Source organism: Beta vulgaris, chromosome 6 (assembly GCF_026745355.1).
Source record: "Beta vulgaris subsp. vulgaris cultivar EL10 chromosome 6, EL10.2, whole genome shotgun sequence".
NCBI classification, from domain to species: domain Eukaryota; kingdom Viridiplantae; phylum Streptophyta; class Magnoliopsida; order Caryophyllales; family Amaranthaceae; genus Beta; species Beta vulgaris.
The window spans coordinates 58,789,353-58,914,751 of NC_079207.1; the positions used below are offsets into that span (position 1 = coordinate 58,789,353).

The 125,399-nt window shown below is 39.7% G+C and overlaps 5 protein-coding genes and 1 long non-coding RNA gene across 8 annotated transcripts; 4 read left to right on the forward strand and 2 right to left on the reverse strand.

Annotated features, from left to right (window-relative positions):
• Positions 1 to 14: 14 nt before the first annotated feature.
• Positions 15 to 572, reverse strand: LOC130591866 (uncharacterized). Its single transcript, XM_057395812.1, has one exon. It carries the CDS (start codon positions 570 to 572, stop codon positions 15 to 17), a length of 558 nt encoding a protein of 185 aa, XP_057251795.1.
• Positions 573 to 10,045: 9,473 nt separating this feature from the next.
• LOC125498983 (uncharacterized) lies at positions 10,046 to 15,112 on the forward strand. The gene is made up of 3 exons (XM_057395813.1): positions 10,046 to 10,451; positions 14,617 to 14,876; positions 14,959 to 15,112. The coding sequence occupies exons 2-3, from the start codon at positions 14,623 to 14,625 to the stop codon at positions 15,110 to 15,112; spliced, it is 408 nt and encodes a 135-aa protein (XP_057251796.1). The 5' UTR covers positions 10,046 to 10,451; positions 14,617 to 14,622.
• LOC130589413 (uncharacterized) lies at positions 12,326 to 13,996 on the forward strand. The gene is made up of 4 exons (XM_057396063.1): positions 12,326 to 13,030; positions 13,110 to 13,430; positions 13,514 to 13,613; positions 13,683 to 13,996. The coding sequence occupies exons 1-4, from the start codon at positions 12,429 to 12,431 to the stop codon at positions 13,821 to 13,823; spliced, it is 1,164 nt and encodes a 387-aa protein (XP_057252046.1). The 5' UTR covers positions 12,326 to 12,428; the 3' UTR covers positions 13,824 to 13,996.
• Positions 15,113 to 15,168: 56 nt separating the features above from the next.
• On the forward strand, positions 15,169 to 18,223 carry LOC125498532 (uncharacterized). The gene is made up of 3 exons (XR_008969889.1): positions 15,169 to 15,452; positions 15,544 to 15,659; positions 17,936 to 18,223. It is a non-coding gene; the product is annotated as an uncharacterized LOC125498532 (long non-coding RNA).
• Positions 18,224 to 69,999: 51,776 nt separating this feature from the next.
• Positions 70,000 to 102,011, forward strand: LOC104897146 (GDSL esterase/lipase At3g26430). Of its 2 annotated transcripts, XM_010683973.4 has the most exons (5): positions 70,001 to 70,409; positions 80,801 to 81,010; positions 98,093 to 98,262; positions 100,849 to 101,119; positions 101,602 to 102,011. In XM_010683973.4, the coding sequence occupies exons 1-5, from the start codon at positions 70,124 to 70,126 to the stop codon at positions 101,865 to 101,867; spliced, it is 1,203 nt and encodes a 400-aa protein (XP_010682275.2). In that variant the 5' UTR covers positions 70,001 to 70,123; the 3' UTR covers positions 101,868 to 102,011. The 2 variants fall into 2 exon arrangements, with proteins under 2 accessions (XP_048502545.1, XP_010682275.2); XM_048646588.2 differs by lacking the exon at positions 80,801 to 81,010 and having other exon boundaries at positions 70,000 to 70,409.
• Positions 102,012 to 118,880: 16,869 nt separating this feature from the next.
• Positions 118,881 to 121,198, reverse strand: LOC130591912 (uncharacterized). 2 transcript variants are annotated; one of them, XM_057395884.1, is made up of 3 exons: positions 121,097 to 121,198; positions 120,605 to 121,030; positions 118,881 to 120,536 (listed from the first exon to the last, which is right to left on the reverse strand). In XM_057395884.1, the coding sequence occupies exons 1-3, from the start codon at positions 121,187 to 121,189 to the stop codon at positions 119,832 to 119,834; spliced, it is 1,224 nt and encodes a 407-aa protein (XP_057251867.1). In that variant the 5' UTR covers positions 121,190 to 121,198; the 3' UTR covers positions 118,881 to 119,831. The 2 variants fall into 2 exon arrangements, with proteins under 2 accessions (XP_057251867.1, XP_057251866.1); XM_057395883.1 differs by having other exon boundaries at positions 120,605 to 121,188.
• Positions 121,199 to 125,399: the final 4,201 nt, after the last annotated feature.

Below are 125,399 nucleotides of genomic sequence, written 5' to 3' on the forward strand. Positions count from 1 at the left end.
CCTTTTTGAAAACCTTACAAGAAAAACAAAAATACTTTATCAAGCTCGTTTGAATAGACAAGCCAATCTCTATCACACTTCTCCCCATTAGATAAAACTCTAGTGTATAAATTAGCAGTAAATCGTCTAGAAAATTTTTCTTTAGGACCCTTCACAATAAAAAGATCTCTTTTAGGACCTTTCATTACTAATACATCAATCATCTTAGAATCAAGGACATCCCAATTTCTTGGATCAAATATATCAAACAAAGGTTCAATTGGAGTTTCTTGCTTTTCATCATCATTACTATTATCCTCCATATCATCATCATAGTCATTGTTTGAAATAACATTTTGATTATCCAAATTATCATTTTCAATACGCACATCACCTCTATTTTTCGAGTCCACATTTTCATCCTCCATATCAACATTCTCGTTAGGAACCTCATTTTCAAGAACTTTATCATTTACCTTCTCAATATTTTGATTATCAACATGAATGTGAGGCTCTTTTATAATAAATTTATCAAGAGCTCCTCTTTGGGATTGAGTTAACTCCTCAAGCCTTTTTTTTCTTACGTTTTTCATACCCAGATTTATACTTTCTAGTTTTAGGAGGCATAGGAAAGAAACAACTAAGGTGTAAATCATACAATCAATTATTTTAAAACGTAAGTAAAAGTAAAAAAAAAAAGAGCGAAGCAACATGGCAATTAAGAATTAATACTCCGATTTGTGATGAATATTCCCCAATTAATCAATTATTAACCAATGATTTCAACCTAAAAAATCAAAGAAAAAAATCCCATTAAAATATACACAATACCACTAATCCTTAAAATTATATAAACAATTGTGATCTCATTGTGAAGTAGGTTTGCAGTTAAAAAAACAATGCTTTCGGATCCTAAGATTAGCAGAAATACAGAGGACTCTCACTTTGGGAACGAGAGGTCTCGAGTTCAATTCTCAGAATGCCCCAGATTGCTAAAACTATTAGTAACCTTTTTTCTAGAACCAGCACAAAATTGAGTCCTTCTCATCAAAATTTCACAATCATGATTCACGCCACAAACAGGATACATCATACAAAATTAAATTTCAAACACAAACAAGACCATATCTTATTTGAGCTTTTATGTTTTCTATGGAATATTTGCTAGTCAAGAGATGAGAAAGTGAAATTACAGCACACAAAAGTTATTAGACACTGTCATTCATATCGCCACATTCACAAGCCGGTGACCCATACATGGTAGTAGTCAGGCCTATTCAATAGAGCAAGTCAGGGGTAAGTCAAGTCAAATTGTAAATCGCTGGGTCGGGTCAAGGATGCTGCTTCACGCTCGGGCCGGGCCAGACCCATTAGAGCCCGACCCGACCCGACCCGAATTGCCTCACTTTCCTATGTCATCAACAACCAAAATATTGCAAATTAGAATTATCCCATACTCGAAAGTCTTAATAATTTTTATAGCTTAATCAACCATTATCACTATTTTAATTGCAAACAATTTCAAGCACATTCAACAATCACAAAAAGCAGAAAAACAGAAAGCCTACCAAGTGCCAACGAAAGCAAACGAAAAAAATATACTCCCTCTGTTTTTTTTTTAGATGTAACATTAGACTTTTCACATTTGTTGAGGCACAACTTTGACCGATAATATTTCTAGTTGTATAAAAGTAAAAATTACAAAAAATATATATTTGGAAAGTGTATATCGTGATAAATCAAACAAGATCCCACATGACTATATTTTTTCTTATGTATAAATAACAATTAATGGTCAAAGTGTATTGGATGAATAGTGTCCAAAGTCAATACGTTGCATCTAAAAAAACCGAAGGGAGTATAAATTAGCAAAAATATTTGGCTGCAATGCGATATAACTCATAACTGTATAATGAACTAACAAAAAATGCATCATTGTCCCCAATGTTCCTACTGTGTAACATCACGCCATTAAAATACATCGTAAGTTTGCATCATCAATTCATCATATGAAGCAATTCAAGCAAAATGTCAATTAGTTTATTGTAGAAAATTCCAACTATTACAAACCAAAAATTAAACACAATTGATAAACACAATTAATGAATTGAATAACTAGTGAATAATAATATATTAGTGAATGATAACTAGCAATTCACCTGTGCTTCCCCTTCGATCACAACCTGCTGCAGCCTGCCAGATTCAACACCCATAAGCCCGTTGACCGAACGCAGGGAATCTTCACCCATAACATTCACAACTTCTTTTGTCTCAGAATCTTCACAAATTTCCAAATTTCTAGAAATCAAAAAATAACAAAAAGTTGAAGATAAGAATTCCAATTTCTTTTGTCTCAGAATTAATTGATAATTGATAAAAAAATAGAAATGAGTTCGAAATATATAATGAGTGAAAAAATTCGCCGTTAATTGAAGATTGAATGGAGAAATCATAATTGATATTTTAATATTTTCTACAACGGTTGATAAGGAATGAGTGAGAGAATTTTGGGAAGTTGTTAGGAGAAATTGAGAAATTAAGAATTTAGAAGTTTTTCAAAAGCTAACAAATTTCTGAAAATTGGAAAGAGAATTTAGGGGAAGTTAGAGAAGAACGTGGTTTGCAGTTTGTACGCCGAGATTGAAGAAGGAAGACAGAGAATTAAACCCAAAAAGTTTTTTTCAAAGCTGGGCTGCAATATTTGGGAACTGGGCCCTCAAAATTTTGGGGCCCTGCGTGATGGTTTGTTTGCACAGGTGATTGGCCGGCCCTGGTGCAGATAATCTTAGGTCAAGTGCTCCCAATAATTTGGGTTAAAGTCAATTTGATACAATAACCTGTCTAATTTTAATTATTTATGCTAGTGATATGTGGTTGACTGGAAGCTATAAATTCTCCGGAAATATAGGTGTCAAATATCGTTCTGGATAGCTAGATGAAGCCCTTTTTGGAGTGCGGTTGCCTCGGCAATAAAAACAGAAGAAGAACCAAGAATTAAAGTTGCAGCTTTGTGGAGATGCTCATCAACATCTCTAATGATAATTACTGCTGCTGAAGTACCATGTACCGAACCGTCAAAGTTGAGCTTGAAGAAGGAGGTGGGAGGTGGCTCCCAAGCAACGAGGATGGAGGAAGGATACACCGTATTGGAAGGAGGGAGATAAGAAGAAGAAAACAGGGAACCGGAGGAGATGCAGATATCAATTGCATTCCTTACACTCCATTCTGAAATTAAAAATTTTGCTTTATGCATAATCCTGGAAACATTCAGATAAGTATTATGAAAGATAATAGAATTTCTTTCTTTTGAAATAAGGAAAACAAATTTGAGAAGAATGGAGGACCTATGATGTCTGATCCTAGAAAAAGTATTTAGAAGAGTGGTCCGGTGTAAGGTGTGAGCTACCCACACTTAGGGGCGCGCACAAACCGGACCGAACCAGAGATTCCGATCCTCGGTCCACAAAAATTTCTGATTTCGGGTCAGGTCCGAACCCAGAAAATTTCGGTCCGAGCTAGTTGGACCGGAATTTCTATTATTTTAGTAAAAAAAAAGTTTATATGTTAAGAAAAGTAAAAAAAGGTAGAAAGTTAGAAATTTAAAAACCTACTATTTATTACTTTAGGATTATTGTTACTAAAAATATTAATTTTTGATATAGTTAATTTATAAATATATTTAAATAAAATAAAAAAGATTTTTTTTAATAAAAAAATATAGATTCCGTTTAAATTCAATCGAAGAAAAAGGTAGATTCCGGTCCACCAGTCTTGCCGGTTCCGGTCCGGTCCTGGACCGGTACATACCCCTAATCAAAGTCCTGGAGTTGAAGCTGCCAAAGCGGAATGAGATGATGTCACCCCTCAAAACGATGGTCTAAAGGATTACTTGTGTGTGTTATAAATAGCACAGTGGTTGAAAGGGATTATTTTGCGCTATAGCAAGGATGATTCTAACTCTAAGACTGTTGTGAAAAATTTGCCACATGAAATTTTTTAGTTGGGGTGGAATGTCAAGCTTCCAAATCCAACGATGGGGCCATTTTCTAGATTTGGAGTGATATGATGAACTAGCTAGTTAGAGGATTTGATCGAAATAAGCCTGAAGAGCTAGGACCCCGAAGAAGCTCATCCGGGAGAAGGTTGAACGGGGTAGGAATGCCTTTGATGCAGTTAATAATGTGATCATGCAGCAAGAGTTTTAGCTTGTCAATGTCCCAAGTTCAATTGGGAAGAATGAACTCCTTTAGATCAAGATGATTATCAATCTGATTTCTGATATTTTAAGTTTTTCCATGAGATTATCATTAGCACACCTGTTGTGAAGCTAAAAAAGAATTTGTGAGCCATCACCTATTTTCCACCTAATACTTTTTTTTTTTGTAGAAGAGATCTTTAGAGTATAAATTTTCCCAAATGGGAGAATATTACAGTTTGGTTTTATCGTTACAAAAGGATTAACCTTTTAGAAATTTTTTCTGCAATTAGTTTTACCTAGAAGTTAGTAGGTTCCGTATTTCCAACCCAATTTTGCTATAACAGGTTTATTCATAGGAACCTTTTTTCTAGGCCAAGGTCACCCTCCAATTTGGGAGTGTAAATTTTATCCTATGTAATAAGAGGAGCTACATTTTGATCTGTATTTTGTAGCCAGAAAAATTTATTGTGTAGAGTATCAATGGAATTAGCTAAATTAGGAGGAAGCATGGTGGAGGTACAAGTATAAGATGTTAGAGCTTCAAGATTAATCTGAATAAGGGTGAGCCTTCCATCTTTGGACAAAAATCCAAATTCCCAAAAATTAATTTTTTGATCTGCCTTTTGAACAATATGAGGAAGGCCAGCTTTAAAAGGATGATAAGAACTAAAGAAGATTCCCTGGTACCTCCTAAAATATGAATTGGGCAACATATTAAACTAACTAGCGAGAGCTATTTTCCGATTTGGGAAGACCTTATTTAGATAAACTAATAGAAGATTTATGAAAATTCACTAATTGAACGGAAAGGCAAGAGAAGTCATTAAGGACGATTTTTATATTTCTACAAGCTGAGCTACTTGCTTTGCAAAATAAAAGGCTATAATCAGCATACATAAGGCAGGGTAAGTTGGCACTTCTAAGGTGCAACTTAAATCCAATACCTAAATCTCGAGATTGACTTTGAAGAGTTAGTTTCCAAATAAAAACTTCCATACACATGCTAAAAAGGTAAGGTGAGAGGGGGTCACCTTGTTGCAGACCCCTAGAGGATTGAAACCAAAGAGAAGGTTTGCCATTTACTTCAATTGAATAGGGAACATTAATAACACATTCCTTGATCGATAAGATCCAAGTGGGAGGGAAACCACATGCCTGGAGAGTTTGCGAAAGAAAATCCCACTCAATCCGATCATAAGCTTTTTCCATGTCTAATTTTAGAGTACAACAACCTATCTATACTAATATATTAAAAGGCGTGCGTAAACCAGAAACAGTGCCACGTGGCGCTCTCCCTAAGGAGTTTTAGTTCATGCATGTAATCCATGTACATTAAAAAATATTAGAAATTGCATATTACAGGTTTTGATCCCGTGACCTCAAGTTCATGAACTAAAGTTTTAACCACTAGACCAAGTTGTATTTAGTGCTATCATATCAAAGTACAATATTAATAAATGAAAATTTTCTTACCCGGGGCATTGATAAGTCATTTATATATATAGTTTTTAGGTGCATTTAGGTTGCATTTTAGAGCATTTAGTTTCATATTTAGGTTCATTGTTGCATTATATTCTTCTGTTATACTTTTCTACTCCTATTCGGTATGTTTTGTTGTTTTTGATGAATTTCAGGCATTGAAGACGTATTTGGTGTATGATTAGCTAAACTTGAGGATTTGGAGCACTTGGAAAGAAGTTACAATGCATAAGGATCGTATGGATATGTCATAGTACGAGTTTGAGCAAAAACGAAGCGGAAAATCATTAGAAGAAATAATTGAAAAAGAGTCACGTCTACTCTTCTGATCATAACTTTTGATATACTTCTTATAATCAAGTAATTCCAGCAGATTTAGAAACTAGACTTGAAGAGATTTCCAACGATAGGTGGCGCTCCCCGAGGAGACTTCTAGTCAAGGAGTTATGCCTTTCGGCAGATTGCACTGTTTCGGCTGGAATCTGCCACGCGTACGCGCGGATCACTAATCCGCCTATTAATGATTTATTTAAGACTTTCCTTATCTTGTAAATTACTTTCCTAGTCATATTAGGTTAAAGAATATTATTTAGATTAGTTTTCATTCTTTTTTCTCTTTCCTCTCCCCTTCACGTTATTTTAATTCTTTTAGGTTTTAGTTTTCTCTCCTCTTTTCTCTCTACTTTTAGTTGTAAACCCTAATTTTATTCTTCATTAATTCATGATTTCTTTTAGTTTCTTTCCTTGATTTCTTTATTATGTTTCTTTTATAGTTTAGATTTATCTTTTATTTCATGATAGAGTAGTTTATTTCTAGGGTTTGGGAATCCATGTTTATATGATATGATTATGATTGATATTTATTCATGGTTTGATTATTATTGATTTCTCTAATTGATTAAGTGTTTATTGTTAATCTTGCAATCTGATCAATTGTCTGATTAAATATTGCTAATATCTGAGTCATAGATCGAGAGATAGTACTCTTTAGAGGCTTACCTACAATTAGCAAATCTGATTATGTTGAGCGACCGTACTAGCATATGTTGATTTGAGAGCGTTAAGTGCCTGACCAAGGATTAACCTTGCTCTAGATATCTGATTGATTGAACTATTGATGATATTTTGATAGATTATAGTTATAAACATGGTGAACCATTACCCTAGATCCTTTTTAGTTTGATTTTCTTATTTATTAGTTTAGAACTTAATTCAATATTTCTGATCTTGTTTAGTTTCTCCATATATTAGAATTGATTAAAACGACCTCTCTCTGTGGATTCGACCCTACTTACCCTACTACATTGTTAGAAGGTTTTGCAGGAATTATTTTGACGGTGTACGACAACCTATCAAATTTTGGCGCCGTTGCCGGGGAGACGGTATTGTTTTATTTAGTTTTTATTGTTGGTGAGACTAAATTGTATATTTTTTTTCCCTTTTTGTGAATATTTTTATTTAATTTTTTTAATTTTTTTTTGTATCATGGAGTCATGCTATTTTGATGATAGGAATAATTATCTTACTAGGCAACATAGTAATAATTTTTGGAATTCTCATGTTTACAGTTTTGATACATCATATCAAAATCCTCCCAATTTTTGCATGAGTTCTCCTGAATTATCTCATATGTTAGTAATTCTAGAGCAATTTTTTCTTTTCCTCAGTATGAGAATGAAGTGTTTTGGAAGTATTATCATAGACTTGGTGATTTTATTGGTCCTAGTCATGGAATTGAACTGTGGGATATGTGCCTAGTGATTTATGAGGGGTTAAATGAAGAAACTAGGATGGTGGTAGAATCTATGTGTAATGGAAGATTTCTATTCCAATCACCTGATTATTGTTGGGATTTAATTATGTGGTTGGCTAGGGATACTTATGAGTGGGAGATGTCTTCATCTGCTCTTCTACCCCAAACTTACATGACACCATCTTTAGTAGATGGTTTGGACCCCTCTTCCCAATTCGAATGTCAATCTGCTCAGAATTCTAGCCCCAATCTGTTTATTTATGATGATAATGAGGGGTGGATAATAAATGAGAGCTATTGGGTGATGAAAGATGAAAGAACGACTAATAATGTGATGGATGTTTTGCAGGAGGAAGAGAAGTCATGTTGAAATTTCCTCTTTGGAGGAAAGTCAAGTTGAGCATGAGGTGATTTATGAGTCTTTATTGGTACCACCTACTATTTTTGAGTCTCATGTTCCATTCTCTCAAAAACTCGACCTTATTGCTTCCCTCCTTATATATATCCTCCATCATTCATTCTTTCTCCCATTATGAATAACTGTCATGATAATGTAAATAATGTACATTTAGTTTCTTTTCCTTCTTTTGAGTCATGTTAAAAGACTAACAATTTTTCTTTTACTTCCTTTTGTAAATATAATTTTTCCTTTGATTTTTCTTTTTGTAGTTTTAGTAATTTTTTACTACTAATTTTTTTCATTTTTCGTTTTCACTTTTATATAATATGCTCTGAGATGCTGCAGGAACATATGATAAGCTTCTTAGAGCATTGAACTATTATGAGTGATCTACTAGTCTTCAACGTCATGCAAGACCTTAAATTTGCGCTTCTCGGGAGGCAACCCAAACATTAACTTATTTTCTCTTTTCTTTTCGTTACTTTTTATTACGATTTTTGTCTTTGTTTCTTCCTTTTTGAGTGTTTTTGTTGACTTTGGTGTGTTTTGATGTCTTTTTTTTGTAGGTGGAAAGAGTAAAAAAAAAAAAAAAAGAGTGGTGTGTCGAAGTATCGTGCCCGGTCGACCGGGCAGATCAGCCCTACCGGGCGCGCAAGCATATATTGACGATTTTCAAAAATTTGCCTAATTGTTTCTTGCCCGGTTGACCAGGCCAAATTGCCTGACCGGGCGGATTTTCAATTTGACCGGGCGGATTTTTCGACTGACCGGGCGAGAGAGATTTTCAAAAAAAAAAAAAAAAGTTGCTTCCTTCTCTTTCCTTCGTTCCCTCCCCACGCACTTTCTTCCTCAGCCACCTCTTCATTGCCCAGCCCCTGTCATTTCCCCAACATCTCAGGCGATCACCGTCACAAATCCGGTCACCGGCGTATCCCACAACCGACCACCACTACAAGAAAATGCTCAGTCAACGACAGCTATTCAGCGACGGCCACAAAAACAGACGTTAAACATGTAATCAGCGACGGTTTATAGCCGACGTCTCTACCGACGGTTTTTTTAAAATCCAGCGTTGGCTTAAATGGTCGCTAGAATCAACGACCGTGTTAAACCATCGGTGATAAGATTTTTTTTATTTCAGAAATTGAAGGGCTTGGGCGACGGCTTTAAACCGTCGGTGAATTTAGTGTAGCCGTCGCTAATGTGGACGACTTAAACCCACTCCCATCCAAACTCCCACTCATATTATAGTCGTTACAACCTCCCACCATTATTCTCTCAAACAACCTCCCACGCATCTAAACTCCCACGCATTATTCTCTCAAGCCGTCGCCGGCGAAACTGCGACTAAACACCGGCGAACGGCGACTCGACACCGGCGACTAAATACCGGCGACTTCTCACGCACTCAGAAACTTCTTTCGCTCTCTTTCCCACGCACGCATTCCAAAAAAATCGCCGGCGGATCTGCCTTGAAGTCCATTCCGGCGAATGGCGACTTGAGACCGGCGACAGAAAAATCTTGCCGGCGGTAATTCCTACAGCTCTATGTTTATTTTTTTTTTAATTTCTATTACCCTAAAAATTGAGTTTTTGGGATTGAAGGGACCCTGCCGCTCGTGATTCACCCGCCCTTCCGCCGCTACTGCGTAATTCACCCCTTCCGCCGCTGACTTTGCCGCCTGCCCCGTAACTTCCCTCTTCAATCTCAAGTTTGTTGTTGTTTGTTAGTTTGAGTTTAATTTGATGTTGGCTGCTCTGTTTTATTATTGTAATTTTTGATAACAAGCTAAAACCCACAAAATTGAACCCGTGATTAGAACGATCAAATTGTGATGTTGGTTGTTCAATTCATGTTATTGTTGTAATTTATGTTGTTGGTTGTTCTGTCCATAAATGATAACTTTTGCTTTTAGGATGGTTAATAATTGAAATTTGAATGAATAGAAGAGTATTACTCCTCATATGGAAGAAGTTTAGGGAGGAAATGGGTGAAATGTTGGAGGAAATAAGAAATTGTAGTTGATCACAGCGAAATTTCTCACTTCTAAAGGAGGGAAAGAGATAATGAAGTGAGAAGAGAAGAGAAGAGTTCTGAAGTTGATGTTGGTCTAAATTGTTTCAATGCTTTAAATCTGTAGTGTAGATTTATTTTGTACTTTGTAGCACTAACTCACATAATCAATAGTTCTTATTTATGTAGTAGTAATATGGCTAGCAGGTAGTGATCGTAGTTTTGGGATATGGTTGAAACCCAAAGGCGAACTGACGTTGTTCTAAACTTTTTGGAGACCAACTTGTTGATCATATGTAGGAAGTATTGATTTCACTAGAAGCTGAGATTAGGTTGTCAAAGAAATAAAAAAAAAAGAAGCTGAGATGACTTTCCAACTATCAATTCCAAGAGTTCTTATTTATGTAGTAGTAATTGGTTTTGTGAGTTTACGACTCGTTTGGTTGGTGGATTTCATGAGAGGAAAAGAGAATCATTGATTTTTTTTAGATGGAATCATTTATCTAATTCCGTTTAAGTGAGTGTTTGCTTTGTGAATGTAGGTGACCACACTCAACTGTCTCCTTGCCGTCAGACAGTATCGTCTCTCTACTGTGTCCTTGCCGTTGGACTGCCCGGCTGCCTCTAGGTATGCTTTAATTTATTAGTTTATAATACTTTGAAGTTTAAGTTAGTGTATTAATTATCACAATAATTTATATGATGGTTTCTTTATTAAATGTTACAAAAGTTAAAAACTATATTATTATCACAATAATTAATTTATTGCACATTCCTTTATTTGTTACACTATTTGAAATATTTATATTTTTTTTGACATATTTGTTTTCGTGGAAAAACTTTGGATAATGTTATAAATTTTGATTTAAGTATTTAAATAAATATGTTTGCATCATCATGTATTTAGAATTGTAGAATTGTACGTATGTGGGTTGTTAATGACTATTATGATTGAAATGATTTAGAATTGTAGAATTAGGCACCATGAAACGGAAGGAGCGTTGGTGGATGTATGATAGATATGACAATGGGCGTAACTTGAGGCCCGAGTTCTTGAGGGGGGTTGATGAATTCATTGAATTTTGCAAAGCAAATCCTGAAAGCCCAGGTTTGGATGAAGTTAGATGCCCGTGTCCGAAATGCAAGAACAGACGTATGCATGACGCAGACACGGTTAAAGTGCACGTGTATAGAAAGGGATTTATACCTGATTACTACGATTGGTATTCTCATGGTGAAGAGTTACCTCGATCCGCACATGAGCCATCTAATCCATACCGTGAAATGATTTTCGATGCTCTTGGGAATAACTCAGAACCGTCCAATGTTGAAGAGCCTGGTGGAATGGACGAGGAGCCTAATCCTCAAGCAAAGGTGTTTCTTGACTATTAAAGGCTTCTGAGGAACCATTGTACGAAGGGAGCTCCATGTCCGTGTTGGAAATGGCATCTAGAATAGTATCTCTGAAATGTGAGTATAATTTGCCACATAGGTGTGTTGATGCGTTTGCTTCATTAGTGAAAGAAGCAATACCTAACAACAACAACATGAGTAACACATTTTACGATACGAAGAAGATTTTGGAGGATAGAAGCTTCCCCACGAGAGGATTCATGCGTGCCCCAAAGGTTGTATGTTATTTTGGAGAACTGATGCACACTTGGACAGATGTACAGTGTGCGATAGCGACAGATACAAAAGGACTTCTAAGGGGTCTTTAGTTCCAATGAAAGTTCTGATTTATTTCCCAATTACACCGAGATTGCAAAGGTTGTATGCAACAAAAAATGTTGCTGAAGAAATGACATGGCATGCCAAAAATCCGAGAGCCGAAGAAAAAATGGCTCACCCTAGCGATAGTGAAGCTTGGAAGCATTTGGATAGATCCTTTGACGAATTTGCATCTGAGCCTAGGAATGTTCGGCTCGGTTTGTGTACCGATGGGTTTGGTCCACATGGAAAGTTTGGGGGTCAGTATTCATGTTGGCCGGTCATCTTAACCCCGTACAACTTGCCGCCATCGATGTGCATGAAGAAACCCTTCATGTTCCTTTCGTTGCTCGTTCCTGGTCCTAAAAATCCGAAGGGGAACTTGGATGTGTACATGCAACCCTTAATCGAGGAATTGAAGCAATTATGGGATGTTGGAGCAACTACTTATGATATTTCTAGGAAACAAAATTTCAATATGCGTGCTGCCATTCTTTGGACAATAAGTGATTTTCCTGCGTACGGTATGCTATCTGGTTGGGCTACAGCTGGGAAAAAGGCATGTCCTTACTGTTTGGACAAATCTAAAGCTTTTTGGCTCGACCATGGGGGTAAAGTTTCTTGGTTTGATTGTCACCGTCAATTCCTACCCCTAGATCATCCTTTTCGTAACAACAAAGTAGCTTTTTGCAGAAATAAGGTTGAAAAAGGGTCTCCGCCACACATCATGTCTGGGGAAGAGTTGTGGTCATGTGTTAAAGACTTGCCAAAGGCTACAGATGGGCTCGAAGCACTTAATACTTTGAAAAAGTTGAAAAAAGGGTGGTTCAAACAAAGCTGTCTTTGGGAGCTCCCATACTGGAAATCTCTCCATCTTCGTAACAACCTTGACGTCATGCACATTGAGAAAAACTTTTTCGACCAACTAATTCACACAATTATGGATGTGAAAAAACAGACATCAGACACTGTTGCATCCAGAAAAGACATTGCTAAATTGTGTAAAAGGCCTCAACTTCATGTTACCAAGGATGCGAACGGAAAAGAAACTCCACCAAAAGCGCCTTTCGCACTGGACATAGCCCAAAGGAAAGTATTATGCAACTGGGTGAGAGATTTAAAATTTCCAGATGGTTATGCGTCCGACTTAACAAGATGTGTGGACATGCAGTCCGGTAAGCTGCACAGTATGAAAAGTCATGACTGTCATGTCTTCATGGAAAGATTGTTACCGATAGCATTAAAGGAGTTGCTCCCGGTTCATGTGTGGAAAGCTGTTACTGAGATCAGCCTCTTTTTTCGTGATTTGTGTTGCTCCACCATCACAGTAAGAGACATGGAAAGATTGGAAAAGAACATAGCCGAGATCATTTGTAAACTTGAAAAGATTTTCCCACCATCATTCTTCAATTCCATGGAACACTTACCGGTTCACCTTCCACGCGAAGCTAGGCTATGTGGTCCCGTACAATACCGTTGGATGTATCCCTTTGAAAGGTACCTTATCTTTCATTTTCATATATCCTTTTTATTGTTCTTCGCAATTATGTAACTCTTTTCATAACCACTTTATTAGGTTCCTTAATCATTTAAAACGCAAAATTGGTAACAAGGCTCGTGTGGAGGGTTCTATTTGTAATGCGTACTTGTGCGAAGAGATTGCAAACTTCTGTTCCAACTATTTTCAGCAAGGAGTGGATACTAAGACACGAGATTTAGGCCGTAATGTCACTAATGAAGTTGATAGGATGCTCGATGAAAATGTCCCAGAACTATTTAGAGTTGATTGTGGTCGGCCGTCAAACGCAGGTGGAAAACGATTTTTAACTGAAGCAGAACTTCAACGTGCACACCTATATGTGTTAGCAAATACAGGCATCTTACAAGAATTTGAAAAGTAAAACACTTGTTATTAATCATACTATTTACAAATTTGAATTTTATTTCAATTTAGACATTGACAATTGTTATGATTGTAAGGGGTTTCGAGGACCACATTCTTCAAATTCGACCTACTTTACGTGCAGAAGATGTGTGGGTGCAACATGAAGCAGAATACCTTGATTGGTTTAGATCGAAAGTGAGTTTGTGTAACTATTAAAACTCGATTGATACAAAGTTGTATCTAACATATGAATTATTTTAATAGGTTATTCAAGACAAACCAAATGATGATGTACTGTTTGCTTTAGCAATGGGTCCTTCGACATTAGTTCGCACTTGGAATGGATACTATGTTAATGGATACAATTTCCAAACACAAGGATCAAGAAACACAAGTCCACCATGAATTATGGAGTGTGTGTGTCTAATGACGGAGGGAGTGATTTCTTTGGGATTCTAGATGATGTTATAGAATTGAAGTTTACTGGTGCACTTAGGCAATATAACACAATTTTATTCAAGTGCAATTGGATGGACAATGTCAGGGGAATGAACATCGATCAATACAAGCTAGTTGAAGTCAACCATCAAGAAATACCCCAAGTTTGATCCCTTTGTGCTATCATACCAGGTTAGCCAAGTATACTTCGCACCGTACCCAAGCTTGAAAAGAGATCGTGCTCAATGGTGGGCTGTGTTTAGGACAAAGGCAAGGTCTGTGATTGATGCTCCTGTTGACTTCGACTTCCTTCAGGAGCAAGTGTTGGGACTCCAACTCTTTCTGATCCAAGTGATATTCCCGATTATGAAGAGGGTAATGATGTTGAGTGTGTTCAAGCAGATGATGAAGATATTTTATTCGAAGTCCCCTCAGGTGATGATGAAGAAGAGTCTAGTTTCGAGTCTGGAGATAGCGAGGATGATGACGATGAAGATGATGGTTTTTGGGATGACGATAGTGATGATGAACTAAGCGAGGATGGGAATCCACTTTGTTTTCTTTTAGTATATCATAACTTGTATTAAGAACACCATTTATATTAAAATTCGTGACTTTTGTAATGATTTGTTGAAGATTACTTGTTATTTTGTAATGATGCTAGATTTTTCTTCACTTTGATGGTAGACGATATTTTGTTATGATGATAGACTAACGATTAATTATCCACCATGATTTATAAATTTGTTGTTTTATATAGGTAAGCATGTCTAATCCTAAGGAGCGCGGAGGTCGAGATGGCTTAGGTGGAAGCCAAGGTCGTGGGAAATTGATTCGCAGGGAGCTTTTTGAGTCACCAGGAGCTCCAGAAAGCCCGAACCTTGGCTCTGAGACACAACGAGATGATTCACAGGCACGTGACATTGGTGACCATGTACCGGAGACGCCGAGCAGCCAGAGGGAGGAAGCTGAAGGGTCAAACCGTGCATCAAAAAGGGTTTTGAGCCCTACTGGATTGTGGTAAATTTCTAAATTAATATATGATTCATAATATTTATATTTTCCATGATATTGACAATTTAAGTGTTTTTTTTGAATTCAGGTTTGATGATAACAAAGTTAGCGGGTCCATCACTGACATTTTCCAGGGTCATTTCCGAGAACCTTGGTTTAACTACCGTGAGGTGGACGATGCAACAAAGACGCATTGGTGGAACTCATTCACGGTATGTATGAATCAAATTATGAAGAATTAAATTTATTATATTAGTTTATTAACAACTTGTTTTAATGTTTGTTAAAGGGTTTTACGAATGGGCTCCTGAGTTAGATGGCCAAGTGAGAAAAGCATACCATATGAAAGCTGGAACTCGTTTGAGAGATTTGCGGTATTGGGTGCTCAACAAAGCTAAAGAAAGGCCAAAATGGTTGGGGAAAACCATTTATGAAACTATGAAAAAGAAAAGTCAGGAGCCCGCATTCCTCGAGAAATCTGAGAAGGCAAAGAAGAACCGAAGAGGTGGCTCCCTCTCTAATCCAGTTGAGCCGTCGCACTTTCAGGGTTCCATCTCGGCGGCACAACATGCTAAAAAGATGGTAAAATGTTTCATATGTATTACTTAGTTTGAATTTCATGATTTTTTCTGTATATGTAAAAAATAAAGTCTATGTTCAACAATGTGTACAGGCAAAGAGTAGAGGAGGAGTACTCCCTACCGCCCCCAGTTGTTCTTGAAGACTCATTTCAAAACTGTTGCTGGAAAAGGAGAAATTGCAGCAAACAAGAGAGCAAAACAAATTTCGGTACTACCTTTAAACATATATTTAAGTCATTATAGGCTATTTTATTTGCAAAATGAATGAACTTGAGTAGTTTTAAGTTAGTTTGAATCATAAACACCTCAAACATCCTATATATACTTAGTTAAATGTGTTAGATTGTAGTTTTGATTGAAATTACAAAATATAGGCAAGTTAGAACCAAATGTAGGTCATTTAGCTCATTTTAGGCCATATTGCTTGAAAATGAATGAACTTGAGTAGTTTTAACTTAGTTTGAATCATGAACACCTCAAACATCATATATATACTTAGTTAAATGTGTTAGATTGTAGTTTTGTTGAAATTAAAAATTAGGCAAGTTAGAACCAAATATAGGTCATTTAGCTCATTTTAGGCCATATTGCTTGAAAATGAATGAATAATTGAGTAGTTTTAACTTAGTTGAATCATAAACACCTCAAACATCCTATATATACTTAGTTAAATGTGTTAGATTGTAGTTTTGATTGAAATTACAAAATATAGGCAAGTTAGAACCAAAATAGGTCATTTAGCTCATTTTAGGCCATATTGCTTGAAAATGAATGAACTTGAGTAGTTTTAACTTAGTTTGAATCATAAACACCTCAAACATCCTATATATATACTTAGTTAAATGTGTTAGTTTTATTTTATTGAATACAAAATATAGGCAAGTTAGAACCAAATATAGGTCATTTAGCTCATTTTAGGCCATATTGCTTGAAAATGAATGAATTTGAGTAGTTTTAACTTAGTTTGAATCATAAACACCTCAAACATCCTATATATACTTAGTTAAATGTGTAGGTTGTAGTTTTTATTGAAAAACAAAATATAGGCAAGTTAGAACCAAATATAGGTCATTTAGCTCATTTTAGGCCCTATTGCTTGAAAATGAATGAACTTGAGTAGTTTTAACTTAGTTTGAATCTAAACACCTCAAACATCCTATATATACTTAGTTAAATGTGTTAGGTTGTAGTTTTTATTGAAATAACAAAATATAGGCAAGTTAGAACCAAATATAGGTCATTTAGCTCATTTTAGGCCTATTGCTTGAAAATGAATGAATTGAGTAGTTTTAACTTAGTTTGAATCATAAACACCTCAAACATCTATATATACTTAGTTAAATGTGTTAGATTGTAGTTTTATTGAAATTACAAAATATAGGCAAGTTAGAACCAAATATAGGTCATTTAGCTCATTTTAGGCCATATTGCTTGAAAATGAATGAATTGAGTAGTTTTAACTTAGTTTGAATCATAAACACCTCAAACATCCTATATATACTTAGTTAAATGTGTAGGTTGTAGTTTTTATTGAAAAACAAAATATAGGCAAGTTAGAACCAAATATAGGTCATTTAGCTCATTTTAGGCCCTATTGCTTGAAAATGAATGAACTTGAGTAGTTTTAACTTAGTTTGAATCATAAACACCTCAAACATCCTATATATACTTAGTTAAATGTGTTAGGTTGTAGTTTTTATTGAAATAACAAAATATAGGCAAGTTAGAACCAAATATAGCATTTAGCTCATTTTAGGCCCTATTGCTTGAAAATGAATGAACTTGAGTAGTTTTAACTTAGTTTGAATCATAAACACCTCAAACATCTATATATACTTAGTTAAATGTGTTAGTTGTAGTTTTTATTGAAATAACAAAATATAGGCAAGTTAGAACCAAATATAGGTCATTTAGCTCATTTTAGGCCCTATTGCTTGAAAATGAATGAACTTGAGTAGTTTTAACTTAGTTTGAATCATAAACACCTCAAACATCCAATATATACTTACTTAAATGTGTTTTGTTGTAGTTTTTATTGAAATAACAAAATATAGGCAAGTTAGAACCGAATATAGGTCATTTAGCTCATTTTAGGCCCTATTTGCTTGAAAATGAATGAACTTGAGTAGTTTTAACTTAGTTTGAATCATAAAACCTCAAACATCCTATATATACTTAGTTAAATGTGTTAGTTGTAGTTTTTATTGAAATAACAAAATATAGGCAAGTTAGAACCAAATATAGGTCATTTAGCTCATTTTAGGCCCTATTGCTTGAAAATGAATGAACTTGAGTAGTTTTAACTTATTTGAATCAAAACACCTCAAACATCCTATATATAGTTAGTTAAATGTGTTAATTGTAGTTTTTATTGAAATAACAAAATATAGGCAAGTTAGAACCAAATATAAGTTGTTTTTGCTCATTTTAAACCATATTGTTTGAATATGCGTGCATAAGAGTATATTATTTAACCAAATGCAGGAGACGTACAACAAGAAGCTGGATGATTGTAGCACTCAAGGGTCACAGCCAAACCCTGATTTGTTGTATTGGGAGACAGTTGGTGGGAGGAACATAGGAAAAGTGCAGGGGTTAGGTCAGGGAGATTATTTGTACTACAACTCTTCATCTGGGCGAGGAGGAGATGGCTCTTCACAACCATATGAGCCATCGATTTTTTCTCAGCTAGAGGCGCAGGTGGAGGCCAAGGTCGCTGCACGGATGGTAGAAGTGGAGGCAAAGGTTGCAGCACGTCTGGAAGAGTCAAACCGGGCCTCGTGCAGGAAATGATGCGGAACATGACTAATTTTGGCCACTTGTTCTCAGGTTGCAACACAGGACCCTCTCCACAACGCAGACCAGAAGATGACCCGGGGTTTGGTGGTGGCGGCACTACACAGACACCAACCACAGTGTAGTTTGTTTGTTTTGACAACTAGCTAGATTACTAACTTATAGTTTGTTCATACTTAGTCTAATTTTATATATGCACTTAGTGTCTATATTTATCGGCATATATCTAGTTTTGTTTTTAGGTGTCTCGGTATATTTTTTTGGAACTCCACTTTTACTCGATTTCCTGACACCGGGATTTATTTTCTATTAAGGTAGTTTGTTTAACTATAGACATTTAGTGTCTAAATTTCCCGACATTGGGATGTATTTTGTGTACATAAATCTAATCTATTTCATTTTTAAGTTGCATATTTCTTAGTTTAAAATATAGAATGCGATGGAGGCGACGCAGGAACATGTTTAATGTAGTATATGTCGATGTTGGCGTGCAGTACAGGTTTAAGTATAATTTTGGAAAACATTATTAAATTATTTAATATAATTAATAAAACGAACGACGGCTAAACTTGAACCAACGACGGCTTAGCAGTCGTTGAACAGGAGAGCAATGACTGCAAGGAAGTACAGAGCAACGACGGCTTAAGGATATTAGCGACGGTTACAGCCGTCGGTGAGACAACGACAGCTTCAAAGAGTCGTCTACTCACCGACGGTCCCACACCGTCGTTGATACACCGACGGCTCCAAACCGTAGGTGCTAAATTCTCAACGACGGCTAGCCAATCAGACGTAGAACACCGTCGCTGATCCATCACCGACGGCCAAACGGTCGCTATTTGCTAATTCAACGACCAAAACTGCAACGTCAGTTGGTTAGCGACCGTTGGCCGTCGGTATTTATATTAGCGACGGCTTTTAGTGAATCAGCGACGGCTTTAAGCGGTCGTTGACTGGGCCTTTTCTTGTAGTGCACCCACGAAATTCCTCCGTTCGCCTAACAACCTCCCCTCCTCCTACTCTTCGCATCTGCTACTTCCTTCACAACTCACCCCACGTACCACCGCACTGCCACCACCGGCACCAACAAATAACCAGCAGAACCTTCCCTTCCTCTTGGTTCTTTCCTTCGATCTCTTCCGTCTTTCACCCGCCTCCTGTCGTCTTCGTCACCTCTTCAGCGCGACACCGCCATAACCAACCGCCATTATTGCCACAATACCACACCGGAACACCAAAACTGACCTCCGTGTTTTGCCGACCCTCCGCCCACACCACCACCTCCTCCGACCACCCTCACGTCGCACAACAGCAGCCAATCCCCCCCTGATTCTCTCTTCTCGTTTCTCTTTCGTTTCTTTTTATTTTGTTTTTTCTGTTTTTTATTCCTTTTTTCTTTTGATTTCCCTTTTTTGTTTTTTCTTTTTAATTAGTCTTCCCATTCTCTTAACACTTCTTTGCATTTTGATTAATGGTGTTATAGGATTTATGCAAGTTAGCAACCAAATAGTTCAAGTTGGTCTTCCAAGAGTAATGCTATGTGATTGTAAAGCTTATTCGACTCTTCATTGGGTTGTAAGTCTTTCTATTTTCTATTGTTAATACTCTTGATATGACTTTCAAATTTTTGCTTGGATTTTTGTTTGAGATGACATACTTGTTGAATTCTTGTGACAACTTTGATGATGCATCGATTGTTGGGTTTCATATTCATGTCGGCAATAGTGGTGGATAGTGGTCTTTGTGTGAGTGCTCGGTGTTGGATGATTGTTGGGTTGGTTTTCGTTTCTTTTCTGAACTGATTTTTGCAGTGAGGACACTGCAAATTTTAGCTTGGGGGAGGAATATTCTATCCTTTATTGCTTTCTAGTGTAGATTTCATTGCTTTCGTAGGATGTTGCACGGTTTGTACTGCTTATTAGGAGTGGATTTACGTGTAACAAAAAAATTGTACTGCTTTCTTAGTTGCATCTGATATATATTATCTCATTTAGATTTCATCTCATTTTAGTTGCATCTATGGGACTACTGCTAAAACTTGTTGAGAACCTTGTTGATATTTTACTACATTTGTTACGTGTCACTTATCTTGTTCATGATACTTCATAGCATGATTGTTTCGCAACTGATTGTTTGTGGTAAGATTGATTGATCTCTCTCTGACTCGATTTAACATTACTATGCAGACACCTAACCTAAGTGAGCTTCTGTGCCTATAAATTGACATATTTGTGTCAGTTCTATTCTTTTATGTATGATTAGTTCCTCGTTGTTGCATTGATCTTGACTTTGACTTGGTACTCCTTGATATTTGATAGTGCATACATTTTGATATGATTGAGGCGTTTCATTTGATAATCTTAGCTCCATAGTTATTCTTGTTTTCGTATTATCCTTCCTCTAGCCCCGCTGAGCCTTTTCTGACTTTGTTTGATTAATACCTACAATACAAGCCATTGCCTCATTTGATTCTTGTCCCAAGCCTTGGGGGAGTGAGTATTAGTTTTGTTTTGGTTTGTATTGAATTGAAGTGCTCTATTTGTGGTTTAGAAGGATGGAAAAGTATGTTTAGTGAGCTTTGAAATTGAATTGAAAGTGTGAAAAAGAAAGAAAAAAGTGAAAAATGAAATAAAAGAAGTGAAAAAGAGTTTTGAATAAAGTGAAAAAAAAGGTTATGATTGAATTTCTTAAGTAAAAAAGGTTGTTGATTATTTGGAGATTGTTGGTTGTTGCAGGATTGTTATGACCTTTCATGGCCATGTTTTCAGTTATATGATGCTCCCCCTTCTTGGTTTTTCCATCACAAGTCCCAAATTATTTCCATACCTTTAACCTCAGCCCCATTACAACCCTTAAAAGTCCTTTTGATCATTATGTATTGTATTGTTGAGTATTAAGTGAGTCAAAAAGTCAAAGTTAAAGAGTATTTGCTTCATCTGAGTCGACTGATTTAGGTTGAGATCATTATTTAACCCTTAAACACATGAGAATTTGAGTGCAATAACTATAGTGAGGTCTGTCAGTTTGGTTAAATCCAGTTTGGGAGAGATGGTTTGCAGTATGATTGGGAGTCGATTGCGATACATGATATGCTATGCAGCTTGTTCGAGATTGTTTCGATGCTTGGTTATGTAGTGATTATATCTCTTGTGTTCTCAATTGAGTTTTTAGCCCTGTTGTAATCTTATATTGTAGGTTGTCTAACTTTTTCAATGTCTATGTCTACTTGCTTGAGGACAAACAATGGTTTAGCTTGGGGGAGTTTGATAAGTCATTTATATATATAGTTTTAGGTGCATTTAGGTTGCATTTTAGAGCATTTAGTTTCATATTTAGGTTCATTGTTGCATTATATTATTCTTAAGTTATACTTTTCTACTCCTATTCGGTATGTTTTGTTGTTTTTGATGAGTTTCAGGCATTTAAGACGTATTTGGTGTATGATTAGCTAAACATGGATTAGGAGCACTTGGAAAGAATTACAATGCATAGGATCGTATGGATATGTCATAGTACGAGTTTGAGCAAAAACGAAGCGGAACATCATTAGAAGAAGAGTCACGTCTACTCTTCTGATCATAACTTTTGATTTACTTCTTATAATCAAGTAATTCCAGCAGATTTAGAAACTAGACTTGAAGAGCTTTCCAACGATAGGTGGCACTAGGGGTGCTTATCGAGCGAGCCGAGCCCGAATAGCACTGGGCTCGGCTCGAGCTCGTTTAAAATTTTCCAGGCTCGGCTCGGCTCGTGAGCTCGCCGAGCTTGGGAGGAATTTTGGGGCTCGAGCTCGGCTCGCGAGCTCGTTTAGGCTCGCCTCGCGAGCTCGCTTAGGCTCGGCTCGGCTCGCGAGCTCGCTTAAGCTCGGCTCGCGAGCTCACTTAGGCTCGACTAATGAGCTCGGCTTGGCTCGAAGTAGGTGAGCTTGTTCACTCACCCATCATATGCTTTTATAATTGATTTCCCTCTTAGCATTGCTAAGATTTCAATGTGGGACTTCATGGTTTGTTAAAGAAAAACAAACTCACTATCCCCATTTCAAGTGGACTTTTGTTTTGTTTATAGATACAAACTCATTCTACTATGCTAGCTTATATAATTGGAATCCCTCTTAGCTTGCTAAAATTCAATGTGGGACTCCATGTTTGTTAAAAAAAAAAACTATTATACCTTGTTTTGTTACATATGCTTTTATAACTTGGAATCCCTCCTACTTGTTAAATTTCAATGTGGGACTCCATTTTTGCAAAAAAAAATTATCAAATATTTTAAGTATTAAATAATCAACTATTTAAAATTATACTTCATTCCCTTATGAAGAAAATAAATTATAGTTTTTGTTTTCCAACCAGGAGATACAAAATTAAACTTTAAGTTGAAGTAAGGAATAGTAGCTATTTATAAAGAAAATAAGGTTGATCCTTGTTTTCTTAACCAATGTGGGACTTTAGTGCCTAGTGGAGTAGAGGTGAAGTTGGATCACAAATTGTAATATATAATTTGTAATCTAAATTAAAATGTAAATTAGTATTAAATTTTTTTAATATAAAATATTTTTTTAATATAAATATTTTTTTAATATAAAATATTAAACGAGCTGCTCATGAGCTTTACGGCGAGCCGAGCTTTGCCTAGCTCGGCTCGTTTAAGTCTCGAGCCGAGCCCGAGCTCGAGCCGAGCTTCAACGAGCCGAGCTTTGACCGAGCCGAGCCCGAGCTGCTCGCGAGCTTGTCAGGCTCATTATCACCCCTAGGTGGCACGCCCCGAGGAGACTTCTAGTCAAGGAGTTATGCCTTTTGGAAGATTGCACTGTTTCTGCTGGAATCTGCCACGCGTACGCGCGGATCACTAATCCACCTATTAATGATTTGTTTAAGACTTTCCTTATCTTGTAAATTACTTTCCTAGTCATATTAGGTTAAAGAATATTATTTAGATTAGTTTTTCATTCTTATTCTCTCTTCTCCCTTTCACGTTATTTTCATTCTTTTTAGGTTTTAGTTTTCTCTCCTCTTTTCCTCTCTACTTTTTGTTGTAAACCCTAATTTTTATTCTTCATTAATTCATGATTTCTTTTAGTTTCTTTCCTTGATTTCTTTAATTATGTTTTCTTTTATAGTTTTAGATTTGATCTTTTATTTCATGATAGAGTAGTTTTTATTTCTAGGGTTTGGGAATCCATGTTTATATGATATGATTATTGATTGATATTTATTCATGGTTTGATTATTTATTGATTTCTCTAACTGATTAGTGTTCTATTGTTAATCTTGCAATCTGATCAATTGTCTGATTAAATATTGCTAATATCGAGTCATAGATCGAGAGATAGTACTCTTTAGAGGCTTACCTACAATTAGCAAATCTGATTATGTTGAGCGACCGTACTAGCATATGTTGATTTGAGAGCGTTAATGTCTGACCAAGGATTAACCTCTGCTCTAGATATCTGATTGATTGAATTATTAATGATATTTTGATAGATTATAGTTATAAACATGGTGAACCATTACCCTAGATCATTTTTAGTTTGATTTTCTTTATTTATTAGTTTAGAACCTTAATTCACATATTTCTGATCTTGTTTAGTTTCTCCATATATTAGAAGCTAGATTAAAACGACCATCTCTTCGTGGATTCGACCCTACTTACCCTACTACATTGTTAGAAGGTTTTGCAGGAATTATTTTTGACGGGTGTACGACAACCTATCAGGCATAGCCCGGGCCTAATAACTAGTTTAGTCTAAAAATAGTCATGTTAGCCATAAACCTTTTCATTCTTTTATAAAAGAATCTAAAGTTATGATCCCCTTGAGTTAGCCATGTTTCTATTGCAGAACGTCCCTAAGTTTTCTGATTAAAATGTCATTGAAAGGCGGGTGCCATAATTTTAATTGTAAATTCTTTATTTTTTTCATCATTCGTAACAAGTTAATTAATGGATGTTTATAATTGGTCTTAGCCTAAGCTTTAAGATCGGTTTTAATATAGATGGGTTTTTGTTTAATGCGAAAAAACTAAGAGCCTGTAAGGGAAATATTTCAGTTTTTTTTAACAATAAAGTTTTATCTGAAGCCCAAAAATTTTGAAACCGGAATAGAGATGCCCAATTATAATCTCCATTGGAGGAGAAGATTATTGGAGCACGATCCGAGACTACGAAGGTACCATAAAAAATGGAACTTTTGTTGAAATCGTCAAAAGAGGAGTTGTGACTAACAAACATAACAATTTCTTCGACGATGGGATTGTTATTGTGTATAAATCTCCAAGAGTAGGCTTGTTGGAGGAACAAACTATCATTGGGGTTGGAATCAAAGAAAAGAGAAGGTAATCATTGAAGCTGACTTGATTTTAGCGGGAACCCCCCCCCCCCATTTGTCTTGAGGACATAACATTTTATTAAAATCCCCAAGCAAAAGCCAAGGGAAGCGAAGAGTAGTAATGCAGCTATTCAAATAAGTCCAGAACGCATTCTTTTTGGACATTTTTAGCCACGCGGTATGTGTCCAAAATTGTATATATTTTATTGTTTGGTTTGTAAAGAATGTCGAGATGAACCAATCGGTCATGAGACGAGTGATTCTGAATTGCAATATTTGAGTTAATTCCAACACACCCACATTCCTCCCATATGGTTAATTGGGTCAATAACTAATTTATTGTGAAAGTGAAGTGGTGTAAGGATTCGTTGGCTATTATTATTATTATTTAAGGTTTCAATGATGAAGACAATTTTCGGTTCATATTTGTTCTTAAGGTAGATTAGCTCGCTCAAAGCTTGGGATTTCCCCTCCTTGGATATTCCAACATAAAATTTTCATATAATAACCAGGTTGTAAAAATAGAGTCTTTTGATATGTTCGTTATAAACCATGGCACTAACGCCATGGTCGAAAGTAGACCAAGAACATGGCCTCGTTACCTTTGTCTTCTCCTTGGATCATTTGTAAGATGAACAAAGTAACCTGCCATGGGAAGAAAACGGGTTAGGGGCTGTATAGGCACCCCTGTGTAAAAAAGAGTCTCAAGCACTCGGTTCATTAGGGCTATAAGAGCGTGGTCAAGTAACGAAAAAAACAGATGAACCACAAGTCCATTAGCAGTCCAGCCCATAACTGATGTTAGCTAGATATCGCTTGCAAAACCAGTAATGGTCCTGCACCATAAATGGATGGAATAAGGAACAACCACCACTACAAAAAAAAGTCCATTTAGAGACGGAAAAAATCCGTCCCTAAATAGGTCAAATCCGTCGCTATATGAGCTTAGAGATGGATTTAGAGACGGATATTGTCCCTCTCTAAAACCCTTGTCGCTAATTCGAGTTAGAGACGGATTTTAAAAATCCGTCTCTAAAGTTTAGAGACGGATTTTGGAAATCCGTCTCTAAGCTTAGAGACGGATTTTGAAAATCCGTCTCTAAACTTAGAGACGGATTTTGGAAATCCGTCTCTAAGTTTAGAGACGGATTTTGGAAATCCGTCTCTTAATTCGCTGAAAATATAAAAAATATATAAACGAAATTAACAACGCGATAGTTCCTAATATTATCATGATTATATTTAATCACCTAATATTACCTACCTAGTTCAAGTTGATCTCATTACCATTTAGGAATATCCCTTAAGTAAACCGGTTCAGCTCTACAAGGGAAAGGATAAGAAGACTCCACAGTCGCAAGAATCGCTGTTCGTAGGAATCGAACTTGTAACCTCAAAGAAACGAGAAGAAGCTCCAACCAACTACACCAAATACAACTTGTATACTTCTGTACATAATATTGGTAATATGTAGAAGAAATATTCGAGACGGATTCAAAAATCCGTCCCTAAATTAGAGACGGATTTTTAAAATCCGTCTCTAAATTAGAGACGGATTTCTAAAATCCGTCTCTAACTTTGAGACGGATTTTTAAAATCCGTCCCTAAATTAAAGAAGTGCAATAAAATATTCATATTTGAATTTAGAGACGGATTTCTAAAATCCGTCTCTAACTTAGAGACGGATTTTTAAAATCCGTCCCTAAATTAAAGAAGTGCAATAAAATATTCATATTTGAATTTAGAGACGGATTTTTAGAATCCGTCTCTAAATTTAGAGACGGATTTTAAAAATCCGTCCCTAAATTAGAGACGGATTCTAAAAATCCGTCCCTAAATTAGAGACGGATTCTAAAAATCCGTCCCTAAATTAGAGACGGATTTTGAAAATCCGTGTCTAAATTAAATGCGTGGAATAAAATATTCATATGTAAATTTAGAGACGAATTTTTTAAATCCGTCTCTAACTTTAGAGACGGATTTTTACATCCGTCTCTAACTTTAGGACGGATTATCAATATCCGTCCCTAAGTTAGAGACGGATTTTCAAATTCCGTCTTTAAATTTATTTCGAGACGGATTTTTAAAATCCGTCTCTAATTTAGGGACGGATTTTTAAAATCCGTCCCTAATGTTAGAGACGGATTTAAAAATCCGTCTCTAATTTAGAGACGGATTTGAAAAATCCGTCTCTAAATTTATTTAGAGACGGATTATCAATATTCCGTCTCTAAATTAGAAACGGATATATATCCGTCTCCAAAAATCCGTCGCTATATAAGCTTTTTTTTGTAGTGCACCCTCAAGATAGGATGGCGAAAGTTAGAACGTGTCACAGAAAGAAAACTGGGCAAGGGGTGTAAAACCACCCTTATGCAAAAGCGAGTGTCGAGCACTCGGTTCATTAAGGTTGTGAAAGCCAAATCAATAAAATGAAACTTTATGAAATTAGAGTGTCGCTCCATTAAAGTAGTCAAGTAGTATTGTTGCAATAAACGAATTAGATCAATAGAAAGCATATTATGAACATAATTTTTGCAATGAAGGATATCATAATGGTCTTGATCTTGAGTAAACCTAGTAGTAGAAAGATTTAAAGTTGCGCCCACTTTTAATTGGATGGATTCCAAAGATTATTAACCAGTAACAAATTAGCACACGATGATGGGGTATGATAACACCCTTGTTCTTAAGTGAGCTTCGTAGCACTCGAGTCCATTTGGGATTGCAAGTTCCATTATAGTAGTCAAAATGTATTATCCCAGTAATTGTATTAGATGAGTAAGAAGAAAGGCACAATGATGGTAAATTATGACAATGCAAGATACAACCTCCAGGGGAAGAAGTATTGGAACATAGTACGTAAAAATAGTAATGACAATTATAGTTTGAACTAGCATAGAGTAAAGGTAATGATCATGACTTTTTTTTGTTTTGGAGAAAGACAAAGGATAACCTTAAGTTAAATTAAGTGTTTTGGCCAAAAATCCTAGTACAATCCGAATCCAACAATGCTTGACAATAATTAAGGGGTAGGGGAAAATGCCTAATTACATTCGGGGGGTTGGGCCCATTTCTACTTTACTTAGCTATTACATCCGCTACTTGGTTGGCGTGTCTTAATGCCTCAGCTCCCTGCAATCATTAATAATATCACTATATATAGATCTATATAGCTAGTATTAGAGTTGATAAGGTCGACGACTTTTTTGCAATCCGAGTGTATAACAATGTACGCAAATTTCTCCTTGCTAGCAATCTGTAAACCTTGCCTTATGGCAAGACACTCTACATGAAAAGGGTTAGTAACATATGATAGAGTCTGAAACCCGCTGAGCCAATCTCCTCGATGATTTCTTATAACACCTGCTATACATGCTATGGTTTCAATATTCACAAAGGAAGCATCAACATTCACATGAACATAAGGCATATAATAGTTTTTCCATTTTTGAGAGATTTGAGGAGTCTTTAGTAAAGGGATTGTGAATTGATTATCATAAATTATTTTGTGAGATTGAGGGCTTGATTCAACGTGATCTTAGGAGAGGCATAAGGTTTTTGATCAAAGATAAATTTATTTCGGGCTTTCCAAATTTCAAAATAGATGAAGGGGAAAGAGAGGGCCCAATCTTTCTCCATTTATGGTGTCAATTAACATTCATTTTAAGCCAATCCCCTATATGGTTGCAATCCCAAAACTCTCTCGGGAGCGAGGTAAGGTTCCAAATATGAGATGCCTTGGTACAATCCCGAATAACATGCAACGTATGCTCATCAATCTCAGGGCATGCTGGGCATTTGGGGGAGGATATTATACGACGCAAATGGAGTAAGGTATTATGTGGGAGACGATCCCACCACATAAGCCATAGGAAGAACTTGAGCTTAGGAAGTGTATTCGCCTTCCAAATCCATTCACTTCCACTGAGATGGGTTCTCTGGTCAATGATCTTGTTATAGGCTTCGGTCAGGGAGAATTTATCACGGTCCACTAAGGATGAGAAAGTAGTATCAGGGATTTGAAGAAGGAATTTGCATAGAAGTTATTCTCACTGCAATGAAAGGTGGAAAATGAAAGGAAAGTTTACTAATATCCCACTTATTCTCTATGATTATGTCCATGCATATAATTTCGAATAGGACCTATACCCAACCAATTATCTAGCCATATGTTGATCAAAGTACCATCACCCAAATTCCACACCATGCTAGTTTTCAAATTATTATAGCCTTTACGAACATTTTTCCATATTTGCGAACCTTTTTTGAAGGCCATCATGTAATTTGGTTCGACATACTTCGAGGAAATACAAGCTTTAGCTAGGTTGTCTGGACCTAAGGTCAATTTCCATCCTAGTTTAGTCATGAGCGCAAGGTTTAAGTCCTGGTGACTTCTAATCCCCAACCCCCCTTTATTTTTTGGAAGGAATGTATGTTTCTGTCCTACTAAGTGAATCTTTTGTTTTTCTTCCGATTGCCCCCAAAGGAATTTATTGTATATCTTATCCAGCTCATGTAGGGTTGTTTTTGGAAGTTGGGCACTTGCATATAGTAAGAGGCAATGATGTTCATGGTTGACTGAATAAGGGTAAGTTTCTCAGCTCTTGATAAGAATTTTGATTTCCATAAGGCTAATTTTCCCCTAACCTTGTCAACAACAAACTGTACATCTTTTTTCTTAGGTCTTTTGTGAGAAAGGGGATTTCCTAGGTACACGCCAAGGTTTTCACTCTCTTTGACATTGATCGTTTCTTGGAAAAGGAGTTTGTGGTCCTCACTAGTATTTAGGGAGAAGGTCAAGCGGCTTTTATCTTCATTGATCTTTTGCCCCGAGACTTGACAAAAGTGGTTAAGGATGTCTCTCAGCTTAAACGTAGTGGATTCGTCAACCCTCCCAAATATTAAAAGATCATCAGCATAAAGCAAGTGGGAGATAAGGGTTCTTTTTGTTCCTACCCAGAAAGGAGTCCACGATTTTCATTGCATGCTTGGTTAATCAAGTTGGAGAGGTATTCTAAGCAAATGTTAAAAATCAAGGGAGACATAGGGTCTCCTTGTCTAATTCCTCACGAGTGGTTAAGTGTCTCAGTCTTTTTCCCATTCACAAGGATTGAGGAGCTCGCCTTATTAATGCAGTTCATGATCAGATTGATCGAGCTAGGATCTAGGTTAGTTTCAATAAGGCACTGCCTAATGAAGTCCCATTCCAAGTGGTCATAGGCCTTTTCTAAATCTACTTTCAACACAAACCAACCCATTTTTCCTTTCTTTTTAAACATAGAATGCAATATTTCTGTCGCCACCACTAGGTTAATCTCAGTTCCTCGACCCTGAATGAAACCATTCTGGTTGGGAGAAACCCAATTAGGGATGAGGGGTTTAATACGGTTTACTAAGATTTTTGTGACCAACTTATAGACTTTATTGCAAAGGCTGATAGGACGTAGTTGCTTGACAGTCTTGGGTTAGCCTGGTTAGGGATTAAACAGATGAGAGCATGACCTAAATCACTAGGAATATTACAATCGAGAAACCAGTTTCTAATGGACTCACATATATCTGGCCCAAGACCATTGATTTTGGAAGAAAATCGGGTGGAAACCATCAGGGCCCGGAGCTTTTAGAGGTTTTATAGCAAAAAGAGCCTGTCTTATTTCAGCATTAGAGGGGGTGGACTTATCCTGGTTTGATTATGGAAAGATAAGTGTTCACTTTTCACTGACAACCATTTCTCCGAGGAGTACAAGCCCACATAGAAATTCCTAATATGGTTGCAAAGGTCAGATGGATCACTAATAGGTTCCCATAGCTATCTTTGAGGCATCTGATAGAACTTTTATGACGCTTAATAAGAACACTACGGTGAAAGAAAGCTGTGTTTCTATCCCCCTGGGTGGACCACTCAATTCTGCTTTTGGCAAGCCATAACCACTCCTCCTGTTGAAGAATTGCAAAAAAAATCATTTTAAAGTTCTTCTTCAAGGTTTAAATGGTACCACGAGGAAGGGGGATTTTGGACTCCTTTTAACCTAGCTAGGACATGCTTCTTTTTAGCATACACACTACCAAAGGTTTGTATATTCCATTGAGTTAGTTTTACTCCTACATTTTGCAGTTTTTTTTAATATCATTATCACCTATATTCCAAGCATCAAGGACAACTTTCTCAAAGGTGGGATCATGCAACCACATGGGTTCAAAGCGAAACGGTTTAGTGCCAACCGAAGGCGGGGGGGTGTCAATGTTACAAAGGATTCGGGAGTGATCGGATGATATTCTAGTTAGGTGCCATACACAAAAATTCAGAAACTTTTGAATCCATTCACCTTTTTCAAAACCTCGATTTAATCTCTCAAAAATAGGATTATTCTTACGTTTGTTAGTCCATGTGAATTTTGGGCCATTGAAACCAAGGTCAAGTAAATTACAAGTATTGATAATACGTTTAAATAAATTGGTTCTCCTTGATTTATAGGTCTACCTCCCCATTTCTCGCTTTGACACATAATCTCATTGAAGTATCCTATAACTAGCCAAGGCATGCAAATATTTGCGGTAACATATATCACATAAATTATCCCACAACAACTTCCTAGTTTTAAATTTAGGGCTAGCATAATTCGCAGAAAGAAAAAAAGAAGGTTTCGAAGGTACCCCTACCGCGTGCACCCCTTGAGCATTGTGATTAATTATGTGGATGTTAACTCTTGCTGAGTTCCACAAAATCAGAATGCCCGCCCGCATAACCGATAGAATCAACGAGAAACCAAGAGTCAAAAGGTAAGGAGCCAAAAATGTTAGCAGTTTGGTTTTGGCCAGTTTTGACTTCAGCAAGCACTATGATATCAGGGTGTTTGTGACTGATCAAATGGAGCAAGTTGGGATTGAAGGTTAGGCGCCCCAAGCCACGCGCATTCCAGCGTAAGGTTGACATATTATAGGGTAGGTATGCCTTATGTTTTAGCGCTTTGATGATCCCCGCTGGTTCTTTTCCCCACGGCTGAACCTCCTCTCCGATCATGGGGCACACTCACCTGTATCTTTGTGGAATCACCATCATCTCCGTGGATCTTAGGCGTCTTGCGCCGCTTACCACGTCCCAACGGAGAAGCATGGTCATTTGAGTATGGGTAATATTTTTATCTCCCATATTGTATTTGTGTTGCTGTATGAGACTTCTCTATATTTCATCATTCTTAATTGTACTCTTTTCCTTCATTGAGTGACAAAGGATTGTGGGTCTAGCCAAGGCCAGAGTAGATGTAGGACCTCTTTCTCTTCTTCCTCTGCTCCTCCCACTCTCTTTAGAATCCAGTTTAAAATTATCAATGAAACTGTTGGCAAATGGGCAGCATCCTGTAGTTGAGGTAGGTGAGAAACTTCGAAGGTTTCGGCTTGGCGGTACATCAACAGGTTCGTGTTTGTAGCATGTGCTTGGGCTGGTAGCAGAATGACTGCTAGTGAAAAAATAATGGCATTGCTTGAATAAACAGTAATATAAGAAAAGCAATGATGGTAAATGATAGAGTATAAATCTAATCATGGGGCCTCAATTATCAGCTTAAGCTTTTGGTTGAGTTGGTCCTTTGACATGGTATCAGAGCCAACGTGACAAAAAGGTCACGGGTTCGAATCTCATCCACCCTTCTTTCTAAGTGGAATATTTAGCGCCAGGTATGAGGGAGGCCTATGCTGCATCCACACTTCAAGCCCAAAGGGCTCTTGCGTAAGGGGGCGTGATAGAGTATAAATCTAGTCCTGGGGCCTCAACCATCAGCTTAAGCTTTTGGTTGAGTTGGTCCTTTGACTTATGGTTGAGGCCCGAGGAATAGATCTATACTGTATCAGTAAATTTGTCTTATAAACAGTAATTAAGTGAACACAGAATTCTAAAAGGAAAGGACTTATAACAGATTAAGATAATTGCATACAAGGAGATTAAATCCCCATGAATTGTGCAATAAATAGTAGAGCTAAAAAGCTAAGCACCAACGATGGAAAACCATAACCTAGGAAAATCGTTGAAGGTATAAAGCCAACAATATCATTATTTTTGTAATAAGCACAAATAGGTATAAATCATTTTGATCTTCAATTAAATATAAGTTTTTATGGTAGAATACAAGAGATCGAATACCACCAGTAAATGGCAAAAAAAAAGGGGGGGGGGAGATAAACCTCCGACATCATTAGTCATGAACATTTCAGAACTGTGATGGGAGCCATAATTGTTGAGATCATGGGAGAAATAAGAGTCAAAGTGAAGAGAAGCATTGTCATGGAAAATATAATAACTAGATTTAATCGACCATGTATGGCTTAAATTCTGCAGAAAATAACACAATAATGCAGAAGAACCAAAAAGCTAGAAATAAATTGAACATGATAACTAGAAAATGAGCATAATAGTTAGACGATGCAAGAAAAAAATTATCATATCTAGAAGTAGGCACCCTGGATAACTAGAATAGTATAGTGAAAAATAGAAGTCAACTCACAAACAATTAGATAAAGAGAAAAAGGGTTCACAAAGAAGACTACCGGAATATTAGCAAACTAGCATAAATTATTTGAAATAAAACTAGATCCAAAAATGAAAGGAAAAATTGCATCAACTAAGTTAATCTTTGGACAGTCTTCCTGAAATAAGTTAAACTTTTGATTATTCTTGAGCAAGTTAACTTTGTACCATGATTAACTTTTGATAAGTTAGCTAATTGTTTACCATTTTAGCCGGTAATTAAAAATTGTTAGTTCTATGTCTTGACCTTACCCAAACCCCATTTTAACCCCCTCTCTATCCCTCCTGCCATTAACCCAAACACTAAAATCTTGCTTCCTGCTTCAAATCCAAGCCCCCTCCCTCTTCCATCTACCACGCCAATACTGCACCAATATCTCGTCCAACCCCTGGTCCAAACTCCATGCATAAAAATAGTGACAAAATTCACAGCTTGATCAAAGTAAATCACGTCATAAATCCTTTGCAAATGTTGAGACGTAGATACTCCAGCTGTTTCCAGCTCTACCTGACGTCTCGCTTTCTCTTTCTTCAGCATCAAATGCTGCAAATTTTGTGATGCTGCAGTTCAGCCCACATCGAGGAGTAACCAAGCATTGGTAGTTTCTAGTACTACTAATACTAATAATAATAATACGCAAACAACATGGTCTGATGATTTTACTACTGCTTCAATATCACATGATCCTAGCTGCTCGTTGGCTCGAAATTATTCTATAGAATATTATGAGAATTTTGTGGGGAGTCGTAGCAAGAGGGAGACGTATCAAATTTGGAATTGTGGTGAGGGAACTAATGGAAGTGGTGTAATTTATGCTATGTCGAACCGATGTCGTTCGTTCAGTAGAGATCCGTATAACAGTGTTTACAAAGCAATTGCCTCTGATAGGCATTCTTTCTCTCCCTTATAATAACCCGCTATACCTAGAACGACTTTTTGCTCTGTCGACTCCATGAATCATTCTTTGCACCATGTTTAGGCCAAAGGTGAAGATTTTTATTGTTCGTGGAATTTGCGGAGGAGAGAAAATTGAATAAAGTAGGGAGAATTCCGATGACTTGAAGAAGAGCATAGCGATGTACACTAGTGGGTTGGTGTTTTTGTTCATAGATTGGACTTTTAGGAGTATTTTTGGGGTTGGAGACACCATCGTTGAGTATTAGAAGGTGAGAGAGTTTTTCGAGGGAGGAGAAGAAAAGAGAGACGTGATGAGACTTGGCAATTAGAGTTTTGGAGAAAAAAGAGAGGTTTGGACCACTATTAGGGGTCGTTTTGTTCAAAATAAGGAATGGAAAGGGAATGGAATGGGATAAAAGGATGGAATGGAAATGGAATGTGTTACTTTAGACACTTGTTTGTTTTGATGTAGGAATGGAATCATTGGCCTAATGACTCCCTTACTTTTTGTTTCCTGTGGTGTGAGGAGGGTTTCAAGATGGGGGAATCAAAATTGGGCTAGTAAGGGAGTGAAAAAAATGGATAACCCAACCAAACATAAAATAAGGGAGTGTGTTACTTCAATCCGTTTCCAAGCCTAAAATATTTCCAACCAAACGGACTCTTAGAGTTTTGACTAGTCAAAAACTCTAAAAGGGGTATTTGGTAAAAGAGAGTTTTAGAGAGAGTTTTGGAATGAAAACTCTAAAAATGAAAAAGCTCCTATTAGGAGCTTTTTCTTTAGAGGATTAGGTAGAAATATATTTAATGACTTTTTATTCCCCTAATAATAATATTACACATATATATGGAAATGTCTATAAATGTCATTTTACACAAACAAATGGCAATAAACTTTTAGTAATCAGTTAATTTTTACCAAACGTATTTATTAAAAAAGTTGTCAAATCTGCTGAACAAAAAGTTAAAACTCTAACCGCTAAACTCTAAACTCTATTTGCCAAGCAGGGCCATATATTTTTTTTTTTTTTGGGAGGAAACCATAGATAAAGTCAAATAGTCAATGCCATTTTAACAATTAACTTGTTTTTCTTTTTAAGGGAAAAACAACAATTAACTGGTTATTACCTATTGTTGTAGGTAAGATCTACATCCAACTAATAAAAGTTAATATAGCTACAAGGATAATTTGTTCAAAATCCAAAAGATGACATAATTTGAGAAGATCGCGCAAATATTAACTTTTTTGAGACAATTTTTTCGAAATTAATTAAAAGGGTATTGCAGGCCAACAAAACAAAATATGATGATACCAAAGAAAGGAGAAACATACTTACGCATACATGGGAATGGAGGTGTTCGCAGGGGTGAACCACCGACCTTTGATAGCGGTGCACTCGAGGTCGGGAAAAGCTGGGGCCATCTCCACACCAACAATAGTCCCGTCACCATCTCCATCTATTTCGGAATCCTTTGAACTTCCAAGCAGGGGCGGAGATACACTTTGAGGTGTAGGGTCATTTGACCCCACTTTCATCTTGAATTGCATTATTTTTCAGTCAAAAGTTTAGTTTTATTTATGTAAAATTGGACCATTTACACCTATTAAAATAAAAAGGGAAATTTGATCATAGAGGTCTCAACTTTGGGTGACAATTTTTAAAAGGTCTGAATTATTGATTGACCAGTGTAGGTCCCAACTTTAGGGTGTCTTAAATTTTAGCGAACCTTAGTGACTTGAAACTGGCTTAATGGGTCATAACTTGTAGAACTTAGGTCAAACTAGAAGGGTTAATTGAGGGAGGGAAGTAGGAACTAGGTGAAATTTTACAAAATATCTTCAGTTTTAAGTCACCTAGGCTCGCTAAAAGTTAAGACCCCCTAAAGTTGGGACCTACAAAGGTAAATCAATAATTCAAACCTTTTAAAAATTATCAAGTTCAGACCTCTATTGTCGATTTTTCGTAAAATAAATAATTGCATCCAGTAATATATTATTCTGGATCCGCCACTGCCTCCAAGTGCCAAAGTTGTATCCATGGAGATGTGGATAGAAAGCATATAAAATGTTTCTTTATGAGACATGTCGTATGAACAATGTGAAGTTCACTCTTATTCAAATTATTTTGCACAATGTTCATTTTAATACATCATAAATAGTTCAGGTTGTATTATTTTCAGGGTCGGCGCTTGGCCGGAGCGATGTGATCGACTGATCAGGGCCTCGGATTGGTAGGGGCCCGAAAATTTCTTTACTTATTATTATTGTTACTAGAGTATATTAAATAAAATCATATGGATCAGTGGCAATGTGTTGTGCCTTACTTACCTCAAGTAAGAGGTTCGAATCCCTGCACATTCATTTTCGTACTCATTTCCATGCAGTACAGCTGTACTCTTATTTTTTTTATTCTTTTCAATTCCCACACTTTACGAGATGTTCCCATTCCCCATCAAAGGAAGCGGCATATGGGAGGTGGCACGTCATCAAGAAAACAGTGTATGAACAATATTTAGCTTGTTAACTTTTACTACTACTACCTCCGTTTCTTTTTAATTGTTACACTTACACTTTTCACGCATGCCGATGCACTACTTTGAGCCTTTATATCTCTAATTTTGTATTTGTAAAAAATATAAAAACTACATATTAATAAAATACATACTAATACGAATCTAACAAGATCCTACATGACTATGTTTTTATTCACGTATAAATCACAAATGAGGGTCAAAGTACAATTTGTGAATAGTGTAAAATGTCAAAGTGTAACAATTAAAAAGAAATGGAGGTAGTATATGTTAAAGATATCTATCAATCTTCTAAAAATTCATCATCTTAGATTTATTCTTCTACTCTTAAATCTTAATCTTTCATAATTAGTTCCTTTAATTTTTAGTTATCCAACAATCACACATTATTTTTACGAACTTTTTATACTTCCTCCGTTTTCGTTTATTTGCAACATATAATTTTATCTGTCACAAAAAATCTCATTTGTTGCAACTAAATAAAACGAAAGAAGTATATACAAAGTTTATTTAGTTATAATAATTTTTGGAAAAAAAAAAAAGAAATTTAAGGGTTTCTTTTTATAAATTGGCACAGGGCCCCTGAAATCCTATCCCCGGCTCTGATTATTTTCCACATATTATTAGAGAATTCAGATTATTATTAGCCAATATTTTAATAATAATTAAAAAGAAGCATTTCAAATATGTGTACAAGCTTAAGCACATGTCATCGTATCAATAATTAAAATTAAGGGTATGTTTGGGGACAACTTTCGAACTAGCTTTTAGTGTATTGACCAAGTCAAAACACTAACTATTAAGAGTTTGGCATGATAGAGTTTCAAGCGCAAAGGCTACACATACATTGGGTGTATGTGGGCCACACATACACTAGGTGTGTGTTACTTCTAAAATTTAAAGCTTGTGTATGTGTTACTATTAAAGTGTATATTATTACTGAAAATGTTACAAACTTACAATGTTTCGATAGATAATTTTGTTGTCAATGATTTATTCTTTATCTTTGTTTAAAAAATCTATTTTATGAAGTTTTTTGTTTAGATTTGTATGAATCCATTGTTTAAAACTAAAAAAAGAATTGTAATTTTTTTTTTCTAGATTATTCATATATTAGCTTCATCTTCACAATTTTTCTACTATTGATTTCCACTAAATTTTCCTGTCGTTTTCAATTATTTATTTGTCTAGAATTATAATGTTATATTTTCATCCCTACCATGTAATAAAATGCAATTCGAAATATAGTATTTCAATCGTCTATGCATTATGTAAATTTAAACATCCTTGAATAACAACACAGGTTCAAATGATTATAGGTTTGTAATTTTTTTAGTAACAGTATACATTTTAGTAATAACAATATAAATGGTATACATTTTAATAGTAACACATATCATAGAATTCAAATATCGTTGGATGTATGTGTGGCCCACATACACCGAATGTATGTGTATCATCTCTCGAATTTCAAGAGAAAAAGTAGCTTTGTTTTGTTTTTCAAAAAGAAGTAAAAAAATCCGATCTCATCTTCATTCTTGCTCTGCCTCCATCCAAATTTAGCATAATTTAATGAATGTTGAGGAAAATCCATAATTTCTTATAATAGTCTTTTTATTCAAACATCATCACTGTTTAGGGTAAAAACTTGTAAGATGGGGGATGAATCGGAGTTAGAGGTCGATGGCTGATGAAGATAACCAGACACTCGGGGAATGAAGTGAGCCCTGCAAAAACAAGAGTTAGACTACCCCGGGGGTGTGTCCGAGATTGCCCCTCGGACGATCAAGTCAGTTAACTGCTCAACGGTACATGTGAAGTGGTTTATCTAGAATTCATTACCTCAATAAATGGCGATTTGGTCTCTATTTATAGGCGTTGAAATGTGTGAAAAATGCCTTGCCAAGCTGGCACGAGGTCTAGACCGGGCCAAGCCTCTCGACCTGAGCAGCCATTTGATCATTAAGGTCTAAGGAGGGTCTGGCCCACCGAGAAATATATTGGGCCCAAACATTATCCCGCACAAATTATGCGAAGGAAGGTTTCCCTGGAGTCGCACATTTTGCGGAATCTCGGATCTTCCCTTGTCATGGTCAGGTGCCGTTGTTGTGGACAGTGAACTTCAGATGTTTTCATGCTCCGTTGGTGATATCTCAAGGAACTAGGACCTGATACGTCTCAAGGAATGTATCATCCATACTCGAGATATTGCAGGGGTTAACAGGCGCTATGTCTCGAGGGACTCTATGGACTTCGCTCGAGATGCCAAGGGGCTAAGGAGCCTCATATTCCTCGAGGGACGATTTTGACCTCGCTCGAGATATCTGAGGAGCATCCTGACCTCGTTCGAGATGTCTTAGGGGCTAATGATCCCCATGTATCTCGAGGAGTAATCTAACCTCGCTCGAGATGACTCAGGGGCTAATGATCCTCATGTATCTCGAGGTGTGGGTTATAACGTCGTAGCACTTGACGAGCGTCGACTCCAGTAGTTGCAGTGATTTTGGAGTATCCTTCACTCGATTTGGGTGAAGTGCTTAGGTGTAGGTCTTTTCGTCCAGCTGGATTCAATCAGCTTGTTGGGCCGAGGTAGACTGGATTATAGCGAAGGGAGGTTGTTCTGGTTAGGGGCGGATTTTTGGTGAACTCAGCTGAATTTAATTGATTCAGTGAGCCAAGGTGAACTGGTCTGAGTGGCTGACAGAGATTACCTGGAGTGGGGCGACTTGGGCGTGTCGTGAGGCCCAGTATAAGCTTGCTTCTTTCTAGAGCCCTTCGAGCCCGTTAGATGTCAACAGTCACTCACAATGCGGCTTACATAAAGAAGAGGGGACTGCTTCATTTTGTCTCATTCCTTATTCTAATTCTCTGGGAATTGCCGTTTGCGTGAAAAATTACTGTCTTGAGAGCATGGAAGTCGACAGCCGCCATTCGACCAATAGAGGATCTCGAGGACCTTCCACAAAAGGTACGACCTACTTCCCTTGCTTCTTTTCTTAATTATAGGTAGACCCTTCTGGATGAAGTCCCCTATAGACAAATACTGGGGGCTCGTCGTCTAGCTTGAGGACCCCTCCTCCTCTGCCGAAACCACTATTCGATGGGGTTTTAATAAACGGGGTTCCCGTGGTGTCCGTATTAGCATTCGATTTCCCTGACTCCTCTCAAGTGCTCGATGCCTTACCGTGCTCGAGCGACGATATTTCAGTAATTTCTGATGGGGGAGGAGTTGAATAAGCCTCCACACGGGATCATCATTTCTCGACCCGAGCTGTAAGGAGTTACTTAGATGATCTTTTCGATAGCCATGTGGTTTATAATGGACGGAAGCAGTGAAGATCATTCCCTTGGCCTCAGCACGAGCGGTAGGGAGAAAGAGGCTCAGTCTCAGGCGAGGGGCATCACGCATTTCTATGTTCGAGGGCCCTTCATGCAATTCTTGGGAGATAACCTCCGCTTCCCCGAGAGCTCGTACTGGATTCATCATTTGTACCCCTTGTATAAACCTGAACCCGATGAGACTATTTGTACTCCCCCGATGGGTCGCGTAGCTCTATATAAGGCATACCTCGACTTGGGTTTGAGGTTTCCCCTTCATCCTTTCATAATCGAGGTACTTCGCTCATACAATGTTTCCCTCTGCTAGTTGATGCCCAATAGCGTAGGCTGGATGGTGGGCTTCCTTTCGATATGTGTAATGATGGAAATGGAGCCTCCCTGACTCTTTGGCGAAACATGGTGAAATTGGTCGTAATGTCTGCGACATCGAATGGGGAGGGGTGATGGAGCTTCCAGGTTCGCTTTCCTTATAAGATCGTGGGCACCATGCCCACAAACCAATACTTTTTCGGCACCGAGTTCATGTATATATATATCGAGCCGAGCAGTGCGATTTCCCCATTGTTCCTTCGCTCGAAGGCCCGAACTTGGCCTTAAATATATCGGTGTCTCAGATGTTAGAGGACGAAGCAAGGGTGGCTATTTACTGCCAGACTATCACCTCGATTGTCAACAGTGATCGAAAGCATATTCCTCGACATTGGAACCCAAGCGCAGAGGATTCGAGTGACGAACACTTCCTATCGGTGATGGGGGCTGAGTCCTCTTTATCCTAAGGGTAAGAAAACCTTATTGTTGGGCACACGGCCAGATAGTTTGTCCACAGTTACTAACTTATTTTCGTTATTGTGCAGTTATTGTCCGTCAAGAGCTCAACGAAGAGCTGCAGAAGCGTCTGACGGCTAACCAACGGGTTCAAGAGCAGATACGCCAAAAGATGTCGAGGGGAGATACTCAGGTCCCTCGTGCCCCCAAGGTAACATTTACCCTCTCTCGATATTTCCTTTTATTTGATTGTTTGTTATATGACCTCCTCCCTCCCTTGCAGGATCCTTGGAAGAGGCCACGCACTTGTCCTCCCACTGCTTCTGCCATTGTGACGCCTCAAGCAGATGAGGATAGCGGAAGGAGGGTCACTATGGGCTCCGCTCCTCGATCGAGGGAGGGACCGTCCCATCCTCGAGAGGCTATAGACGAGTCCTCTCCTCGAGAAGAGGATCCCTTGCTCCGGAAGAAGAGGAAGACGACGGACCCAGAGCCTGCCTCGCAGCCTTTTACCGAGCCGTCGGGGATGGAGAAGGCCAGGCGTTTCGACCTTGCTATCAAGCGATTCCTCACCAAGGTAGACATCGAGGTCTGCCGGAATTTAAGTGAGGAAGAGGAAGTCGAAGCCCTTCACTCTTCCTGGATCGACGTGAGCTTTGATCAACATTGTTCTCCTTTTATTTCATGTTTTGAGCTAACCTCTATTTGTTGTTTTCAGTGCTCGGTTCGGATGGCCGTCATGAGCCATCGACATACAATTGACTTTCGATGCCTCCAAGAGGAATTGGCTGACCAGAAGGAGCTGGCTTTGAATCGTAAGCTCGAAATCGATGGGCTTAAAAAAGACCTCGAGGTGGAAAAACAAAAACTCATTGATGAGAAATCCTTATGGGAGCAGAAGATCCTCGCTGTCCAAAGCCAAAAGGACTCGATCAAGTGGCAGTACAACTCTTCGAAGGGCGAGTCCTTGCAGGCCAGGGAGCAGATTGTCCAAGATTGGAAAAACTCCTAGACTGGCAAGAATTTTGCTCCGTACATGAGGCCCCTTGGAGCAGAGGTCGCAACTGAAGTCACCTTGGGAAAGCCTCGAGTGGCTTTGAGGAGAGCGTATTCCTCGGTCGACTAGGCAGAATCGAGGGAGAGGTCGTAGCTACGAAACTCGAGGCTGATGTCTCCCTTGATATCGATGGGCCTCAGGGAGGTGATGCTCAAAATGTCGAGGTCCGGGAGCATGGCGGAGAGGAAGAGCTCAACCAGCAAGTCGACACTAGTGCCTCCACCTCTGTTGACTCTAAAGACACCTCGGGCAGCTCAACCAGCAATTCTTCGAGCAGCTCTGACTGAAACTTTTGTTAGTCAGCCTTTTATATTTAGGCTGATCCTCAGTGACCCTATGATGTAAAGTTTTTTGTAATAAATGAAATTGTTGGTTTTCCTTTTGAGTGTGTCGCCTTTTTATAATATTGCTCTTTTGCTATTTGTTTTTTTAATATTGATCTCTTTTATGTTTCGATGTGCTATTTTTCGACTAGGGTTCGATTTGCAACTCCACTCGATGTGTTGTATCCTGGAGCTCAGATAATCTCTCGGGGTGTTTGGTGTAGCAGGGAGCTCACGATTTTAGGGAATGTGACTAGCATGTGGCGCGTCTTTGCGCGACTGAGCCCACGCGTGAGGCCCATGAAGGTGGTTGTAGTTATTGTTGCCTTGTGACCGTGGTCCCGCTTATTTATAAGTACGGGACCTGGTCATTTCCCCAAAACTCACAACTCCAATTCTCACCTTCTCTTATTTATCTCGACTACCAATCCCCTTCTGTCTTTACACTCGAATACCAATGTTTCAACCTCCTATTACTGCCGAGGCACTTCGAGCGGCTTAGCGTCGCCAGCTGGCTAAGTTCAGCTCGAATGCGGCTTCCCCTTCGACTGGGGTGACTGCTACTTCGAAGGTCTTCCTGACTGACGGGGCCTCCTCGAAGGATACTCCTTCGATCGAGGTTAGGGGCTTGCCCTTAACAGCTCCCGTACTTAAGCAGGAACCTCGGGAGGTTAAGCTCGAGGGACCATCCTCTGGCGACTCCTCTAGAGCCGAGAGGCGATACCTCCTCGAGAAAGCGATTAAGGCCGGAGGAGTCTCTCCGGATGCCCTTCCTAGCTCTCTCAAGGACGAAAACGGCTAAGAGATTCGACAAGGCCTCGGGGTATCTCATGACTTCCACTTATGAGAAGGCATACCTGGCCCCCAGGGGGCAGGAGCTCGAAGCCATTAAGGCAACCCTGGTCGAGGTATAATAACTCGTTGTTTACTTGTTTTCTCTCTTGTTGTATTATGACTGTATTTATTTGTATCAGTTGTCGATCAGGGTTCGAAGGCCGAGTTATCCTTCAATGAAAGGTTCGCCCTGACTAACCGGCTTCAGATTGATGAGCTCAAGCTTTCGAAGGCCGAAGGGGCTATCAAGAAGGACCAGAAATCCTCCGATGATAAGATTGCTGAGTATTAGGAAACCCTCGGGGTCCTCACAAAGCAGAGGTTCTCGGCCAGCAGGAGGCGGCGGGAGGCTGCCAATGAATGTCGGGAGGCCTTGGCTAAGGCGAAGAGGGCTGACAAGAGGGCCGAGGAGTTCATTGCTCAAGCCACTGCGTGTCGAGCCCTGATCATTGACAACAGGACGGTCTCCCTGAAAGGGAGGACCTTTCTCAATGACGCGTCGCTGCAGGCTTTTGAGATTGATCATGTTGAGGCTCTCTAAAAAGTGCGATTTGTTCTCAAGAAGGTAGTTCCCCCCTGACCTCTCTTGGAAATATGTGGAGGAGGTGGTTGCGACACTCTCTCAAGAGGAGACTGTCACGCCTCGGGAGGATAAAGAGGCCAAAGCTAAGGCCCCTAAGGATGAGGACCAGGCTTCTGCTCGCTGCTTCTTCTCCCTGCTCGCTTCTTCTTCTCGGCTGTCTCCTACCATGGTTAATGTTAAACCCTTAAAGTTACTTGTTGTATTTATTATTTCTTTACCTTGTAATATAGCTGCTTCGATGTCTTGTATCTCGATTGATGAAATAATACTTGATTATTTATGTACTTTGGTCCTATTTTGCTAAGTTTGTGCCTTCCAGATTCATTTATCAACGATATTTTTGATTCATGATTTGCCAATATTACAATAGCAGTTGATCTGCTGAGTATCATCATTACAAAAGTTGGGCATAATATTATGCCCCAAAAAGTAATGACATGCTATGCCCCCAATCTCGAGGGAGAAACTTACACATAAAATTTGCAAAGGTTGTAAGCGTACAATGGTCGAGGGAACGGATGTCCTTCTTGATCTTCAAGGCGATAGGTGCCTGGTCGAATAACGATAGTGACCTTGTAAGGTCCTTCCCAGTTGGATTGTAGCTTGTCAAGGTGAGGTTCTCGGCCCGTTGCTTCAAATTTTCTCAGGACCCAATCGTTGACCTGGAACGGTTGATGTTTGACTCGTTGATTGAACAATCTTGTGATTTTGAGTTTGTAGGAGACGACTTTGGGGAGGACTTTACGTCGAGTTTTAGGGAGAAGATCGAGGTTAATCCGCTTTTCTTCTTCATTGTTGTTATAGTCATAGAAGGTGACCCTTGGTGAGGAGATACCGACTTCGACTGGCAGCACAACCTCTCTTCCATACACCATGTTGAATGGTGTTTGCCTTATAGCTTCTCGAACCGTCATTCTTGTCGACCCTAGGACGTCGGGTAAGTCATCGATCCACAAGCCTTTCGCTCCTTCGAGCATGGTTTTTAATCCCTCAAGTACTACTTTGTTTGCGGGCCTCTGCCAGCCCATTACTTTGAGGTCGAATGATGGTGGAGAATCTGGTCTCGATGTCCAATCGGAAGCAATATATTCCTTTGTTGGCCCGCTATTGAATGGTCGACCATTGTCCGAAATCAGAACTCGAGGGACATCGAATCTGGTGATCAACTTTTGCTAAATAAACTGATGTATTTGTTTATCTGTGACGGAGGTTATGGGTGTAGCCTCGACCCACTTTGTGAAGTAGTCCACAGCTACCAAAAGGAATCTTCATTGGCTCAAAGGAGGAGGAAAAGGTCCTAACAAATCCATGAGGCACTTGAATGGTGGTCAAGGGGCTGGCAGCTTGATGGAGAAGGTTGGCGTGCATCTCCTTGCACTTCTGGACCAGACTCGAACCATCTTCTATCAATGTTGGCCAGTAGTACCCTACTCGAAGGGCTTTATCAGCGATGGTTCTGGCCCCTTGATGACTCCCACATGCCCCTTAGTGTATTTCTCGGAGCACATAGTCTCCTTATTGTGAGGTCAAGCAGCGGAGGTGGTGAACGATTTTTTGTACAACTACCCCTCGTGGCAGGTAAACCATCGATCTCGCATCTTCGTATTGTTTCTGCCTCCACCTCATCTTGAGGCAATATACCATCCTTGGAGAAAGATATTATCTTTTCCATCCAAGTAGGGCTTCTGGCTACTCCCCAATTTATGCTTGGGACCTTAAGCTCAGAAGGAAGGAATTCACTACGCGAGAGGGCAAGAGCTAAAGAAGAGGTCCCCGTCCTCTTCGGGGCAGATTCTTACGACTAGGTGAACCTGAAGGAGCGTGGAAGTTTAGAAAGGATGCCATGCTTATCGTTTCGCGGTCGAGTTGGTGAACCTGAAGGAGCGTGGAAGTTTAGAAAGGATGTCATGCTTATCGTTTCGCTTCCCACATGATTGGTCGAGGTAAGAAGTCTTCGTCCGACCTAGCCAACCTCGATAGTGCCTGTGCCTGCTGGTTCTCTGGTCAAGGGGTGTAAGTGATGACGAATAGAGCTAAATCTGTTGATGTGCCTCCCCATCCGTCCTAGAAGTTTAACATGATTGCCCTGAGGCTTCGCTCGAGATTGTCGCTGAGACGATTTGCTAGCTGTTGGAGGTCTTGCCATGTGACATGGTAGGGACTCGGCTGCTCATATCGAAGGGGCTCGATTCAGGGTAAGGTCGCCCTCTATGAATGTTCCCCAAGAATGATAGTGTTGGTTGCCTCTCGAGGTTGGACTTCCTATAGGACGTGCTGGTGCCTGGAGGAAAGAACGGGGGCCTGGCGATGGTCTCTCGTTGTCTCGTCGGCTACCATGAAGGAGGGGGTCCTCCTTGGTGTGATGAGCTCGAGGGTCTTCGGTTTCGTCGAGTTCTCCAAGTGTTGGCCATTACTTTTTGCTCAATATCCCCGTAGACGGCGCCAACCTATTTCGGGTAAAAACTCGTAAGATGGGGGATGAATCAGAGTTAGAGGTCGGTGGCTGATGAAGGTAACCAGTCACTCAGAAAATGAAGTGAGCCCTGCAAACACGAGAGCTAGACTACCTCGGGGGTGTCTGTTCCGGGATTGCCCCTCTGATGATTAAGTTAGTTAATTGCTCAACGGTAAATGTGAAGTGGTTTGTCTAGAATTCATTATTACCTCGATAAATGGAAATTCGGTCCCTATATATAGGCGTTGGAATGTGAAAAATGCCTTGTCAGGCTGGCACGCCGTCTGGGTCAGGCCATAACTCTCATCCTGAGCAGCCATTTGATGATTGAGCTCTAAGGAGGGTCTTGCCTTGATTAAGTTTTGAGAATATATATGGCCCATTGAGAATATATTGGCCTCAAACAATCACCAATATAGATTGAAGGTACTTATGCTATTGGGTTTTCTTAGAAACTTTTCGATGTCGTTAACGGCCGCAGAGGTTCTGGTTATGGTGGTGGTTGTGACAGCCGTCGTAGCCATTAGTGGAGGAGAGCACATAGGTGGTTGTTGAAACTCTAAGGAACTGAGAGAGAGGGGAGGAGAACGATAGGAGGAGGGGGAGATAGAGAACAAAAGAACGAAAACAGACCACCAACAAGCAACAAGACAAACCAACTATCGCCGCTGCCTTACCATCCAAACCCCCACCATAAGTGATGAATACAAAGGGCTTATATCTCAAATTCTCTTTGCTGTGAAGAAAGAGTGAGAGAAAGTGAAACAAAGAGTGTGTTGTAGGAAGTGGCTAGAACTTATTAGTTTAGATGACCTGTATATAGTACATAGGAAGTAGTATTCCTATTTTAGTAACAGTTGCTTGCATAGTATATTGACTAGTATGCACTGAGAATTTGAGATAAATGCGACTTTTATGTTGGCTAAAATTTTAAAATTATATAGCATAACTCATTTTCGTGAACAAGGTTGTTTAAAAGGGTATTCGTAATAACATCAACAATGTGTTTATAATATGAACATAATTGAATAAGCTAAAATTGAATTTATTATATAAAAAAAAGGGTATTCGTAATAACACCAACAATGTGTTTATAATATGAACATAATTGAATAAGCTAAAATTGAATTTATTATATGATCATAATATAGACATTGAATTTAACTAAAATTTATCTATTATATAAAAAAAAAGCACTCTGTGCATAATAACATTAACTACTTGATCATGTGTATTGAAATTAATGTTATAATTAAATAATATGTTAGTTTTATGTTATATAATCTTAACAAGCATTTTTACTAACCAGATATATTTTAAATAACTACTTTCACAGCTAAAAGTTGACAGCTCTACCACATAAATAACACCTACTCAAACAAGTAAACCTACTTTTCACCAATTTTATATGCTGGTTCAATAAATTCAATATTTATTTTTAAAATAACTTATATTAAAAGGAATATACGACTTTTCACTTGCTCAAAAAATTGTATAAATTTAAGATTATATTCAACCCTTAAAAATTTTAAATTACCTGTTTTAACTAAAATGCTTGTGTAATGAGGAGTATAAAAAATTGTAAAATATTAGTTATATCTAATCTTTGGATAAGTATTGAAATCACATCCCTGGTATTGTAAATAAAAGATAAAAAAATTGACATAAAATAAAGCAATTAATAAACAAAAAAGGAAAAAGAAATTAAAAACGTTGATTAATAATTTTACCTTACGCTATTATATAATGTTTATTTGCTAGACCGCTACCTATAAATCTCAAACATTGCCTATAGTAACGTTCTAGAACCACTATCCATAATCTACTCCAACCGCTACCCGCTACTACAACCACTACCTTGCCAAACACTCACAATTTTCTTAAATAGCGTTTTGATCTCTTTTTTTTAATCCATTTAAGCCAAGAAGGCAGCACAAATTACAAAGAATGTATGGGGATTCGAACTTGTGACCTGTCGTTCACAACACCTCAATCTTGACCAGTAGGCCGAGAAATCCTTAGTATAGCGTTTTGATCTTGTCCAACTGCTTCCCTCTACCTAAAATGCTAGTGCCAAACAGGGCCTTTCGTCTAGAGATGGTAAAATATTACCCAACCCGCCAACCTAATCCAAACCCAACCCATTTGTTAAAGTTTAGTCCCTTGAACTCGTCAAAATTTGCCAGTCTTTATTTTCGCAGGCCCGCCCGATCAGGCATCCGTCGCAAATTATGATCAAACGGACGTCGCTCGATCAGGCCCAAGACGTTAGCAGATTTGGAGAAGTTGACCGCCTGATCGGGCGGATGTCGCTCGACCCGATCGGGTGGCTTGGCGGCTACGCGTTTTGACTTATTCCGGTTTTCTGATTTATCTTTTAGGGTTTGTATGGGGTTCCTTATGTTGTAAAAGGGCTTCCTGGTGTTCATTATTTAACACACAACTTTAGAAACACTTTTCGCCACTAGTATTTTAGGACTCCTTTTATTTTTCTTTCTAGTTTTTCTCCATTACAGTGAAGAAGCTCTAATCCTCCATCTGTGGACGTAGGTCAAATTTGACTGAACCACGTAAATTCTTGTGTTCTTTGTTTGTTCATCTTTATTATTTTCTCACCGTTATTATTCCATTGATTTGGTTTTGCATTAAATCAAACTACAGCACTCGGTTTCCTAACAAACTGGTATCAGAGCTTGGTTGTTAAAGATCTTAGGTGTTTATATAATGAGTTTGATTTTTTTTATTATGTCAGTGAAAATCTATATTGATAAATTTGATAGGCAAGTAAATTTTGGCCTATGGTAACTAAAGATGAAAGCCATCCTGGTTCAAAGTGGCTGTCACAAGGCTCTTGAAGGTGCATCCAAAAAGCCTTCGGGTATGACGGATGACAAGTAGGAGGAGATAGATTTGAAGACACTCTCAGCGATTCATCTATGTGTATCTAATGAAGTTTTGAGAGAGGTTGCCAAAGAGACGACTGCTGCGGGTTTGTGGTTGAAGTTGGAGTCACTTTATGTGACAAAGTATGTGACCAACCGTCTACTACTAAAATCTATAATTCATGATCACAGTCTAGAAGAATGTAAACCGCTTAAGTCTCATTTTGATGAATTCTTATCTATAATTATGGATTTGAAAGACATAGATGTTGATATCGACGATGAGGATGTGCATATTAGATTGTTGTCACTACAAAAAAAAGCTTATATAACGACGGATTTTCGGAGACGGATATATATCCGTTTCTAATTTAGAGACGGAATATTGATAATCCGTCTCTAAATTTATTTAGAGACGGATTTTTTAAATCCGTCTCTAATTAGAGACGGATTTTTAAATCCGTCTCTAACTTTAGGGACGGATTTTAAAAATCCGTCCCTAAATTAGAGACGGATTTTAAAAATCCGTCTCGAAATAAATTTAGAGACGGATTTTGAAAATCCGTCTCTAACTTAGGGACGGATATTGATAATCCGTCCCTAAAGTTAGAGACGGATTTAAAAATCCGTCTCTAAAGTTAGAGACGGATTTAAAAAATCCGTCTCTAAATTTACATATGAATATTTTATTCCACGTATTTAATTTAGAGACGGATTTTCAAAATCCGTCTCTAATTTAGGGCGGATTTTTAGAATCCGTCTCTAATTTAGGGACGGATTTTTAGAATCCGTCTCTAATTTAGGGACGGATTTTTAAAATCCGTCTCTAAATTTAGAGAGGATTCTAAAAATCGTCTCTAAATTCAAATATGAATATTTTATTGCGCTTCTTTAATTTAGGGACGGATTTTAAAAATCCGTCTCTAAGTTAGAGACTGATTTTAGAAATCCGTCTCTAATTTAGGGACGGATTTGAAAATCCGTCTCTAAATTAGGGACGGATTTTTGAATCCGTCTCTAATATTTCTTCTACATATTACCAATATTATGTAGAGAAGTATACAAGTTGTATTTGGTGTAGTTGGTTGGAGCTTCTTCTCGTTTCTTTGAGGTTACAAGTTCGATTCCTACGAACAGCGATTCTTGCGACTGTGGAGTCTTCTTATCCTTTCCCTTGTAGAGCTGAACCGGGTTTACTTAAGGGATATTCCTAAATGGTAATGAGATCAACTTGAACTAGGTAGGTAATAATAGGTGATTAAATATAATCATGATAATATTAGGAACTATCGTGTTGTTAATTTCGTTTATATATTTTTTATATTTTCAGCGAATTTAGAGACGGATTTGACCTATTTAGGGACGGATTTTGTCCATCTCTAAATGGAGTTTTTTTTGTAGTGTGTGTTCTTTACCACCTTCATAAAAGCACTTTTGAGATACCTTATTATATGGTAAAGATAATTTGAGTTTGCAGAATGTTAAGGAGGCCTTAACTTAGAGAGATTTAATTGATAATAAATTGGTTAATAAATCTAATAATTCTGCTCACACAAATGCTTTGGTTGCTCATGGTGGAAAGAATTCTGGCAAAATCTGTAACTATTGTCATGTGAAGGGTCATATTAAATATGAGTGTTGGAAATTAAAGAAGAAAAACGGAGAAAGGTCCAATGAGGATCAATCTGCAAATATCGTTGACGTTGTTCTTGATGATGATCTTACACTTTAGGGTTACAAGATTTAGGGATGCGGTTTCCACGATCTCTTTATGTTTGGTGCCCTTTTGAGATCTCTTGGTAAAACGAAAAACCGTGTAGATTTTCTTTTTTGGAGTGTATGATAGATTGTTTTTGAGTTTATAATAAATTAGTAATCTTGGTTCTGCATTAGATTTTTCGTTTTCTAGTTACGCTCTTTCTTATCTCAAATTTGGCACTTTTAGATTTATTCAGTACAATTCAGTAGTGGAAAAAACCTCATATGTCACTTAGTAATCCAAACCATGAAAACCTCTCCCGTCTCCTGTCTCCCGTCTCCCCTCTCCCCTCTCTCTCATAACGGCGCCTCTTCCCCATCTCCTCTCAAAAACCCTAAAACTCCTCTCATCAGTCCCCTCTCTTCTTCCCCCTCTCCTCTTCCTCCTCTCCTCAACTCCCTCTCATCAGAAATTCGTCATCGACATCGTCGTTTTCATAATCAACTCCCATCAAAAGTTCGTCATCAACACCGTGGTTTTCATCATCAACAACCAGATCTTGTCTCTCCTCTCATCACTCATCAAAAATTCATCTCTCTGTCTCTTGTCGCTGTCATCAACTTCATCGCTCGTCTCTACGTCGCTCGTCGATGTCAACAAGTTCGTCAGTCATCGACTCCGTCGCTCGTCGCTCCTCGCTGTCATCAGCTCCATCGCTCGTCGCTCGTCGCTCCTCTCATCCCTCTTCGTGTTTCTTTTTCTCCAGATCTGGGGTTAATTTTTTTCGTTTTTCATTTTCGTTCCACTCTCTTATTTTCGTTTGTAATTAGCTTAGTTTTAAGTTTATAATTTCATTTCTGAATTTTTATTGTTATTTTGAGTTTTTTTTTTCTAGATCTGGGTTTTACTTTTTATGTTTATTTCTTAATTTTCGTATTTTGTTCTATTTTTTATGTTATATTCTTGTATACGTTTTCGGTTGATTTCTTTTTTTTTAGTTTTATTTAAATTTCAATTATTTTAATTTTGTATTTTTATTTGGTTATATTCTTGTATAATGTTTTTTTTTTGTTGATAGTTTATTTGGTAATTAGCTTGTATATAATGTATAATGTATTTTTATTTGGTTATATTCTTGTATAAAGTATTTTTATTTGGTTATATTCTTGTATAATGAATTCCCTAGGTTGGATGTTTATGTTGATAGTTGTTACTTGCTGGGATTTTGTCTTAGAATTTCGTGCCAACAAAAGTAAGAATAATGGCATACAAAGCAGTATTTGCTTTGTATTTAGTATTTTTTTTTATAGTCAAAAGTAATAAACTGATGCGGTCATGTCAACAACCGCATCAGTTAAGTAAATTAACTGATCAAATTTTAGACCAGATCAGTTAATTTTTATAATCTGATATGGGCCTATCTGATGTGGACCAAAACCGCATCAGTATGCCCGATTTTGACCGCATCAGATGGGCTTTTTTCTACTAGTGATTGCAATTTCGAAATTATTGCCTTTTGAGTTTGTTGTTGAGATGAAGAAGTGTTTGAAGAGAGTTTGGTCGATTTGAGGAAGCATGCTTGGCGTTGGTGACTTTATACTCTCGATCTAGGCCATGTGATGGTTTTGTATACGATTTTGTGTTCGAAGACGCACCGGTACACAATTATTGTTCGTTTTCTGGATTTCTTACAATGGGTAGGCTTATGGAATTTTGTTTAAGGTGGAGGTTCTATGGTTTTTTGGTGAGCGTTACTTCTTGGTTCAAGATGGAGTTACCTTATTTGATCGTTTCAAGTCAAGGTGGAGATTTGCTAAAGCTTGGTGCCTTGAACTCTTCAAAACTCATTAATCTTTGTTTTCACAATCCCGCCCGCCCGATCGGGCGTCCGTCGCGAATTACGATCGGGCCCGAGACATCAGCAGAATTTGGAGAACTTGACCTCCCGACCCGATCAGGCAGCTACACGTTTTGACTTATTTCGGTTTTCTGATTTATCTGTTATAAAAGGGCTTCCTGGTCTTCATTATATAACACACAACTTTAGAAACACTTTTAGCCTCTAGTATTTTAGGACTCCTTTTATTATTCTCTCTGGTTTTTCTCAATTATAGTGAAAAAGCGCTAATCCTCTATTTGTGGATGTAGGTTAAATTTGACTGAACTACGTAAATCCTTGTGTTCTTTGTTTGTTCAGCTTTATTGTTTTCTCGCCTTTATTATTCTATTGATTTTGTTCCGCATTAAATCAAACTACAACACCCGGTTTCCTAACATCGTTAATAATGAGTTGGGTCAAAAATTTTAACCCGTTTAATTAAATGGGTCGACTTGACCCAACCTGTTTAATTAAATGTGTTGTGTCAGGTTGAAATTTTGACCTGATTTAAACCCGTTTAATCCATTTATGGAAACAACCTCAAAAACCTAACTCATTTCACAACTAAAAAAATTGGAATAGCCCATATAATAAGTTTAAAAGTAAAAAACCCTAACTGATTACAGTTAATGTTCGACAATTGATTATGCACTTGTAATGGTGTTGATTTTGAATAATGGTTGGGTTGGATTGATTTTGAATAATATCTAGCATATGGTTATGTAATAACTTAATTAAGTTGCTGTCTATATTGCTTTGTAATATAATTTTTGTTGTTTTATTCGAAAAAACACGAAAAAAAATTTAGCAGGTTGACCAAAAGGTTGACCCGTTATTCATAAGGTTGGGTTGAGTTGTGATTTCCCACTCGTTTAAGTTAACAGGTCGGATTAGGTCAAGGGGTTCTCAACCCGTTAACCTGCCAACGCAACCTAATCTTGACCCAACCTAACTCATTGACAGCCCTACGTTCGTCTATTTAAAAGGAAATACAGTTCCTTGGGCGACTGTTCCACAATGATTTATAGCTGGTCTTGCACTTTCTATGGGTTCTCAGATGACCGTTGCAAAATTAGCGACGAATTTTTTTCTACATTGTCCGTAAAATTTTTCGCAACGAATTGCCTATTCTGATGCGTAGCCCAACAACAGTTTTGGAATCTGCCGCTAGGATTGTAGCTTAATGCCCCTTTAATTTTCTTTTACTTGTAAGTTTAGCATATTGTGAGGAATATGTAAAAGGTTTATCTATATACAACATAGAAGTTAAGGAGACACAAGGATATAACGTTGAAAAACCCTTCTTTTTAAAAGCTAATCTCCACATTTTTTCGGAAAATATTAGATGATAGAAATATTTTGGAAAAAAGGTAATTTATTCCAGAAAACTGCATCAAATCATTTTTTTCATTGCTTTACAGGGAAATTCCTCATGTACCCCTGAAATTTCACATAATTCTCAAATTGACCCTCATATTTGAAAAATTCCTCAAATACCACTAAACTCTCTATTTGTGCTTAAAATAACCTTATTGCTAACAAAACTCTAGTGCCCTTAGTGTTTTCTCTCTTCCTCCAAACTTTTCTCTCTCCCTTCCCACCATCCTCCATTGATGACTATCGAAAGCTCCAACCTTTCTCTCTCTTCCCACCTCCATGCCTTTCTCTCTCCTCCCAATCATCATCTTCCATCACTTCTTTCTCTATCCTCTTTTGCTATTTTCTCACTCTAGAAGAGCAGCACAATGAACTGTAATTTCTCTCTTTGATGACAACAATGGCAGCCTACTATGAGCTCCACTTCCTTGTAGAGATAGATCTTTCAATGGGTCTTAAAAAACTACAGAAATGGCAGCCACCATTATCATCTAAAAAATCAAAATTTAAAATGTATCTTTCTTAAATTCTCAAATTCGAGGGCTCAAACCATATAATCTCCAATAATTCTGCTCACACAAATGCTTTGGTTGCTCATGGTGGAAAGAACTATGGCAAAATCTGGAACTATTGTCATGTGAAGGGTCATATTAAATATGAGTGTTGGAAATTAAAGAAGAAAACAGAGAAAGGTCCAATGAGAATTAATCTGCAAATATTGTTGACGTTGTTCTTCATGATGATCTTGCACTTTAGGGTTACAAGATTTGGGGTTGCGGTTTCTACAATCTCTTTATGTTGGCCTCTACAATCCGAAATTGACATTGATACCGAGCTTCTGTGTGTTAGAAAACATAACATAGGAACACAAACGTGTCATAAGTGACATATAAACGTATTGATTCGACTTCTTCAATCCAGAATATGCGAGTTGTGTGGATAGAAGTAACACGATTGGGTACTTGAAGCATAGTCATCTCTCACATTTCTAACCCATCAATCAAGATCTTTAAGTCCACAAGCAGTCAAGACGATCTGATTATCCTTAAAAAGCATTCAAGAACAAGAAAACCCATAAAATAACTTCAAACTAGATAGAATCATATGAATGTAAACGGTAAACCCACTCTTAAATGCTCTAAAACTAAGTTAAATAACATATATAAAATGCATCTAAATGATAAATTAATATCGACTTGTCTCAAACCTCGGACAATGAATTGGTCTATTGAATGAGCAACCTTATTTTATATGGCGTATGTACTAGTAGGTAAGAGGCTTGCTACTTTCAATCAAAGAAGGAAGATAAAGCAAGCAGGGCCGTCTTAAACAAATTGGGGGCCCCGTGCAAATATTATTTTAAAATTATAAGAGGGGCCCTAAAAAATATTTTTTAAAAAACTATCACTTCCTCTATTTTATCAAATCTTGCTTTATTGAGTTTGAGAACATGTTTTAAGGAGAAGAGAGAGATATACAAAAGAAAAAATAAAACTCATATTATTGGGAGAAAAAAAACATTATGCAAATAATTTACAATTTTAAAAAATGAAAAATGATGTAAGTAAAAATGAACTAAGGAAGTAGAAAATATATGAAAGATGAAATATATAATCTGAGTATAATATTATGTAATTTTACTTTTCACAAAACCAATGTAATCACATATTGGGAATAAACCAATTATAAAGGAGAAACCTTTAATTTTGCATTAATATTGAAGAAGGAAGCTAGCTAACCAAAGTATCTTCAAATAGCCCTGTTGGGATTCGAACATGGGACATGTTAAAAACAATGCACTGCAATAAGACGCTCTACCACTATGCTGCAACACAACTTTGTTTCTATTATACACCAATTTAGTTATATTAGCTGAAGATAATCTGGAGGCCCTACTAATTTGGGGACCCTGTGCGGCTGGGCTGGTTGCACAGCCACTTAACCGGCCCTGAAACCAAGTAAGGGATAAAGCAATTTAAATACCTAAAATCAAATCTGTAATTTAGAAATTTTATTTTTGTGAAAAAAAAACATTAATTTTCAGATATATAGATCATAATTGTTAACATATTCTTCGCTTTTTTAATACTTGGAACGTTTTGACTTTTATCTTTATCAATATATAATTTTGACCATTAATATCTCCAATATTCAATTAGCAAAATTTTTACAATTTGATATATTTAAAATATAAATTGAAACTAATCCAAAAACATTTACATAATATACAATTTTTTATATATTTACTAGCATAAAAATATGATTAGGATGTTGCAATTATATATATATATATATATATATATATATATATATAAGAAGTTAAATTCCCTTGTTTTGATATTGAAGGTGATATTAACACCACTAGACTATCTTATTGCCTACAAGATGATGTTTATGTCATAAATAATAGATTTTTAACTTGGTATGCCGTATAAGAATTAAGGTTGACTTACTTTATTCGAGGCTCCTCTTTCTACCCTAGTGACAAAGGTTTGATTCTTACCTTTTGTAAAGTGGGATGCCCAAGTTCCCCCTAATTATGCAAGCATTATTTATGAGTCCAGATCCTCCATGATTCTAATAAATGCCTACAAGATAGAGTTGTATCTGAATTTTTAACCCTAAATTTTAAAATCAAGAGCTAATATTGATGGGAAAGGAAAAATAATGGGATGAATTTTTATGAGAAAAAATAGGGGGTTTTGAAAAGATAATATATGATTCATTGAATTTTTTATCCAATAATTGATATTACTCGAACTCTACCTTGAGAATTTTTTGTACACAAATTCTTATAAAAGATCGTCTCACATTAGTGTTAACAGGAGACCAACTGATGTCATGTTGACAACACGTGCGTGCATCATACCAGTAGTGGTAGTAGTTAAGCGCTTGAACTTATTAATTATCCTAACCTTAAATTATTTCTGGACGAATTAGTTAAGCGTTGAAGTATATATTAGTTAAGCGTTCAATTATATTAGTTAAGCGCTTGGACTTATTAGTTATGCTTGTAAAACCATCTCATTTCCCCCTCAATTTATATGTTCTCTCTCCTCTACCAACTCTAATTTCTATCTCCTATGTCCCTCTCTTTTACCAACTCGTGTTTCTCTCTCCTCTACCCCTTTCTCCCTTCTCGGCACTGCCATTTCCCTCTTCTCCACCCAACTTCCATTTCTTTCTAAAGCCTACATCTCTTTCTTTTTCTTTCTTTTCTTTTTTTAACGTATGAAACTTTCAACTGTAAAACGCCCTTTTTTCGCGACTTCTTCAATCTTGATTATAAGAATTTCTCAAAACTCTTTGTTTCCCTCTATCAATAGGTCGAAACTCTAATGAATATTTTATTATGAGTTACAGCTTTTAGGTATAAAGTTACATTTTTTTTCCAGGTTAGTAGTTAGGATCTTCTAGTGATTAGTTATTGTTTCCAGGCAACTGGCTATGTAACTGGGTAATAGTTATATTTATAAGGTTAATAGTTATGGTATTTAGTTATTAGTAATTGTTTATAGGTTATTAGTTATAACTTTCATGTTATTAGTTATAATTAGTTCTGGATAAATTGTTATATTTGTAAGGTCAATAGTTATGATTTTTTGTTATTGTTTGGGCACCATCTTGCCTGGTGGGCCACTAAATGCTCCAAAGCTCTAAGTCCTCTGCCAGCGTGGAAGCCCCCCAGTGGGACCCACCTGCCTTAAATTATGTGCCGGCATGGCAGATACATTCTTCACACATTTCAACACCTATAAATTTTGGGCAGATCCCGGCACTACTACAAAAAATGGCAAAGAAAACTGTTAAATAAGGCTTTTTTTATAACAGTTTTGAGGTGTTATCCAAGTCAATGTAATGTAAAGTAAACATAACACCTGCCAAGAGTGTTATGTTTGCCAGAGAAAACATAACAGCCATTTATAATACACGTTATACCGCTAGATAACACATTTTGTAAATAAGTGTTATGTTTGCTATTTATATGACAAATTGGAAGAAGGAAAATTTAACACTTATCTTGAATAACTGTTATGTATTCCTATAATATATATAACATATATTACCTATAACTATTATCTATGATATTTATTTTCTTATCATATTCTCACCTGTGAGCAGGCGTTAATTGCAGCAGCTCAAAAATTTCGTACAGTACCTGCTATATAATACTCAACCCATAGGATCTTACAACCAACAAATTGAATCCCAAAATTTTTATTTCACAATATAATTCAACGAATATTCATAATTCTAAACTTCCAAAAACTACTATATATACAAATCAATATTAATCTAAATAATAAACAATCAAATCTAGACTAGCCAATCCACATGATATTAATATATATCCAAATCCAAAAATATAATGTACATCCAAAAATGGATTAAGGTAAAAAAAATTAGGCGGGAAGTTAGAACTCATTCATCATTTGTGCTTCTTGTTGATCTCCGACATATGTAATCCCAACTCTTTGAGTTCATCAATTTTCTCGTGAGAATAGGTTCGACCAATGCCGTAATAATATTGCAATAAAGGTAATTACATAATAAGTATTCATAAAACAATTATGCATTTGTATGTATGTGCCACAAATTGTCAAATATCTACAACAACATCTTTGAGACTCAAACAATAAGATTGTATATTAATTCAGGTGCCACTACATTCACCTTGAAATAGACGGGCTTTCTAGTTTCTAAACTACATGCTTCAGTTCAAAGTATTAATTATGATTTGGGTCTTCATTTCCTTATCACTTCATAGATATACATGTATGGGATGCATTAAGGTTTAAACAATCTCATTGCATGTTTGTCTACTAATGTTCTTTTCGTAAGATAAGAAAAAAGTAACCTGATTGCTAATCCAAACCTACTGACCTGACATTGTCAACTTCTCTAATTCATTCCAGCAAGCCTCCTACCTACACCCTCTCAACTCTTCCTTGTGCCCATCGAAGATTCAAGTTTGTCTATAGTTTTGTGGGCGATAACGTCAATTTGTTCAAATTTACCATCGAGGGTCCAGTTTTTGAACCTCTAACCAAATGTGATGTAGAAAAAAGGTCGGTTTTTAGCATTCTGACGATGAAATTATATAACCCTCACATGGTATTGGGAAAAGATTATATACTTGGCCTTCTTTGCCTCCATATACTTCAGATCTCTTTTGTCGCTTTCTTAAACTTTTGTCGTTTTCCTATTAGTCTTTATATCTTGATTCTTCTCTATTCGTTCCTGAAGAGGAATCTGTTTAAGAAAGTTATGGTTTTCTTTTCTTCCTGCAACTTAGTTAAATTTCATTCAAAACTCCTGAGATACATTCAGATAGACTGCTTTGATATCCATGGGAAACAAAAACAGACTACCAGGAGAACAACATGCAAGAATTGCACTTTAGAACTAAATCATTGGCTTATTATTATGCAAAGGGAACAAACCCAGAGATTATAAGAAAGAAAAACTCACAACATCTGCTTCTATGGTAGAGCCATTTTCAAGTTTCACTGCAGCCACTCTTCCATCAGAACCAGCTTCTAGGATTTTAATCATATTACACTATTACATTTACAAATCACTAGGTGTTATAGTCAGTTGAAATGCATGCAAAATTAAACCTAGATTATAACTAAAACAACCATAATAGAAATGATTTAGATATGATGGGAGATAGACATATTGCCAACCTACAGAAGGGCTGCGCTTTTTAAAAAAAGCGCAGCCCTTCACTAGTAGGGCTACGCTTTTACGAAAAGCGCAGCCCTTCCTGCGCAGCCCTTTCTGTTTTTTCCCCTAGTGCACCCTTCCTTATAATATGAACATATGGCGGCCTACGTTCAACAAAGTGAAGGCAGCCATCTCAACATATCAATTGCTCCTACAGTTCGAAGGGGGTGACGGGAAGGTCGCTCGATTGTTCGGCGACTAGAGGTCTGCCTGATGATGTTACGTCAACAGTTTGAAAGGCAATGACGAGAGACCCTCCAGAAAAAGAAAGTGTCATGAGCCAGAGGAGCGCCTCCCCATGATGGGGCTCTACATGGCTGATAATCCAAAACGGTACGAGCGGCCTCGTCCTGCGGATCGAGATGAAGAAGTATGCATCGATAACAAGCGAGGTCGCACGATCCGAATTGGCAAGCAGGTCCCCGAAGGGATTAGGACCCAGATCCTCGAAGTCATAATGGAATTTCAAGACGTCTTCGCCTACACTATTGACGAGATGCCTGGAATCGATCCTAAGCCTATGGTTCACCGGCTGAACATTCGAGAAGGATACAGGCCAATCAAACAAAAATTGAGGCACCAAGGGGCCGAAAGGAGTGCAGCGGCCTCCAAGGAAGTGCAAAAGTTGTTGGCCGCCGATTTCATTCGAGAATGTCAATATACCGAGTGCTTAGCCAACATGGTCCTGGTCCGAAAGCAAACCGGAGCCTGGAGGATGTGCGTTGATTTCACAGACCTGAGCAAGGCCTGCCCAAAAGATGACTTCCCCCTACCTAAGATCGATAGACTGGTTGACTCGACAGCCGGCCATGCACTATTCAGCTTCATGGATGCAAATGCGGGGTATCATCAGATCCCGATGGCCGCCGAAGACCAAGTCCATACTGCCTTCACCACAAGTTCAGGGGTATATTGCTATAAAGTAGTGCCTTTCGGCCTCAAGAATGCTGAACAAGATGTTTGAAAAATAGATCGGACGGAATGTTGAGGTTTATGTCGACGATATTATCGTCAAGAGCAAGAAAGAAGAAGATCATTTCTCTGACTTAAGGGAGACGCTTTCCACTCTACGCGCTGACAACATGAAGCTGAATCCGAAGAAGTGTGTCTTTGGTGTAAGGGGAGGAAAGTGCCTAGGCTTCCTTGTCGACGAAAGAGGGATCGAGGCTAACCCTGACAAAATTCAGGCCATTATCGAGATGAAAAGTCCTCGAGCTACTAAAGAAGTCCATCGCCTAACCGGCTGCATGGCGGCCTTGCGGTGTTTTCTCTCTCGATCAGCCGACAAAAGCCTCCATTTCTTTCGAGCTCTAAAGCAGTCAACATTCGAATGAGATGCTTCAGCGGAAGAAGCATTCCAGCAACTCAAAAACCATCTAGCAAGTCTTCCCAAGTTAGCTTCACCTTTACCAGGAGAAACACTCTTCGTATAACTTGCGGTCTCTGAGCAGGCCATTAGTACGGTCCTCGTGGCCGAACGTGAGAAGAATCAGCATCCGGTATACTTCGTGAGTCACGCCTTCCGAGGTGCAGAGTCCAAGTATCCCCCAATCGAGAAAATGATTTTTGCTCTGGTCCTAGCAACCCGGAAGCTTAAGCCTTACTTCCAGGCTCACCCTATTAAAGTTCTTACAAGCCAACGTATACGAAAGGTGATCGCGGGGAAGAATCAGTCGAGCAGGGTTACGGATTGGGCCAACCAAATATCGGACTTTGGTATAGAATTTGAGCCCCGGCGCGCCCATAAAATCTTAAGCCCTTGCCGATTTCATAGCAGAATGCACTTCCCAACCTGAGCCTATCGAAAAGGGACCCTGGAACCTCTTCGTCGATGCGTCGTCATCCAAAGTGGGATATGGCATTGGGCTCCTGATCCTCGGCCTGCAGGCTAACAGAACTGAATATGTGGTCAAGTTCGACTTTGCCGCCTCAAACAACGAGGCCGAATACGAGGAGCTGCTCTTAGGCATCCAGCTTTCCAAAGCGGCCAGCGCTCGAGAACTCAAGGCAACTCCTAATTAATTGTTGGACACGTAACAGGGGAGTTCGAGGCAAAGGAGGACAATATGAGGATGTATCTAAGGAAGGTAAAAGAATAAATTTCCAGCTTATTCCTCTTCTCTATAACTCACATCCCTCGATCAGAGAATCAACAAGCAGACGCCTTGTCAAGATTGGCGAGTTCGGCAGAAGATCTCTCGCCTCGACCCATAATGTGGGAAGTCCTGAAGGCGCCCAACATCAATAGGGGAGTAACCACTCTCGAAAGAAGTCCTACTTGGATGGACAAAATCATAGCATTTATTTGAGATGGTGACCTCCCTGAAGATGAGCTCGAGGCCGAGCGAGTTCGAAGGCGAGCACGTTGGTTCGCCTATGATGAAGGGCAGTTATATAAAAAATTGTTCACTCACCCCCTCCTCCGTTGTCTCACCCCCCCCCCCTAAGAGGGGGATTATGTTCTTCGAGAGACACACCGAGGGTCGTGCGGGAGCCACCAAGGAGCACGAACTATTGCTGCCAAGGCACTTCGAGCAGGGTATTACTGGCCCACCATGAGGGAGGATGCTTCGGCTATGGTTCGGAAATGTAAAGAATGTCAAATGCACGCCAACTTACCCTATCAAGCTCCAAGTACCTTGACCACTATCCAAGCCCCCTTGCCCTTCGACATGTGGGGCATGGACCTCCTAGGACCATTCTCTTTAGCATCAGGGCAGCGTAGATTCTTGCTGGTCGCTGTCGATTACTTCACTAAGTGGGTCGAGGCGGCACCTCTGGCTTCCATCACTGATAAGCAAGTTCAACAATTCATCTGGCAGCACTTGATTACCCAGTTTGGGGTCCCTCGAATACTTATATCAGACAACGGCCGACAGTTCAACAGCGGCCCTACTCGCTACTACTGTTCGAGGTTTGGTATTTAAACTAGGTTTTCTGCTGTTAGTCAACCTCAGACCAATGGGTAGGCTGAAGCAGCCAACAAAGTGGTCTTGAAAGGGCTCAAAACGATGCTCAAGGGAGAAAAAGGCTCGTGGATCGATGACCTGCCTGGAATTCTTTGGTCCACCCGGACGACTGTTCGAGAAGCAACAGGTCATTCACATTTCAACTTGGTATATGGGAGCGAGGTTGTCTTACCGGTCGAGTTGGGCATTCCATCGCCCCGAATCACGTTTTATGATCAAGACATCAACAACGAAGAAAAGAAAATTACCCTCGATCTCCTTCCTGAGACTCGAGGAACAACCCTCCTTAAGGCCATCTCCTATAAGCTCAAGCTTACCTGGTTATTCAACCGACGAGTCAAGCAGCGACCTTTTCAGGTTAATGACTTGGTGCTCCGGAAGTTCGAGTCCACGGGGCGACAGCCTAGCTTGGGAAAATTACAGCCCAACTGGGAAGGGCCATATCGCGTGACCTCGATAGTCCGTCCAGGCACTTACCGCCTCGAAGACCAGGATGGACGTCCCCTTCCTCGACCATGGAACGCGGACAACCTTTGTAAATTTTATGTCTAAATGGTTTATCCCTCGAGGGCATACCATATGGGCACTCATGTAATCATTTTGTAAGGCACTGAAAAGCATGTCGATCGTTCTAAGATTGTTGGAAACATCGCAAGTCACTTGCCTTTTGTCTTTTTTGGGCATCATTTATAACAGGTTGCCTTTTGTGAATTACTTTTTATATAAAGTGCTTCAAGCCCACTTGACTATTGTACAGTAAGTATAAACAAAAAAGGCCTCGAGATTACTCAGGCATAACGGTAATTCCGAAGCAAAATGAAGGGCATAAAAGCTCGAAGGGACAAAATAATAAAATGAGCAACAAATAATCGGAAGTGTTATTCCATTAATCATAGTACAAGCTATCGAAGTCACTACAATACAAGTTCAAGAAAAAGCTTAAATCAAACAACAAAACCTAAGGGTCCAATGTTAACCCTGGTAGGAGACATAAGAAAAGTCTAGAAAGAAAACAAGGAAAAAGGAAGGGCAGGAAGAAAAGAAGAAGAGCCACGGTCCACCCCTCGAGCTGCGGAAGCCGTGAAGAAGAGGAGAAGAGCCACAGTTCACCCCTCCAGATTGGCGGGGGGAGGAACTTGGTCCTCGGCCTGGCTCGCCTCAGCAGACCCTTCCTCCTGGGAAAGCGCCTTGACGCCTTCCTCGACTTCGGTCCAGGAAAGATTGGGGGGCACGCCTCTAAAGGACCAACCGCACCTTGCGAAGAGCTTCGGCCTGCCCTATCTCAGAGGCTTGAAGGGCAGCGTCCTCGAGGAAGGCCCTCCCCTCCTCAGAGTCCTTCCCATACTGGACCACGGCTTCCCGGCACTCCCGAGCCTTGGCAATGGCCTCATCAGCGCCCTTTCGAGCCTTCTCGACCCGCTCCTCAGCCTTCTTGCAGTCCTTGGCAACCGCCACGTGACTTCTGCTAGCAGAGTCCCTCTGCTTAAGGGCAACTTTGACGGCCTGCTCCAGCTCCACCTTCTTGTCCTCGAAGGCCTTAAGAGACCTGGCCATCGAGTCCTCGGTCTCCGAGAGTTGCATCTCGGTCAGGCGTAGGCGGTTGACGGGGGTCTGCCTCTCATCCCAGGACATCTCCCCCGAAGCGGACCCGGGAACAGACCTTCGAGCCAGGGCTAGCACCCTGATCGACAACTGATAAAGAGAAGACGTTAGCAGGCAGAATATCAAAAGCTAAAATACTCTTAGTATGAACAGATAAAATCATCATACCTTGGTCATGGTCGCCTTAACGGCCTCGACCTCCTGGCCATCAGGCGTCAGGCTCGCCCTTTCGTCCAGCTCCGTCACCAGATGCTCCGAGGCTTTGTCGAACCTCGCAGCCATTTCGGCCCTCGAAAGGGCAGAAAAGGGCAACCTCATAGCCTTTTCAGGCCAAGGTTTCTTCTTCAAGGACGTCGCGATTGCGACAACACTCGAGGTAGCAGGTGCTGAAGGGGCAGGAGGATCTTCGATTTTGACCGAAGCTGGGGCCTCGGCCTTAACCTCCTTCGGCTCTGGCTTAGGAGCCAAGAAAGAAGGAAGCTGCTTCCCATCCTCGACGGAGGGATCAGCCTCGAGTTTCACCAAAGGAGACCCCGTGGCCGCCCTCGAGGTCGAGGATGAGCCCAGGCCAGCCTTAGCCAGCCTTCGACGTTTGGCCACTCGAAGGGCCTCGGCAGTTATTAAGGGCTGGGACATCGTTGGTCGAAGCTAACAAAGAGATGAAGATCAAGTTTAGAGAGAGAAGAAAAGAAAGCAGAGTTGTGAAATCTGCAGGGCTAATTGTCCGTACTTATAGGCAGTACTGATTACAATTTCCTAAAAATGCCTTAATTGCTCACCTCTAATGGGCTCCAACGTGACAAGGCCCAGAAGAAGGCCTGACGCGCCCCACGCATGCACTGTTCGATTGGTCTCCTGGTTCTACCATAAATGCCCTCCAATCTCGACAGGCGTACAACATCGAATGGCATAAAAACGAGAGACAAAAAGATGAGAAAAAAATGAATCTTCATTTCCATTAACAACAAAGTACATCCTGAAAGTCATTCAAGGCTTAGCTAAAAATGAATCTTTACTTTCATAAAAAGAAAGCATACCCTAAGGGCCATGCAGGATCCAATTAAAATACGATCAAAAGAACAAAAAGACTACTTGATACAAGAACTAAGAGGAGCTGCTCGAGGCGTTCCTGCTCGAAGTCTCAGACATAGCCTCCTCGTCACTCTCGGAAGAGGAGCTCTTGCTCAAGCCTTCTTGGTCCTTGGAGTTCTCCTCATCTACCTCCTCTACTCGAGCGAGGGATGTCCCGGCAGCAGAAGGGTCTTCGAGTTGTGGGGAATCCCCTCCAAAAAGGTCCCCTATATTGACGACATCGTCCACCTGAACCCCAGGGTCGGAGTCGTTGTAATCATGAAAGGCGGCATTGACAGCCGCATCATACTACGCCTCAACCGCCTACTAGTCAGCCTGGGGATATACCTTAATAAAAGCTTCTTGAACCCTCCCCACGGCCTCTCGAGCAGCGACCTCCGAAGCCTCCAGACCCATGTCTGCCGCAAACTCTATGCCAGCCTTCGAGGTTTTCCATTCCTCAATGATCTGGTCTCGATTGCGCAGGACACTGTCCCATTGGCTCACCAGATCCCGGATCCTTTACTCTAGAGTGGTCTTCTCCTTGGCCCAGAGTTCCTTCTCCTCTTTCGAGCTTTTCTTGAGATCCTCGATCTCTTTACCACGATCGGTGACCAGCTCGGTTTGTTGCTTCAAGCCCGTTCGAAGCTTGCGGAAACCCACGGTATGACGATGGCTCATTACTGCCATACGAATCGAGTGCTGAAAGAAAGATAATGTTATCAATATCGCAGCATAACCAATAGACCAAGTGGAAGAAGCTAACTTACATCGATCCATGATGAGTGGAGCTTTTCGACTTCCTCCTCCTCGGTGAGATCCCGGATCAACTTCAGGTCCGACTTCGAGACGAATCTCTTGACCATCGAATTGAAAAGGTCGGCCTTCTCGAGGGTATACTTTTGCGTAAATTCCCGAGCGTCAGTCTCGAACTCCGCCGCCTTCCTCTTCTTCGAAGCAGGGAACTCTTCCACTCGAGCTAAGGAGACGTCCCCTGCCTCCGTCACTTGGATCGATTTCCCCTTAGACTTCGGGGTATCCCTTATCAGTCGAGGAGCGTCCTCCGTGCCCACATCCCTCCCATCGATCTCCCCTTGAGGGGTGACAATAGCAGACTTGGTAGGGGGCGGACTTTTGGCCTCTTCGAGGGATCCTGAGAAAGGGGAGGAGTTAGAAAGAAATAAACATGCGAAAAACGACCGCTCATAGGCGAGGGTTACCTTTGGGGCTCGAGGAACGTTGGTGTCACCCTTCGATAGCTTCATCTTGAGCTGCTCATGGACCCTCTGGTTGGCGGTCACTCGATTCTGCATCTCCTCGCTTATTTTTTGGCGAGCTATAACTGCAAAAATAACACAAGAAAGTTAAAACAGCCTTAAAAGAGAGGATGGTGGTCGAGTGCCTTAAGCATACAAAAGTCCCTACCCTTGGGGATAGGCTGGGCTCAACCAAATCGTCGATAAGAAATGCTCATTGCTCATATCGTCCGCGGCGGGATTCCAGAACTGAGGGACTTGCTTCTTCTCACCCCTCTCGAGGACGGTGAGACATTGACAGTAAATGGCTAACCTGGCCTCATCCTCTGACATTCGAGGCACGGATCTGTTCAACCATAAATTAGGGCCCTCGAGTAGAGGGAACACTGGGAAGTCCCACTGCTCGGCTCGATACACGTACATGAATTCAGTACGGAAGAATTGTTGGTTCGTAGGCATAGCACCAACGACCTTGTAGGGGTAACGGACCTGGAAGCTCCACCAACCTTCACCATTCGAGGTTACGGACATAATGACAAGCTTCATCATGTACCTCCAAAGAATCAAGGATGGTCAGACATCCATCATCTTGTAGATAGCCAGGAACCCAACCATCGAGTCCACACTGTTGGGCATAAGCTGACATAGGGCAAGATTGTAAGAGGACAACACCTCGACTGTAAAAGGGTCCAAGGGAAATCTCAGCCCTAGCTCGAGGTGCTTTATATAGCGCAATGCATCCCGTCGGTGGGGTGCAGACAGTCTCGGTAGGCTCTGATATATAGAGAGCATAAGGGTGCTTGATGAAGTAAGAGCTCTCGAGGAACCGGAGATTTTCCGATATAAGGTCCATAAACGGCCCTCGTAGGTGGAAGTGGGCTATCACTCGAGGCAGATCTACTGCATCGTCACTTCTACCCCTCGTACTCGCGGTAAGAGAGTTAACCTCACTGCTCCCTTCCATTACTCGGACAACCTGGTTATCGAGAAGATCATCTAAGTAACTCCTAACAGCCCGGGTCGAGCAATAGTAACAGAGTGGGGGGGGTTGTTAAACTCTCCCTCCCCACCAGAAAGCACGGATACACCGTCGCTCGAGTACGGTAGGGCATCGAGGACCTAAGTAGAGTCCAGGCACTCGAAAGCCGCGGACACCACAGGAACCCCTCCGATTAGGATCCCGTCGAACAATGGTTTTAGTAAGGGAGGCGGGGTCCCCGAGCTAGAAGAGGCGTCCACTAGGTCCATCGATTGGGGGGCTCCATCCAGAGCGGTCCATAAGGAAGGAAAAGAAAGGAGTAAGGGAAGAGAGATCGTACCTCTTTTAGAAAAGGACTCTCGAGGTTTGTCCGCAACTTGAAGAAAAGCAATTGACCTTCAGGGTTCTCTCGAGATCGTACGTAAAGAAAGGCGACATCTCAAAAGGATCAGAGCAGACAATGAAACAAAATAAAGTACTTACCCTCGTTTATATACATTGCCTGAAAAGGACGATTGGTATCCCGACGGGCTCAGGGACACCTCAGAGTACCAGGTAGTTGGGCCTCCTAAAAAGCCCAATCGCGCCAGCTTCTTGGTCCAGTCCCCCCTAGCTCCCCAAGGCTTGACTGAAACCCAGTTGAACCCAGCATAGGCTTACGGCTGCGCCGTCGCGAAAACGCCTTCGCCGGAACTCTAACTCCCCGGGCAATCCACGCCCGGATTGAGGCCAAAGACCTACCTTTAAGCACCTCACCCAAATCGAATGGGGGATATCTTGGCCACCACCGTCGCTGAGATCGACACCCGTCAAGCGCTACGGTGTCATACCCCTCGAGTGAACCAGGGACGCCTAGGTAACCTCGAGCGAGGTCCCCTCCCCGAGTCACCCGAGGCTCATTAGCCCCCGGATAACCTCGGGCGGGGTCTCAGAACTTCTTCGAGTTACACAAAGGACCATCAACCCGTGGGTGACCTCGAGCGAGGCGTCTGAACTTCCTTGAGTTACCTGGGGCTCATTGGCCCCCGGGTAACCTCGAGCGAGGTAACTTCCTCGAGTTACCAGGGGCTCATTGGCCCCCGGATAACCTCGGGCGAGGTCTCTAGACTCCCTTGAGTTACCTAGGGCTCATTGGCGCCTGGGTAACCTCGAGCGAGGGAACTTAACTTCCTCGAGCTACCTAGGGCTCATTGGCCCCCGAGTAACCTTGAGCGAGATCTCAAAACTTCTTCGAGTAACACAAAGGATCATCAACCCGTAGGTGACCTCGAGTGAGGCTTCTGAACTTCCTCGAGTTACCTGGGGCTCATTGGCCCCCGGGTGACCTCGAGTGCAGTAACGTCCTCGAGTTACTTGGGGCTCATTGGCCCTCGGGTAACCTCGGGCGAGGTCTCTAGACTCCCTCGAGTTACCTAGGGCTCATTGGCCCCTAGGTAACCTCGAGCAAGGGAACTTAACTTCCTCGAGTTACCTGTGGCTCATTGGCCCTCGAGTAACCTCAAGCGAGATCTCTAGACTCCCTCGAGTTACCTAGGGATCGTTGGCCCCTAGGTGAGCTCGAGCGAGGTCTCTGAACTCCCTCGAGTTACCTAGGGCTCATTGGCCCCCGGGTAACCTCAAGCGAGGTCTCTAGACTCCCTCGAGTTACCTAGGGCTCATTGGCTCCTGGGTAACCTCGAGCGAGGTCTCTAGACTCCCTCGAGTTACCTAGGACTTATTGGCCCCTGAGTAGCCTCGAGCCAAGCCTTCCCATCCCTTCGTAATAAAATAGCGGCCTAGTGATTTCCGCAAAACACGTGGCACCGACTAAGGCCCCTCCCACATATTTCGTGTGAGGCTAATGTTTGGGGCCGATCTTGCCTGATGGGCCACTACATGCTCCAAAGCTCTAAGTCCTCCTGCCAGCGTGGAAGCCCCCCAGTGGGACCCACCTGCCTTAAATTTTGTGCCAGCGTGGCAGAGACATTCTTCACACATTTCAACACCTATAAATATTGGGCAGATCCCCCATTTGTTGAGGTAAGGAATTCTAGACAATCCACTTCGCAAATCCCAATTAATACACTCCAGCTGACTTGATCGTCGGAGGGGCGATCCCGGATCCACCCACGGGGTAGTCTAACTCTCGTACTGTGTAGGTCTCCCAGCCATCTCCGAGCATCCGGCCCTCAGTAATCCTAATCTCGATCCATCCCACCTAATACAAGTTTTTACCCGAAACAGTTATCATTAATTGTTTACACGTTTTTAGTTATAGGTATTGTTTTGGATTAATGGTTATATTTGTAAGGTTAATAGTTATGGTTTTTAGTTATTAGTAAAAATGCGTTATAATTTTGTTTCTATGATATATAAGTAATATACTTCAATGCTTAACTAATTAATATAATTCAACGCATAGCTAATAATACAATTCACCGCTTAACTAATTCATCAAGAATCAATTTAAACTAAGAATAAATAATAGATCCAACCGCTTAACTAACTTCGCTGCTGGTTTGATGCACTCATGTGATATCAGCATGGCATTAGGCGGTCTCACGTTAAAACTAACGAGAGATCATCTCTTAAAAATGGACTTATATAACTATAGAGGATCGAAGCATTTTATTTATCTGATAAAAAAAACTTGGTATTATAATACCGTATATCAAGCTAATTAACTCGGCAGCTCTCACCTAATCCTTACCCCACAACCAAAACAATGTCAAAAATCAAAAAGTCACTTGGTCACTCCATGTCTCAACTCCTCACAAGTCACACTCAAATACACTAAACAGATAAAACGAAAGAGAAAATGGGATCTAATAGAACTCAATTTGGCCTAATTAATGGCATCATCTGTGTGCTCCTGATGACACCCAATTTGGGGTTATCAGTAGCATTAAGTAGCACCATCAATATCAACCGCCAATACGAAAATGAATGTGATTTTCCAGCCATTTTCAACTTCGGTGATTCAAACTCTGACACTGGTGGCCTCTCCGCTGTGTATGGGCAGGCCCCTCCGCCCTATGGCAAAACCTTCTTTGGTGCTCCTGCTGGCCGTTACTGCGATGGTCGCCTCATTATTGATTTCTTAGGTACTAATATTCTACTCTCTCCTCTAGTCCTCTTTCTTTCATATGAGTCTTCAGTTTTTTTTTTTTTGGGTATAAATTTTCTGCGGAAGAAAAGAGATTAAAAGATGGAGGTTAACTGCCGGATATTGAGTTTTTGGCCGAAATTCAGAAATTGTGTTAAAGTGTTTTCTCGCAAAAATAAACATAAGTTTCGTTTAGAAATTATTAGTATAGTTGTAACATCATATCTTATAGAGTTTTTTTTTTTTTTTGAGGGGATATCTTATAGAGTAATAACCCACAAATTATGACTCTTTTGTAAAAAAAATTCAAATAACATAAAATAAATGATAGAATGGCATTAGATTCATATCATTATTTGTATAGTTTATATATTACATAATAAGTTATCGCATAAAACATTACACCCAAGACGCTTCAAACTTGTTTTGTTATGAAATACGTATTTTTAAAAGTATCCTTTTTCACAAAAAAAAATCCTACTATTATTAATTTATTATAAAATTTATAATGACTTTTTAGCATTTTTTCACATTAAATTACCACTTATTCCAAACAAAAAAATGCAGCTAGCTCAAGTTTATAAATAAAATTCAGCAAATTATTTCCATGAAGATGAGGAAATATAGCCTTAATTTTGGTTGAAAATGGGATACTTCATTATGACATAATATATGTCACCACTGAGTGCCGAATTGTATCCAAATAAATTTGGCCCACTTTTACAAATAAAATATTTGGAATTTGGATGATTAACTATTTGGGAGACAAAGGTCCCTGAACTTAGGTTTATTTTCCAATAATCTTACACTTAAAAATGATTGAGATTTTAGGTCGAGGACGAGATATAAGAATCTTTTTTGTTTGACGGGCTGGATCACAATATTAAAATGCTTGTTTTGTTTATATTACAATTTGCTTCCGAATCTTGTTTCACGGATTAGGATCACTATTTTTAAATCCTTTAATTAACTTCTGAATTTTCAAATATTAATCCCTAAAAAGTTAGATTAGAGGATTGACTTTGGTCAACCGGCAAACTATTCTAAAATCAACAGACATGTGTGCCCACAGCAAGTTTCGAAAAAATTGTGAGGAAGATCCTAATCTATTACTTCATTCATTTAGAAATAGTTGTACCGTTTGCATAGTGTCTATTATTCACATCTTACACTTTGATTATCTTCTTTGGTGGTTTATATTTTCGTAAAAATATAGTCGTATGTGATCTGGTTAGATTCGTCTAGATATATATTTTTTAAATATTATTGTTTTATGATGTTTACTCATTGATAATTGAAGATATTAGCGTTTGAAACCATGCATCGACAAGCGTGAAAACATGAAAAGGTGCAACTATTTCTAAACGGAGGTAGGGGTGTGCACCGGTCCGGGACCTGACCGGAACCGACGGATCGCAATTCGGGATTTTCTTCTGGTCCGGTCCTGGACCTGTTGGACCGAAAATTTTTTTATTTTATTTAAGTATATTTATAAATTATATACATTAAAAATTAATAATTTTAATAAAAATAATCTTAAAAGAATAATTAGTAGGTTTTAAAGTTTCTAACTTTCTACCTTTTAATTTTTTTAACATATAAATTTTTTTAACTAAAATAATGGAAATTCCGGTCCAACCGGTTCGGATCGAAATTTTCCGAATTTGGACCGGACTCCTGATATTCGGCGGACCGGGAACCAGGCCGGAATCTCCGGTCCGATCCTTTCTGCTCCGGTCCAAATTCCGGTTTGGACCGGTTTGTGTACACCTCTAAACGGAGGAATCATCAAATAAATTCTAAACTCACACGGATCGTGGATTCGCCATTGATATGGCCAAAACAACAGTCTCCTCAATTTCATAATGTAAGACTCATCTAATAACTTTTATTTTATTTTTTTGCCTCCTTGTACCTTTCAGAAAAAGCTTTTACTTTTTACTTTCTTTATTTACAACATGATAATAAAAGTAGACAAGAGAAGTTGGACTTTTCTTGCACACGTTGCAAGCTTGTGAGCTTTTGTCACCTCTTGTCTTAGTGGAACTAATAAATTTGAACGTACCTACTAGTACCTTTATTATCCTGACAATGGAAAATAAGTATCTCTTTGTTGCATCTCTCACTATTAATTAGTGCTATGATAAGAGTGTAACTAGTCGAACCGAGACCAAACATATTCAGCCTCAACTATCTAACTTTATAAGAAGTGAGAAAGAGTATCTGGGTCTCTTCTATGATGAAGATTATTCTTCTCACAAGTTGGTTGATTAATTACCAAAGGTGATCTCATTTCGATGTAACCATAAACTCCATTAAATGGAAATGGATTCCATTCTTAACCTTTTGTTCTCTTCGTCCCTTTTCTTTTTGAACAGGTTCAGGAAATTTCTAACTAAGTCTTGTATGTTAATTTTGGCGGAGCTCTCTGTTCTAATTCTCATCATAACAGACCAGTTATATGTTCGGAAACTTGCCAAGTACATAAGGTGATTCATTTTCTATGGGAAATTAGAGCACAAATTTACATTACAAATCTACGAAGATTTGCCTATTAGCCAACACTAGTACAGAATTGTTATTTTGCGTCAGACCTAGGAACACCATTTGCATCGGACATAGGTCCAACGGCACAGGTCTCGAAGCAAATTAGTGATACAGATGTGTGTCAGACATGGAAACGACACAGATGAATGGCTATTTGCGTCGGATCCTGTCAACATGCGACGCACATCACCTCCCTCCACATCCAACTCCCCATCAACAGCCTAGGAAGCCCAAGCAAGACTAATTTGCGTCGCACATGGTGCCACATGTGACGCAAATTATGTCTTATGCGTCGGATCAAGTAACACATGCGATGCAAATGTTCGATTTTTCATTAAAAAATAAATACCCTCATCCCAATTCCCAACCATAGCGTACGGTTTACACTAAATACTTTGCAAATATGGCAGATCTAACATAAAAAACGAAATACACAAGAACGAATAATGTTTGAAATATATAGAAGCAGATCTAACACATCAAAACGAAATACAAAAAAAACCCATAAACGAAATACAATAAAATGAAATGAAAAAAAATCGAACAAGAAAAAAATCATATCTAACACAAAAAATATAGGAAAAAAATAAAATACAATAAACAAAATACAAAAAGAACCCAGATTCAAAATACAATAAAACGAAATGAAAAAACATTGAACCCAGAAATAAAAATCAGATTTAACACATGAAGAACCCTAAAAATTCATGTCCACGCCGCCGTCAACTCCTTCAATCTTCACCGACAAGAGAGATTTTGATGTGTTCTTCAATCTTCTTGTCGACATTGTCAATTTTGGAGATATCAGATCTTCAAAAATGGCAAAAAACGAAGAGAATTACCAGAGTTGGAGGAGAGATAATGAGAAAAGAAAATCGTTTCTCACCGGAAAATTGCTCCTCAATTTCGTTGCACGCGTGTCTCCTCCTCCTTTGTGTCACCGAAAAATTGCTGAGAAATCTTCGTTTGTTGGTGTTCTTGTTGATGAGAGTTGAGAGAGATTATGAGTGTTGAGAAAGATGAGATATGATAGTTGAGAGTTGAGCGAGAGATGAGAGATGAGAGATGAAGGATGAAGGCGAACGGGTTTGAGAGAGATTAGGTTAGAGATAGCCGAAAACGGCTGAGGCAAATTGGGATATAAAAGTGGGCTTATCTGCGTCACACACATAGCCCACGCTACGCAAGTTTTTAGTTTTTTTGTTTAAGTCATGACCTAGTAGACGAAAATGATTTGCGTCGCATCCCCCCCCCCCCCCCGAAGCATGCAACGCAAATCATTGGTTCCAGCCATGTGCGTCACACTGTAGCTGTGTTTGACGCAAATCATGTTCGTCATCTACGTTCGCATTCTCAACCCTGTTCAACGCAAATGACTCTACCACTCATCTGTTGTCATTTTGTGCGTCACACGTTCTCTTATGTGCGATGCAAATAGGCTATTTGCGTCGTTGCTTCTAGCATGCGACGCATATAGACTGACGTAAATTTGCATTTCTCTACTAGTGCAAGTTGTCTCTCTTAGGGAGAGCTTTGTGCATTATTTTCCATAGGAAATGTTTCCGTTTTGGAATTTATTTTTATTTCCATGAGTGAACTCCACAAGTTGTTTTTATGGTGCTGGTTTCAAACCTTGACTGGAGAAACAGGTCGCTTGTTTTCTTCGAGTGTTTCCATTCAATATTATCCTCTTTGTTACGAGAATGTTTATGGTTTGAAGCTTGGCTTTCTCATTGATCATCTCACAATATATATGTGTTACAATACGAAACAATATATGTCCAGGACTCTAAATACAAAAGCTTTCCTCTAATACATTATTTGCCTAACACCCCCTCTCAAGATGGGCATGAGAGGGATCAAGAATGCCCAACTTGGACAATAACAAATCAAACTGAGACTTTCCAAGAGCATTGATAAAAATATCGACATGTTGAGTCCTCATAGGCACATACGAAGGAAGAATGAGACCATCATTAATCGCATCACGCACAAAGTGGCAAGCAAGAATGAGCTTGACCTGACACACCATTGTCCCAAGCCCGCTGGCCGAGCCCGTGAACAAGTCCGACTCGACCCATGCCTAGATCAAATGATGATGAACCCGCAGATCATGACGATGAAACCGAGGAGGAGGGAACACCCACCATGGTAGTGGCGTGAGCTTTGATGTTGCCACGCCCATGGCCAGCAGAGGTGCGAGCCTCGAGCCTTAGGATCCAAGCCATTCGGATACCCAACTAATTCATAACATTAGCCAATTTCATGGCATTTTGTCTTACAATGAGCACATACTAATAATGACCAACAACGACAGGCCTCATGACATACTTTATTGCAATGAGAACGAGTGGGGCGGTCCAATGATCCACACCCACAACCTGCAGCTGCGCGTACGGCAAAGCTGACCACATAATTGCGTTTGTTATCGGTGGCATATTTCACGGATCGGATGCGCTCTTCTTGTACAACAAGTTGATACTCGCGATCAAGGGAAGGAAGTGGGTCAGTTGATAAGATTTGTGTGCGCTAACGAACATAAAAATCAGAATATAATCCCATCAAAAAATCATGTAGTTTTCGAGTTTCGCATCGAGTTTCATGCATACTACCGGCCCTACACTTGGTGCACAAGTAATTAATTGTTCATGTTTTTCAACTCCTCTCGTAACATATTCAATCTACCATATAGCACAAACAATCCTGTTTTTGGTTTGCTCACATTTAGCATTGCTGGATTTGAGTTGATAATTCGCGGGGCCATTAACAGTGGCAAAGCGAGTTTTAAGATGATCCCATAATTTTTGAGCCTAACGAAATTTAGTAAGCGTACCTTTTACTCAGGATCGGTAGTATTCATCATCCAAGAAACAATCATGGCGTTGACGGTGAGCCGACCTGTCGCGGTATATGGTTCGATGGGGTCGGTGATGGTTCAATCGAGGAATCCAATTTGCGTTGTGCTTGAAGCGCCAGTTGTAAGTCTTCGGCCTAATCTTCATAATTGACTGAGTGAAACCTAATAGGGTGATGTAGTCACCCAGATTGTCGCCAGTGCTAAGGAAGAAGGGGCGAGTGATGTAAGGTTTGTGAGGAGGAGTTGTCGGTGGGTGGCGTCTGGTCACCAGTCATGACGCAAGGTTAGAGAGAAAAGAAAATTTACTAGGGCTCCAATACCATGTTAAGAGAATGTTTAGGATTTAAAGCTTGCCTTTCTCATTGATCATCTCACAATATATGTGTACAATAGGAAACAATATAAGATCTCAACAATTCTAAGGAAGTGCCTTAAAAAGGCGTCATCTAACAAAGAAAAGGTGAGAAAATTCTAGAGTTGATCTTTTTAACCTTTTCCTTGGAATTTATAGCTTTTATGAGGTTTGAAGATAACACTTTCATATAGAGAATGAATATGTAGAAAGAGAGGGGATCTTCTTACCTTAGGCGACCTGGGGGAGAAAAGAACTTGGTTGGCTCTGTGTTGAGGATAGAATAAGACCTATGGTGATAACTTAGAGGTGATCAATTTTAGCCCGGTCCGAGTTTGGGCATGTTTTGGGCACGTTTTTTCGGTCGGGGCCCAGCCTGATCTTCGGGCAAAAAATTCGGGCTATGTGCAACTTAGATTTGAAAAAAATGCCAAATTTCGGTCCAGTCCATAAAGCCCGCAAGGCACGACCCGAAATACTAGGCTTTGGCGCGAATTTTTTTGCCCGAACCTTGATCCGGGCCGTGCTTTGGCCTAAAACGAGCCACTTTAATTGGCCAAAGTCCGATCCGGTCCATGATCACCTCTATGATAACTCTATAATCCATTGAGTCTATTTCAGGAAAATCATTTTCCTCAAAATTGCTTCATGAATTTTCAGCTTATTCTGTCGTAGGCTTTTGTGAGGTCTATTTTGAAGATGCCGGGAAAATAATTGCCTTCCTTTCTCTTCTTTACCCAGCTGATGATCTCAGATGAGATGAAGTAGTTATCCGATATCTGCCTTCCTAGCACAAAAGCATTTTGGAATTTTCCTACTAACTCCCCTAGTATTTGTTCTAATCTATTCACACTGGTTTTGGAAGAGGTATTGCACAAGCTGATTGGAGAGAAAGGTTAACGTCCTGTGGTCTATCAACCTTATGTATGAGTTATGATAATGATGTAGATTTTCTTTTGGTCTTTCGGGAGATAGCCGTCGGAAAGGAAAGATTTGACACTATTAACCACATCATTTTGAACAAGGTTTCAGTTTTTTTAAAGAAAGTTGGGGGAATACCATACGGACTAGGTGACTTTGTGGGTTAGAAATAGATGTAGGCATTCTTGATTTCTTCATCTGCGAAGTGGGAAGAAAGAATCGTAATGTGTTATCCTGTGAGGCTAAGAACGGAGGCTAGAAAAGAGTCGGTGTAAAGAATAGGGTTCATGTCAATTGTTTTGCCTTTGGATAAGTCTTTGAAGTTTTTTCCAATAAGAGGGATTGAAGTTCTTTTTGTAGGGAGAACTGGTTGCCTGAATTATCTTTGATAGCTCTGATCTTATTTCTAGAGCTCTTTGACTTGACACTTATTTGATACTTGTTTACTGCTAAATTTTGGCGCATATACATATAGGCAGGATTACATAATAATGTCTTCTTATATGAAAAATGAGAATGAATCTCAACCACATGATTTGATTAGATTACAACACTTGTTCATTAGAGTTATGCCCTATCAAAAACTTCGAGGCCAAAATAAATTATTTTTTCGATTTTTTTTTCTAATATTTTGTTTTTGGAGTTACACATTTTTCCATTAGAGTTATGTCACTTGTTCATTACAATTTTAGTGTGTAAAATCCATTCTATTTCTCATGTGAATATGCATTCTGACTATATATATATATATATATATATACATATATATATATATACATATATATATACATATATATATACATACATATATATATACTACATATATATATACATACATATATATATATATATACTATATATATATATACATATACATATGTACATATTATTACAATATACATATACATATGTACATACATATACATATACATATATATATATATATACATATATACATATGTACATATCTATATATATATATATATATATACATATATACATATGTATATACATATCTATGTATATGTATACATATACATGTATATGTATACATATACATGTATATGTATACATATACATGTATATGTATATATATGTATATATATATATATATATATATATATATATGTATATATAATCACATGAGAAGGCTCCTTACATGAGAAATGAGAATGAATCTCAACCACACGATTGGATTAGAGTTACAACACTTGTTCATTAGCCCCTCTAAAAAAATTTGATCCCAAAAAATTAATTTTTTTTTTTTTAATTTTTTTCTAATATTTTTTCTTTTTTTTTGGAGTTACATCACTTTTTCATTAGAGTTACGTCACTTATTCATAAGAGTTATAGAGCATAAAATTCATTTTCATTTCTCATGTAAGTGTGCATTCTCATATGAACTCAATTATATATATATATATATATATAATATTATATATATATATATATATATTATTATTATATATATTATATATATATATTATATATATTATTATATATAATATATATTATATTATATATATATTATAATATATATATATTTATATATATATATATATCACTTTAAAGAATTTAGAATTTTTTTTATAGATTATTAGGAATTTTCATGATCAAAATTAAGCATGGAATAGAGCAAAAGTCAAGATGATTCAATAAAAAAGAACACAAAATTTTTAAATTGTACTAGTAGACAGTGGAATACTTAAGTTTCCTGGGTGCATCATAGTGATTGTCATAGGGATGATTCGGGCTAGAGACTAGCTCAAGCTTAATCATGAAAACCTTGAACCGCCCATTTGATGTGTGTTGCGCTACGACTTTGGGGGGTCTTCATAGCGCATTGTGTTGGGTTTAACTTTTAAGGGTTAGACATAATGGATAAAGTCTTATAGAGAACATACCAGAATATGTTGGCAGATCACAAGTCAACATTGTACATCTTGTAGATTGCAATACGCCAGAGCTCAGCATGACAAAGGATAAATTTGTAGAGCTACACAGTAGTTCTCCTACTTGATTTTGCTTTTTAAACCTAAATTGCATTTCATTTTTATACAATTATAATCCATAATGTTCACCTTGAACAATCGGCAAAGCAAAAGCTTTATAAACACTAGCTTGAGCAGAATCCTCGTAGAATGCTTTGTCAAGGCTGAAACATAGATCTCCATCTTTCTCATCCTTCAACAGAAAGCAGGCACATCCAATTTCAGTAAAAAAAATCAACAAAATTAAATGAAAATAAAATTGCGATTTGCGATTAGCATCTCCACTTAATTTTTCTACAGGAAAAGAACATATAACCTTGAAATTGAATGATTTGTTGTCCATGCGATGAATGCTGACGCAAGAGCCGTGATCTCTGATCTCGCTGGAACTCAAAGGCCTAAATTGAGCACAAACTGTGACATTCGACATCTTCAATTTGACCTAAGAACCAAAATTGAAGATGAATTTCAAATTAATTGAATGAAGAGTAACGATGATCAAAATTCATCATTCAATTCTTCAGTGAATACTTATGTATTAGGAATACACACGGACATGAAAATTAAGAATTACCTGTAAATTGCCGGTAACAATGGTGAGTTTGGTTGTCGGTTTTGATTTCCTGGGTAGAACGAAGATTCAAATTTCTATGAGTATTATGTTGTCTGCTGGAATGAAATTGAGCGCGCGAGGGACGAAATGTCGTCGGAGATGATGGCCGGAGATTGAAACAAGAGGTGGAATTCAGAGGTGATGCGAGTGAGGCGTTGGAGGTGAGCGATGATGCGAGTGAGGCGTTGGAGTTCAGTTTACGGTTTCTATTTTACATTTTAAGGATTTAAAGTGTTCCTACTTCCTAATTTCTAGTCAAATAAACCGTTTTATTATATAATTATTTTGACGATTTTTTTTATTATTAATAATAAAGCATCACATTCTTGTAAAAAAAATAATAATAAAATACCACACACTAATTTTATAGCAAAGATAACACACTTTATGATAATTGTTAAGTGATATGTTATCAACACAAGCTAAGATAACATTTCTTCTGTTAAAGCGTTAAATTTAGATTTTACATAACAGTTGCTAAAATAAGAGTTAATTTAAGGGTGTTATCTTTGCTCTTTTTTGTAGTAGTGTAGGCTAATGTCGGGCTGACTAATTATATATTTCTTTCTTTCTTATTTACTTGCAACATTTATTATTTTGAGTTGTTCAATTACTAACAAAAATACTTTTTTGAATATTTTTCTTTTTATTTCTCTTCTCATCACATGTATCATCATTTTTGTCTCTCTCCTCACTAAATTATTCTGCCCCCTTGTTACAAGAGCAATGATAATGCCCATATCTGATATGGGTCAATATCATGGCATTTATGTAATCTTTATGACAAAAGTAATGTTAAAAAATTCTAATTTTTTAGTTTTTTATTTTTCTTTTTTTTGGGAGCTTGTTAGTTGAAATCTTATATCATATCAGCTAGCTATTAAATCATATCTGAACTACATCTAATCATATCAAGTATCCGATATGGAAAAAGTAGTCCCATATCGGATATGGGCAAATACTTTCTCCTTGTTACAAGTAGGACTATTTGTGGGTGGGATGGATGTGGGTTAGGATGTAGCCCAAAACCAAACCGCAAATCGCAATGGTATGGTTTTACATTTTTTCAGCTCAAAGTTAATGAGGATTTTTAATCTTTCTTTTTCAGCTAAAAGTTTAGGATTACCATATTTGAGTGCATATCTAGACTCAATAGGGACAAATTTTAGCCATGGAGCCAACTTCGCAACAGCAGGTTCCACAGTGAGACCTCAAAACACATCCAAATCTCAGAGCGGATACAGCCCTATTTCATTGGACGTCCAATATGCTGAATATTCCAACTTCCGCAAAAGATCCCAAATAGTCCGTAAACAAGGTAATAATTGATTTGTAAATTACTGATACTATAAAATAGATAACTAACTTGATTATCGTATGACTATACTGGTTTTGCTAGTACACTAAAAAAAAATATATACTTTCTTAGGTTTTTTTACATGTTATACTTTCACTTTTTATGTATGTCAATGCAAAAACTTTTAGCTCATATATCTCTAATTTTGTATTTGTATAAATTGTAAAAGTACATATTTAAAAAAAAATACATATTAAGACAAATCTAACAAGATTCCATGTAACTATATTTTTATTTACATATATAAATCACAAATGATGGTCAAAGTAAAATAAAATTTGTGAATAGTATAAAATATCAAAGTGTAACATATAAGAAAAACGGAGGAAGTAATTGAAATGAATAACTCTTTATTTTTCAAATTGGTTCACATATAAGTAATTGTGGAGAGTGAAGCTTAGTAAGAAGTTGAATTCCATTCTCGAAATACATGCTGAGTAGCCACTTTCATACTTTTCGTTTGATAAGTCACATATCTTACATGAATTCATGGAAACTTGAGAAGTTTACACTCTCATATACCCTGTGAATCAGATATATCTAGGATTTGCACGCCAAAGGTAAATGTTATGGTAGCTTAGCGCCTTAGCGGTCATACTACTGATCAACATTATTCACTATGTTAGAGATTTAATGTTAGTCGCTGAAAGTTAACTCTTAAATAACTTTCAAAATTAGTGTTTGATAAAATTACTTGTTTAATCAATATAAGAATAAATATCAATTATATTCGACCTTTAAAAATGTTATATAATAATTGACCCATTCGTCTAGATAAATATACAAGGTATTCGTTCCTATCATAGAAACGATGCCACGTAGCACTCTTCTCAAGATTCTAATACACATGTTTACTCCATGTGTATTAGAATTCAAACACATGTGTATACCAATATGCAAATTTTAAAAATAATTTGAGAAAGTGGAAGGGAAGAGAACATGTCTTCATATAGGCTTTCATTTCTCAATTTTAGGTATTGATAAGATATAATATAGTATAGAATGTGCATCATGAGTACTGTTGTAGCCTAAAGATCAGCAGCTCTAAGTAGGACACGTGGATTCATCTGGATCCACCACGTGCGTGTCCCTTGCCTATTGAAGAAACTATAGGGCCAAAAGGAGGATTGCTAAAGTACAAATCCCAATTTGGAGAAGTACCAGACCACCTTTCTGGCCTGGCTTGTACTTGGGCCCAGAGTCCCAAAAAGGCACATGCATAAGGTTGAATGAGGTGTACCCTCCAATAAATGCTTGTTACGTGTCATGATTTCATTACATAGCCAATCAGGTGCTCCCAAATTAGGGTGACCTCAAGACATAACAATTATCCCAAACACTATATATAGTCCTTAAAATCAGGAGAAAGTTACCTTTTTCAGAGCAGTGTTACTCTATCATAATTCTCTTTCTCTCTCTACTTTCTCTCTTTAAAAGTTTCCTTTACTACTCCTGTTACTTCACTTAAGTTTCGGAGGGAGAAATACCACCCGAACCTCCAGGGTGGGTCCCTTGCAAGTCCGGGAACGGAGCTCAAGTTCGGGATCTTTTGATCAAGGCATTGTTGCACAAGTCTCTAGTTGAAGAGCAGTATATTTACGAGTATAATCACTACGTAACATCATTCATCAGGGAGCAAGGAATCTATGGTTGGTTAAGGATGCCATTCGGCCTCCGTAATGCACCGGCTACCTTCCAGCGGCTAATTAATATTGTTTTTCAGCTACAATTGGGGCATAAAATGGAGGCCTACATTGATGATATGATCGTTAAAACCCGTGAGGAGCAGAGTCACATTGGTGACCTCCGAGAGACTTTTGAGACTCTTCGTAAATATAAGTTGAAGCTGAATCCTCAGAAATGTGTCTTCGGAGTTGTAGCTGGGAAATTCTTGGGGTTTTGGTCGACCAAAGAGGGATAGAGGCCAATCTTGAAAAACTTCAGGCAATTCTAAACATGACATCCCCGTCCAAGATCAAATAAGTTCAGCGTCTAACAGGGAGCTTAGCTGCCCCAGGACAATTCTTGTCTAAATCTTGGGATAGATGTCATCATTTCTTTTCAACCATTAAGAAGCAAAATTTGAATGGACAGAGGAAGCTGAGCAAGCGCTCCAGCAAGTAAAAGAGCACCTCCGTCAACTACCTCGGTTAGTCAGTCCAGCCAAGGGGGGGAAATTGTTTGTATACTTGGTCGTCTCGCCTCAAGCTATGAGTGTGGTTCTCTTGGCCGAAAGGGAATCAGTGCAAGTTCCCGTCTATTTTGTGAGTCATGTACTCAAGGATGCAGAATGCCGATATTCATTGGTGGAGAAGTTCGGACTGACACTCCTCATGGCCAGCAGAAAGTTGAGGTCGTATTTTCTGGCCCACAATATACTAGTCTATAGTGACCAACCTCTAAAACAAATTCTGCACAAGATGGACGCCTCATGGCGAATGCGCAAATGGGCAGTAGAGGTGAATATGTTTGACTTGACTTTTGAGCCCAGAAAGGCAATCAAAGGGCAAGCTCTGGCCGACTTCATAGTAGAGCTCACCCGACCAGCTGTAGAGCCTGTAAAAGATCCTGCTGAAGGCAGAAAACACTTGACGCTCATGGTAGATGGATCTTCTACCGTCAATGGTTGTGGGGCTGGAATAATTTGCCAATCTCTAAAGGGTGATAAGTTTGAATATGCACTCAGATTTGAATTTCAAACGTCAAATTATGAAGCAGAATACGAAGCACTTTTAACAGGAATAAAAATGTGCAGGCAGTTGGGACCTTAGAGATTAAGGCTAAGTTAGACTCTCTACTAGTCGTCAGTCAAGTTAATGGGGATTTTGAATGCAAAGAAGCATCTATGAGCAAATATATGCACATAATCAAAGAAGAGGTCAAGTCTTTGAAGCGATTTTTGTTCAACCAAGTTCCAAGATCAGAAAATCATCAGGCTAATACTCTCTCAAAGTTGGCTAGCTCGGCTGAAGGTGATGCACTAAGAACGGTGTTTTGGGAAGTGAAGTCAAAGAAAAGTATCGATCAAGAACAAGTATTGTTCCTCAGCCGGGGGCAAGTCAGGATGGAACCCATTATATATAGAATTCAAGAAAACAGGTCGTTTACCGTTGGATCTTGGAGAGGCTAAGTATGTCTTTAGCAATGGCCCACAATTTGAGACTCCTAAACTCAAAGACTGGTTGGCTGAATGAGAAATTAAGGCTCACTTCGCGGTTATTGCCCATCCGCAGAAAAATGGGCAAGTAGAAGCGTTCAACAAGATTTTATCAAACGGCATAAAAAGAAACTAGACAATGCAAAAGGCTTATGGGTTGAAGAATTGCAGTTGGTATTATGGTCCATTAGAGCAACGACCAAGAATTCAACTGGGGAAACTCCGTTCACGCTTGTCTATGGTTCTGAAGCCATCTTACCCATCGAAATAGAGGAACCTACACTGAGAATCATGGTATACTCAAAAGAGGTCAACTGGGCTGCTTTGCGCACGGCTTTGGATCATGTACCAGACATAAGGGGCAATGCATTGTTAAGAATGCAGCTATATAAACTCCGAATGGCTCGAGAATTTAACAAGAGAATCACCAGACGACCACTCAAAGTAGGGGACCTGGTCTTAAGGAAGATGGAAGCTGTTGGCAGAGCCAAAGAGTTGGGCAAACTAACACCAAATTGGGAAGGACCTTATCAAATCGTCCAGGAAGTGCAAAGTGGTACGTTTGGTCTTCAAGCCATGGATGGTTGTCCAATCCCTTGAACTTCGAACTTAGATACCTTGAAAAAAAGTACCACGTCTGAGTAAATTAAGGAAGTATGTTAGTTCCTCAGGAAAGTGCTATGGCACAGCAATGAAAGAGTAGATATGTATACATGTACCTTGGCAATCAGCCAAGCAAAATTCATATAATACAATTATACTTTCGCCTTATATTTGTCTTTTTACCTGTTACTTAATGTTATTTACTTAGGGGCATCTTACCACCGGCCAAAACAGTGGTTCAAAATAAGTAATTTTTACTAAGTAACAAAGTAAATAAAAATAAAAATGTCTGCCATGTTAGTAAAACAAGTGCTTCTACCAGGAGACCAGCCAAACATGTTACAGATCTATAAGGTTTGTCACATGACGAATGGTATTCAATTGATAAACTTTAGAAAGGGTAACATCAATCTCCTAAAAGAAGATGGTCAGAATTAAGAAACCTTAGTAAAGGGGTCTTACTTTCAATCATAAGGCCATCCAAGTAATAACCACCTTAGTAAAGGAACAAGTTATTACAAACGAAAGAAGGACGGACTACTGGTCCCCTGGATGCTTTTATCCCTCATACATCTCAATTAGACATGGTCGTTCTTCTTCTTAGAACAAAGAGGATTCATAGAATACACTTTGTCCAAGAAGGGGGGGGGGGGGAGCCAAGACATAGTGATTCAGTTGAATCCGTCCATGATAATGGTCAATCTATGACCTTGGACCATGGACGGCTTGATAACTGGTTAGAAAAGCACATAGGCAAAACTATCTGCTGATTATCCTATCAATTCTCAACTCTCAGACGAACAACACCAATAGTTGTAAAATTATAGAAAACGAGATCGTCCAGAAATAATGGGCTGGATAATCATCAGAAGTCCTGTCTTAAGTGGAACATTTCTATACTCAAGAACGAGTAAGAAATTGAGCAAGTGTTGGAGAAAATTATGGATTCAATTTGTCCATCAGTGGTAACAATATTGGATGAATTGCGTTTATTCAGAGTTGGACGAGGCATTTTGGTACTTAGTCAACAAAAGCAAAATTGCAAACAGAGACAAGATTGGAGAAGAAGTTCTGATATATATTGATTTGTCCAAATGGATTACAACCTAGAAAATAGAAAAACAGAATAGGCTAAGTACAAAATAGCCTCCGACCAGGCTACAACAACATTAAGCTCAAGTTATGATTTCTCAGGGGGGATGTTGGCGTCCTCGACCTGAGTCTCTTCTTCGGCCTTTTCCTCCTCTTCTTCGTCATCAGGCAACTCTCGAAAGACTGGAGGATCCTCGCCGGCCACCATGGCTATGTGAAGACTCTCTTGGAAGTCTAGACGACGTTCATAGCGAGGAACTTCGTCCGCTTCGGTCAGCAATTTAAAGGCCTTCACAGCCTAGGTCTTGGAGGTGTCAATGACCTCATTCAAGGCCTCCTTAGCGTCATTAAAGGCTTGAGCCGCCTCCTCCTTTAGCCGATGGTTATGTGCCCTTAGAAGTTAATTCTCCCTTCTAAGTTGAACCGCGGCCAAGAAAGCAGTATTCCTCTCAGCCTTCAAGGTCAGCTCCAGCTCATCCTTCTCGTTGAAGAGACCGTTAATGCGAATAAGATAGTTTTTATTTTGTGCCTCTATCTCGGTTGAGCACTTCTCCCCGGCTTCCCTAGACTGGTGATGTAGAGTCTCCGCTAGCTGAATATCATACATAGCTTGGTCATTAGCCGTGGTAGCCTGCCGAACCAGCTCTTTTATTTTCTTTTCTGAGCAGGCTAGCCCAATCTTCTGTAATTATACTTCGAGCGTAGAGCTGAGGAGAAGAAGATAAAATCAATTAGTCAGACGATCATAAAAAACAAATTATTTCACAAGTACAAAAGAAGAACAGCAGGGAAATGATTTCTATACCTCAGTAGCAAGCTGGGACATGTAGCCTACATGCCCGGAGGAAGTACCTCTCAAGCCTTTGATATGAGGCTCAGGGAAGCAGTTGAAGAGCTCCTACTTGAGCTTCTTACGATCGGCCGGGTCATCCTAATGAAAGCGATCGAGGACTTGTCGTCCGAGAGTACAGGGGAAGCCTCAGGAAACTATATCAGCTACTCCTTTGCCTTTATCTAAAAGAGGAGATTCATCAGTGTTTCTGATGGGAATGACCAATGCTAGTCTGTGGACGGACTCATCGGACGCCTGCCAACACGTAGTGTCTTAACTGTGTTGGAGTAGTAGGACTCACCAAAAGACAGCGAAGCAGATCTATATGCGGGGGCATCTGAGATACCACCCTAGCAACATGGTCAGAAAAGGCCGAGCCATCCTTACCCGCGTCCGGCTGTGTGAATTGTTCTTCAGCCTTCTGAGGGCTTTCTAGAATCCGGTTGTTTGGCAGCAGTAGAAGGCGTCAAGCTATCCTCCTCGATAAAGGGAACAATGGCCCTCGTATCTTCTGCTTTAGGAGGCTTCTCAACCTTCAGCAGAGAAGGACGCTCGACCTTGTTCTTGGCTGTAAAGCCTTTGGATTTTTTGGGAGGAGGAGCATCTCCAGTAGTAGCCAACCTCTTCTTGGTGGCCACCTTCTCAGCCAACGCCTTTGACATTGGGGCATTTTTCTGAAAGCAAAGAAAATACAAGTTAGGAAATCAACTTCAAGAGATAGGAGCCGAAACAAGGTAGTCGGCCAAAGGGTAGTTGGCCGCTCCTCACCAAAGAAAGAGACTCGTCCAGCAACTGATAAAAACTTTCAGTTCCTAGACGAAGGTTGCCCAAGGAATGAGAGCAGCCAAATGACAGTTGCCCACTTCTCATCTGAGAAAAAATCCCGTCCAGAAACTGATAAAATTTTCAGTTCCCAGACGAAGGTTACCCAGAGAAGAAGGTCGGCCACAGAACGGTTGGCCGCCCTTCGCCTAGAAGCAAGACTCGTCCAGAAACTGAACAGGCACTTCAGTTCCTATACTAGTGCTAGCTAAAGAAGAAGGCCGGCCAGAAGACTTCTAGTCGGCTTCCCTTCTTAAGAGAGCCTCGTCCTGAAATAGACATGCCCTAGAGGGTAGAACAGCCACCATGGCCGCCTAGCTCTAAGAAGGAGTCCTTTTGCAAGACTTTGTAACACACTTTGGACGAAGGCTCAAAAAAATAAATAAGCAGGGTATCCGTCCTTTTTTCAGAGCCGGTTTTGTTGTACTCCTTCCAAAAGAGAGCTGGTAAACTTGGACATGTTGGTGTCTCCCGACCAAGATCTCTTCAGGACGGCTTTAGCAGGAGCTGTAAAAAATGAAACACATCATTAGTAGTGTTAAGTTCTTGCACAAAGAATTTTACTTATGGTATAAGGGGTATACCTCTATCTTCGGCCGACCGTAAGCCAGCGGCGACCAGGAAATTGTCATTGTAAAACATTTCCTTACAAGGTATTCAGTTGGACGGACCCTTAAAGGACGAGTTGTTTGAGGCAAATACTCCGATATTCTAAAGTATTCCACCAGTTCCTCGTCAGAATTATTCTCCAGCTCTAAAAAAGATGTTCTTCGTCCGGTGTTGGTAGGCCCCCGGCTAAAGTGGCGATATCTCCTAGCCACTGCCTCGTTAGGCGCTTGGACGAACAGAAATTCTGCCTTCCAGGCTTGCATCTTGGAACTCTTGTCCCAAGACGTCAGAAAACCGTGACGGTTGTAGACATTGAACCACTAGTGGAAAAATGAAGAAGGGCTGCGCTGAAAAAGGCTTGTAGGGCTGCGCTTTTTGACAGCAGCCCTTTCAGTAGCAGCCCTTCACTTTTTAAGTAGGGCTACGCTAGAAAAGCGCAGCCCTTAAGCTAGAAGGGTTGCGCTAGTTAGGAAAAAGCGCAGCCCTTCTAGCTTAGAAGGGCTGCGCTAGTTAGGAAAAAGCGCAGCCCTTCTGAGCTAGAAGGGCTGCGCTTTTTCCTAACTAGCGCAGCCCTTCCTACCAAAAAAAAAAAAAAAAAACTTTTTTGCCATTTTTTTACTCATAATCTCACATTTTCTGAAATTAAACAGAAGAGAAGAGAAACGATACGAAAATACTAAACCCAAAACAAAAAAAAGAATGAAACGAAAATGAAAAAAAAGGAACAAAAACTAATATACAGAAGAGAAGAAATTATAGATCTGGAAATACAAGAAAATTAATCAAAACAAAGATGAAAATACAAGAACATTAATCAAAACAACGAGAAGTATACAAGAACATTAATCAAAACAAAGAGAAGTATACAAGAACATTATAGATCTGAAAATACAAGAACTACCTCCAAACATTAACCTAATAATGTTTAAATACATAAAACAAAACCCTAATACATAATTTAAGGGAAAAAAATTCGGAAAAACTTAAAATGCCTATTTGGAGGCTTAAACGAACTTGACTCGTTGGGCTGTTCTGCTTCCGAAAAAGTATCACAATAGGCAATCGGACTCCGTCGGCATGTTTAGTGTAAATCATTTCATGGTTTTTGTCGCAAACGTTTATGGGAGTTTTTGAGAGAGACGAGAGGATGAGAGAGAAGGAGGAAAGGAATAATGAGAGACATGAGAGAGGAGAGAGAATGAGGGATAATATATTTGACGAATCCCGCTTAATATTTGAAGCCCGCGAAGATGAATTTTTCAAATTTTTGTAAGAAGGGCTGCGCTTTTCTTCAAAAGCGCAGCCCTACTTAGTTAGAAGGGCTGCGCCTTTTATAAAAGCGCAGCCCTTCACTTAGTAGGGTTGCGCTTTTAGAAAAAGCGCAGCCCTTCTGAAGTAAGAAGGGCTGCGCTTTTTCTAAAAGTGCAGCCCTACTAAGTGAAGGGTTGCGCTTTTATAAAAAAACACAACCCTTCTGTTGTGTAGGGCTGCGCTTTTAGAAAAAGCGCAGCCCTTCCTCCGCAGCCCTTCCTTTTTTTTTTCCCCTAGTGAACCAGGCTCGTTCTACTGTTTTAGGAACCTTAGATACATAGTGTATCTATGTAAAGGCCAGCAAAGAAAGAGTGACGCCTTTTAACTCGCAAATGGCCAAAAAGGTCAGGATGTTTTGCCAGGAGTTAGGGGCTAATTAGTTGTGGTCGATGTTATAATAATGTAACAGGCGGCTAATGAAAGGGTGAAGGGGAAATCTCAGCCCTGCATCCAAGACCAGCCTATAAACGATAAAATGACCAGACGGGACACTAACAACGGTATCCTCCCTACTCGGCAGGACAAAAGAATACCCCAGCATAGGAATAGCCGAGGAAAAGTGTCTAAGGTTCGTTCCTACCCGTCCAAGCCAACGGTTATTGGCTCAAATTAACCTTCAGTTTGAGAAAGGACCTAGGCGTCGTCTAATCTCGAAAGAAGTTGTGGAGGGGTCGACCGAATCATTGGACGGACTAGATTCGCTTTCTGCCTCGTTGGTCTCGTCCACTTCCATGTCTTTCCCAGACGGGATGAACTCATATGTCATTTCCATAAGTCCTTCTTCTTGGACGCTCCCAGGGAGGGAGTTTCCGGTGCCGGCCACGCACTCTGAATTTCACGTTCCCCATCTTCAGGGATTCTGCTGGTTGACGCCTCCATTTCAGAGCTGGAGGCCGGGATGTTTACTCTTCATCTTAGACGAGCAGTTTGCTTGACGCACGCCAGATTACCCTGCACAGGTAAAGATTGGGTCGTCTGACTTTGCCGTCCATGTCCATAAAAATAAAATGCATGATCGGCCAGAATAGGCCCAACTCTAAAATATGCTGAAGAGGGAAGATTATCCGTTCTAGTGTTAAGACCAACTCTTAAGCGACCGGGATTATTCGACAACGAAGAGGAATCCATTCTTTTAAAAAAATGAAAGGAGAAGTAAATAATTGAGAGCAAGAAGAAGGAGAGGGATACCTGTTGAGTTACTCGGACGGTTGCTAAGGTACTAAGTTCTAGACGAACGCACTCTCTCTCTAGAAATTCAGGAAAAACGCTGAGTCTCTCTCTAGAAAAATAATCTCAAGGTGTGAAATGATCTATGAAAGGACAAAAGATCATATTTATAGGGAGGTAAAAATGACCTCTCCTTCCGGTGAAAATAAATGTTGCACTCAAAAACCCCTTGAGTGTTGACTGGTCGAGAACCGCAAAATGGCCCCTTCACCATTTTTGAAAAATCATAGCAGTTCTCTTAAGTTTAAAGAGAATTTTAACCGTCTTGGCACCCAAACGGTAAAAAACCTCTTTTAGGGGGTAAATATTGTAGCCTAAAGATCGGCGGCTCTAAGTAGGACACGTGGATTCATCTGGATCGACCATGTGTCCCTTGCCTATTGAAAAAAAGTACAGGGCCAAAAGGAGGATTGCTGAAGTACAAATCCCAATTTGGAGAAGTACCATCCCACCTTTCTGGTCTGGCCTATACTTGGGCCCAGATTCCCAAAAAGGGACCTACATAAGGTTGGATGAGGTGTACCCTCCAATAAATGCTTATCTCATGTCATTATTTCATTACTTAGCCAATCAGGTGCTCCTAAATTAGGGTGACCTCATAGCACATCAATTATCCCAAACACTATAAATAGTTCTTGAAATCATGAGAAAGTTACGTTTTTTAGAGTACTGTATTGTCACTCTATCATAATTCTCTCTCTCTCTACTTTCTCTCTCTAAAAGTTTTTGTTTACTAGTCCTGATACCTGACTTAAGTTTCGGAGGGGAAAATACCACGCCCAAACCTCCAGGGTGGGTCCCTTTATACAGGTCTGGAAACGGAGCTCAGGTTCGGGATCTTTTTATCAAAGCATTGTTGCACAAGTCTCTAGTTGAAGAACCTATTGTGGAAAGAGCAGTATTTTTACGAGTATAATCACTACGTAACAAGTACTACTACATCTACTTGGAAAGAATAAAATCTATCACAAGCAACATGTTATGATTTGAGATTGAGCTCAAATAATGAAGAAGATCAATATTATTATTCCAGAAACTCAGCTTAGAATAGAGAGAATTATATTCAGAAGGAGAGAAGAATTGTATTGAATTGAATTACTGTAAGAATATTACAAGTGAAGTATTTATAGTACAAAAGCTTAAATCTGATTGGCTAAGCTTATAACAAGCTAACAGACTAACTGACTTCATAACAAACTAACTAACAAACTGCCAGCTCATTATTCTGTTAACAAACTTGTAGAGGAAGCTAATGCTGCTGTCAAGTAGGAGAAGTAGGAGGAGGATCCTCAACAGCCCCCCTCAAACTAGGTGTGGAAGAGACCAAACCTAGTTTGTGTAACAATAAATTATGCTGAGGAGAAGGTAAGATCTTAGTGAAAATGTCAGCAAGTTGGCTAGATGTAGGGAGATAAGTCAGCTGAAGTAACCCTTCTAGGACCTTGTCCCTAGTGAAGTGACAATCAATGTCTATGTGCTTTGTGCGCTCATGGAAGACTGGGTTCTTGGCTATGTAAATAGCACTTTGGTTGTCACAGTGCAAGGTGACAGGAGTCAATTTATCCAAACCAATTTCTTGAAGAAGGCGAACAAGCCAAGTAACTTCACTGGCTGCTGAGGCCATAGCTCTATATTCTGCCTCACTAGAGGATTTGGAGACAGTACATTGTTTCTTAGACTTCCAACTTATAGGAGAAGTACCAAGCATCATAATGTAACCAGTGATAGACCTTCTGCTATCAGGACAAGACCCCCAATCTGAGTCAGAATAGGCCTGTAGAACTGGAGCAGAACAGCCATTGAGTAAGATGCCTTTTGTACCAGTAGAAGAGATGTACCTCAAAGTGTGAAACAAGGCTTGTAAATGAGGATCTCTAGGAAGATGCATGAACTGGCTGAGGTACTGGACTGTATAGGCAAGGTCAGGCCTGGTATGAGTAAGAAAATTAAGTTTACCAACCATCTTCCTATAGAACTCAGGATCAGTGCAGGGAGCTCCTTCATGAGCAGATAACTTGAGATTGAGGGGGAGAGGAGTGACTGCAGACTTGCAAGAGGAAAGACCTGAAGCTTGGAGTAATTCTTTGGTGAATTTATGCTGAGATAAGCAAATTCCAGAAGAAAGGTAAGTGATTTCAATACCAAGGAAGTAGTGAAGCTTCCCTAAATCTTTGATACTAAAAGTATCATGTAGATGAGACTTGAGAGAGGAGATACTGATAGGATCATTACCAGTGATGATAATATCATCCACATACACAGCAACAAGAGTGATTTTATCAAGAGAGTGCTTGAGAAAGAGACTATAATCATTTTTGGATTGATAATAGCCTAGATGAAGCAATTCAGTGACTAACTTGGCAAACCATTGCCTAGAAGCCTGCTTTAGGCCATAGAGTGACTTTTTGAGCAAACAAACTGTGTTGGGAGGTGTAGGTAACCCAGCAGGAGGAGTCATGTACACTTCCTCTAACAAATCACCATGTAGGAAGGCATTATTGATGTCCAATTGCCAAAGATCCCACCCTTTAGAAGCTGCTAAGGCTATGATGCACCTAACAGTGGACATTTTAATAACTGGGGAGAAAGTTTCTTGGTAATCTATCCTTCCTTTTGGTTGTAGCCTTTGGCTACCAACCTAGCCTTATATCTTTCTAAAGATCCATCAGCATGAAGCTTAACTTTGAAGACCCACTTAGAGCCAATAGGTTTCTTCCCCTTGGGAAGAGGAACTAGCTGCCATGTATTGTTGTGAGCAAGGGCAGTTAATTCTTTGTCCATTGCACTGACCCAATGAGGATGCTGTGAAGCTTCTTTGTAAGTAGAAGGCTCATCATAGACACCCAATGTAGAAGAGAGAGCAGAAGAGAGAGTAACTAGATTGCAAAAGGAAACATTAGTGCAAACATAGTCTTGAAAATGAGTAGGTGTTTTATGAGATCTGATAGATCTTCTAAGAGAGGAGGGACTGTAGAAGAAGAGGAATAGGAGAGGATGATACTGAAGTAGGAAAGAAGTGAGTGTGAAGCTGAAGTAGATAAATTAGGAAGAGAGTAGAAAGATCAGTAACAACATTGGATGAAGAGAATAGAGGGCAGAATCATCAAAGATGGTTGAATAGGTGTAGCAACAGGAAGAAATATTTGTGGAGCAGGTTTTGTGGGAGAAAAATGATAGGGAAAATGTTTTTCATGGAAAACAACATCCCTGGAAACTGAGTGTTTGTGAGTAGTAAGATTGTAGACTTTATAGCCCTTTTGAGAAGAAGAGTATCCAAGAAACACACAAGGATCAGCCCTGGAATCAAACTTTGATCGACCTTGTTTTAATGTGGAAGAGTAACAAAGGCACCCAAAGACTCTGAGATGATGAACATTAGGTGGAACTCCATACAACTTCTCATAGGGTGTGACAAAATTAAGAGTAGCAAGTGGCATTCTGTTGATGAGATGGGCAGCACAAAGCACACAATCACCCCAGAAAGAAGCAGGCACCTTAGATTGAAAATAAAGTGCCCTAGCAGTCTCAAGCAAGTGTCTATGCTTGCGTTCAACCACACCATTCTGTTGTGGTGTGTCAGAACAACTTGTTTGATGAGTGATGCCATGTTGAAGAAGAAACTGCTTCATGTTACCTTCACAAAACTCAAGGGCATTATCTGATCTTACACCAAGTATAGAAGTTTGAAACTGAGTTTTAACAAACATGAAAAAATCTTGAAAGACTTTAGGAACTGCAGATTTGTATTTAAGGAGGAAAATCCAAGTAGCTCTTGTATAATCATCAACCACAGTAAGAAACATAGTACTTCCATTGTAGGTGGCAGTTTTATAGGGCCCCCATACATCTAGATGAACTAATTGAAAAGGATGGGTTGATTTGATACTACTATGTGTAAAAGGAAGTCTAGGTTGTCTTGCAGTATGACAAACCTGACAAAAACAAGAAGCTATACAATCTTTTACATCGACAAAAGGACAAAGTTTATTCAAATGCTTAAAAGACATGTGACCAAGCCTGAGATGCCATAGTTTGGCCTGATCAATAGCAGATTTGTTGTGTGACAGACTGGGACAAGCAGTAGAAACTGATTGAATGGCATCAGATGTGTTTGAAGTAGAATGCTCTAAGCAGTACAGACCATGCTTGAGCTTACCAAGAACCTGTGGCTTTTTCAGAAAATGGTCCTGAATATAGCAAGAGTTAGATGAAAAAAACACTTCACAGTTCAAGTCATAAGTCAACTTAGGAATAGAAATTAAGTTGAACTTGAAATCAGGTATGTGAAGAACATTTTTAAGGATAATGTTTGGTCCTAGTTGGACTGAGCCTTTGTGATGAACTGTGGCATTACTACCATTAGGTATAGTGATAGTATGATGTTGATGCAATACATTCTGATAATCAGTGAACATAGTAAGATCATGACACATGTGATCTGAGGCTCCACTATCAAGAATCCAATTAGAACAACTTGTAAGAGAAAACAGACAAGTACCTGCTAGCATGGCAGTGTGAGGAAGATCATCAATATTAGATTCAATTGCATCAGGTTGTGATGTTTTGCCAATGAGAGAGAGAATGTGATTATAATGTTCCATAGTGAGAGGAGCACTAGGATCCATAGTAGGTGTTGCAACAGCAGCAACATGAGAACTGGAAGCTTGATTATGAGCTGGAGTAGTACCAGGCTTATTCTTCCAATTATCCTTGGGTGGATAACCATAGATCTTGTAACATTTATCTATAGTATGGCCAAGCATTTTGCAATGCTCACAGAAAGGTCGCTTTCCTTGATTATTCCCCCTGTAATTGAACTGATTTGAAGGTGGTTTGTTGTATGAACTATGCCTCTGATTATAGTGATATTCTGAGAATTTCTTCTTGTTTACAGCAGCAAAGGCCATAGGCTCAGTAGACTCATTATCACTAGTGGAATGGACAGAAGCATAGACCTCTCTATGTCTTTCTTCTTGAACAACTAGCCTATAGGCATGTGAAATGTTTGGAAGAGGAGATTGCATTAAAATTGTACCTCTGACTTGTCTATAGGCAGGTTTAAGTTTCATCAGAAACTGAGTTAATCTTTGATCCTCTTGAAGCTTAAGAATCCTTTTAGTGACATCACATGTGCAATTTGCACAAGTACAGATAGGAAGAGGATTTGAGGCATCAAATTCATCCCATAACATCTTCAGTTTTGTATAATATTCAGACACATTGTCTTCACCTTGTTCTATTTCAGCAATTTGCTGTTGAATATTATAGATCTGAGTTCCTGATGTATGTCCAAACTCTCCTCCAAATTGCACCATATCTCATGTATAGAATCATAATACAGAATACTACGAGCAATAGTAGTATCTAAGGCTTGTATGAACCAAGAAATCAAGGTATTATTACACCTATCCCAAGCTTTACAAAGAGGTGAATCTGGTTTTGGTTTCTCAATAGATCCATCAATGAAACCTAATTTATTTTTAGTAGACAAGCCTATTATGACTGACCTCTTCCAATCATTGTATCCAGATCCACTAAATTTTACAGAAACAAGCTTAAATTGCGAATCACTAGGATGAATGTAATAAGGTGAAGTTGGATCTTGAGCAGGATCAACACTAGTTTCAGTTTCAGGCATTTTGAGATTGAATTTTAAAGATTTTCACAAGATTTTAAGAAGGAAATGCTGAATTTCAAGAATATTCAGTAATTATAGCTGAATTACAGGTAAAAGTGAGAAGAATTTGAGAAGAATTTGAATCTTACTGAGGTTCTGCAGAAACTTCAGAGGTTTGATGAAGAATTTGATTGATCTTTCAACAATTCAGAGATGATTGCGGAAAAATTTTGAGCAGGATCAAATGCTGCTCTGATACCATGTTATGATTTGAGATTGAGCTCAAATAATGAAGAAGATCAATATTATTATTCCAGAAACTCAGCTTAGAATAGAGAGAATTATATTCAGAAGGAGAGAAGAATTGTATTGAATTGAATTACTGTAAGAATATTACAAGTGAAGTATTTATAGTACAAAAGCTTAAATCTGATTGGCTAAGCTTATAACAAGCTAACAGACTAACTGACTTCATAACAAACTAACTAACAAACTGCCAGCTCATTATTCTGTTAACAAACTTGTAGAGGAAGCTAATGCTGCTGTCAAGTAGGAGAAGTAGGAGGAGGATCCTCAACACAACAATGTAATTTGGGTGTTAAAGAGTTGCTCAAAGGGAAAAGATAGCAGCCCGGACAGGTGAGCCAACGCTAGTGTTCATAGGTAAGTTTTACCTGGGCAAGTGAATAATGCCCCTGAGTGAGAAGACTACACAGGCCGATAGTTTTGCCGGTTGATCAGTTTTGCTATTTATGGTTTCTTCAGGGTTTTCCTAAATCCTATATATAGTATTACGACAACTATTAGCCACTAACAATTTATGGGTTTTTGTGGTTCTTTAGCATTTTAATATCTTATAAAAAAGGGCGTTGTTAGAGTTATTTAAAGAAAGTAATTCAAGCCAAGATGTAACTCCACCCAGAGATCCCGTTAAGTGGGAGATAGAGTATTTGAGAGAGAAGGATAGAGAGTTGTAACTTTTTCTTTTTTGACGGCAAGGAGATTGAAAATAACGACAAAAGACTTAAAAAAAAAAAAAAAACTAAACAGTAATAACAGCGAGGAAATTGTTCCTCAACACGTCGCCAAAACACAAGCTTCTTGCACTTGGGCCTGGATAACGTGAACTATGCGACACCAATCTAATGAACGACCCGTGGTGCAGATGTCTAAGAGGGTGTGTTGTAATGAAATCTTGAGGTTGCGTGTAGTCTTAAGGTACTTGCTGACCAAGGGCTCGGAGTCCGTAACTTGTACTACCTCTGATTCTTTTTAATATAAACACTTTTCTTTTTAGTCTATTTCTTTTTTTACCTACACACTGTTGCTTTTTCTATTTTTGGTAATGTCACATCTACATTTTTCTCTTTGCCCACCATGTCATCCGCTTTTTAATATTTTGACCTACTTTTTAGTTTTTCTCTCTCACTTTTTAGTTTCTCTCTCCACCGTTTTAATTTATTTCTCATACCTTTGCACATTCTCCTTAGTTCTTCCCCATAATTAAGTGTGTAGATTAATTTGAAACGGGGTAGCATATGCTAGTATTTCATTGTTTATCTTCTTTTCTCCCTTAAATCAAATAAGAAAATACTACTCTTTGCCGGGAGGAGTAGGTATTTTTAAGCAAATTGAACCACATATATTTGTTACACATCTTCTTTACTTTTATTTTGTCATAGCTATACTCTATATCTTGTTTTCTATGTTCATCACAAATCAAACATGTCATTCGATCTATAGAGGTTTTTTTTGTTTAAAAAATTGCTATAGGAGGAGTTTTCAGAGAGTTGTTACCGAAAGAAGACTATTTCACTCGTGCTCTCTACACCTTTGATATTGGGCAAAATGACCTTACTGCTGGCTACAAACTTAACATGACCTCTGAGCAGGTCAAGGCATACATCCCTGATGTTCTCCATCAGTTCTCCAAAGTTGTAAAGGTAATATTCTTTTATGCTTTTGTTTTCTTACTATTTTGATTTTGCTTTCCTTCCACATATAAATCTAGGCCAGAAATACAATTGCTCACATAAGGAAAAATAAGGAGTTAGAATGAATAAATGAAGGGTAAAACATAGAACTTTTTTTAGGGAAAACAAAAACAAAATTGGAAAATTGAATAAGAATAATCTCACCTTTGCCCGATCTGTCAAAAATAATTCCACCTTTGGATTATTCTAGAATAATCCTACTTTTGCTTACTTGATTTTTTGGTCCTAAGAACATAATGACCGGTAATAACAAGTTAACTTTGGTATTTATTCGGTTAAAACAGGTAAAAGTTTTTTTAAAAAAAAAAAAAAACAAAATCTCTCTCTCCTCTCCCTCCCCCAACCAATTGAAACCAACCCCACCCTAACCCTAGCCCCTTCCACCACCCCTGCCCACTGGAGAACCCCCTCCCCAACCCTCTAACTCTCTTAATTGATTACTTTCTCCTTTACCTAGTCAAACCGTCCAAACCACCACCACCATACAGCTAGCTGAACCACCAAAACCATGGTTGATGGGTCTGATATAAAGCCTTACTTTATCATGGTTGATACTCCTTTTAAAGACCCCATTAATGAAATCCGTGTTTTGCAGTGGTGGTGGATATGATAGTTAGGCTTAAGATGGGTTATGGAAGTGGAGATGGAGGAAAAGAGATGGGTGCATGGTACGGTGGAGAGGAGATGGTGGCTATGGTGGGGTACTGAGGAGATGAGATGGTGGCGATGGTAAAGTGAAGAGGAGATGGTGGCGGACTGACGGAGGTGGAGTGGAAAGGAGATGGTAAGATGGTGGTGATGATTGGTGAGAGGAGAGAGAGAGAGAGGGGGGGGGGGAGGTTTTAGGGGAAAATTTACCGGTTTACCAAGTTACAAATTCTTAGGACCAAAAAATCGATTCAGTAAGCAAAGTTAGGATTATTCCAGAATAATTCAAAGGTGGAATTATTTTTGACAGATCCGGCAAAAGTGGGATTATTCCTGTCCAATTTTCCAACAAATAAGAAAGATGTTAATCTTACCATTCACATGCCAAATGTAGTACAAATAAAAAGATTAAGCGAAATTGACCTCAACACCACAAACGACAGCGCGGGTGCACCCAACGCCACCAAGTTTGACTAAGTAGCCAAGACACGACAACCTATTGGTATGGGTGCACTAAGTGTCATATATGACGCTGAAACTAACTTTTTTCGATACATGTTCACATGACTAGGCTTCTAATCAATGAAAAAATAGGATAAGTGAAAGAAAAAGTGGGAAAATGGGGAGAAAATTAACAAGGATTCTCCATTCTCGGCAAGAAAAGTTATCTCCTTTGGGGTGTTTGACTACTCGTCAAAGTTTGTGGTGTTAGAGGCATCCACGCCATAGTTTGTTATACTGAGACCAATTTTGCCAAAATAATACTACTTATTTTGGTGTCAAAGAGTGACTAAACGCAAGTAGGGCTCTGCAAAGAACATGGTCGAACCGAAATTTGGACTGGACCGAAAATTACGGTCCGGTTCTCGGTCCAAAGAAAATTCCGATTCTGGGTTTTCAGTACGGTCCCATCCAAACCCGGAAAATTCCGATCCAGACCAGTGGATTGGAATTTCTAATTTTTTTGTAAAAAAAATAGTTTATATTTTAAAAAGTTTAAAAGGGTAGAAAGTTACAAAGTTAAAAGCCTACTATTTATTACCCTTTAGCAATATTATTATTAAAATTATTCAATTTAAATATATCTAATTTATAAAGATGTTTAAATCAAATGAAAATAGTTTTTTTTTTACAAAAAATATAGATTACGATCAAACAAGTCCAAAATCGAATCTGACTGGAAAAATTCTGGTCCTTATCGGATCAGAATTTTTTCGGACAAATCTAGGTCCAAAATTTTTCTAGATTTCGGTTCGCCGGTCCTGGACCGGTGAACACCCCTAAGTGCAAGTAGGGCTGTGAAGATCAGGATCATACCGAAATTTGGATTGGACTGAAAATTTCGGTCTAATTCGCGGTCCAGAGAAAATCCCGATTTCGGGTTTTCGGTCCTGACCGGTGGACGGGAATTTCTGATTTTTTAGTAAAAGAAAATTTTATATCTTTAAAAAGTTTAAAAGCTAGAAAATTAGAATGTTAAAAACCTACTATTTATTACCTTTTGGTAATATTGTTATTAAATTTTTAAATTTTAACATATCTAATTTGCAAATATGTTTGAATCAAATAATTTTTTTTTACAAAAATATAGATTTCGATCCAATAGGTCCAAAACCAGTTCGGTCTCGGTAAAAATATTTTCCAAATTCCGGTACACTAGTCCAACTAGTTCCGGTCCGGTCACTAAGCGCAAGGATGTAGAAAGGATTCAATCTTATGTCTTACCTTATGTACCATGTTTATAAGACTTTACCAATCAAGTTAGATGACATTTACAAAATATTACTACTTTTTTTAAGCAATGAAATTTGTGAAAATACCCATTTGCAGTAACATTTCATAATAAAAAAAAATTACTTATTAGTCAAGACTTTGGTGCTGATGCAGGGTGTTTATGGTCAAGGAGGAAGATCATTTTGGATCCACAATACAGGTCCATTGGGCTGCCTACCATATATGTTAGACCGCTTTAACCTCACCGCTGTGCAAATTGATCAATCAGGATGTGCAATCCCGTTAAATGAGGTTTCTCGGTACTACAACAGTTTGCTGAAAGAAGTTGTGGTTCAGCTAAGGATGGATTTGCCTTTGGCGGCAATCACATATGTTGATATATATTCTCTCAAATATACCCTAATCACCCAAGCCAAAAAATATGGTAAATTTTCCTTCTAATATTTTATCTCTTCATTTGGGACGGAAGGAGTATTGAATGTTGAATATTACATTTTTTTTAATATATTTCGTTCTTTTTCAATTCGGTGGAAGGCTTTTTTTAGAGCATAAGTATAATATATAATCTAAATTTTATATCATTCATTTGAAAGCCTTATTTAACGTTACTTATCATGTCACTTATGATGTCATGTCATAATTATCAAAATAAGGTTAACAATATAAAGGGCTACTTGGAAGTTGATAAAATAAAATCAACTTTCAATACAAACTTTAACTCCATGCATGTGTAGATGTTCTCGAAACAGATAGAGATCTTAAGATAAATTATAAATTTTTTTTTTTTGACATCGAGAAAATTATATCTTTTTTATAGTATAGATGACGAGTCGTTGCAACGTACTTATGAAACAAAATTCTTACTATACACTATATGCTTTCATATGACATGGGAATTAATTGCAGGTTTTGATAAACCTTTGGTAGCTTGCTGTGGTATCGGGGGAAGATACAACTACAACAACACAATGAGATGTGGAAGCACGGAGATGGTGGGTGGCAAAGATATTTTGATTGCGAAATCGTGCAATAATCCCTCCGCACGAGTGAATTGGGATGGTATTCATTATACTGAGGCAGCTAACAAATGGTTATTTGATCAAATAACCAGAAATTCTTTATACTTGGACCCACCAATTTCGTTGGAAATGGCTTGTCACAAGTCCAAGTAAAGGGGTGACTAGTGACTAGTGACTAGTGACTAGTAAGAATTGAAGTGAGAATGTTTCAGTTTAAGTTTGCTCGACAAACCATTATTTTATGTGAATGAATTTGAATCTTACATGAATAAAGATTATATGAATCGTCTTGAATTACTCCTGAACTAGTTTGACTGAATAAAAATTATAAGTATATTCTCTTGTGTTTGGGTTTGTTGTCTAAAATATTATAAAGTTTTTGGGTTGGGTAAAGAAGTTTAAAAAATGCGAATGCAAAATTTTCAAAGCTTTGAGAAATAAAGGATTCCAAGATCTGCTTGAGAATCTGCCCTGAAGTCTGATCATAAGGATTTTCTGTAAAGGTCAGGCAGAGGTCCCATATCTTGTCTTCTTGTTTTATATGCTTAGAATACTCATCATTCGGGCAATAATCAGTGCTGCCAGAAGCAGATTGATTCCTTGCAATGATGGACATATTCACATTAACCTCTTTCCCTCCATCAGGCTCTTTTATCACACTTGCTTCTTAGGTGCTTCCCTCGTTCATATTCACTCGTTCGTTTGCTCGTTGCAATATTGGCGCTCATGGCTCCGGTCCTCTGTCAATGCTTCGGTCCTTCACAATAGGTGTGACTCCTCCTGGCTTCGTCCTCTTCATCATCGTCAACACTCGCTCGCGGGTCACGCTATGACTCCTCGTGGCTAGGTGACTCCTCAATTTTCGGCCTCGCGAATTTCTGTTCTTTTCGTTTTCATTAATTTCTATTTTTTTTTCCGTTGTTTTTTTCGTTTTTTTAGATCTGTTTGTAGATTTTTTGTTTTAGGATCTATTTTTGATTTTCAATTTCTTATTTAACTAATATATTTTTTGTTTTTATTATATTTTTTGTAATTAGTCATTTAGTTGTAAATGTTGTTTTTTTATTTTTGCTTTTTCATTTTATTTTTTTATCTTTTGTAATATTTATGTAACTAGCTTTTTTACCTTTATATATTAATGAGATTTATATGTTATTTCATCTTCAGTTTGTATATGAATTTGGTGGATAGTGGATGGGTTAGTTGCCTTGTTTTAATCTTTCAAATTTGATTGCAAATTGAAAAAAAAAACATTACCTGTACCAGGACCTGTTGCTGCTGTTTTGGGCGACAACCGCAGCAATAGGCCAAGATATTGTTGCGGTTCCTAGCCAAAACCGCAACAATACATTGTACTTTTTTAATAAATAAACCTATTGTTGCGATTTTGGCTAGGACCCGCAATAATATCTTAGCCTATTGTTGTGGTCAAAAATCGCAACAATAGGTTAATTACCTATTGTTGCGCAGCCAAAACCGTCGCAATAGGCTACTGAATGACCGCATCAATAAGCATTTATTCTACTAGTGCATCCTAAAGAAATATATGTCGACCACCCTTAGAACAATGGAAGAAGTAACATTCAGAATATTGCTGGATGATATTGGCTATAACCATTGAAAGTCCATCTCTGCTAATAATTTGTGGATTCTTAGCACATTACTCCACAAATCAGGGGGGCAATTATTTGTTACTACCATTTTTAGATGCTTAATAAACATTTATTATGGTACATTATATTAGACCTCAAAAGGTTTAATTATTATAATATAAATACCCAATCACAATGTAAAGCCCATGAAAGGAAGTCAATGAAAGTCAAGGTCAATCAAGGTCTTCAGGAGATGGAAGTCAAGCAGGGACAAGGACACGAGCAGTTAAAGGACTAAGCCACATAAGTAAGAACGTGTGCAGTACAGCGCCAAAAAAAATTATGAATTGAATTAAAGATGATTCAAATCATTTCCCTCCAAAGATGTATGTTAGATCTAGCCTTTAGCCTAGCCAACCACCTTTTAGGGTTATAGTTTACTTTAGTTAGTTAGATCTAGAACATGTACTAGCGACAAGTTTGTAAATTCTCCAGTTGAAGCAAGAACTCATGGAGGTAATAATCTTTGTGTTTTCACTTTAGTTGTTTGGCCTGGATTATCCTCATATGTGTTGTAAAACTTATTCTAAAAGTTTGTGATGTGAATGGAAATGTTTGGCTATAATTAATAGATTAATTATTGTATCTTGATCTTTTTGATTACTTTTCGCCTGAATTTATTAGGCGTTGCAGTTTAACCAATTAGATTACAACAAAGTACATTAGCAAGGTTTTATCAAATTAAAACTGGTAATCCCGAGGGACTAAGACTCCTGTGGCATTCAGTATCAAACTATTGGATGTGCATTGACTTGTTTGCAAAGTCAACCAACTGATTTTGCACCAACAAGTTTATTCAAAGGTTTTTGCAAAGAATCGGTTGATTCAAAATCACAATATATGTAGATGTCGCAAATTAGAAAGACCTAATTTTTTATTTTTAGAACAAGAGCCCTAAAACTTTCAAGACGGCCCTGAGTCACTGAGTAATTGTATGCCAAAACAAACCGGAACTTATCTGAGGGAGTGATTATTCATTTGTTGGTGTTCTTATTGGCATCATTTTATGTTACTTTGTGTAAAAAAATAAAATAATGATGTTATATCAAATCAAATTTGGTGAGTTATAATGTCTTTCTTTAGACCCACCCACTTCCTTGAAAACAGCTTATGATAGTCCATATATTCATAGATTGGAGAAGTCATCATAGAAATTAAATTATTCTCTTTCAATTACCCTATCTTCTTTCCTTTTGTGGCTTCTTTCACCAATTAGTACAAGCCTTTACAACAAAGTATACTACCTTTTTAGGTTAATGAGTCGTCAACTCGTGGTTTATTGACCAGATTGACCTCTTTTCAGGTAAAGTGTTCCCCCATTACTCTCATGAATTACTCCATGTTGTACCTTTTTCTTCCTTCACATGTTTGGGTGGGATCTTATTATTTTGACCAATAACACGGAGTATTTTATTTTTCTTTGACGAGGTTAGGTCATTTTGTCTTTTTATGTACATTATTTTATTTTTTTATTCATATGAGCCACGAAGGCGGTACAAAGTACAAAGAAGGGGAGAGGGGATTCGAACCTGTGATCTATCGTCCACAGCACCTCAATCTTAACCATTAGGCTAAGACATCCTTGGTTATGTACATTATTTTATGAATAGTGGTTTTTGCAGTAAAACTAAGAGGTCGTTTGGTTCAAGATATGAGATGGAAAAGGAATGGATACAAATAGAGGAGGGAAATGATAATAAAAATGGTTACCTTTATTAAGTGTTTGGTTCAAGTTCAAGTAATGGATTTTGTTATTTGAGGGGGAGGGAAGGTAATAAATTGGCGGAATCCATTACCATCAAGTAATGGTAAGGGATTGATGAGGGGTTGAACCAAACAAGAAGAAAGTGAATTGGTAATTGGTTTCGATTCTTGAAACCCAAAAATAGTGAGCTAAACGACCCCTAAATTAGAAAGATTAGCAAGCCCTCTAAAAATTATTCTATTATATAAGTGAAGGAGAAGTAAGATGGACAGATGGTGTCTCCTATCAAAATATGAAATTATCCATGATCTAATTAATGGAATGAAAAAAGTAACAAAAAAATAATTTAAAAATACATTTTCATTTCAACTTGCCATTTTAAACAAGTTAAAAATGGTATTTGCATCAAATACTTCAATCAAAAAATTAAATTGTCAAAATATATCTTGACCTTTTTGACAAAGAGATGATGTAATACGTACACCTGAAAAGTTTGAAACACTCACTTCCTTTGATACTCTTTGATTCAGTCAATCCAACTCATTCTTTCTACTCAAAATTCATTCAAAAAAGATTAATATTAAAAATAACTCACAATACATTAGCAAATTTATATATCTAAGTTCATCTATTTATTAATCTTTCACATTTTAAGTTTAATCATATTATAATACGGATGTAGTTTAATCTTAATGCACGCATCACGTGCATATGAGGCTAATTGATGATTAAACGAGCTCTTTGTTATACTGCCAGTTGAAATTAGTTTTTTTTTTTATGGGAGAAATTAGTTTAATGAAGACGTGGTAGAACAACTGAAATACTGTCTAAATATCCATCTAATGAATCTTTTGCAAATGTTAAGAAATGTACATTTTTTTGAGTTATATTCATCATCTTACACAGATTCATTCAAATTTATTTTTACCCTCACAATTTTATAACTAAAAAACATTATAATGATAGATAGAATTTGTTGGATAATTTAGAGTATTTGGTTGGTTGAGTTCATGTAACGTATCACTTGTATAACTTGGTTATGGTGTCGTTGTTCAAGTTACGTTAATTATTCACGTAGATTGTTTATGGTGTAGTAAACAATAAGTATTGAAGTAATAAATAAACCGCAAGGTGAGCAATGCTCGCGGAATGCTCGCTAGCAACAAGTACAAGATATTACTTGAAAGAATATATGTATTACATATTATGCCTTGGTGGTTAAAGCCAACCATGCTGCAGCAAAAACACACGAGCAGTAGCACAGCATAAGTGTGGCTCGCGACAAAAGAATGGGGCACAAGCAGCGCACAGGCAGCGAGCAGCATCGCAGCGCACAGGCGAGCAGCATCGCAGCGCACAGGCGAGCAGCATCGCAGCGCACAGGCGAGCAGCATCGCGACTCGCGATGCTTGTCGCGACTCGCGATGCTTGTCGCGACTCGCGACAGGCCCGCTCGCGACTCGCGAGCTCTGTCTCGGCTCGCGACGAGAGCCTGTCTTTTGTCGTGGCTTTGTGCATTTTGTGCGGTTTTGACGGTTTTTTGTTATTTTACGTGTATAATAGTGGTTTAGCACCACAAATGAAGAGAGGAGTTTTTCAGAATATATTCTCTCAAAAAGCATTCTCTCTCAAGTTTTTTGAGACATTTGATTATCAACAAAATTACAAAAAACTTGTTCTCATTTTGACAAGATTCATACGAGCGTGACTCTTGTTGTTCTTCTTTGTATCTCGAAATTGAATTCCGTGCAACCCGTGCTTCGTATAGGGTCGGAATATCACTTTTGGGAAAGTGTCTACACACGCCTAGAAGATTTGTCATTCATAGTATTTATCTTCTTCACCCTTTTTCTAGTTCTAACAATCCAAAAGTGATATTTCTTGAAGATGGCTACGGTACGTGAAATGACATCGAATTTTCAGAAACTTGAAAAGTTTGAGGGTGTGGGATTCCGTAGATCGCAAAAGAAGATGCATTTTCTTCTCACTTCTCTTTCGGTGGCATATGTTTTGAGTACTCCAAAACCCGAGTTTGTGGAAGATGAAACTTTGGAGGCCTCAAGGAGAAGGAACAAGTGGGAGAATGACGATTATATATGTCGTGGTCACATTTTAAACGGTATGTCTGATACTTTATTTGATGTTTATCAATTTTACGAATCCGCTAAAATGCTTTGGGATGACCTTGAGTCAAAATACATGGCCGAAGATGCATCTAGTAAGAAGTTCTTAGTTAGTAATTTCAATAACTTTAAGATGAATGAAACAAGGCCTGTGATGGAACAATTCCATGAAATTCAAAGGATTTTAGGAAGTTTTAAACAACACAATATTAGTATGGATGAAACTTTTATTGTATCTTCAATAATAGACAAATTACCACCAAGTTGGAAGGATGTTAGAAATACTCTTAAACATAGGAAAGATGATATAAATGTGGAACAATTGGGTGCTCATCTTCGGATTGAAGAGGGCATTCGGGTTCAAGATGGACAAAAGGAGGTAAATCCTAATTCTTCTACCATTAACATGGTGGAGGATGGAAAGTTCAAAGACTCAAACCCTAAGAAGAGGGCTAATAATTTCACCAAAGGCAACAATTTTAAGAAGCCTAAGAATGGTGGAGGTGTTCAACAACGTGGTTGTTGGGAGTGTGGCAAGCCCGGACACTTCAAAAAGGATTGCTTCCTATGGAAGAGGAAAATGAACAAAAAGAATGAGCAAGGTGGAGGGAAAGGCGAGTCTAGCCAATCCCAAGCCAAACAAGGTACTTGTACACAACTTTCATGTAATTCAAGTTTGAATTATATGTGTATGATTTCTGAAATCTTTTGTGTACAGGATGATTGTTCATGGTATATCGATTCAGGAGCTTCAAGACATGTGTGCAAGGAGCGGTCTTCATTCAAAACCTTCAAGGAGGTGGACAATGGAGAATTCTATACATGGGGAATGACTCTACAGCTCAAGTTCTCGGTGTAGGACAAGTAGAGTTGGTCTTTAGTTCCGGCAAATCTCTAGTGTTAAGAGATGTTGTATTTGCTCCGGAACTTAGGCGTAATCTAGTGTCAGGAGCTATCTTGAATCGAATAGGTTTTAAAATGGTTTTTGAGTCGGACAAGTTTGTATTATCTAAGGGTGGTTTGTTTGTTGGACTTGGTTATTTGTGTAATGGTATGTTTAAACTTAGCATTTCAAATGCTCTAGTAAACAATGTGTGTGTTATTAATGATAATTCTTCTCTTTGGCATTTAAGACTTGGTCATGTTAATTATAGAAAATTATATTCTATGGCTAAGGATGATTTAATTCCTGCTTTTGATCCAAGTATTGAGAAGTGTAAAACATGCATGCTTACCAAAATAACTAGGTGTTCTTTCCCTAATAATGTGGAAAGAGATACTAAATTGCTTGATTTGGTACATAGTGATCTTTGTGATTTTCATAGTACACCTTCTTTAGGAAACAAAAAATATATAGTAACATTTATTGATGATCATTCACGATTTTGTTATGTATATCTATTGTCTACTAAAGATGAAGCCCTAGAAAAATTTGAGATCTATAAAAATGAAGTAGAATTGCAACTAAGTGACAAGGTTAAACGGTTTAGAACCGATAGAGGTGGTGAATTTCATAATCCTAGTTATTTCCAAGCTTTAGGAATTATACATGAAACAACCGCGGCTTATACACCACAACAAAATGGTGTAGCGGAAAGAAAAATAGAACTTTACAAGAAATGGTAAATTCTATGCTATCCTACTCGGGTTTGAGTGATGGTTTTTGGGGTGAAGCGGTTTTAACCGCTTGTTACATATTGAACTGTGTTCCTATGAAAAAGAACAAGGTTACCCCTTATGAATTATGGTACAAAAGAAAACCAAATCTAAGTTACATTAGAGTTTGGGGATGTAGGGCAATAGTGAAAGTGCCGGAACCTAAACGTAAAAAGTTAGGTGAAAGAGGAGTTGAATGCATCTTTATAGGATATGCTGCTCATAGCAAATCCTATAGGTTCTATGTTATAGAACAAAACGACTTTTGGTCGGTTCACACTATTGTGGAGTCAAGGGATGCAATTTTTGATGAAAATAGATATTCATGGTTCCTAGACCAAAGGATATAACTCCAAGTACCGAAATTCAAGAGTTGATCAAAATAGTGATCATGAGTTAGATGAACAAATTCTAGATGAAAATGTTGCATCTACATCAACTCAACCAAGGAGAAGTAAACGGGTTAGGAAAGAGAAATCTTTTGGCCCGGATTTTCATGTATATTTGGTTGAAGGATCAAGAGATAGTGTTTTGACTAAATTTCCATATGTCTATAATGTGGAAGGAGATCCTTTAACATATGATGAGGCCATGCAATCTCAAGATGCTTCATTTTGGAAAGAAGCTATTGATGATGAAATGGACTCAATCATGGGGAATAACACATGGGTTCTAGCGGACTTACCTCCTAAATGTAAACCAATAGGGTGCAAATGGATTTTCAAGAAGAAAATGAAAATCGATGGAACTATTGACAAGTTCAAAGCCCGGTTAGTGGCACAAGGCTTTTCTCAAAAGCCGGGTATCGATTATTTCGATACATATGCACCTGTAGCTCGAATCTCCACTATAAGATTATTGATTGCCCTTGCAGCAATTCATAATACTGTGATCCATCAAATGGATGTCAAGACTGCGTTCTTGTATGGAGAATTAGATGAGGAGGTTTACATGAGACAACCGGTTGGATTTGTTGTCAAAGGTCAAGAACAAAAGGTTTGCAAACTAATTAGATCTTTGTATGGGCTAAAACAAGCACCTAAGCAATGGCATCAAAAATTTGATGAGGTAGTGTTGTCTAACGGATTCAAATTGAACAATTCAGATAAATGTGTATATAGCAAATTTGATGATAATGGTCAGTGTGTGTGATGATTTGCTTATATGTAGATGACATGCTAATTTTTGGAACTGATTTATCCCAAGTTGAGTGGACTAAATCTTTTCTATCGTCTAAGTTCTCAATGAAAGATTTGGGGGAGGCGGATGTCATTCTAGGAATTAGAATTAAAAGAAGCAAAGGTAAATTGAGTTTGTCTCAATCTCACTACATCGAAAAGGTTCTTAAGAAATTCGATGTTAGTGGTTGCTCTTTTGTGTCAACTCCAATGGACCCTAGTGAGAAATTACTACCTAATGTAGGTAGTGCTGTATCTCAACTTGAGTATTCAAGGGTGATTGGATGTTTGATGTATGCAATGACGAGTACTAGGCCGGATATCGCATTTGCGGTAGGCAAACTCAGTAGGTATACTAGTAATCCTAGTGTACAACATTGGCAAGCTATTCGTCGTGTGTTAAGGTACTTAGGAAAAACCAAGGACTATGGTTTATCCTATAGTGGGTATCCTTCGGTTTTAGAAGGGTATTCGGATGCAAGTTGGATCTCTAACAAAGAAGATCACTCTTCTACAAGTGGATGGGTATTTCTACTTGGGGGAGGTGCTATATCTTGGGCTTCCAAGAAACAAACTTGCATAGCGGATTCCTCCATGACTTCGGAATTCATTGCTTTATCTTCCGCAAGCAAAGAGGCGGAGTGGTTGAAGAATCTCATGATTGAGATTCCTTTGTTGCCAAAACCGATATCGCCCATAGCGATTCATTGTGATAACGATGCTGCTTTGGCAAGAGCATATAGTCAAGTCTATAATGGTAAGTCAAGACACATTGGTGTGCGGCATAGCTACATCCAAGGACTTATCAAAGATAGTGTAATCACTGTTGACTATGTACGTACAACGTATAATCTAGCGGATTGTTTTACAAAGGCCTTGGCTAGAGATAATGTAAAGAGGATGGCAATCGGTTTAGGATTGGAGCCCCTCGAGAATCACGAATGAGGGAATCTTAACTTAACGCCCAATATGACGTTGGGTCTTAAGTTCAATAAGATTAATTTCTTCATTTAGATGATTGTAGAACTTTTATTCATCCTAAGTTTATAGTTCTATCACTGTGTTGTATAAGGAGGTTGTATAACTTAATAGGTCTCTTGTTTATGCTTTTCACAGTAGCATGTATTTTAGAGATCTACCTATGTAAGTGTGAAGTTTAGCCGCTTCAAGGAGCTATTGGGGCATAGCTTTGATACACTTATGAATAGATATGGACACAAGGCTTTATGTGTCGGTTTATAATGAGTTTAAGAATTTTATCTTGTGTGTATTGTATCTTCGGGTTTCCATTATGTATTGAAATTGGTTCAATCGTTATCGACACCAATTGGATACGGATACTTGGAATGTGTACTTTACTATATGAAAGTTCAAGTTTTATACACTTTCATTTATGCATGAGATGTTTGTTTTGATGATGTTTAGTGCTTATTATCTTTTAGAATACTCTAAATGGGGGAGGATTGTTGGATAATTTAGAGTATTTGGTTGGTTGAGTTCATGTAACGTATCACTTGTATAACTTGGTTATGGTGTCGTTGTTCAAGTTACGTTAATTATTCACGTAGATTGTTTATGGTGTAGTAAACAATAAGTATTGAAGTAATAAATAAACCGCAAGGTGAGCAATGCTCGCGGAATGCTCGCTAGCAACAAGTACAAGATATTACTTGAAAGAATATATGTATTACATATTATGCCTTGGTGGTTAAAGCCAACCATGCTGCAGCAAAAACACACGAGCAGTAGCACAGCATAAGTGTGGCTCGCGACAAAAGAATGGGGCACAAGCAGCGCACAGGCAGCGAGCAGCATCGCAGCGCACAGGCGAGCAGCATCGCGACTCGCGACAGGCCCGCTCGCGACTCGCGAGCTCTGTCTCGGCTCGCGACGAGAGCCTGTCTTTTGTCGTGGCTTTGTGCATTTTGTGCGGTTTTGACGGTTTTTTGTTATTTTACGTGTATAATAGTGGTTTAGCACCACAAATGAAGAGAGGAGTTTTTCAGAATATATTCTCTCAAAAAGCATTCTCTCTCAAGTTTTTTGAGACATTTGATTATCAAACAAAATTACAAAAAACTTATTCTCATTTTGACAAGATTCATACGAGCGTGACTCTTGTTGTTCTTCTTTGTATCTCGAAATTGAATTCCGTGCAACCCGTGCTTCGTATAGGGTCGGAATATCACTTTTGGGAAAGTGTCTACACACGCCTAGAAGATTTGTCATTCATAGTATTTATCTTCTTCACCCTTTTTCTAGTTATAACAGAATTTTCATATTGTCTAACCTTTACACAAATACTAGTAAAAATAGCTTTTTTTGTTTGAAGATAAGTTATACACTTTTCTTTGATTCGTCAAAGTAAAAGGGTTACGCTTTTTTCCAAGTCTTTTATAATTTTAACTATTCTAATTTTATACGCATGAGTAACACTCTAGACCAAAACCTTTCAAATTAACTCAATCCAACTTTGGAAATCTTTATAGTAAACCTGAGTGTACCATGCTCATGGTACACGCAAGGCTATTTTCGCCAAATGAGCAAAATGGGCAAATGAGCAAATGAACAAAATGAGCAAATGATCAAATGAGCAAGTATTTTTACTCATTTAAGAAAATGAACAAACACTTTTACACAAATGAGCAATCTTTGTTATTTGCTCATCATCATTTTCCTCACTTTCAGATCTAGAAATTTCTTTTCTTTTTTTGCGAATTTTGAATCTCCATTGTTGGAAGATTTGGAAGGAGGAGAGAGAAGAATTGAAACAACAACAACCGAACAACAACAACAACAACAACAACTGAACAATAAACCCCCAATCATCATGAGAAATTTCTTAAAATTAAGAAAAATGGCGAAAAAAAATTGGGGAAAAATCATGAGAAAGAAATTGATGCGTTGATGATGATGATTAATACAAATTGAAGTGATAATCAGTGTCATGTTTCGAGGTTTCATGGAGATCCAAATGAAGAAATGGAGGAAGAAGATGATGGTGGTGGTGAAAGTTGCCGGAAAGAACAAATTAGGAAATTGAAGTTTTAATTAATTACGAAAATACCCCTTGGTGCACCATGCTACACCCGGGTGTACCATGAGTGGACTCTCCAACTTCTGCAAGAAATCCATACCCACATGAATTGCATGCGGTAGAAATCGAATTAGAAACCCTTAGCTTACTAATAACCACAACAACTAAACAAGTACTACCTGATGCGCATCATTTCTACTTAGTTGAGAGTATTTTGAAACGTATGAAGTACATCATATATAATAAATGTTTTGTATCATATATCAATTTTTTAAAAATGAATCATGTTTGGGCCCATTAAATCCCTCCAAGGAAATCACGCCACGTGGCACCGCTACCTAAGGATCGTGGGTCCCACCAGAATCATCCAATGAAAAGGTATCACCAATCCCCAAGTGAGCTGTCATGTCCAGCACACCACTTTATGGAAATTCTCACCACTATAAATACCTCTTGTCCCATCAATGCAAAGGTATTGAATACTCACCTAACGAACTTGAGCTTCACTCTAGATTCTCTCTCTACCTCAATCATCAACTGACTTGAGCGTCGGAGGGGCGATCCCGGAACAACCCCCGGGGTAGTTTTTCTGTGTTTTGCAGGTTTCCGGTGAACTGATAACCAGTCCAGCTCAGACCTAAGGACCTGTTCAGCACAGACCATTAACCTTAATTTCTAGACAGAAACAGTTTGGCGCCGTCTGTGGGGATAGTACAAAAAGTTACTTCGCCACCATTTCGAAAGACTCTCTTGCGGCTCAGCAGGATTTAATCTCAGTGCTAGTCTGCCATGGCACCTTCCAAGAACGCCCGTAACAGATCTAACCAACCTCAACAAACTGAGAGGGAACCCTCACCCCAACCAAGGAGGTCAGCACGAACTAGATCCCCATCGGTTCATACACTGGACCCTAACCTGGAGCTCTCTCAGGAACTTCAGCCTTCTCCCTCTCGAGAAATACAGCGCGCTGACCCCCAACCTCTACTCACAGCTGACATTGCACTCATAGCTGCTCAGCTGCAGCAAACCTTGCAACAAAGCATTATGCAGATGCTGACCACTCTCCAGCAAGGGCAAGGGCACAACCAGCTCAACCTCCAGCAACGTGAGGACAATATCCAGAGGCCCTCTCATAGGGAAGAGCGAAACCCTCGCTCCCTTCATGACCAGCCTAACCGGCAAAGGTCAGCTGCTAAGGAGAGAACTCATTCTCAGAGGCCCCCCTCTCGGCAAGATGAGCGCCCACCTCTGGGCGAGAGGTCTGCACCTCGGGAAGCAGCTCTCCGAAGGGAGGAGACCCATGTCTCCAGATCGCCAAGGGGAAACCCCGGCCGCAAACCGGAAGATGCTCGAAATATCCTTAACGAGAAACGCCGTAGCCAGGGGTATGATGCCCGTCAGTTCCTAGATCGAAAGGCTGCTCAGCGTGAGGGGCATGGTGACTCCGCTCAGTCCAAACCGCTAAAGCTCGGCAGCGGGAGTCTCAAGTTCATGACCCCGTTCAGCCGAGAAATTATTGACACCCCTACCCAGGGGAAAGTCAAAATGCCACTTATCGAACCATTCGCGGGCCTAACCGACCCGGAAGATCATATGGCCACGTATAAGGCCCAGATGAGTGTGCAGACCAGCTGTGAGGCCACATGGTGTCGATTCTTCCCTACCACACTGAAAGGTCTCGCACTGAATTGGTTTCAAGAATTGCCGGCCGGAATCATCACCGACTTCACCGTACTCGAGGATATGTTTACCCATCAGTTCGTGGCCGGAAAGAGGCAGAAGAAAACTAGCTTGCACCTCATGGGGGTCAAGCAAGAGAAAACGAAAGTCTTGCCGACTACATAAAAAGATTCAATGAGGAGTCCCTAAAAGTATCCGACCTACAAGATGCTGTGGCCTTTGCTGCTCTCATGTCCGGATTACAACCTGGCCGACTAAGATGGACATTGGCTGAAAGTGAGGTCAAAACCTTCTCAGAGGCCATGGCAAAGGCTCAAAGATTCATCCAAGCGGCGGATATTTGCCGCCACTCGGAAGAGGGAAGTAAGAAGAGAAAGGAAGAAGGAAACAGCAGAGATCAGCCCAAACAGCAGAAAACGGGTGGTAGATCGGATAGGTTCACTGATCATGGAAACAACCCTCGTTTCAATAAAAACAGAAGAGAAATATACCTGGACATCAAGCACAAGTCCATGCTGCCCAATCCCCAACCCATCCGGACCTCAGCTTACCGGAGGGACAAAAGCCAGTGGTGCGAGTACCACCGGGAATGTGGTCATACCACAAAAGATTGTAGGGACTGAAGAAAGGGTTGGACAATCTAGCTGACCAGGGGAAGCTGAACCGCTACCTCAAGCACACGAGTGAAGAGAAGGGGAAGCAGAAGGTCGGTCAGTCCAATAGTGGGGACACTGAAGGCTACATTGGGGTCATCTCGGGTGGTTCGCTCGGGGGGCCTAACCGGCCGAGCAAGAAAAGCTCATCTTCAAAACCTCAAGCACCACGTACTCGAGGTCAAACCAAGCCGGTCGGACTGTCCTGTGATGACCTTCGGGGAATCCAGTCGACCGGTCAGCGTACCCCATGATGACCCTCTGGTCATCGAGCTCAAGGTAGCCAACTCCCGGGTAAGGCGAGTCTTGGTTGATAGTGGGTCGTCCGCTGACATCATAACTTTAGAATGCCTGAGAAAGCTGAAATACAGCGAAGAGGATGTCATACCACTCGATCAGCCACTCATAGGCTTCGGGGGTAACTCGGTACAACCCGTGGGATCGATAAAGCTCCCTACTCGGATGGGAGAGAAAGGCAAAGGCAGAAGCCTACCGATCGACTTCCTAGTGGTCGACATCCCCCTCCCATACAACATAATAATGGGACGACCCACTCTGAACAAAACAAAGGCTGCTATCTCCACGTACCAACTCCTCATGCAGTTCGAAACAGATGAGGGGAAGGTCGGAAAAATTCAGGGAGATCAACAGGCTGGACGAGAATGCTCGTTAATAGCTTAAAGAGCAGAAAGGAGATCGACGTCCAAGAGGACTCGAAGAAGAGGAAAAGGGAAGAAAGTTCACCAAGGAACTTGGGGGTGTACATAACAGAAAACCCCAAACAGTACGAACGGCCTCAGCCAGCTGAGGAAGACGAAGAAGTAGAGATCGGGACAGAGCCCGGTCGGACTGTAAGAGTGGGCAAGGCCCTAAGCCCAGAAACAAGAGCACAAGTAGTGCAAGTGCTCAGGGAATATCAGGACGTGTTCGCCTATGAGGCCTCAGAAATGCCCGGGCTTGACCCCAAAATCATGTGTCATGAGCTGAACATTAAAGAGGGATACAAGCCAGTCAAGCAAAAGCTAAGGCATCAAGGTCCGGAGAGGTGCAAAGCTGCCGCAGTGGAGGTCAAAAAATTGCTCGAGGTAGGATTCATTGAGGAATGTCAGTACTCGGAATGGCTAGCTAATGTAGTTCTGGTGAAAAAGCCGAGTGGGGCTTGGCGCATGTGCGTGGATTTTACAGACCTGAACAAGGCCTGTCCGAAAGACAACCATCCTCTGCCCAAAATAGACAGGTTAGTCGATTCGACAGCTGGTCATGCCCTTCTAAGCTTCATGGATGCAAATGCAGGCTATCACCAAATTCCCATGGCGGAACATGATCGGATTCATACCGCTTTCACCACCCCGCAAGGGGTATACTGCTATAAGATGATGCCATTCGGACTGAAAAATGCCGGAGCCACCTACCAGCGGACAGTTAATAAAATTTTCAGTGATCAGTTGGGTCGGAACATCGAGGTATATGTTGACGACATGATCGTCAAAAGCAAGGCCCACTCTGATCATCCGGACGACCTGAGGGAGACGTTGAACACACTGAGGAAGTATCGTATGATGCTCAATCCTAAAAAGTGCGTCTTCGGGGTGAAAGGGGGTAAGTGCCTCGGATTTCTGGTAGATGAAAGGGGTATTGAGGCCAACCCCGACAAGATCAAGGCAGTTCTGGAAATGAAATCCCCCCGGAACGTCAGGGAAGTGCAGCGCCTAACCGGATGTCTAGCTGCCCTAGGACGATTCCTATCACGGTCGGCTGATAAGAGCCTATTCTTTTTCAAGGCCCTTAAGAGAAAAGAATTCGCCTGGGACGAAGAAGCTGAACAAGCCTTCGCTTCCCTCAAGCTTCATCTATCAACCCTTCCCAAGCTCATGTCCCCCTTGCCGGGGGAAACATTGTTCGTGTACTTGGCCGTATCCGAATACGCCCTAAGTGCTGTTCTGGTTGCCGAAAGAGAAGGGACGCAACACCCGGTCTACTTCATAAGCCATGCCTTCCGAGGGGCAGAAGCAAAATATAGTGAGGTGGAGAAGATGGTCTTCGCCCTCGTCATGGCAAGCAGAAAGTTGAAACCATACTTCCAAGCCCATCAAATCAAGGTCCTTACCGGACAGCCTCTCCGCAAGGTCATAGAAAGCAGGAACCACTCCAGTCGGATGACTGATTGGGCTGACCAGTTGGCTGATTTCGGCCTGGAATATGAGCCCAGAAGGGCCATCAAAGCTCAAGCCTTGGCGGACTTCATAACTGAATGCACAACTCGGCCCCCGGTCGGCCAGAATGAAGAGTGGGAGCTATACGTGGATGGCTCTTCCACCAAGTCAGGATGCGGGGGCTAGTGCTTAAGCCCCCGGTCGGAGAAAAAATGGAGTATGCAATCAAATTCGAGTTCCTGGGGTCGAACAATGAAGCAGAATATGAGGCACTCATCCTCGGACTCCAGCTGTGCATTCTTGCAGGAGCCACGGCCATTGAGGCCCGATCAGACTCACAGCTTATCGTGGGTCAAGTCTCTGGGGAGTACGAGGCCAAGGAGGACAATATGAGGATGTATCTGGCTAAGGCCCAAGAGTCCATCAAAAAACTCTCCCATTTCCGCATCAGCCACATACCCAGGTCGGAGAATCAGCAAGCCGACGCCCTGGCTCGTATGGCTAGTTCAGCAGAGGGGTCAGCCCCTCGGACGATCATGTGGGAGGTGCTTCGCCAGCCCAGCATCAATGCCAAAGAACAGCTGATTCTAGACCGAACGGCCACTTGGATGGATGAGGTGGTCGGATACTTAAGGGATGGAGTCCTCCCAACAGATGTCAAAGAAGCCGAAAGGATCAAGCACCGAGCAGGTTGGTTCTTATGGCATGACGAGCAGCTCTACAAGAAGTCATACACGCACCCATTGCTGAAATGCGTAACCCCTGAAGAGGAATTACATCCTAAGGGAAATACACCAAGGGGCGTGTAGTAGCCATCAAGGGGGGAGAACCATAGCAGGGAAAGCTCTAAGGGCTGGGTATTACTGGCCTACCCTCAAGGCGGATGCCCAAGAATTGGTGAAAAGATGCCCATCTTGCCAAATCCATTCGGATATTCCCAGATCCCCAGCTACCCCCCTCAACCCCATTCAAGCAGTTCTACCGTTTGACAAATGGGGCATGGACCTGCTCGGCCCATTCCCACCAGCATCGGGTCAGCGGAAGTTTTTGATAGTGGCCATAGACTATTTCACCAAGTGGACTGAAGCCGAACCCCTTGCCTCCATCACTGACAAACAAGTCCAAGCCTTCATCTGGAGGAACATAATCACAAGGTTTGGAGTGCCCCGAGCCCTGGTCTCGGACAATGGTCGGCAATTTAATAGTGGACCAACTCGGGAATATTGTGCCCGTTTTGGGATACAGACCAGGTTCTCTGCTGTGTCCCGACCACAAACTAACGGCCAAGCCGAACGGCCAATAAAATAGTGCTCAAGGGGATCAAAAAATCACTTGACGCAGCGAAAGGGGCTTGGGTGGACGACCTACCTGGAGTCTTGTGGTCTGCTCGGACAACGGTAAAGGAAGCAACGGGACACTCCCCGTTCGGACTGGTCTATGGTAGTGAGGCAGTACTGCCCGTAGAGGTCGGTATCCCATCGCCTCGGATCACCTTTTATGACTTTGAGCAAAATGAAGAAGAAAAGCCTGTCAACCTCGACCTGCTGCCAGAAACAAGGGGCAACTCATTGTTAAGGTCGATCCGCTACAAGCAAAGAGTAACTCGACAGTTCAATCGTCGAGTCAAGTCAAGGCCGATCCAGCTCGGAGATTGGGTGGTCAGGAAAGTCGAAGCTACGGGGCTATCACATCTGAAAGGCAAGCTAGGGGCCAACTGGGATGGTCCTTACAAAGTAACCAAAGTCATCAAGCCTGGTACATTTCAGCTCGAAAATCCCGAAGGCATACCACTTGCTCGGCCATGGAATCTGGACAACCTAAAGAAATATTATGTATAGTCAATTGCAATTAGGGGCATATAGCCGAGATACTGGCCAGACGTGGCATGTAGTCACTCGGTTTGTAAGACTTAACCAGTCAATCTTCTAAGTTAATAAAAAGACAACCAGTCATTTCAAGACTTAACCAGTCATTTCAATTGTTCGAATTAAACTTAACCAGTTTCGAGTGCTCGAATTTAGTCCGAACAACTATATTCTTCGTAACTTAACCAGTTTCAACCACAAGTTGTTCGAGTTAAATCCGACAAGCATTATCAAGCAAAACTTAACCAGTTCGAGAATCTATACTTGAAGCAAAAATTGCAATCGACAATAATAAAAGGTGCTCGGATGAAATAAAAGAGACTTTCATTAAAGTTAGAAAAATAGTACATCCTAAAACCTTGGTACTACCAAGGTTAAAAACAAAAAGAAAAAACAATACAAGGCAAAGCAAAGCCTAAGCTACAGGAGGGTCGGTCTGATCATTAGTACTCCCATGGTGCTCCTCAGACCTGGCCACCCCTTGGCCTTGATCCTCCTCAGCTGCCTCCGCATCCTCATCATCATCATCATCATCATCATCCGAGAGGCCAATATGCAATTCCGAGAGGATGGCCTGATCCTCCTCCTTCAGAAGAGCTTCGTAGCTCCCCATGACCTCGGACCAAGGAAGAGAGGGATGCGATCTCTCCAGGGCCGCTTTCATCCTCTTAAGGGCGCCATCTACCCCCATCTGCTGGGCGGTAGATCCGACCTCGTTGACGAACAGTTCGCAGGCCTTGGTCTCCTTCCAACCCGCAAACCATTGGTCCTCGGTCTTGGGAGCCTTCTCCAGCTCGGCAAGTTGGAATCGCAGCTGGGTGATTTGGCTCTCCGCCTCCACCACTCGGGCCTCGGCAGCAGTCTTGGCAATCACAGCCTCATCCCTCTCCTTGATGAGTTTCTGCTTAGCCAAGTCCCACTGCTCCCGCTCGGCCTTGAAGTCCTTTTGGTCCCGGTCGATGCAGCGTTTGGCATTGACGAGGTCGGCTTCAGCTATCCTTTGGCCCTCCTTGGCAGCGCGTAGCTCCTCATATTGCTTCTTGCCTCGAGCCTCCAAGTCGGAGACCTTGTCGGCCAAGTGCACTTTGTTCCGAGCCACATTGACAAGCCGAGCAGAAAACTACAATAAACAAAAGATTCAGTACTTGGCAAGAAAAAATAGCGAAGTTAAAAGCGAAAGGGGCTCACCTCAACCCAGCTGCGGAAGAGGTCATTCGTCTCCTCCGGGCCGCTGGACTGCGCAATGTACTCCCGGTCGGTGGGACTGTACAGGCACTCGACCGCATTCATCCAGCGGGTGTCGAGCCCGTGGGCATCCAATTCTGCGAATGGTTTGGCCAGCGCGAGGTTGAGCTCCTCCGGGTCATCATGAGGGCGAGGGGTGGCCGGTGTATATTGAGGGCTCTGGACCGGTCGGAAATCTTCAGAGTGAACCGAAATCCGAGTCCCCTCCGACCTGTCTGCCCGCTCCTCCGGTCGGGGACTATTAACTTCAACGGACTTGGCTTTTTTAGCCTTTTCCTCCTGAGCCTTGGCCAGCGCCTTCTCGGACTTGGCCACCTTATGCGGATCCCGCTCCTTCCTTTTCTTCGAAGCTTTGGGCTTCGACGGATCCTGCAAAGTTTCAAGATCAGCTCGGAACCAACAAGAAAGGGTACTCGGCCAAAACCCGAGACATACCTTTGGAGGGTTGGGGACTCCGATCTTTTTTGCCTTCAACTCAGCCTTAAGCTGGGCCGCCCTCATTGCTGCGTAATTCAACTTCTCGGCCATTTCGGGATCGGATTCACGTGTCAAAGAGCAAGCTGCAAAAACAACCAAATATGAAAATTGCAAGTGCAAACAAAAACAAGTTAAACAACCCCCTCGGCCGATTACCCCTGGGAAATGTCCGGCTTAGCCCGACCGCCGACAGCAAGTGCTCGCTCTTGAACAAGCGGCAGCTCGGTATCCAGTTGCTGGCAACATAAACCTCCCCCCCTTGAACAATTTGGGCCTCGGTTTGTAGGTAAATGGCCGCAATGGCTTCCTCTTCGGACATCTCCGGAACCCTGAAATTAAGTTCATGATTGGGCTCAACTCCGGTCGGACCTGGGGCCCCAGTCCCTCCAAAAAACACAAGGCAACTCCCTCCTAAAGCCCTTTTGAGACGTGGGCAGGTCGAGCACTACCTTGTACCCCTGTGGGCCTGGAAGTACCACCAACCTGGACCGTTGTCTCCAGCCGACATCTCGACCAGCTTGAACATATTGCGCCACAGTCTAATGGTTGGTCGGACGCTCAGCATAGCACATACTGTCTGAACAGCAACAATACTTCCCCAAGAGTTCGGAGAGATTTGACTTATACACAGATTGTAGGCGTTGAGAGTTCCTTCACAAAGGACGTCAATGGAAACCGGAGCCCCATCTCCATAGATTTGTAATAAACCGCGGTACAGCCCGGAGGGGGAGTGAGAACAGTATGATGGGCCTCTGGTCGGACAAGCATATATGGGTCCCTTATCTGAAACCTTGCAGCCTGCCCCCTCGGGTCCTCAAGGAGGGCCTTCATCAAAGCAGGGAGCGGAAACTTGGACCCCGGTCCTCCCTTCGGATCCGGGTCAGGAAACTCCGGTCGGCCAGAGGTTGACACATCTTCGCTATCCGACATCGTCACCCTCACTACACCATCAGCAAGGTATTTATCTAAGTAACTGGCTTTAGAAGAAAAGGCCAGGGACACTTCCCAAGGGAAGGGAACAGCGTCCTCGCCTTTCCTCTAGTGACGATGAGGGGCTCGGAGAGCAGAACCGCGTCAGGAACGGCCGAGGGATCGGGCAACTTATTAAGGTCGACCAACGTTATTCCATCCCCTCACCTCCTCGAACCGATTGTAGGGAGGTGAGGTCGGAGGTGTCCGACTCGGACGATTCTTCCCATTATTGTATTGACAAGGGAGTCGGCCGAGGTTATTGAAAAGAAAAAGCGAAATAAAACTAAAAAAGCAAGAGCGTACCTGGTCGGACGACGGAAACCGGAGAAATTGCAGAAACTTAGGAGAAGCGAGAGCTTTTAGAGAGAGAAGTGAAGAATTTTTTAGAAGATTTTGCACAAATGAATTCTCTCTCCTCTCCGTACAAATATATAGGCGTGCCTCGGGACGCGTCTCTCCATAAACCTATCAGGTGCCTCCACATGGCCAATGGAAGATGAAACGTCAAAATTTCCAGAAAGTCCCATCCAGCTCAACTACCCAGCTGAGAACGCCATGTGGCAGGCCACTGGCTTCCAGCTCAAAGCCACCCTCTCGGGCTTTACAAGCGTCAATGCAACACCCGGTCGGTCAAGTTGGGGCTCCATCACCCTTTGCCCGACCAGGTCTCTGCTTGTTCCCTTCACTTAGCCAATGTTGCTAAATGCTAGGGAACACCTGGTCGGTCTCTCCAGGGCTTGTTAGCCCCTGTCCGTGCAACACCCTCCAATCCGGAACCCGGTCGGTCAAGTTGGGGCTCCATACCCTTTCCCGACCAGGTCTCTGCTTGTTCCCTTCACTTAGCCAACGTTGCTAAGTGCTAGGGAACACCTGGTCGGTCTCTCCAGGGCTTGTTAGCCCCTGTCCGAGCAACACCCTCCAATCCGGAACCCGGTCGGTCAAGTTGGGGCTCCATCACCCTTTGCCCGACTAGGTCTCTGCTTGTTCCCTTCACTTAGCCAATGTTGCTAAGTGCTAGGGAACACCTGGTCGGTCTCTCCAGTGCTTGTTAGCCCCTGTCCGAGCAGCACCCTCCAATCCGAAACCCGGTCGGTCAAGTTGGGGCTCCATCACCCTTTGCCCGACCAGGTCTCTTCTTGTTCCGTTCACTTAGCCAATGTTGCTAAGTGCTGGGGAGCACCTGGTCAGTCTCTCCAGGGCTTGTTAACCCCTGTCCGAGCTACTTGGGGCTAAGAGGACCTGGTCGGCGCCTTCCCGACCTGGTCTCCCTCTGACCCCCTCTTTCATGGAGGTCGGCCTAATTGCACCGGCGAATATCATGAACCTGGTCGGCGCCTTCCCGACCTGGTCTCCTTTTGGCCTCCCTTCATGGAGGTCGGCCTAATTGCACCGGCGAATATCATGAACCTGGTCGGCGCCTTCCCGACCTGGTCTCCTTTTGGCCTCTCTTCATGGAGGTCGGCCTAATTGAACCGGCGAATATCATGGACCTGGTCGGCGCCTTCCCACCTGGTCTCTTCTGGCCTCCCTTCATGGAGGTCGCCTAATTGCACCGGCGAATGTCATGGACCTGGTCGGCCTTCCCGACCTGGTCTCCTTCTGATCTCCCTCCATGGAGGTCGGTCTAATTGGACCTGCGGATCAAAGACCTGGTCGGCACATGTCCGACCTGGTCTCCTTCTGGCTTTCCCTCCTAAGGTTGGTCAAATGAGGGAATTCTACGCCACCAAGGGGCTTCACCCGGTCGGACGGCCCTTCTGCCCCTTCCCGGCTGGGGCTAAATGTTTGGGCCCATTAAATCCCTCCAAGGAAATCAGCCACGTGCACCGCTACCTAAGATCGTGGGTCCCACCAGAATCATCCAATGAAAAGGTATCACCAATCCCCAAGTGAGCTGTCATGTCCAGCACACCACTTTATGGAAATTCTCACCATATAAATACCTCTTGTCCATCAATGCAAAGGTATTAATACTCACCTAACGAACTTGAGCTTCACTCTAGATTCTCTCTCTACCTCAATCATCAACTGACTTGAGCGTCGGAGGGCGATCCCGGAACAACCCCGGGGTAGTTTTTCTGTGTTTTGCAGGTTTCCGGTGAACTGATAACCAGTCCAGCTCAGACCTAAGGACCTGTTCAGCACAGACCATTAACCTTAATTTCTAGACAGAAACAAATCATAAGCAATGTTCTGTTTTTTTACGTGTGTAAAGAGAGCTTTTGCAATTTGAGAACAAAGATATAGACGAGATTTAATCATCTAGATCATAAATTGAGAGGAAGATAATACTTCCTCCGTTTCAAAATAAATGCCACATTGTCTATTTTTGGGTGTTTCAAAATAGATGCAGCAATGTTTTTTTTTCCTTATTTAGTAACTTTTGCCTTATACTTTTACCATTTTACCCTTACTAACTTGTTTTAAGTACACTAATCTACTTCACTTTATATGTGGTCTCCAACAGTTTTTTATTTTCCCTCCTTTCACATGGGGACCACTACAATTAATCTACCTCACTTTATATTACTTAAACATGCTTAGAAAATTTTGCCTAGGAGTCCGTTTTAATAACAATGTGGCATCTATTTCGAAACGGAGGAAGTAGTTGAACTTTGTTATTCAATGTCCTAGAATTTTTTATTAACGTTCTAAATACATATGTTTATATTATATGAATACATCTCCATTTCTTTTCCCTCTTTCTCCCCTTCACTCACTTTTCCTTTTCCTTCTTCTTCCACCACAACCACTAGCGTCGCCGCCACCACCACCACCGACCCTTCTCACTTCCCCTTCCCCTTTTCCATTAAATTGGATGATCTTTTTTTATAAAAAAAAAAAAGGTGTATGTCATGGACGCTCCACCACAAGTGTAGGCATCCATGAGAGACGCCTTAACCTGTGGTGGAGCGCCTGTCATGGGCGCTTATGTCGATGGTGGGGCGTCCATGATAGATGTCTTTCTTTCTTATTTTAATAAAAAAAAATATATATTTTCTGGTGAGGCAACTGTGATAATGGTGATGAAGGTGGTGGCGAACTTTCAGGTGGATTGGGTGTTGGGAAGGAGGTGAATTTTCTGATGGTCGAGATGTTGGTGGTGGGGCGTGGTGGTGGTGGTATAATAAAAACAATATATGAAAAGGGGAAGGAAAAGTGAGGCAAAGGGCCAGTGGTGGGGCGTGATGGTGGTAGTGGTTGAGGCGACGATGGCGGCTCTAGTGGTGGGGGAAGAAGGGGATGGTGAAGGGAAGAGGGGGAAAACAAATATACAAATATACTATAA

Excerpts from the sequence above, each read along its gene's own strand:
- LOC130591866 (XM_057395812.1), bottom strand. The coding sequence starts at position 572 with ATGAAAAACGTAAGAAAAAAAAGGCTTGAGGAGTTAACTCAATCCCAA.
- LOC130589413 (XM_057396063.1), top strand. The coding sequence starts at position 12,429 with ATGCACATTGAGAAAAACTTTTTCGACCAACTAATTCACACAATTATG. Across the intron at positions 13,031-13,109 it reads TGGATGTATCCCTTTGAAAG|GTTCCTTAATCATTTAAAAC; the intron begins GTACCTTATCTT and ends CCACTTTATTAG. Across the intron at positions 13,614-13,682 it reads TTGATTGGTTTAGATCGAAA|GTTATTCAAGACAAACCAAA; the intron begins GTGAGTTTGTGT and ends TTATTTTAATAG.
- LOC125498983 (XM_057395813.1), top strand. The coding sequence starts at position 14,623 with ATGTCTAATCCTAAGGAGCGCGGAGGTCGAGATGGCTTAGGTGGAAGC. Across the intron at positions 14,877-14,958 it reads TTGAGCCCTACTGGATTGTG|GTTTGATGATAACAAAGTTA; the intron begins GTAAATTTCTAA and ends TTTTGAATTCAG.
- LOC104897146 (XM_010683973.4), top strand. The coding sequence starts at position 70,124 with ATGGGATCTAATAGAACTCAATTTGGCCTAATTAATGGCATCATCTGT. Across the intron at positions 70,410-80,800 it reads CCTCATTATTGATTTCTTAG|CTAAAAGTTTAGGATTACCA; the intron begins GTACTAATATTC and ends TTTCTTTTTCAG. Across the intron at positions 81,011-98,092 it reads CCAAATAGTCCGTAAACAAG|GAGGAGTTTTCAGAGAGTTG; the intron begins GTAATAATTGAT and ends AAATTGCTATAG.
- LOC130591912 (XM_057395883.1), bottom strand. The coding sequence starts at position 121,162 with ATGAGGGCGGCCCAGCTTAAGGCTGAGTTGAAGGCAAAAAAGATCGGA. Across the intron at positions 120,537-120,604 it reads TCTTCCGCAGCTGGGTTGAG|TTTTCTGCTCGGCTTGTCAA; the intron begins GTGAGCCCCTTT and ends TGTTTATTGTAG.